This window comes from Ostrea edulis, chromosome 1 (genome assembly GCF_947568905.1).
Source record: "Ostrea edulis chromosome 1, xbOstEdul1.1, whole genome shotgun sequence".
Taxonomy (NCBI): Eukaryota; Metazoa; Mollusca; class Bivalvia; order Ostreida; family Ostreidae; genus Ostrea; species Ostrea edulis.
In genome coordinates, this window is record NC_079164.1 from 15,214,119 (window position 1) to 15,358,297 (window position 144,179).

The 144,179-nt window shown below is 35.4% G+C and overlaps 9 protein-coding genes across 15 annotated transcripts; 6 read left to right on the forward strand and 3 right to left on the reverse strand.

Annotated features, from left to right (window-relative positions):
* Nucleotides 1-1,355: 1,355 nt before the first annotated feature.
* Nucleotides 1,356-9,335, forward strand: LOC125660460 (selenocysteine-specific elongation factor-like). Its single transcript, XM_048892300.2, has 7 exons — nucleotides 1,356-1,648; nucleotides 2,228-2,397; nucleotides 3,198-3,287; nucleotides 3,912-4,094; nucleotides 5,709-5,792; nucleotides 6,709-7,417; nucleotides 9,099-9,335. The coding sequence occupies exons 1-7, from the start codon at nucleotides 1,372-1,374 to the stop codon at nucleotides 9,251-9,253; spliced, it is 1,668 nt and encodes a 555-aa protein (XP_048748257.2). The 5' UTR covers nucleotides 1,356-1,371; the 3' UTR covers nucleotides 9,254-9,335.
* A 564-nt stretch (nucleotides 9,336-9,899) lies between these two features.
* On the reverse strand, nucleotides 9,900-20,044 carry LOC125660429 (deubiquitinase OTUD6B-like). 5 transcript variants are annotated; one of them, XM_048892284.2, is made up of 4 exons: nucleotides 19,977-20,044; nucleotides 14,896-15,205; nucleotides 13,472-13,817; nucleotides 9,900-10,403 (listed from the first exon to the last, which is right to left on the reverse strand). In XM_048892284.2, the coding sequence occupies exons 2-4, from the start codon at nucleotides 15,157-15,159 to the stop codon at nucleotides 10,099-10,101; spliced, it is 915 nt and encodes a 304-aa protein (XP_048748241.1). In that variant the 5' UTR covers nucleotides 15,160-15,205; nucleotides 19,977-20,044; the 3' UTR covers nucleotides 9,900-10,098. The 5 variants fall into 5 exon arrangements, with proteins under 5 accessions (XP_048748241.1, XP_048748218.1, XP_048748226.1 ...); XM_048892261.2 differs by lacking the exon at nucleotides 19,977-20,044 and adding an exon at nucleotides 19,774-19,854; XM_048892269.2 differs by lacking the exon at nucleotides 19,977-20,044 and adding an exon at nucleotides 19,745-19,848.
* LOC125660451 (transmembrane protein 192-like) lies at nucleotides 19,853-25,561 on the forward strand. Of its 2 annotated transcripts, XR_008799648.1 has the most exons (7): nucleotides 19,953-20,101; nucleotides 21,927-22,073; nucleotides 23,059-23,290; nucleotides 23,478-23,612; nucleotides 24,125-24,230; nucleotides 24,458-24,862; nucleotides 25,046-25,561. XR_008799648.1 is itself a non-coding variant. In XM_048892293.2 (6 exons), exons 1-6 carry the CDS (start codon nucleotides 20,066-20,068, stop codon nucleotides 24,591-24,593), a joined length of 792 nt encoding a protein of 263 aa, XP_048748250.1. In that variant the 5' UTR covers nucleotides 19,853-20,065; the 3' UTR covers nucleotides 24,594-25,561. The 2 variants fall into 2 exon arrangements, 1 of the variants encoding a protein (XP_048748250.1); XM_048892293.2 differs by having other exon boundaries at nucleotides 19,853-20,101; nucleotides 24,458-25,561.
* A 2,681-nt stretch (nucleotides 25,562-28,242) lies between these two features.
* Nucleotides 28,243-37,595, reverse strand: LOC125660412 (inositol monophosphatase 1-like). 2 transcript variants are annotated; one of them, XM_048892236.2, is made up of 8 exons: nucleotides 37,331-37,595; nucleotides 34,240-34,324; nucleotides 33,332-33,465; nucleotides 32,284-32,434; nucleotides 30,461-30,569; nucleotides 29,881-29,986; nucleotides 29,456-29,607; nucleotides 28,243-29,255 (listed from the first exon to the last, which is right to left on the reverse strand). In XM_048892236.2, exons 2-8 carry the CDS (start codon nucleotides 34,303-34,305, stop codon nucleotides 29,149-29,151), a joined length of 825 nt encoding a protein of 274 aa, XP_048748193.1. In that variant the 5' UTR covers nucleotides 34,306-34,324; nucleotides 37,331-37,595; the 3' UTR covers nucleotides 28,243-29,148. The 2 variants fall into 2 exon arrangements, with proteins under 2 accessions (XP_048748193.1, XP_048748202.1); XM_048892245.2 differs by having other exon boundaries at nucleotides 37,339-37,457.
* A 77-nt stretch (nucleotides 37,596-37,672) lies between these two features.
* On the forward strand, nucleotides 37,673-55,187 carry LOC125660406 (ribosome biogenesis protein bop1-A-like). Its single transcript, XM_056152789.1, has 20 exons — nucleotides 37,673-37,770; nucleotides 40,254-40,364; nucleotides 40,458-40,697; nucleotides 41,847-41,998; nucleotides 42,868-42,985; nucleotides 44,095-44,196; nucleotides 44,373-44,486; nucleotides 44,732-44,842; nucleotides 45,139-45,300; nucleotides 45,404-45,484; nucleotides 46,565-46,634; nucleotides 47,101-47,254; nucleotides 47,906-48,012; nucleotides 49,116-49,204; nucleotides 49,659-49,769; nucleotides 50,521-50,595; nucleotides 51,231-51,333; nucleotides 51,864-51,948; nucleotides 54,056-54,163; nucleotides 54,815-55,187. The coding sequence occupies exons 1-20, from the start codon at nucleotides 37,732-37,734 to the stop codon at nucleotides 54,966-54,968; spliced, it is 2,286 nt and encodes a 761-aa protein (XP_056008764.1). The 5' UTR covers nucleotides 37,673-37,731; the 3' UTR covers nucleotides 54,969-55,187.
* Nucleotides 55,188-60,028: 4,841 nt separating this feature from the next.
* Nucleotides 60,029-65,785, forward strand: LOC125660141 (uncharacterized). The gene is made up of 2 exons (XM_056152790.1): nucleotides 60,029-60,363; nucleotides 62,563-65,785. The coding sequence occupies exons 1-2, from the start codon at nucleotides 60,153-60,155 to the stop codon at nucleotides 63,501-63,503; spliced, it is 1,152 nt and encodes a 383-aa protein (XP_056008765.1). The 5' UTR covers nucleotides 60,029-60,152; the 3' UTR covers nucleotides 63,504-65,785.
* Nucleotides 65,786-86,889: 21,104 nt separating this feature from the next.
* Nucleotides 86,890-88,648, forward strand: LOC125661830 (uncharacterized). Its single transcript, XM_048893981.2, has 3 exons — nucleotides 86,890-87,052; nucleotides 87,581-87,701; nucleotides 88,321-88,648. The coding sequence occupies exons 1-3, from the start codon at nucleotides 86,890-86,892 to the stop codon at nucleotides 88,625-88,627; spliced, it is 591 nt and encodes a 196-aa protein (XP_048749938.1). The 3' UTR covers nucleotides 88,628-88,648.
* Nucleotides 88,649-89,909: 1,261 nt separating this feature from the next.
* On the reverse strand, nucleotides 89,910-123,268 carry LOC125660401 (pre-mRNA-processing-splicing factor 8). Its single transcript, XM_056152791.1, has 43 exons — nucleotides 123,138-123,268; nucleotides 120,871-121,062; nucleotides 120,491-120,659; nucleotides 120,067-120,231; nucleotides 119,641-119,856; nucleotides 119,190-119,402; nucleotides 117,914-118,039; nucleotides 117,289-117,394; nucleotides 116,957-117,147; nucleotides 116,676-116,795; nucleotides 116,380-116,569; nucleotides 109,465-109,584; nucleotides 108,872-109,006; nucleotides 108,214-108,423; nucleotides 106,877-107,110; nucleotides 106,174-106,263; nucleotides 105,856-106,019; nucleotides 105,541-105,667; nucleotides 105,160-105,352; nucleotides 104,840-105,027; nucleotides 104,436-104,600; nucleotides 103,823-103,896; nucleotides 103,425-103,571; nucleotides 102,834-103,044; nucleotides 102,382-102,498; nucleotides 101,864-102,198; nucleotides 101,386-101,478; nucleotides 99,739-99,874; nucleotides 99,142-99,311; nucleotides 98,664-98,793; nucleotides 97,250-97,396; nucleotides 96,890-97,050; nucleotides 96,614-96,805; nucleotides 96,088-96,325; nucleotides 95,690-95,818; nucleotides 95,343-95,531; nucleotides 93,867-93,965; nucleotides 93,414-93,607; nucleotides 92,776-93,157; nucleotides 92,460-92,600; nucleotides 91,296-91,435; nucleotides 90,939-91,141; nucleotides 89,910-90,562 (listed from the first exon to the last, which is right to left on the reverse strand). The coding sequence occupies exons 2-43, from the start codon at nucleotides 121,043-121,045 to the stop codon at nucleotides 90,408-90,410; spliced, it is 7,080 nt and encodes a 2,359-aa protein (XP_056008766.1). The 5' UTR covers nucleotides 121,046-121,062; nucleotides 123,138-123,268; the 3' UTR covers nucleotides 89,910-90,407.
* A 4,261-nt stretch (nucleotides 123,269-127,529) lies between these two features.
* LOC125660369 (G-protein coupled receptor 143-like) lies at nucleotides 127,530-141,204 on the forward strand. The gene is made up of 9 exons (XM_048892173.2): nucleotides 127,530-127,803; nucleotides 128,000-128,461; nucleotides 133,023-133,120; nucleotides 133,345-133,433; nucleotides 135,686-135,778; nucleotides 137,944-138,056; nucleotides 138,160-138,268; nucleotides 138,910-139,015; nucleotides 139,263-141,204. The coding sequence occupies exons 2-9, from the start codon at nucleotides 128,191-128,193 to the stop codon at nucleotides 139,479-139,481; spliced, it is 1,098 nt and encodes a 365-aa protein (XP_048748130.2). The 5' UTR covers nucleotides 127,530-127,803; nucleotides 128,000-128,190; the 3' UTR covers nucleotides 139,482-141,204.
* The last annotated feature ends 2,975 nt before the right edge of the window (nucleotides 141,205-144,179 follow it).

Consider the following 144,179-nt stretch of genomic DNA (forward strand, 5'->3'; position numbering starts at 1 on the left):
AGACATTTTACAATATATCCCCAAGTAAACCTTCAATATTGTGTCCCTAACTTACTCCCAGAGGCCACAAATTGAACCAATGAATCTGAATATCATGACAATTGCTTGTATACAGCATTTTCCCATTACATAACTGGTACTAATAATCAATACCATTCCCAATACCAAATACTATTGATTTTTCTCAATTCTGAGGTTAAAAACAGGACATCGTAATTTCACTTTGCCTGAATATTAATTATTAAAGATTTAAAAAGTACCCCCCCCCCACACACACACACACACGCACAACTTGCGCCCATATAAAACTTCATTTCCCTATTGTGGCCCCCAACCTACCCACAGTGGCCATATTTGAATAAACCCATAGTATATGCTTGCATAAAAGCATTACTTATCATGGCCCTGCATGCCATTCTTGTGATGGAGTTTTTAAAGACTTCCTTTATATTCCCATATAAAACTTTAATTCCCTTTTGCGTCCCCACCCTCCCTCCGAGTGCCATGATATGGACAAACTTGAATCTTGATTATATCAGAAAGCTTTCACATAAGTTTCATCATTTCTGGCACGTGGATCTTCAGAAAATGATTTTTAAAAATAACCTACCCTACTTTTTGCCTTTTCTTGATTATCTCCCTCCTGGGAGGGGGGAGCTGGCCCTTTATTTGAATTAACTTGAATCCCCTTTACCCAAGGATACCATCTGGCAAGTTTGGTTGAAATTGGTTCTGGGAAAGGAGATGAAATTGTGAAAAGTTTACAATACCAATAGACGACGAAGCTTGTGACTCAGGTGAGCTAAAAGCCACAGACACCTGAAGTGTACACTACTAACACCCCCCCCCCCCCTTGCGATAATTTCTCCGAAACGTGAAACGATTACATAAATCCAAATTCGGATGGGATAGACGGGAAATCCACATATTTCTGAGAAATTATCGCGCTAAAAAAAATCAGAAGGGGGGGGTAGTGTTCATATTTTAGGTGCCTCTGCTACAAACAGTGTTGTTGTGATGTATTAGGCTTCAAATTAATTAATTTTGCATAGTCATTCACCATATTGGTCCATGGATGACAAAATTATAATTTTTGGCATTTTAGGGATCTTCACAATGTAACCTTTTGTAGGCCCTACATATGCAACAATTTCAGTATTTAAAAAAAATTAACATGAATTTACAATTTATTAAAAAAGAATAAATATACAAGTACTTGCAATAAAGATTTACTTAATTCGTCTAATCATCTTCTGAAGCTACAGTTCAGAGTCCACTCCACTCCCTCTTGCGTAAAAGAGAAGAGGATCATATATTTTGTCCAAGGTCATGAAGGTTTGCGATTGGGTTCGGAGTTCCTAAAATTAATAAATGATGGCTACTTTCAATTTCAATGTAGGTGTGCTCGGTCACGTTGATAGTGGTAAAACAAGTTTATCCAAAGCTTTGAGTACAATCGAGAGTACTGCAAGCTTTGACAAAAATCCCCAGAGCAGAGAGCGTGGTATCACACTTGATCTGGGCTTCTCATCATTTTCCATCGATGTCCCAGACCACCTGAAACCGGCGGCCCCACAATGTCAGAGGCTTCAGTACACGCTCGTGGACTGTCCTGGTCACGCATCATTGATCAGAACAATTATTGGAGGTACGTTGTAAAACTTGTGTTAAAGCTGAGCAACAGCTGACTTCATCTGTTCATGTGTAACACGGTAGAGGAGGAGTCCAGATTGTGCTGAGACCTCTCGTCATGTTTAGCTGTTCCCTCGGAGTTTGGTACATTATTGATTTACATTGAGATATATTGTTACACCATAAAGAAGATGCTCGATATACGCCCTGTCTGCTTCTGACACTTCCTTTATATATGCAGGCTTGTCATATACCATTAGTAGGCATTCCACTTCAATGTGTAAATGTAATCTACATTGAGTGAACTCCTAATTGGTAATATTAAATTCCCTCCAAGTCACCTCAGTTCAGCTGTTGATTGACATTGAGACTTGGTCAACTGCATTCAGTGATGTTGTTTGTTAAAGTGCCACAAGAACCAAATGTTTTAAATAGTTGTGAATGTGTTTGGAAAAGCCAAGAGATACTTGATTGTTTCTCTCATTTTGGGTCACCTTCATAAATACTAGAATGCCAGAAACTTACCTGGGTGTGTGTAGGTGCGAGTAAATTCCTGTGTGTGTATACATTTAATTTCTCATGCTTTGTTGAGCAGGAGCCCAGATAATAGATCTAATGATGCTCGTGGTGGACATTACTAAGGGTATGCAGACACAGACAGCAGAATGCCTGGTAATAGGGGAGATAACTTGTGATCACATGATCATTGTCCTAAACAAAGTGGACCTCATACCTCAGGAGAAAAGAGAAGCTCAAGTGGAAAAGGTTAGAGTTAATGTGTGTGTGTGTGATTAATAATACAAATCTAGAAGGTATCTAAAGCAGGGGCAAATTGCAGGTCTGCCAGATGTAAAGGAAAAGAATTCTGTGTATAATACGCAATTTAAGAGATATCAGCTCTTTTGTGATGGAGGTAGGTTCAGTATTTTGTTGATCGCTTGGGTGGGTACATGATGCATACATAATTATAGACTGGCTATGTAAATATTAAGGATAAAAGTTATTAAAGCGTAAATTCTGTTCATATCAGCAGTTAGTATACATTAACTGACCAAATCAAGGGTCATTAGATTAAATATGAAATTATTATTTATTTCCTCTTCTACACAAGTGATACTTTTATCAAAGAAAGATGGTGATTATCGATTTTAATTTGAGCTATTTTATTATCAAATACACAAAAACTTACTAAATTTGTATTGGGTGGTTGCATGACATCTAGTAACCATCCTTTAGGCAATATGTGAATGCAGAGATAAGCATTTGTACCCCATTGTGTGAATATGAAACAAATTTTGCGTCTCACCGTACGGAAGAATTCAGCACAGGGAAATAACTATTGGGCAACTTGAAAATTGCATATTTGGTTTAATACCATCCAGTAAATTCATCATAACGATTTCCTGCCACTAAAGAGACAAACTTTGTTATGTTTCTTGTAAGGAGCCACAGAGATGAAATGGTTTATTTTGATACCATTGAAATTAATTTTGAGGTCCATGAAAATCAAATAGAAAATATTTATAGTCAATGTAATTTGTAACCAGTCTTCATTTTATGAACAGATGAAGAAACGAATGCACAAGACTTTAGAATCCACAAAGTTCCAAGGGTGTCCAATTTGTGCTGTAGCAGCGAAGCCTGGGGGATCTGAGGTACCTAAGAACAGTGTGTTCCATCTTTTTGAAAACACTAGAGTTGTGATTGTGTCAAGTCTTGATAATTAAATACTAGAGTTGTGATTGTGTCAAGTCTTGATAATTAAACACTAGAGTTGTGATTGTGTCAAGTCTTGATAATTAAACACTAGAGTTGTGATTGTGTCAAGTCTTGATAATTAAACACTAGAGTTGTGATTGTGTCAAGTCTTGATAATTAAACACTAGAGTTGTGATTGTGTCAAGTCTTGATAATTAAACACTAGAGTTGTGATTGTGTCAAGTCTTGATAATTAAACACTAGAGTTGTGATTGTGTCAAGTCTTGATAATTAAACACTAGAGTTGTGATTGTGTCAAGTCTTGATAATTAAACACTAGAGTTGTGATTGTGTCAAGTCTTGATAATTAAACACTAGAGTTGTGATTGTGTCTTGATAATTAAAGCTTATGGGATTGCCTGTCACCTTCATGTTCCTCAATCTATGTGTAGAGCTATTTCTTGTTTGGCTCAATTTCAGTCAAGCAATATATTTGATGTTTCCTTTCTAATTTAAATCTCATGGGATATGTCATAATTCAGTAGAAACTACAGGGGTTTATTAAGTGATTTTCTTTTTAGGGAGATGGCTCCGAGGGTCTTGATCTGTCCAAGTTGATTTCTGTGCTGAGCGACAATACCTACCTCCCCAAGCGTGAGAATTCCGGTCCTTTTGTCTTTGCTGTTGATCACTGCTTCTCAATAAAAGGACAGGGCACTGTGATGACTGGGACCACATTAAGTGGCTCCATGAGTGTTAGTGATGTAAGTACAAACACCAAACAGACCAAAATAAAAAAAACAAGGTCAAGGATGTATCTTTTACTGAAATTCTTTTAGGGAATCTCAGTCATGCTTCTCTCTTAACAGACCTGGCTCCAGGGTCATGAAACATCTTAAGCTTAAGTCAAAATCTAAATATTGCGATGAAATGATTGAGAAGCCAGTGATTCCAAAAATAAAATTGTTATTCAATATTGCTACATCAAATTTCTAGTGTCTGCAAATTAAGAGTTTCAGTTCTAAAGTAATGAACATCATACAGGAGATTGAAAATTTGACTTAAGTCTGAGTTTGTTACATGATCCTGGGGCCTGGATTAAAATTTTGTGTGGAACAGGAAGAACAAATGACCACATCAGGATTAAAACATGGGCTCTCTGAAGTTCTAGTCAAGTGCATGCATGCTCTACCAATAAAACTAACTCTTTGAAAAACTTGGGATTCACCAGAGAGCTAGAGATTCACCTGTTTTAATATCCTCAATTTCTTTTTCTGCACATGATTCAAATGTTATACCTCCAGATTTTTACATCGCTTCCTCAAGATGTTAATATCCTATCCTTTACATTTGATAATCCCACATTACATATCTTTACATATGATCATCCCACATTACTTATCTTTACATATGATCATCCCACATTACATATCTTTACATATGATCATCCCACATTACATATCTTTACATATGATAGTCCCACATTACATATCTTTACATATGATCATCCCACATTACATATCTTTACATATGATAGTCCCACATTACATATCTTTACATATGATCATCCCACATTACATATCTTTACATATGATAGTCCCACATTACATATCTTTGCATATGATCATCCCACATTACATGTCTTTACATATGATAGTCCCATATTACATATCTTTACATATGATCATCCCACATTACATATCTTTACATATGATCATCCCACATTACATATCTTTACATATGATCATCCCACATTACATATCTTTACATATGATCATCCCACATTGCATATCCTGTCCTTTACATATGATAATCCCACATTACATATCTTATCTTTAAATATGATAATCCCACATTACATATCTTATAATCCCACATTACATATCTTATAATCCCACATTACATATATTTACATATAATAATCCCACATTACATATCTTATCTTTACATATGATAGTCCCACATTACATATCTTTACATATGATAATCCCACATTACATATCTTTACATTTGAAAATCCCACATTACATATGGTAGTCCCACATTACATATCTTTACATATGATAATCCCACATTACATATCTTTATGTATGATAATCCCACATTACATATCTTTAGATATGATAATCCCATATTACATATCTTTAGATATGATCATCCCACATTACATATCATGCCCTTTACATATGATCATCCCACATTACATATCATGCCCTTTATATATGATAGTCCCACATTACATATCTTTACATATGATAATCCTACATTACATATCCTGTCCTTTATGTATTATAGGTCCCAAAATTTCTGATGGGCACCATCTTGTTGATTCCTTTCATTGCTGAATACTAGATGACTTACTTCTTTCTGATTTTCAGACCATAGAAATCCCTTCAATGAAAGTGACAAAAAAGGTGAAGTCAATTCAGATGTTCAAAAAACCAGTGGACACCATTAATCAGGTATCTGTTCCGTTAATTCCAGGTTTACAGGTAAATCAATACATTGTTGTTGCCTCATTTATGGCCCACCATTTTTTTTTTGAATGGGTAGGTCTGTGTAGGTCAGAAAAATTATTTATTTTTGGCTTTAGTTGTATATGTAAATAAAGGCACTTAATTGGGTAACTTTTATTAATTTTCAATAAAGGTAGTCTACATTTTTTAATAAAGATATATCCTTTTACCGAATTCTTGTAAAGGGTTTATACACTGAAATGAAAAACTTAATGTGTAGAAGGGCAATTTTTCCAATTCACTCAAAATGTCGACTTGTTAAAGTTTCTGATACCGTAAAAGCAGAATTTTTAGTGAGGATTTAATTTTGGCATTGTTAACAAGTGTGATGAGGTTGCTAAAATTGAATATCGCTAACAATTTATTCCATATCTTAGGTAATAGTTACCTTTCCTGGAATATAAAGTCGCTAAAATTAACTCTCGCTAAATATATATATCCATTTTTATGGGAAAAATCACAAAATTTGTGTATTGCTAAAAATCCCACTTATAGAGGTCTGTTGTTTAATACATAATGTATGCTGACTGCTTTTGGTTTTCTGACATATTAACAAAAGTATAAAAGAGAGCAGATATAAAAATTAACAGAGAGACTTTAGCAAGTCTATTAAAAAGGGAAACCAACATCTTAATTTCAGCCCTAAATCAAGACGGATAAAACTCGCAGGTACAGAATTAAAATCAAGAGCACTCAAGACATTAAGGCCCTTGGACCACACTAATTAAAGGTCCTTGACTGGACAAATAAAGCTTTACTGTGAAGTCCAGACAGACACACTGTATGACATCAGTATACGAACTGTCACTGGTTATTCCATGTATCGAGCTTATTATTGAACACACTCATGTTTTGTTTCTAGGGAGACCGAGCTGGGATTTGTGTGACTCAGTTTGACCCCAAACTACTGGAACGAGGCCTTGTCTGCTCACCCAGTGCCCTCCCCACAATCTGTGGTGGAATTGTAAGTGTGGAAAAAATAGGGTACTACAAGGGCCCTGTAAATTCCAAAGCCAAGTTCCACGTGACCTCAGGCCACGAAACCGTGATGGGACGGGTGTCATTCTTCGGATTGTATGAAGGGGCTCCAGCGAATGTCAACGATGAATTCAATTTCAATTTGGATTATGTGTATCAGGAACAACTGATAGGAAAACTCAGTAGTGATGCGGAATCCGGACATGTACACCCAGTCCGACAGTACGCTGTGATTGAGTACGAACGACCTGTCACATGTCCTGAACACTGCCTAGTGATTGGCTCAAAACTAGATACTGACATTCATGCAAACATGTGTAGGTTGGCATTTCATGGTCAACTGTTGGTAGGATTTACAGACACACAACATCAGCAGACAATTCTACCGAAAGTCCATGTCTACAAAACAAAAGTCCGTGAGGGTGTGGTGGAGCGATGCAGTGATGAGTACACCATCATTGGGAAAAACCTTTTCAAAAAAGAAACAAACATTCAGAGCTTTGCTGGACTGAAGGTGGCGCTGTCCTCAGGGGAACAGGGGCTCATTGAAGGGAGCTTTGGTCAAAGTGGCAAAGTCAAAATCAGAATTCCAGGTAAATTAATGTCTTCTAACTGAATACAGTGATCCCCCGTTATAACGCCAACATTTGTACCTCGGCAATTTTGGCATTATAACGGTGTGACATTATATGGGGGAGGGTGTGTGTGTGTGTACAGCTGTCATTAGAAATCAAACAAATTTGATCTACTACATCAATGTGCTATTAGATTTCAGTGTGTCCGCCATACTTAGATTTAAAAAAAAATACTGCATATTTGAACTCAGATGCATATGATTATCGTTTACGTAACTTATTATCTGCTCCAAACTTTGATACCTGGAGGACTAACGGCGGATAATTGGTTAAGCCTGCTCACTGAAATTTTCCTGCCGTTGATTGGCGATAATTAGCAGGGGTGATTATAATGGTAATTGACCAAATCGTACCTGTAAATAGGTTGGCGGATGGCAGTATGCGGGGGATGGCATTATATAACGGGGTTTTACATAGCAAGGAAAACGGGACTTTGAACTTTTTTGGCGATATGCAGGGGTGGCATTATAACGGGGGCAATATAGCGGGGGATCACTGTATACAACTCTGTATACAATATGCAGCATACTTATAGACTTACAATACTGCAAAAGAATCAGAAGGATATTATTTCTTTAAAGTATTACAGAGTGTACATCTCCTTTTCATTGGGTAGACATACTGGTTGTGTCCATTTTCTTTGTCATCCAAATTTTGTCCATGAATTAGAAAAATAATAGCATTGGAAGGAGAACACAGACCCCAAACTTGACTGTGACCCAAAAGTTCAAGGTCAAATGGTTCAAAATCACCATGTTCAAAAACTAAATACCCACTAGTTTTGCATTAGAGTTAGTTAGACAAGTCCATTACTAAAACTTAATTGAAATGTGCAATAGTTTGAAATCCTTGTCAGGCAAAAATAGATTCCAAGCCTGTTGGGGTTTAGGGTACATCCATCCATTGCAAGAAGTGTCCTTAACTAAGGGCACTTGCTACAAACAAATTGAACTTCTCTCTTTTCAAATATTTCTGTACAAAATATGAATAAATATGCAAAATATGTAAGAATAGCAACATTACAAACTGAATGAAATCAAGTTGATCAAATTATTAGTGTTTTATGATAATACTGGGTATTTGTTTTCAGAGCTTTCCCATATAGAGGCACTCTGTAATCGCACACCTAAACTCTTTTCACACACTGATACCATAATTTTGTCAAAAACTGAAAATTGAAACTCTTCAAAAGAAGGTAGAAAAATTTGTTTATAGCTAGTGTCTTTAACTTAATTATGGGCGAGATCAAAAGTTCAATGTCTGACAAGAAACTAAATTCACATAGTTTTCACCAAGACCCCCAACCAACCAACCCTTAAAACTAAATATGATGAATATTGAAACTAATCGCTTAACAAACAAAAACATACCAGTATGAATAACACTCTGTATACCTTTTCTACTGTTTATTCACAGATGCAGGTGTACATTAAAACTATTAAATATTCATTAAAATGTAATATTATTATGTGCTTTTTAAACAGTCACTTGTGTTTTTCCACTAAAGTGTAATCGATGTCGGATGACAGAAACTTATGGGAGATTTTATCCCCCTCCCCCTAACTATTTGAATTTAGACTTTTATCCGACATTGATCTTTTGATCTCGCCCCTTATACTGTTGGTTCTTTGTGTTATAGAGGGAATCAAACCAGAGACATACCAGAAGTACAGTGGTGGATCAAAGAAAAAAGCCAAAGCTGAGGAAACCCCATCTGATCATCAACCAATCAAAATTAGTTTAACATTCAAAAGATATATGTATGATCCCAACAAGAGGATGAAACAGACTTAGTGATTGGCTGTCTCCTGTTTAGAAACAATATTGATACAAAGTTCCTGTGATGAAGTGAATAAAATAACTTATATACAAGTCATTCAGTGTCCTAATTCTCACACAGCAAGATGTTTTGGTTTTGTCCAAAATTCTATTGTGCACAGTAGTCTGACTTCTTTTGGGTCAAATTGAAGACAACAGCATAATTAAGTTGAGAACTGAAGCACAGAATTTTAGAATTAAGGAAGAGCATTAGAATTCATTGTAGTATTTAATACTGGTAAATCGATATGTTTCAGACTTTCTTTGATTTCATTAGTTAGGTCAAAATTTTGTTTGTTTTCCCTTTTGGACTATTATAAATTTAGAAATATAAGAAATAGAAACTTTACTTTCTTTTTTCTTCCTAAACAGGGCAACAATTTGTGAAATTATGCAAGCATCCAAATACAGCATGAATTCAAGTTTGTCCAAATCATGGTCCCTATCATGATGATGTCACCAAATTTGGTTTTAAAGGAAATACATGTTATCTTTTTTTTTTGGGGGGGGGGGGGGGGGGGGTATTGTCCAATGCACACTGTGATTGATGAGCATTGTTGATACAGAGCAGTTTATCAAATTTTCAATTTATGGTTTTTTTTCTCAATAAATAGAATATGAAGACAAATTACTGGTTTAATGTCACATCAAATGATTTTATAAATACATGTATAATAGTTAATGATTGTGCATCATTGTCTTGCAGTGAGGCTATGCATTCTGTGGGTCACATATATTTGAATGATATCCACCTGGATCTTGTGTTGCTCACCATTTTATGTGTTGCTATGGAGAAGTATGTTTGAGGTACTGTAATGAGACTAGGTATCCACCGACTCTTGTAAGGCTTCAACAGAATTATAATGCTCTCCAAGACCAAAAGCATGTCTGTGATATACAAGTGTCACAGGATCACCATGGCAATCTTCCCCTTGAGTTACCATTGGACCATCACTCTGCAGCACTCTGATTGGTTGATTGAGAACATGTGACAGGGCTTTGATTTCTAGATGGCCTCCCCACACTGTAGTAGTTTCTAAATCACAACAATATTTATCAAAATCAGAGTCAGTGAAAATGTCCCCACTCTCTGTTGTTAAAAATGGCAGGAAGTCTTCAGCATTTTCTGAAAAAGTAAAAATATAATACTAGAACATATTGGCCACAATTTCAGCTCAATTGGGGTAAAAAATTTAAAATTGATCTCAATTTTAATGAGTATAACAGCAAACACAGCTTAGGGGCGAGATCAAAAGTTCAATGTCTGACAGGTTTTCTACCTCACAATCTTTAAAGATCTCATATAAATCTCTTGTCTTTTTCCAGCATGTGTGCTGAAAGTATTTCCTCCCCATATCTCACAGCCATACAAGACAATAGGTTTTACCAAATGGTCAAAAAGATGTAAAAATGTTTTAAATTGGTGGATCAATAGACTGATGTCTTTAAAAAGTTTGAATGAGGCTTCAAGAGCTTTATTGTATAAATAATTTTTTTTTTTTTTTTTTTTTTTTGGTTGCTTCCTTGAATGAACCACAGGAAGATAATATTACATCTAGAGATATTTATATTTGTTAGCACATTCAATGCATGTACAGTGGAACCCCGTTATTACGTTCCCTTTATTACGTTAGTCTGCATATTACGTTGGAATTTCAAAGCACAAAACCATTTCTTAACAAACCTATATAAAATAGACCTCGTTATTACGTTGTCCCAACATGCCGGGACTCAGTATATTACTTTGTAAAAATTGTGACAAAAACATATTAAACCTCTAATTATTCAATAGTGATTCTCAAGATAATCAACCATTCACACCTTGACTGTCCCAGGCAGTCACCATGTAAATTTCCTGGTCTGTTAGGGGATTAGAGACACTTGACTGGTCACGCTTTGATAGATCTAGCAACATCAATACAGGTGAATACCTGGTATCCAAGCCAGTGATAAGCAATTAAATGATGTTTATTTAGAAATTGTACTCAATAAAATTTTCTTCATTTTTCATATTTTGATGATCAAAGAAATAATAATTTCTCAACCATGTGCGTGTTTAGCATCGTGTGATTGCTCTTTTAGCTTTCGATATTAAAACTCTATTTACGAACTGCATGTAGGACAAAATATGTATTACCAAACTTGAAGTTTTCTTTAATTAGGTACCCACTTTTATAAAAAATTACTACTTTTGTCTTATTGGTATTAATTTCTAAGCACCAATTGTTGCAATATTTTTTCAAGTATTAAAGTTTAGTTTGTTTTGTAGTCCATTCTGGTTTTCTGATGACAGTACAAGATCAGCCACATATAGAAGTGAGGTGATTTTCTTTCCAGAAATATTGACGAGCTTATGAGGGTTTTTTTGCCCATAATTAAGAAAAAATCATTTCAAAATATTTAACAAATATTTTTTGGGCTTAAGACATCACCTTGTTGGACTCCTATCTCTGGTGTATATGGATGGGTTACCTTATTCCTTACCTTTATGAAAATATTGTTGTGCCTATACATACTACAGAATATGTAGAATAAACCATTGATATTTAATTGTAGGAGTTTTAGTTTAATGCCTTCATGAATATCAGTATCAAATGCCTTGTGAAAATTTATAAAACATGCATAGTCATTAATTGCCAGTGTTAATGTATTTGTCAATTAAACATTTCACTATAAATACATGTAGATGGTCTGATGTTCTGGATTTTTTTGAAAATCTTATTTGACTATCATGTATAATTTTGTTTTCAGTAATGAGTTAACAATGTATCAAGCCTGTCATTTAAAATGATATTAAAAAGTTTTACTATGCAGTTATTTATAGTTAGTAGTCCCCTACCGATGAAGTCGGAGGGAACGCTAGGTTTGTGCTCCGTTCGTCTGTCTGTCCGTCAGATGAGTTTCCGCACTTTTTTCTTCTGTTCTTACAGATATTTATTTGATATTTGGTACATTGCTTTGCCATAAGTTACAGATAAAGTTCAAATGTATCAGAAGGTCTTGGAGACCATGATCACTCCCTCCTAATGTTTACAGTATTCAGGAAGTCTTGGTAATCATGACTTCCTACACCAATGTTTACAGTATTCAGTCTTGGTGATCATGACTTCCTGCACCAATGTTTACAGTAGACAACATTTTGCAGGTCTTGAGAGACCATACTGACTAATCACCAATGTTAACATTATCTAGCAATTCTTGTAATCCATAACTTAAGTGTTTTATATCATAGACCTCATTCAGTAGATATGGAGACAGACAACTCACTTCTCATGTTTACAGTAGACCATATTCATTAGGTATAGAGACTGACCATTCATTCTTTGTGTTTACAGCTGACAGTATTTTATAGATATGAGACTGACTACTCATCCTTCATGTTTACAGCTGACAGTACTTTAGATAGGAGACTGACTATTCATTCTTCATGTTTACAGCTGACAGTGTTTTATAGATAGGAGACTGACTACTCATCCTTTGTGTTTACAGCTGAGAGTGCTTTATAGATAGGAGACTGACTACTCATCCTTCATGTTTACAGCTGACAGTGCTTTAGATAGGAGACTGACTACTCATCCTTCATGTTTACAGCTGACAGTACTTTAGATAGGAGACTGACTACTCATCCTTCATGTTTACAGCTGACAGCGCTTTATAGATAGGAGACTGACTACTCATCCTTCATGTTTACAGCTGACAGTACTTTAGATAGGAGACTGACTACTCATCCTTCATGTTTACAGCTGACAGCGCTTTATAGATAGGAGACTGACTATTCATTCTTCATGTTTACAGCTGACAGTGCTTTATAGATAGGAGACTGACTATTCATTCTTCATGTTTACAGCTGAAAGTGCTTTATAGATAGGAGACTGACTATTCATTGTTCATGTTTACAGTTGAGAGTGCTTTATAGATAGGAGACTGACTACTCATCCTTCATGTTTACAGCTGACAGTGCTTTATAGATAGGAGACTGACTATTCATTCTTCATGTTTACAGCTGAAAGTGCTTTATAGATAGGAGACTGACTATTCATTGTTCATGTTTACAGTTGAGAGTGCTTTATAGATAGGAGACTGACTATTCATCCTTCATGTTTACAGCTGACAGTACTTTAGATAGGAGACTGACTATTCATTGTTCATGTTTACAGCTGACAGTGCTTTATAGATAGGAGACTGACTACTTACCCCTCATGTAGTTGGCGGCCTGTTGTCTGAGTTGTTTACAGTCTGTCTGTCGTCCGACTTTGTTGACCTGGTGTGCAATCGCATTGTACATGCAGTTCCCATCAGATGTGATTTCAAAGATCTGTAACTCCTGCTCTTTTAGCAAGTCTCGCAGCTTTTGAAACTCCATGTTTCTGGCACCAGTTTCATTTTCTATTTCCTGCTGTGCGATTTCTTCCTGTCTCTTCTTGTCAGCTTCAGCCTTTTTGTTCCGTCGCTTCTGGGCCTTGGAGATTTTCTTAGACTCTTGGTGAGATGTCTCTTGGTCTGAATTTTCGAGGTTTAAGTCCTCCACCATTCCAGAGATCTATCAGTGTCAGTAAATACTTGTATTACAGTGAATTATTTACATTACTACAAGCATATATAGGATATCAATTCAATTCAAAGTAAGAAACCTTTAGTAACTAGGAGGAATTGTTTTATCACACTAAAGCTGATGTCTCCCCTTCCACTTTCCATAGTTTTTAAAAAACATTTTAATGGATCATCTTTAAAGTGGAAAATTAAGACTTACAGTACATAACATTTGCCTATATGTATATGTATCTCAAACAAGGAGCAGTGTTGTGAACATATGATAATAAATCAAACTTATCAGGATACCAAATATCAAAGGCCTAAGTCAAAAGACAAAAAAAATTTTGTCTGCACACAAAAAAATGCTCCAAGAATTCAATTTTTTTTACCTTTACATAAAAGGTCAAAGGTCAGCAAAAAAAGGCACAGGGTACACTGTTTTACGGTATACCAACATACCAAATATCAGAGGTCTATATCAAAAGACAAAAAAGGTATGGCCTGGACAACAAATATGTCCAAATAAAATTCTATTATTTGACCTTTACATAAAAGGTCAAGGTCAAAGATCATAAAAAAATGGCATGCAACACTCTGTCTTCTGGTATACTAAATATCAAAGGTCTAGCCCAAAAAATCTATTTTTTACCTCTACATGAAAAGTCAAGGCCAAAGGTAATCGAAAATGGCACACAACACACTGTCTTATCAGGTATACCCACATATCAAATGTTAAAGGCCTAAGTCAAAAGACAAAAAAGTTATGGTCTGGACAAAATGCCAAAAAAAAATTATTAATTGACCAATACATAAAGGTCAAGATCAAAGGTAATTAAAAATGGTACATGACACTTTGTCTTATCTTGGTATACCCACACACCAAATATCAAAGGTTTATGTCAAAAGACAAAAAAGTTATGGCCTAGACAAACTTTATATGAGAAGTAGAAGAAGCCGAATTCACACTTAAACAATGTCCCATTTCTGGGAAGGGGAGACATAATAACGTTATCATACAAGGCACTGATAAAGAATTCAGACAGTGTAGTAGTCTGTTTCTTATTGTCGGACTCTGTTGTCCATACCTTGTTGTCTAACCCTGTTGTCTGTTCCTTGTTGTCTGATTCTATTTTTAGTGAGGCCTGCTGTTCCTCGGCCTCCCTAACCTCTCTGTCATGTCTTTCCTGTAGATCTTTCTCCAGCTGACTAATCTGCTCCTGGACAGCTTTCTTCCCTTTCTTGTCCCCCTTGGAAATGCTGTGTTTGAGTTTTGTGATCTGGCTTAGTAGTTCTTTCTTCTCTTGCTTATGACGTTGAAGAAGGTCTTCTTGGGTGTCAGTGATATCCATGTTCCCGTGTTGAATGTAACAATTTCATATGGTGAAGAGGTGGGTGCTATGAATTGAATAAACATGTAAATTTTATGCTGTGAAAATAAAAAGAAATAACATGCATATCAATTTATGTAAATTCAACTTCATTCTAATTTCACGTTTGAAAATTGTCATTTAGATTAATGACAACCTCTCTCGTCTGGAGATGCAGGGATCAACATTAACGGTTTTCCGATTGTCAAAGGCAAGTGAAAACCCAGTTCAGACAAATGAAACTCAATACACACTTGCCCAATGGGGCAAGTGATTTTTTCTGTAGGAAATGTGATTATTATAATAATTGTGTTAAGCTTGATGAATATCAAATATTAGAAAGTTAAGTCCAACTGTTTTCTTTACCGAATCGTCAGATTATAGCAAAAGCTTTCTCGTAGATCGTACTGTATTGCCATTTAGAGAGACAAGCATTCTGAGAGGATTGCATGGCAATACATATAAGTCCCCTACCGGTTGCAAAAATTACTGTACCACAACATTATTCAAAGTTCATTATGTAGATCATGGTAAAAGGGAAAATTGGGGAACCAGGATAGGAATGGTTGGAAATCAACTACTATTCGAGTAGAGATTAGACCAAGAAAAAAGACAAATTTATAATTAGGTTTAGGTCTTTAACCCAGTCAATAAACTGTGACATGTAGATGATTATTCAATAATTTAGCTATATTGTTGTATTACTATGCTAGAAATTTTAATGAGTATAGTATTCTTAGTTCTTATCTACAGAGAAAAGAAACTTGGATGTAAACTAACAATTCATGCTACATGTATTTTTCTACGTCCAAGGGCCATAACTTAATGGAAAATCAAGGGACCAAGATGAAATTCGAAATTAATCTGCAACTTGTTATGACAAAGCAATGTATTAAATATCAAATGAATATCTGCAACCAAAAAAGTCTAAAAAAAATGATTATTCATGCTATTTTACTAAGTCCAAAGGCCATAACTATTCAAGTGAAAAATCAACAGACCAAGATGAAATTCGAACTTGATCTGTAACTTGTTATGGCAAAGCGACATACCAAATATGAAATAAATATCTGCAAGAACAGAGAAAAAAGTGCGGAAAACTGGACAGACGGATGGACGGCAAATCTAAAGTCCCTCGACTTCGTCGGTTGGGGACTAATAATCAAGATAATCAAAATTACTGGTTGATAGGCTACTTAGAGTCAAAAATATTTCGGACAACTAATTTTTTCATTCAGATAACTTACGAGTTTACTTGCCCGAAGGGTAAGCGAGACGAAAAGTTAATGTCTATCCTGAGATACCTTTATCAGAAACCAGAAAGTTCTTGAAAGTTAAGGAGGTATAACACATTGTCAAAATGTCTGACTTCCTTTTGAAACATGAATGAAGATATAAATATCAGCAATACTTTTGTATTACTTTTAAATGTGACTGCCTAGCTGGGTAGCGCAGTGGGTTTTTTTTTTATATAAACTTTTATTAATAAGGTAAATCTGAAAGTTTTCAAGTTCCAAATATTATTGTATATATCCTCCATTTTCCACATCGGATTTCTCTGGTGTGTTATTCTTCCTTAATTGTTTTTAGATAAATGAACTGCTAAATGTTCTCTAGTACATTTAACATAATATAGTGTGTCATTTCTCACCCTGAATTTCAAACAGATTTCTCTGAAATTCAGTGATTTCTATGCTGAAATACTGTGAAGCAAAAAGGAAAATTAATTCTGCAAGCCGAGTCCTATTATTGAGTAAAAATTGTCAATATATTCAGACAAGACTTTAGTGTTCTTATCAGAAATCATGAATCACATCCGTCAATTAAATAAATTTTCATTTATATGTAATGCAACACTGAGATATGATAATGAATATGTAAATTATTTCTACTCACTTGTGACTGAGAAATGTAGGCCATACTTTTTGATTCAAGACAGCTGGGAACAACAATGAATTTTGGCCATTAGGAAGAAAATATACATATATGTGAAGTTGTTCATATCAAAATTTGTATTGTATAGCTCACCTGCTTCACAAAAAATTATCACATATACAAACATTTCCATTAAGCATGTAGTTCAAAATTACAGTCAGAATTAAGTTAGATTAGATTGTAAGTGAACATATTTCTTTATGGACTGGTGACTTCCTTTGACTGATCAGAACAGCAAAACCTAATTCTGATCTAATTTAACAAGCCAACGGTACATAATATGCCCATGAACATCTAATATAATGTGTTTTTCTTACACCATGAATTGTTGAACTTGGCTTCAAGTAATATCAGATTTGACATACTTTCTTTGCATTGTAAAAACAGACAAATCAAGTAGTCTCTATGCAATATTTTCACTTGGCATTAGGTGTATGTGTACCAAGTTTGATAGTCCTAGCCCCAACGGTTCTGTCTGTATCTTGGTACTTCAACATTGATCTTTGATCTTGAGAAACAATAGGCATCCTCCATTTGGCATAAGGTGTATGTGTACCAAGTTTGACAATTCTAGCCCCAAGATTACGGTTAGTACACTGCCACCAAGATTTTCCTACTAAGTGATACTGCAGCCTTGACATTTCATCTTGAAAAACAATAGGTGATCAAATGTACCAAGTTGCAATATTCTTGAACATATGGTTTTGTCTGTATCCTGCCTACAAGGTTTTCCTACTAAGTAATACCATGACCTTTAACTTCTGACCTTGAAAAACAATAAGCATCTTCCTCTCATCATGGTGATCAAATACACCAAGTTGTTATCATGGAGCTTACGGTTCAGTCTGTATCCTGCCTACAAGGTTTTCCTACTAAGTGATACTATGACTTTGACCTTTGATCTTTGAAAAACAAAAGACATCTTTTTCTCAACATGGTAATCAAATGTACCAAGTTGTAAAATCCTGGCGCTTACAGTTCAGTCTCTATCCTGCCCGCAAGGTCCGGACAGACAGATGACGCCATACCATAATACGTTCCGTCTTCGGTTAAAACTATTGTTGAGAAACGTTCAAACAAAATATCTATTCTCGGTAACAGAGGTCACACCCTTATCACATGATCCCAGAGGCAATCCCATACCAGCTTTTCAATAGACAAACATGAACTGCATGCATATTCGATTCATTGTCTTTGTTGTTTTAAAAGTACTATCTTTTGATTCTTTCAGTATTTTTGACATTTTAGATGAAAATTTAAAAGCAAAATTTCCTAGCCCTCAATACTCTGCAATGTTAAAATGATTAAATATGTAATTCAACAATGGATCTCAATGTTGCAAATTAGAGGATCTTCAGATCAATTTTCTCAGTTGCAAAAATATGAGTAACTTTAAATTTACTCTCTGGTAATAAAACAAATGTTCCAATCACAAATCCTACTGTTTTACTTGCAACTTGGAGCACTGATTTAAATGACAAACAGTGATCAATCTCAATACTCCTATTAGGAATACAAAATTAAAGAGTTTGGCAAACACGAACCCTTGGACACACCAAAGGTGGGATCAGGTGCCTAGGAGGATTAGCATCCCCTGTCGACTGGTCACACCTGCCGTGAGCCATATACATGTATCTTGCTCAGGTAAACGGAGTAATCCGTAGTCAGTATCAGTGTGTACAGAATGGTCTAACATATTGGTATGAAACACATCAGACAGCATTTGACCCAATGGCAGGTTGTATTGGCAAACTAGTCTCATTACAATGACCATAGAATTTGTGAAATGCTGACTTTAAACAAGACTTTTGAAACCCCTGTAACACCAAGTTGTTTGTCAGTAGCCTGCTTCGATTTAAAAACTGATCATACACAGAACAAGCTTTTGCATGTCGAATCAGTTGAGAAATATAGAAACCATATGCAGGTGATAATGGAATATTACTACATCAATATGGGAAGTTTATGATGGAAAAGCTGACATCATCCCGTTTATTATTAAGTTGAGTTGTTAGTATGCTGTTAACATGTAAGAATTAAAAGGATATCCAAGTTTTAAAGTCAAGGTGGGTACGGCACTAATATGCCCAGACAAAGTTTTGAGAGAATTTCCAGGATTGAATTACATCCCACAATTCAAAATAGCACAGCCAAACCAAGTGTTGCCTGGAAGATTAAAGAAGTAGTTGTGATCCTGGATGGTAGATTATATTGCAGTGCTTAAATCTTACAGATCACAGGGTTTTGACACAATCTGAGCAAACTTGTGTATATAGTATAATATTACATTATAACATAAATATTTAATATTAAATTGTACTATATATATATACACACACAAAAGTCTGATCAGATGTGTTATACTTAAAATCCCGTGTTTCAGATTTTCTGCAAAAAATATCGATTTCGAAAACAAGATGCACACTTGAACCAGATTTAATCAACGTATTAACATATTTTATGGTGATATGACGGTTAAACTATTTTCTGATTATATCAACAAGCGTGTTAACGGTGTTTCAACTTTCATAAAAATTGTCAAATTCATTGAATTTAAGAAACATAACAGCGCCTTTGGCTATTAAAATGACTCAGAATAACCTTATAATCAAAGCTATAACTCATTTACAACCTCCACTAGCCTACTGTGGTAGGAATTACCGTCAGATTTTCAAAGAAGAATGATTAGAATCACAGAAAACGGTCAAAACCTGCCTGCCATGCAGTTTAAAAGTGAAAGTAGGATTACGAACCCGATCACCAATAAGTTAATGTTTTCTAATCATAATTCTTTATATATGCATGTTTAAATTAAGAAACAATAACTACGTAGTAATTAGAATGAGTCTTGTTATGTAATTCACCTTTGTAATAGCTCCAATTCAAATTCCGGAATTGAAACAAGTTGGGGATTTCTTTTTATTTTTACCTGAAGTCATTTCCGATTTGAGCCATGGTTAGCTTGGGGTCAGATTCGCGACAGACAGGGGTAAATATTGTGCTTTTAAACTATTGTTTAATCAAATATTTTTTGTTTAGCAGCATTTAAACACCCAAAAGAAACGTTTTTGATGTAACTTTGCTAATTTTACTCAAAACAGCATTTAAACACAGAAATCAGAGTTGATCGTTGCACGCGTCGGGTATCCGGGCACAGCAGTCGACTCCTGTGATCCGGGTAACATAACAAAGCCCAACCTGTAACCAATGTTACAATGGTTCACATTAGTCATTAATATGTCTTACGGCGTGACCGTGTTTGATGAGGGCAAAATAAAAGTATTGGCATTAGTATCTAGATCGATAACAGGGCAAAAAAATGTCCCGAAGTTGGCACCTAATGTGTGAGGACAGAGCTCAATCAAAGTATCCTAACTTTAGACATTTTTGATCTGCCTATTCAGTGAACGCGGGAAACTCTATTTAACTGACGTAAACAGTGCATTGTGACGTCGTATTCAGCGTCGCTGTGTAGCAAATTCACAAAAATAAGAGACATGGTACAATTAATGGAGGGGTGATTATATATGATTAATAAAATAAGATTTACATTCTTTTACGGATTTTATGTAACATCTCAGAATGACGTGAACTTGGGTACACGAGATTCAAAATGGAGAAATACATGTCCACGCGCTATTATTTGAATCGACGCCATCGGGACCAAAATTTTCAAGTTCCATAGGTATGGTTTAATTTTTCATTAGTTTTCTATATTTTCTTTTTAAACATGTATATACGTGTTACCTATAGGGAGAGCTCCGCTCTCACGGCCCTTTGGGCCATGAGAGGGCTTCGCCCTCTATTACATAAAGTGTCATGATCAATATATATCGGTGTGACCATTGGACCAAGCGAAGCATGAAATGGTCATTGGTGTGTCCCAAGTGATAATCATAATTTCATTAAGTACAATCAATCATAATTCATTTCAAATATTTTTATGTATGATATTCCCCTTGCGCTAAACGCCCAGTAACATCTAAATATGAAAGGGGGACATATGAGGATAGTTGCAGGATCTGCCTATTCATTTAACACGGGGAATATACTGCCAGGCGACGTAAGCGTGCATTTTGACGTCATATTTAGCCTCAACTTTATTTTCTCTCTTTATAAACAACAATACATCCCATTTGCAATTTAAAAGACAGTTAAAACTAAACAAAACTAACCAACAAATTCAAAGTGGTAAAAACGTAAGCGTAAATATATTGTATATTTTCATATAAAGAAACTCGTGAACTTGTTCATCTATTTTGTCATATTACTGTTTTTCTATTTGATGAGTGGCTAGAAACTTTATAACAATAATAATTAAATCCCATTCATTTTTAACAAACTAAGTGTTTGAATTACAAATTACATGCCAGTCTTGCATTTTGGCATTCAAAATTAAAACACGAATAACTGTAGAAGCAACTAATGAACAAAACGAAATGATGGCGCCCATATGGATCACAAAATTTTTGGTGAATGTATGTAGAGATCATCTCTATTCCTTTGCTAATTTTTCTCATTTTTTCTTTTACGTACGCGTTACCTTTAGAACCTTGCTTTGCGAACAGGCCTTTGGCCCGTCAGAGCTTTGCTCGGTATAAAAGTAATTAAATGGTGTTTCCTACAGAACAAGTGTAGAGATTTTAAATCTTTAAAATTCTACAGATGAATCTACACACTCAGCAACTTCATGTTGACAAAGGAAATTGCTTTTTGTTTTTAATTTTTTTTCTATGCCAAATCGATTTAAAATAATACTTTGAATGGACTAATTAATGAAGTTCCACCTTCTAAGTGTATTTGTTTGATTTCAGGGCTATTTTTTCCATGACCACGGCAGTGTCCAGGACAGTGACCGTGATGAATTACTTTCTGAAGCTCCCTCCCTTTCTGACACTATTGACCCACCTTACAGAAAAATTCACACAACATGGACTGCTGGGCTGGAGATTGTAGTCATTGTAAGACCATCATCAGCACACACTCAAAGGATGATTAAATCCTATTTCTATAAATAGCTTGTTTGTCGAGCACTTGGATTGTGCAACCTTGGGTTTTTTTTTATACCTCTTTAGACAAAATGCTCAAGACCATCATCATCTTCTTCATATCATCACTACAACATACTTTCAAACTGATTCTACACAGCATCACAACAAAGGCTTGGAAATTCAATGACTAAAACAAGTTACAATTTAAGTCCTGTGAATTGTGGACCCAAAGTAATATGCTAATGATTGTTCATAAACATTTTTGAGTCCAGTAAAATGTTCATCATATCAATGTCTACACATTTTAGGCAAGAGAAATATATAGATATTTTACAATTCATTATTTTTCTTTTGAAAATTGAAAAATACTGTAATCAGTTTTTTAAATCCTCTGAACATTTGGTTATGCAGTTCCACAGAAAATGAAATAGTCAAATTTCAAACAATTCTTAAAAGCATTTGTTAGCCACCATTGACCTAAATCTTTGAATATGCCCCCCCCCTCCCCCCGAGATCAAAGATCGGGGGCATATTGTTTTTGTCATGTCTGTAATTCTGTCAGAAACATTAACATTGCTAATAACTTTTGAACAGTAAGTGCTAGAGCTTTGATATTTCACTTTTATAAGCATATTGTGCAACATCAGACAATTTACATGTTGCTATGGTAATACTCCCAAATACTTAGTACATTTGTATTTTAACTGTGATCATTTGAAGAGAAGATACAAGTATAATGTTTTGTTATCTGACAGGTTGTGGCAGAAGTTTGTATGTTTGTGATTATCTTGACAGGTTGTGACAGAAGTTTGTATGTTTGTGATTATCTTGACAGGTTGTGGCAGAAGTTTGTATGTTTGTGATTATCTTGACAGGTTATGACAGAAGTTTGTATGTTTGTGATTATCTTGACAGGTTGTGGCAGAAGTTTGTATGTTTGTGATTATCTTGACAGGTTGTGGCAGAAGTTTGTATGTTTGTGGTTCCATTACAAGGGATATGTAACAAGTCCGTCTGTGCCAACCTTTCCTTCGTCTGCTACACACATGGAGGCCTGTGGTTCCTCATGCTGCTGTTTGATTTCATCTATCAAATTCAACACAGCAGGAACAGGAAACTGGGATACCTGGAATTTTACAGGAAAACTCGCAACATCAGACGGATGCCGTTACTGATCAATTCTGGAGGTGAGTATGTCCATTCATTATTGTAGCAGGCTTATAATGATGAATGTCTTACTTACTATAGTTAGACTTACAGTGTATAATGATAAGCACTATCTGTACTCACAAGTACAGAATATAGTTAGATGAGTGATAGTGTCTAGAGAGTAGCTGTCCTTCGTGAAATCAGTACCAATATTTCATTTTCCAGCTAATGCCTTGTTGGTGATTGTTGTCTGTTTACGTCTTGATTCTGTGACCAGCAACACAGACCAGAGACTTGCTCTACAGATCGGAATCTCATTAGAAATGGTGGCCATCTTGGTTTTCTTAATATGGTACTTAGGTAAGTAACTCTTTTGTTTCTTTTGTCAGATAATTGGTCTTATACAAAGAGACTCAGATTTTTGAAGTAATAATGCTAAAATGTCTCTGGTTTTAAGGTCTTAGAAAAGAATCATTTATGTTTAAGCCTTAGTAGCAAAGATTAAACCTCAAAATGTAATAATATCCACAAATGACTATATTTGGCTACCTTGAAGATTTGAAATACCATTTGTAACCAAAAACATCTTTTTTGAAACAAACCAGATATCACATTTCTGAAGTCTTCACTGGTGTCAGGATTGTATATATCACATTTCTGAAGTCTTCACTGGTGTCTGGATTGTATATATCACATTTCTGAAGTCTTCACTGGTGTCTGGATTGTATATATCACATTTCTGAAGTCTTCACTGGTGTCTGGATTGTATATATCACATTTCTGAAGTCTTCACTGGTGTCTGGATTGTATTAGATTCGATAGATCACTTCACAGATCTGTTTCTAGGGTTCTGATTACACGTTCTGTTCCAGTGCTGTCCATAACCTTTAACAACAGACAAGCAGGACCAGATGTTGTCAGAGAGGATCTCATGAACAGCTTCATGCAAACCAGCGTCTCCTCAGAAATAGGATACAAGTAAGTGTACCAAATAAACAAGTCATACAAACCAGCATCTCCTCAGAAATAATATTCAATTAGGTGTACCAAATGAACAGCTTTGTGCAAACCAGCATCTCCTCAGAAATAGGATTCAAGTAAGAACGTGAATCATGGTATTTGGTACAATCTTGAACTCAATACATTCACAAAATATTGATAACCAATATTTATTTTAAATATCTTGTACGTTTCTCTCTCAACAGAGATGACAGTTATTCTGATCAAGTTCTTGAGAGACAGGCAGACATGATTCGTTACCTAAAACAACACAATGCACAGCTGGGAAAACGACTTCTGGTCCTGACAGAGGAAAATAACATGCTGAAATCAAACCGTTGACACAATCAAGATCTGCACAAAGTAGCAGAGAGCTATCAAACAAGGGAACAGTGCAATGTGATTTTATTTTATGCTTCGAGTCCAATCAAGCCAGAGAAACCATTCCAGTATTCGATAGTGTGTGGCGTTTAGTGTTGTGTCACCGTCTGACTTTACATAATTCATACTGGGTGTACTGGTAATCTTGATAATATGATAGTATGTGGCATTCAGTGTTACATGTATCACTATCTGACTTTATTTAATACTTCCTGTTAATATGTTAGTATGTGGCATTCAGTGTTGTCACTATCTGACTTTATTTAATACTTCCTGTTAATATGTTATTATGTGGCATTCAGTGTTGTCACTATCTGACTTTATTTATTACTTCCTGTTAATATGTTAGTATGTGGCATTCAGTGTTGTCACTATCTGACTTTATTTAATACTTCCTGTTAATATGTTAGTAGGTGGCATTCAGTGTTGTCACTATCTGATTTTGTGTAATACGTACTGGATATACCGATGATCCTGTTAATATGATATTCTGTGATGTTCAATATTGTCTTGCTGTCCAATGTTGCGCAATACTTCTTGGATATACCGACAATGCTGTTAATATATTCTGTGGTGTCCAATATTGTGTTGCAGTCTGACTCCAGTTACGTGTATTGAATATACTGATAATTCTGTTAATATGATAGCCTGTGTTCAGTGTTATGTCAAACAGATTCTACTTAGTATGCATTCAATATACTGACTTCAGTGTGATTATTACTGACACTGCTATCGATATTTACAACCATCCGATATACCGACTAAATAGTTTTATTCCACATTCATTACCAGGCGATTGTGTGTATACTGCTCGTTCATTGCTGCTTTGTGTCCACATGCTTGTTATTTATTCAGTTTTTACTCATGTATTTTATGTTCCACTTTATCATAATATGTAGTCTTTTTTAAGGATAAAGATGTGAAATTTATAGCATTGGTTTTGTCAATAGCCGTTTCATAGTTTTGAGACACCATGCAGGTTTTAGATATTTTATTGTTCACTGTGGATAATCTGCCAGTGTTTGTCCGTATTAACAATGTGTAATGTAATCCTGATTGTCTGTGTGGTCAGTCAGTGCTGAATGCAGAATGACACTGAAAATATCACAATACACGGTACAAGCTTTTGTTTCTCATTCTGCACCATTCATAAAGGTAAATAGCAAATTCACTGTTATGATGAAATAGAATCCATTCTCCAAGACCCCAACATAAAAGAAATAATGTGATTTCCAAGGATAAGGTACAGATTTACAGATATCATGATCCTGTGTGACTGTCCCTGGCATTGCTGTATTGTAACAAGACATGGACTAGATTAGTCAGCTGCATTTCCACACATTAAACTTTAACCCCGATTGTGGCCTTACTATACCCCGAGAATTGTAGCTAAGCTTGAGCAAAGCATGAAGAAGTTCACATATTATTAATACATGAATAACATATTGTACTCATGTGCTTCTTGAGAAGAAATTTTGAAGAATTATCTTGTATTATTCTATGTCAATCTTTTAAACCCCCATTATGACTACACCCTCGGGTCATGCATTGTGGCGGAAAAAAATTAATAGTTCCTTGGGCCAAAAATTAAAAACGGCATATTGTACATCAAACAGAATACTGTATATCAAACTTTGAACCCCTAGCATGGGGTTATACTGCCTAGCCCAGAGACTGATGGTTGAACAAACTTAAATTGACACGACACAAATCAACAACTTGTACCTTTATGGGTCATTAGAAGATATATTCTTCTACACAACTTTAAACCCTTTTGAATCTTCACTTTATTTAATGCAAGTTTTGGCTTTACTGATTCAGTGGTTCTTCAGAGGACAGGATATTGTCATTCAGAGAACAAACTTGAGTACCTCTATTCAAGGCTGTTTTATCAGTAGTGTTAAGTTTTCCTGGTTCTTGAGGAGAAGGTGATGAGAAAAGCTCACTTGAGCTGAGAACAGATTTAATAGATAAATGTATATATACAGGTATAACTTAGTCCCGAGACTTATGATGATAAACAACTGGTTCCTTTTCAGTATGACACAAAAAAGATCATATAACCATTATATATTTGAAATCTTTATTTAATCTAACTAAGATAATAAATTGAATTTTAAAAATATATATATCTAAAACAATAAAAGAACAGAACTAATGGTGTGTTTTAAATAAATAAAATGAAAGAGATAAGACTGATGTCGCCTTCCACTGCATTTTTATATATGATTAGTATTTTAAAAAGACACCAGATACACTATAAACCAAAAATGTTTTGGCAATAAGCCAATATCTGACGTGTCATCCATACCAATAGTATGCAACAGGAAGGGAGAAAATGAAACGGACCAGACGGGGATTTGAACCCAGGCCTTCTGAATCCTGAATCTTTAATCAGGTGCTCTACAAACTGAGCTATCTGGTCACCACCAGCAATCAAAGCCATCTGATCACCACATTTCTCCCTTAAATGTCTTCACACACTGAAGACATCAACCCAGGATCTTTATCCCGGTCTGGTCTGTTGCATTTTCTCCCTTCCTGTCGCAAATAAAATACATACTTCAAAATAAAATGTTGAGATTGAAACACGTAATGGCCAGATTAAAAAACATTCTCCCTATCTTGAGACATACTACCAGTGCATATATACTTGTATTTAGTGAACATCTGAATAATAATCGAATTCGGGAATCAGGGGCAGATCACTCTAGAAAAAGGAAGTCTACAGTGTATCAGGCATCATTAAACAGATAAAAATGACAATGCATTTTATACACTAATTACATGTACTAGTATTAAACAACATTAATTATCAAACTAAAATGTTGGACTGATATACCTTACATCGAGCACAACTGAGAAAGGGGTATGACATTGAGGTATTGAACGGTGGAAGATGCTATGCTTCTTTGTCATGCATTGTGAAACCAGATGAAAGGGGAAATCATTTGTGATCCAGAGACCATTTTCTTATCTGAGAGTCCATTTTGCTTGATTTTGACACCAAAGTAGATAGAGGTTTTCAGACTTCCTCATCCCATGGTGAGTCTGTATGAGATTCTAGAGATTTCAAGTCAAACGTAAAATCCCTTTAGGCTCAGAAACTTTTCTTTTCTGAGAATTTAGTTTGTTTGACCTTTGACTTTTTGGCCCAAATTCAATAGAGATCATCCCATGCATGAAGTTTGGTGTCCCCAAGTGAAAAGGGGAAGCACTTCGGGCCCAGAAATAATTTTCCTCAATCAAAGTCCAATGAACTTTTAACCAGTGACCTTTTGACCCTTAAATCATTAGGGATCAACCTTATTTCATGTTGGTCAATGTGTGAAAAATGGCAACTCTTGAGAGAAAGGGAAATCATTTAAAGAAAAGAAACTTTTTCCAGTATTAGTATCTTTTATGCATGACCTTGGACATATTGACCTAAACATTTATAAGATCATCCTCGTCCCATGGTAAATCTTTGTGAAGTATGGTAACTTCAGGTGAAAATTGAAACCACATAAGGCTTGGACACCAATCCGTTTATGGACAGACAACTTGATTCCAGTACCTCCTGCCCCATCCCTTTGTTGTGGGGGTATAAAAAACAACATAACTAATGAGCTTTCTAATATAAAATTCTAATCATTAACAACATTATCAAATTAACATACAAAACTAATGGTCTTTTCCATTGCATTTCGTTGCCCACAACATCAATGGCAAATTATGCAATATCACCAAATTCACAGTCTAGCACTAAAATTTTGCTTATATGTGGCAACACAATCCAACGCAATGCTGGCAATACTTGTAACATGATCCCCTAAATTCCTGCAGCTCTTTTGATATTGAGGTATAAAAGGTACGATAGTTGTTCACTTCAACATCTGCTGCAAGAGTACACAGGGAAAATGTCAACATGTACTTCTGTAGGAAATGTATTGTCAATAGTGCATGGGGAGGATATCTTCACGTTGTCTGTAGTTATTGGGAAAAACATCTTTATCTCTGCAGGATCTGTTATCTGAAGTGCTTGGGGAAAATATCGTCTAGTTGTCTGTCGTGTTTGAGGAGAATAATGTCACACTCTTATTCACTTTACATGTATCATAAAATGCTATGAATTTAAAAGATATACAGTAAATGTATAAGTGTATTCATATGCATAATGGCACGATCAAAAATCAGTGTTTTCCAACATGTGCATAATATAGTACAATCATAAATTAGCATACATGTATTTTGGAATAGTTCAAAAAAACGATTTGATGTAAATCCTCGACATTGTTTATGTATAGTCTTCTGTTGGTGGTGTACTAGTGGAATTAAACCAGCATGAAAAGTAAATACCTTATGATTACTGACAAAAAGTAGAAAGTTAACAGTATTGCACTGCATACACCTTTTGTAACTTTATTACAAAAGAGTGTGTGAATTAGATGATCAAGATGGGACGTATTACAGTATGCTTGGATAAAATGCCTGTTATTTCTAACATCATCAAACAAAATGTTTTATCCCCACTACCCTAATCTTGATCAAATTCTATGTGAGTGAGAACTGGAGATAACTGGTCAGCAATGTCTCGATTACAGGCGGCCAAAACCCGTCTGCTCAGGAAATCAACATCTCCTCCTATAAGAAAAGTAAAGATCTCACTAACAAATTTTTTATAGTCAGAGAGTCAAGAATTTACATTTACTAAATGATTGTACATACATGTATTTGTTCAATTTTTGCAAGCTCAATTACATTAAATTATCTGATTGTTTTCACCAAGATCTCAAATAATCAAAAGTCTTGCACACATCTGAAACCAAAAGAAAGGGCAATACCTGAGGGGTCTATTAAAACACCCCCCGCCTCCGTAAATATGATCCCAGCTGCAGCAAAGTCCCAAATATGAATTCCGTACTCAAAATACACCTCTCCTTTTCCCTCAGCCACTGTACACATATTGACCGCTGCAGACCCAAACATCCTCACCCTGAAAACATATCAGTTTGGTAGTGACTCATTCGATCAGCTGACTTCCATTTAAACGAGCAGTTACAGTGATACATTACCAGTATTGTGTAGAAAATTTTAAACCATTTTACTGATGTGTTAGACCTTTAATGAAGAAGATAACACATCACTATAGAAGAAGTGTGAGAATTATTTTACTTGCTAACACATGTACATACAAAGACACTGAGCACTAATAGATGATGCATGGATCTGTGTGACTTGTTGATCGCCTCCTGAAATGGCCACCTACCCGTGCGAGGCTTCCACTACCCTGTGGACGTTGTTCATTTTGGTTGACAGAATCTTGGGGTCTCTAGAATTCCCAGCCTCAGTAATAACAACAGACTTCTTAAGATCTGTTCAAAATACAGAATTATATAGACATGCAGTATCTGCAGAATTCCTAGTTTGTGTAAGTACAAAGAACTTATTCAGATCTTTCCAAAATACTGTCAATATCGTAAAACCTATAATGGTCCCCAAAACTGACATGCAGTGAATAACTTTGATTGCTATTTCATATAAGAGTACTATAATTCTTTCTTATTACACAAATATTTTATACCACGTGACTATCATTCATTTGCAGGGAAATTAGTGTGAAATGTGATAAGATAAAATCATATTAAGACAGTATATAAGCACTTCATTTGGGATGATTTTACTCCAATAGACACACAGCACATATTGGCACATTCTGGAATGATTAGACAGACATTGGTAAGAACGCATGTCCCATTCATTTTACGAGATTTTAAACAGGACAATAAGAATCAACATTTTCTGCAGTACACTAATTACATAAAAGGTGAGAGTTTACATTCCCTGACCTTTAACCTTGGACACTGTTATTCTCTGACTGTTACAATAAGCTCCTCCCCCTTTGGATGCAAAGTATGTTTGTCCCGTAATAGGAAGATGGACCACGCCCACCACCATCTGTAACCATGATACATAACACAATATAAATAACAGTGATCAAGGTCTTTAAAATTTGCATCTTTGCGGTTGCTGCAGCCCTTTTTTGTCATCAGTTGGATTTCTAATTTTGTTTTCACAGGTTTACTTTTCTTTTCACATTTTCAGATAGCACCACCTTTGAGATGACTTTGAAAACAAGTCTACCTGTCTGCTATCTCTGCTACCAGTATTTCCCCAATGAGATACCAGTCTAGATGTCTTATGAAGTTAAATGTGAATTAAATCTTGCAGTCATTGTCGTTAACCAGTAAGTTGGCCAAGATATATATAAATCTGTAGAACCAACTAGACCCAACCTCACAAAATGTGGATTCAAAGAAATCCTCTGTCCACATAAACATACATGATCTAGTATCCATTCTCCTTCTTATAAGGTTTATGATGAAACTGCTTGTAAAAATGTTACAATTACTGTTGCACAAAACAGTCTCCTTATTCAGATCCACCCCTGCATCATTTGTGTATTATAAATCAAAACAGACTGTTGCATCACATCTAATGTATTGTCCCGACTATGATCAATATCACATTTCCTATATACATTATGTCTAATATGATACACTGCATTGTGCAGAGGATCACAAGACTAAGATGAAAGTGAAAATCCATGTAAGCACATAATCTCAGATTAATGAGATGTGACAGTGAGATCAAAAAGGTCAGTCATTAGGATTATGGAACTTTTTTCTACTTTGAAAATTCATAAGACGTCTGTTTAAAACCAATTTTCTCTATCCTAATGGCAGGGCCGTAAATTACATGGAGGCGGAGGAGGCAGCTGCCTCCTCCAACTTTTGAGCCAAAAAAAATTAAAATTTAAAGTTCATTAGAATTTATGTTGTTTCCAATAACTAAGAACATGATACCTCCCTTAAAAAGCATTCCAAATCTTTCTTTTAGAATGAGTTAGTCAAGTAACATCTTAGAAGGCCCTAGAATCAAGGATTTTGCACGAAACGTGTTCAGTGTGCACAAAATGTGCTCAGCGTCTGGGGGCCTGGGTGGCCCCCAGACCCCCGCCTAATTTCCTGCCTCCTCCAAATTGAAGGTTAATTTACGGCCCTGAATGGCTGCTCACAGCACTCACTCGTATATACCTAATGATCACTGTATAGATATCTAATGTATTCTGAAAGAGGAGCGGGGTGTTTCTATTCTGACAGGCAGAGAAATATATACAGACAGATGGATATATGAACATATGTACAGACAGACATATATTATCTACAGACTGACAGACATGTACATGTATTAGCTTCTTTTTTTTTTAACTTTGACAAGAAATATTCATATGGAACAGCTAATACAGACAATGTCTTATAAATGAACTGTGTGTACATACTTGTTCTATCAACTGAGTAATCACCTGTTTATTGATAGACAGACCAATGTTCATTGATAGACCAATACATTTACTTGTTTATTGATTGAGCAATACACACATTTACCTGTTTATTGATAGAACAATACACACATTTACCTGTTTATTGATAGAACAATACACACATTTACCTGTTTATTGATAGAACAATACACACATTTACCTGTTTAATAATAGAATAATACACACATTTACCTGTTTATTGATAGAGCAATACACACATTTACCTGTTTATTGATAGAACAATACACACATTTACCTGTTTATTGATAGAACAATACACACATTTACCTGTTTATTGATAGACAGACCAATACAGACACAAGTTTGAGGAATGCTGTGTACAAAATTGGCTGTTCCATCAATGGGGTCAATGATCCAAGTCGGTGCATCTGTCCATTCCACTTTCTTTCCTTCTGCTGTTGACTCCTCTCCGATGAACCTGACAAACAGTAACATCACAATTATTGCCCTCTAATGAGGTCAATACACCAAGCTGTGAGGAAAAACTAATCAGTGTCGAACCATTCATAGTCAATACAGTATTATATTTTTAGTATTCCTTGTTATAGTATTATGTTTTACTGGTTCCAGTACAGAAAATATTTCAAAATTTCCTAAGTTCTTAGGGTGGCTCACTACACCTTGAAAAAGTTTCTCAAATCAGCACAAAATGATTTAATTACGAAAGATGTGATGGATAATCAGTAAAGGCAGAAAATATGCAATTCTGGATTTTAAAAAACCGATTTTCAGTACATAGAGACAAAAGTCTCTGGTGGCAGATTTGAACTCGGGATCAGTTCACCAGCCTGATACTTTAACCACTGAGCCACAATGAAAGACAAACAAATCGATTGATACAAATAATTTCACAAAACATTGAAATTACCATCTTGTGACGTAGTGTCATAACGAGTATAAGCCTTGGTGTAGTGACCTACCTTACGACTAGAGTACATAATTCTTTTGTTCAGCTTAAAATCTCTGTTCTCTTTTTCCTACTATCTGACCTGAAACTCTCATTTCTGCTCTCAGACCTTATATTTTAACTCCACTGTCGTAGAAATCTCTTCCCTCAAATGATCTGACTGTAACTACCCTTATACATCACAAATAAAGCCCATCTTTCTTAGTCCTATCTTTGAATTTTAATCTATTCTTCTCAATCGTTACTGATAAAAATGAGCAACCATTCAGATCCTGCACATCTAACGACTCAGATCAGCATTCAAGTGTTTGGAGTATTTTCCCGGTACACAGAATACCAAATGTCAAACATTTACCTAACATTGATCAATGATTCTGTGGAATCTGATGATGTCATTTGCACACTTACTGATGGGTTGGGTACTTTTCGTGCAGTAAGGATATGATGAGTTTCTCTACAGCTTGATCCGTTTCTGTGACAATGTCTGCGTAAGATTCTTTGGTCATAAGGTCTTTCTCCTTGTAAAACGCTTCCTTGACCATCTGACAAATAAAGTATAGAAAAGCTAACATCATGTGATGCACTTCTGAACGTATGTTACAACATTTGATAACTTTATAACTCAATTTCAGTACTTTTCCTGGCACACTTGTATCTATGTTGCTGCTATCAATTTTGACTTTCTTCTTATGAATGTTGCTCTTTATTTGTACGCCCTCAAGGGTCCCAAATTGGTTTCAATAAATCTATTTTATTCTATTCTACTTCTCCGTGGCTCAGTGGTTATGTCACTAGTCTACAGATCCATGAGTTCAAATCCAGCAGGGAATTTTGTTTGCATTTTCAGTAATACAATACACATGCTCTCACCATTACACTTAAAACATCAAACTGAATCTCCATTAAACATTAACTGGATCACTATCAGTCCATCTTCCCATACAGTAATAGCTGCGTTGTGAGTTTGATTAAACATTATGGCAAATACACTGTTCCTCAACATAGTAGTCATATTCTAGCATTTTTTGTGCTAGCTTCCTACACTAATTATATGTACACATCATTGATTACAAGCATACTTCTACAAAATGTACATTAAATCTAAAAAGCACTAATTATGATTGTGCCAGGAAATGTGCATGTGTGACAGGAAGGGAGAAAATGCAAGAGACCAGACCAGGATTCGAACCCAGGCCCCTGAATCTCTAGTCAGGTGCTCTACCGACTGAGCATTCTGGCTAATTGTCCACTGACAATTAAACCCATCTGACTGCCACACATAAATGTAAGTATACAGTCATGTATTTATTACTTACCTCCCCTGCCTTTCTGGCCACTTCCTGTGCTGTATTGAGATATTCAGTTAAGGAATGATCCGACATTATTCTGGTTTTCCAAAAGCTGGTCAAAGAAGAAACATTACAAAAGCATTAATCATTGAAGTTACATTTTGTAACACATTTACAATATCAGATTACCAGTAACAAGCATTCTGAAAGTATATATAGCAAGGCAATACATAGTCCCCTACTGTCAAAAAATATTTGCATTCATTTTCTAAGTCCAATGGTCATAACTCAGCAAACAATCAATGGACTGGAACAAAATTCTAACTTGATCTGTAATTTGTCATGGTAAGATTAATGTAACTGTCATGTATTTAAATCAAAACACACTGGTGGTTCGGGTTCTAAAGTTCTTTATTGTTATATCCTAATTCTGGAGGATGATCATAAACTCGGAAGAACAGAAACTGCAGTAAAACTTTGTTTCTTTGATATGACAAAATGTGAATAATAAGTCACTCAGTCCGGGTCTGGAGTGTTGCTGGGTTAGTTTCTGGAATTGGCGTGAATCTTGCTTATATAGCACCAAACCAGTAAAACAACTCACAAGATACTCACAACTACACACAAACCATACTGACCTTTCACACTTTTCTCTCTACCAATCAGCGTTCATCCCCATGAATATGAATGAAATGAAACGACTTACGATGAAATCAGTAACGTAATGAAATTATATTAGTCTGTTAAATATGAATTATTTCATCCTGATAAATAACCAAATATCAAATAAATATATGCAAGCATGACGAAAAAAGTGCAGAAAACTGATATACCACACCGACAGACGGACGTATGGATCAAATGCAAATCTAAAGTCCCCTTCAACAAAATTTGTCATTAGGGGACTAAAAAGGTAGAATCTAATGATTAATACAATATGCTTTTAAATCAACACAGCCACATATCAAAAATGGAAAACCCCTCTCTTTGTGTCCATCTGTCCATCAATTTGTTGATAATTTTATCCCAGCTCCATTTCTTCTACAGTATACATAGGACTGCAGCAAAATTTCACACAGTACCATATACCATCCTGTGTAGATACATACATATCCATTTTTTGACATGTCACATCTTTCATTCTGGAGTTACACTGGACTTTCATTCTCATGTACATGTAACAGGAAGGGAGAAAATGCAACAGACCAGACCAGGATTCGAACCTGGGCCCCCTGAATTTCTAGTCAGGTGCTCTACCAACTGATATATCTGGCCACCGGCTGTAGAACCCGCCTGACTGCTTCATTCCTCCCTCCTTAAATTGTCTTTGTCCTAGAAGACACAACCCAGATTCTTATTGCCACTGGCAAGATTTTCACCTGCAAGTCCTGGGGTGCTCAATGGCACCAAATGTAACAGGAAGGGACAAAATGCAATGGACCAGACTGGGATTCGAACCCAGGTTCCCTGACTCTCTAGTCATGTGCTCTACCAACTGAGCTAACTGGCCACCGGCAAACAAACCCGGCCAGCCGCTACACTCCTCGCTCTTTAAATGTCTTCGTCCTCGAAGACATCAACCCAGGGTCTTTATCCTATGAGAGGCATTTTCACCTGTCAGTTCCAGGGGCTGGTCTATGGCACCAAATGTTACAGGAAGGGAAAATGCACATCCTGGTCACAGCACCAAATACAACAGGAAGGGAGAAAATGCAATAGACCAAACGGGGAGTCGAACCCAGGCTCTCTGAATCTCTAGTCCGGTGCTCTACCAACTGAGCTAACTGGCCACCGGCATACGAACCCAGCCGACCACTACACTCAAAATGACCATGAGTCTGAAGATCTATTGTACAGCATTAAGTGAATTGTATAGCATATAATTATAATGTAACATTGGGAGTTTTTCACCCTTCCTGTAATATATTTGATGCCACAGACCAGTCCCTGGAACTGACCAGGTGAAAATGCATGCCAGCAGATAAAGATTCTGGGTTAATTAATGTCTTCAAGGTGTGAAGACATTTAAGGAGGGAGGAATGTGGCAGTCAGATGGGTTTGATCACCAGTGACCAAGCAGATAGCTCAGCTGAAAGAGCACCTGATTAGAGATTCAGGGGGCCCGGGTTCAATTCCTGGTCTGGTCTGTTGCATTTTCACCTTTCTTCTTACACAACAAAACCCCATAAAACCCATCTGATTACCATCAAGCAAAAACCACCCTTAAGTGAAAAATATCACCTTTTCACTTTTCAAATGTTTTAGATAGAGGAATTTCTCCTCTTTCTGTTGATATGTAGCATTCCGTTACAATCCAATGATAATGACATAAAAAATCCCCATCAAACTTAGTAAAAACCTGCATTGAGTCGTTTGACGTCATGATTTTTGGAAATTTACGTTGTATTTCGTTACATATTTTGTGACTTTTAAACGTAATCAAAATACATGAGTCTAGATTTTTTTTTATCATCTGATAAATAGGTATACATATATCAACATTCGAACAATTATTTAGATTATGAGATTCAAGATGATGAATATGACAAAATACCATATTATACAAAATAACCCTAGATATTTACAGCTCTTTAATAAGTAGTACCCCCCCCCCCCCCCCCCCCCCTCCGAGTTGTCATTTCTATGTCCTAATTAGGGCGCAAAGGGAGACGGGTTCATGAAGTTACTGATGCAGATCAAACCAGGGGCATCATCATGTTATTCGCTCCGCGGAGCGAATTAGCATGTATACTACGTACATAAATATAGCATTATTCCGTAAATGTGAATGAATGATTTTTGCTTTTATAAACTGAATAAAATTATTAGCATAATTATAAGAAGTCAATAGTTAACACGTATGAACCAAACATGTCAAACTAATTCGCCCTGCAGAGCGAATAACATGATTATGCCGAACCAGGAATAACATTAACATTCATAACTTTTAACTGTCTGATGGGGAAAATCCGGGCAGAGTCGGAAACGTGGGAATATGTGAATATGTACCGGTCTCATTAAAACTGCCCTCCAGAGAGAATGTCTTGTTTTGATAAAACAATAATCCCTATGTCTAGTGTAATGATTTTGTTTTTCATGAACTTATACATGCACTAACCAATATACCAGGCTGTAAAACTAGTCTAGTTCCACGTAATGTTCTAGCACACGTCTAATCGCAAACTGCAAACTGGCTCGGTGCAGGATTTAGAGTAACCTTTAGTTTCAATTTCTAAAAGGAAAGTAGAAATAACTAACCGAAAAAAAGTTCTACAGAATCATTTATCCTGTTACTGTACATCATAAATATTTCAAATTTGCCTATCAATGTTTTCTCAAGTATATGACTTGGTTGATGACTGAATCATCCGACATATCAAAAGAGATTAAATAATCTATTTTAGAATACAATTATTATTTTTCTTTTTGAGATACGAACGACAACTCTGGTTAGATTTATCGGTTAGATTTTTTGTGTTTATTTCCGGTGAGAACCCACGTGTTATGTTTTAGAAAATAATGTCATCAAAAGTGATGTCTAAGCGTGTTCCAGATAAGGTTTGTAGACAATAATACCTATATTACACTATTAAAGAGTATCTTCTGATAAGTGAATATTGCGCCTTGTACTTGATGTCTTCTCTGACACTACAACTGCAAGACCAATCAGTCATATTGTCAACTTTGAATCTCAAACCTTCCACTGTGTACATATAAGTATAACTATACACATGATCTAGTAATTGTAATTTATTATTTTAACCGAGTTGCGACAAAATCGATCTCGATTTAGATCTGTAAAGTAGTAAGACCAAAAAAATTTTGCAAACTAAACTTTCCTAATACAAAATCACCTTCGAGTTTGGTCCAACAGTTTCTTGCAGGAGTAATCATCAAGAATTGAATTGAATTTTTGTTTTTTATTCTTTATCAATTTTGATTATGTCACAAGTGCTATTTTATGTACATGTTTTGATAAGCGGTAAATGTAGTACGGCTGAAAGTCGAAAGTCCCAGAGAGCGATTTTTTCGAGATTTCTCTCAATGCTGCATGTAATAACACATAATTTGCAGAGGTTACTGTTTGTAACCTAGGTACATAAAAAATATATAAATTTTCTGAGAATTCTTCTGCAAACGTACCAAACCAGAGTTTTCACCTGCCAAAAAGCGATAAATTTACTAGTCTATGTTATATAAATGTCAGAACCCAAACACGGTCAAAGACATTGACCGATTTCCACAGCCCCATTGTAAATACTGTGTTTTAAGTAATCCAATTCATGCAAAAATATTAATCATAACTACATTTTATGTTTTTATGATTATTTCCACAACACAGAATAATAGAAACAGATGTATTTTGTGATCTAGATATTGTTTTAATGAACAATGAGGTCCCCTTAGTTTGGTCAATCTGTCCCCAAACAGCGTACATGTAAAACGATAGTTGAGGATGTATGTTCAAGGTAATAGTAATGATTAAGAGAAAGGTGAAGATAACAAGCAGTGATTAATCATTTATACCATTGCCCAGCTCTGGCCATGTGAAGACTCCTCATTCACTCAATAGCCATAATTTTGAATAAAAAATATAAACTCCGAAAGTGAAGAAACTATACTTCCTAAAGTAAATAATGTAACCCAAAAAGTGTGCATTTACAATAATTTTGAAATTTGTCGTTTCTCTTCGATAAATTACATAGGACTACTTTAAATTACACAGCGTGCACATTAGCACACTGCATCAAAAATAAGAATTGAATTATAGAATTATTTAATTACGAATATGTTTCAATAACTGAAGTTATAAAAAGAAGCACGCTATTTATAGTGTATAGTGGATTGAAATATTGCAAAAGTGAGAAGAAGAAAAATCTAGCACATGTGTTTTCAGATTTAGTGTATCACAATGAGAGTGGTTTGTCAAAACAATTATTTGCATTATTATTTTCATGTAAACTAAATTGTATTTTTGTCAAAAATGTTGGCTTGAAAAGAAAATATACTGTTTTTACTACTTCAAGATTTAATTATTGATCATAAACAAATGTAGATAATTCATGTGATGTTTTTGATATATTTATCATACAGCATAGCTATTCGTTGAACCTTTTCTTCACTCAGAGCGACTCTGCCTGGCCGAGTACATGTACTACACATGTATAATTACAAATAATATGTAAGGTAACATAATAAATTGTGCATATAAATGCACCATATATGAAAGTGCGATTTATTTTAGTTACTTTAGATATCTAGAACTCAGTCTGATTCAATTTTGCCTATGTTTAATGCTAAACCACGGACATTCAGTAGATCGCATGATCAGCGATCGTGTTCAGGTTTCGGCATTTATAAAACGTACTAGATTTAACTGTTTTGGTATCTGAAAACTCTGGTTCAGTACCTTTGTTATAGAATTCTCAGAAAAGGTTACATGATTCTTGTTTAATAGGTCACAAACAGTTATCACAAAAAGTTTGATGCCATTCTATTTACTATTAAGAGAGAAATCATGCAAAAATCGCTATCCGGGGCTTTTGGCTTTCGGGTTTCCGTACTACATTTACCGCTTGCCGTTCATATTCTTGAACTGTTGAAAGATGATCTTTTACTAAACGTATTTTGATTAACCAATCACATCGATCTACATTAAATTGTAGCTGAAATCAATTATCCGTACAAACTGGGCCAAAATTAATTAAACTTCAGGCCTAATTTTCATTGGGCAATATTGTTCTTGTTAATGGGCCGAACTGTTTGACATTCTTTATGTATTATAGTAATGTTCTTAATTAAAGTCACTCAGGTTGGTCTCTGGTGTGAGCATACAGTACAGACACAAAAGCTTTATATTTGTTGAACACACAATGTATTAACTTAAAATCTGAACAGCTTGTATTTTGACACACAAAGATGTAACAATAAGAATGATATGCATTTAAGTAACAAGTAAAGAGGCATACTAAGAGTGTAATCGGTACTCTTCACCCTGTTATAACTACTAATGCCATTGACAATTTTTGGAATTTGACCAGTTTGACTTTGTGGACAAAGGGGTTAATGACGGTGAATCCTCTGAATCAGACGAGAGTGTCTACTCGGGACTGGAGGAAGAACCGGACACAAGTGAAGATGACCAGCAGCAGGTCAGAGGTCATTCAGATCATGGAATTATCTCTCACATGTTCACTACAGATGTACAGACTACTCCTGCAGCTGATGAGTCTCATCTTTTGTAGAGTTCGGATGAGTCTGATGAGGAGGAGGAGGTGGTGGAAGAGGACAATTATAATTTAGATGAAGAGTTAAATTTAGAACAAATGCAGGAATTGTCTACTGCCAGTGGTGATGATGATGATGATGGTGGGCAGAGGCTAACGGGCAACATAAAATCATCCAACAGTCGACGACGGAAACAGCAGCCTGTCAAAATGGCAGACAAACCTGATGAATATGATTATGATTCCTCAGATGAAGAGGTTTGTGATTGATGTCGTATTGTTATTATATGCAGTGAATGGCTCAATGAGAGCCTTTTGATTATGTCTTTCATTGTTTAATAATGTAGAAGTGCTTGATTTACGGAAATGTAAAATGCACATCTTTTGGATTTAACGTGGTACAGCGTCTTGAAAATGCTGTAATCATGAAATGCAACTGATTTGATAAATTTGATTTGAACAAATTACATAAATATACAAAGGGATTGGTTACAAGTTCTAGCAACTTAAACAACCTCTCCCATAATGCAATTAACTGTCCGCATTATCAAATCAGAGAACACTGACGATAAAGCTCTGACCTTAAACACCTTGTATGGCCAAAATAAAATATATATGTGAGTTTCCGGTTTCCCTACCCTACCTCTGTTTTTACTGCCGATCCTAGATAATATTTAAAATATATACAAATAAAAAAAACTATTTTCATACTGGTATTTTTTTTTTCTTTTTATGTTTTTGTTTCTTTGATTTAAATTTTGACTACTATTGATCTTCAAAATGTTTGAAAAGTACATGTCATTGTATTTGTTACAGTAATGTATTTAGACCTGTATTCAAAGTGCCTTAAAAACTAAGATTTTGAATAAAATGTTTAGGGAGTGAAATAGGAAAGATATTTTTTTTATTTTGGCCTCATAATAATTCATTGATGGTTAAATCAATAAGCTCCATTCATCATGTAAATTGACAAGTGATTCTAGTGAAGATTTTGCACATGGGTCTGACAAATTCTTCAAAAATAGCTAGAGAAAAAAGATAAAGACAACCCACTTTTATGCGAGTTTGTATGATAATAACCTTGAATGATAATGATTTGTAAATCTGAGTTACAACTGACATGACTGGTTGATGTGGTTAGATTTTTTGTTTTTGTTTTGTTTGATGCCATCCTCTGTAATTTTCATTTGCAGAGCCATTTGATAATGTTGGCTAATTTAAGAATCTAAGTTTGCAATTGTTGGATGATTTAAGAATCTAAGTTTGCAATTGTTGGATGATTTAAGAATCTAAGTTTACAATTGTTGGATGATTTTAGAATCTAAGTTTGCAATTGTTGGATGATTTTAGAATCTAAGTTTGTGATTGTTGGCTAATTTAAGAATCTAAGTTGTTGGATGCTTTTAGGACATCAGGAACACGGTGGGCAACATCCCACTTGAGTGGTACAGGGAATACCCACACATTGGATACGACATCGAAGGAAACCGTCTCCTGAAACCGGAGAAAGGCGATCAGCTAGACGAATTCCTCAACAAAATGGACAACCCCAACTACTGGTAGGATAATTGTGTCATGTCTGGTACACTTTATGTAATTAAGATAAATACACACACACAGTCTTTCACCAGAGTGAAATTTTAAAAAACACTCTTTTTTGTTAATATTTCAACTGTGTTACTAGTTTTCTTCAGTTGTGTTTATTTATCTTAGCAACGTAGCAAAACACTACTTACACAAGAGTTCTATGACATCACAATGAGACTTACAAATTGATAAGTAAAGGCATAGTTGATATTGTGTGAAAAAAACCATTTAATAAATTTTAAGAGCCTAATAATGAAATTAACAATACTCACCTAACCCGATAGACACATGCTCAAACTTGATTGAGTTTACAATTAGATATATGGTAAGTAATGGAACAAGATTTAGAAAATGTTCACAAAGCAGTTAATTTCTGGCCTAAGTGATATATATACAAACATGAAATATCACAGTAAGTAGTTAATGGTAAATACATCAATATATACATATAAATTGTTAAAATCATTTCATATAAAAAAAAGTTTTTTTTACATACAAGACATTAATTATTAAAGACGAAAATGTTCCCTTTTGTTAATTCCAAATGGTACATACGGTAAGTATTCAATTTTTTCTTCCATAAATTTTCTCTAAAACAGCAATAAATGTCGTCTTAAAGTTAAACTACATTACTGGATTTACAATTGATATAGTTTTTGATACGATATTTGTTAGCGTTTCAGTCTTCAAATAGGTTAGTTTAAATGACATATTGACATAAAATGCACTATTTAGCTAAAAAGATAGATTTCTAGGAGGAAATCCTGATTCTTGTTGAACATGTATATGGTAGATTGCGTAGTAAAAACATTTGTAATATATATGCTCCATCTATTGGCAGGCGAACTGTAACAAACAAGATGACTGGACAGAATGTGGTTTTAGGGAAAGATGATCTGAGTCTTATACACAGCCTACAGGCCAGCAAACACCCAGACCCCAGCACAGAGAATTATGAGGTATTCAAGATTACTGTGGAAACCAACCTAATGTTTGAGACTACTTAGAATCAGTAGTTTGTTAAAACAGATTTGATGTGTAGGATATAAACATTATTCAGACAAAACAGACATGTATTTGTTTGTTATTAGCTCACCTGAGCTAAAGATTCAAGGTTATTCACATGTAATAAATAATGGATATTTCCTAATTTACATGGGAATATGCTACTCCTCAGGCAATACTATGCCCAACGGGCCTGTTATATAAATATTATACAATTATTGACTTTTTGTTAGGTTAAAATGATGCTTTAGCTGAGAAGTATGATGTTCACTGAGATTGGAAGGAGACAGGATTAAAAAACGAGAGTTTTCTTGGATGACCAAAAGATAATTGCCAATATTTTGAAATTCTCAACTTATATTTGGTCTGATGTTGGAAAAATCAAATGTTATATTCACTTACATGTATTTAAGGAATATAACATTCTTTTTATATATATATTGTTGGATCCCAGTCAGTCAGAAAACTCAGAATTGATCAATCATATGATACAGGTTTATAAACAGGTCATATTAAGGTATGACACAGTCTGTCTGTCTGTCTGTCTTTCAGCATCTTGTGGGCCTTGTAAAACAGTGCATATGAGGCTAGGGTCATCGAACTTGGTACACATTTTCCCAATGATTAAAGAAAGAAGCCTATTTTGTCAAGGTCAATACTTACATGAGTAATGGCACAAAAAAATTATCTGGCACTGTCAGGGTCATTTTTTACCAAAGAATGGTCAATGTTTCATTGATTCCTACTGTATTACCGAATACATTGGGTGGGCGTATCTTTGAAGTATGAGTGTTGCTCTTGTTGTATCAAGCTGAATTGTCACTTGTGTCCAATTTATTGGTCTTGTCTGCTATACACCGAAAATTACAATGCAATTAAACAGGAAATGTTAATTACAGATGAAACGTTGGTGAATATGAGTATTGGTTGTGAAAATCTTTCACAAGCTTTGATTTTAAAGCAGCCTGTGTACACACTGGCAAGTTATGTGTAAATTTAGTTACTGTCATTGTAATTTTGATTCACAATGCAGACATGATTTTTTTATCCCCTTCACTTTCAGCCTTGGATTGACTTCTTCACTCACGAGAAGATGATTCATCCAGTGACAAATCATCCCCAACACAAGAGGAGTTTTATACCCTCCAAGTGGGAAAAACTCAAGGTAAGGCCCAAACACAACCGGACCAGTGATTATCTGGACCATTCGGTGAGATAATTGATTAGTACATTAAAGCAGAAGACAGTGTTGAATAACTTGTGGATGAGTTTTAACAGCATGGGATAGAGAATTCAATGTCGTCCTCTCATATTATTTGTTCTTTGTTTCGCTTGAATCAGGTAGGACAAATGGTGCATGCATTGAAGATGGGGTGGATGAAACCCACGAAACCCAAGACAGAAGAAGAGGAAGAACCAAACTTTTACATGCTGTGGAAGGAGGAAGATGAGGAGGTCTTTTTCTCTTTCAAACTCTCTCTTTCTCTTTCATTCAATTAAACTTGCAGTGTGAATTTATCAATTATGACTCAATTAATTAAGAGGGATTCAAATCACAAAATCAAATGTACGAATAACTCACGACCCATTGTTAAGGAGAAGATGAGTTGGTTATCTCAGCTTGAATTCAACTTCAAAATGTAAATTTATACATATGTGTTATGAAATGTATTCAATCCAAACTTTTGGTTTATTTTTAGCCTGAGATAACAAGAAGATACAGATCCCATTTGCCAGCCCCCAAAGCCCCGCTTCCTGGCCACTCCGAGTCATATAACCCCCCACCAGAATACTTACTGACAAAGGAGGAGGTAGGGGAGAAAACTCTTCTAACTTGTACAGTATAAGATTCACAGTCAGAGAATGTTGAATATTTTACATACTTCTTGTTAAACTGTTAGTCAAGTGTCAAATAAACATTTGTGAGATTATCAGGATATCTTATCAATGCATGTGAATCCTAGGACAGCATGGACCAGCAGCTTCTAACTTCCGAGTGTGCAACACAATCTTGTAAATGATACTAGTATAAAAGTAAAGATGAAGATCATCATTTGTATGTCTGTCTGTCTTTGAACTTCATACATTCTAAATTGTCTGATTGTAGGAGGAAAAATGGCAGAACATGGAACCAGAAGAGAGGAGGATGAATTTTCTGCCACAGAAGTACAGTAGTCTACGTCTGGTGCCGGCGTACAAACGTTTCATTAACGAGCGCTTTGAGAGGTGTCTCGATTTGTACCTGTGTCCACGTAAACCAAAAATCAAGGTATCCATGACTACATAATATCATTTGATTTTGTGTCTGTAAATCTTCAGTGTGTGAGAAAAATGTATGAACATATATTTTACAAATACTACAATGATTTTAGATGAACATTAACCCAGAAGATTTGATTCCTACATTGCCAAAGCCACGAGACCTCCAACCATTCCCCACCGCCCAAGCCATTGTAAGTACACAAACACACACAGGTAAAGGGAGATACGGTGTCACCTCCTGTAAGTAAACGAAACACACAGGTACAGGTATATTGTGTCACCTGTTAGTATACAAACACACACATGTACAGGTATATTATGTCACCTGTTAGTATACAAACACACACATGTACAGAGATATTATGTCACCTGTTAGTATACAAACACACACAGGTACAGGTATATTATGTCACCTGTTAGTATACAAACACACACAGGTACAGGTATATTGTGTCACCTGTTAGTATACAAACACACACAGGTACAGGTATATTATGTCACCTGTTATTATACAAACACACACATGTACAGAGATATTGTGTCACCTGTTAGAATACAAACACACACAGGTACAGGTATATTATGTTACCTGTTAGTACACAAACACACACATGTACAGGTATATTATGTCACCTGTTGTATTTTGAAGAGATCGTTACTGTTTATTGTTTTATTCTTCTAATGAATAAATAAATATACAAACCTTGGAATGCATAGGTTTCGACGTCAAATATAGATATATTAAATGATTTTGTTGAAATGCAGAGATTTTTGACAATATTAAGTATTATTATATGATTGAATAATTCCTAGCTCTCTAATTGGCTGAGATCCAACAATGTAGAAATCATACTACGTTATGTTTACCTGCACATGACCTTCCAGGTGAACATAAGGAATTATTTTTTCCACATAGGACCAAAAATAGGTCGTTGAAACTTACAATTAAAGCAAAGAACAATCTTGAAAGGTTTTTTAATCATATAATAAAACAATTATTGCTGTTTTTGAGGTCAATACGATGATTTAGACACCTGAGGAGTACAATATTCACTGAGCCCGAGCCCGAAGGGCGAGGTGAATATTGTACTCCTCAGGTGTCTCAATCATCGTATTGACCTCAAAAACAGCAATAATTGTATATTGTATGGAGGAATACATATCATTACGGATGAAGTATATATTGTCCAGCCTTAATTTTTTGTAATATATTGAATTATTTTAGGTGTATGATTCACTAAAACAATTTTTATGATGGAACTCATTTTTAGGTGTTTAGAGGACACAGTGGCATTGTGCGTACAATTTCTGTGGATCCCAGTGGACAATGGCTACTGTCAGGTAATATTGTATAAGTGCATGTAGTTTAGGGTAACATTTAAAATTTTCACCCCAAGAAAACTGTTGTCAATCGAGGTGCAGACAAAAATATTTATGAAAATGATAAATGCTATTTGTGAATAGCTTTTAAATCTATGACTAAAATCTTCAAGAAACATGTCAGTTAAGAAAAGATGTTGGACAAACATATTTTAAAAATATACTGAGAGGAAGTAACCAAATCTTTAAAAAATACATGTATTGCTATTTTTTTAAAATTTGAACTAAACCCTAAGGAAATGTATCAAACTTAATAATAAAAATATATATATATATATTCAAATTACTGCTTATTTGATGCACTTTTCATCAAGCAATTTGTTTGCTTTATGAATTCATTTAATTTAGATAGGGTGAAAATGAAAGTGTATATTGTGTCTTACATATTTTTGCAACATTGAGACAAATCCATTTTTGGTAACAACAGGAAGTGATGACGGAACAGTGCGATTCTGGGAGGTGTCAACAGGGCGATGTATGAAGTCTGTTTCCATGGAAACCATTAGTTCAGGAAACTCATGCTGTGTGAAATCAGTCTCCTGGAATCCTAACCCTGACATCAGTCTTGTTGCTGTAGCTGTGTGAGTAGACTCTGTGTACAAGAGAGAGACCTCATCTTTGGTGAACTGAAAGGTCAAGTTCAAATCTATGTCAGTTTCAAATGTGTTGCAATTTATTTTGATTTGCTCATGAACACAGTTTTCACGAAAGTATCTTGTCATAACTAGAGTGACTGCCCAGGATTTCTCATGTTTTATAACTTGCAAAAGGGTAATGATTTTGGCTTTTCCAAGATTGAACGTTACTTAAACAATAAAATGCTTTCTTTGTTGTTTCATCGCGGGTTATGTAAATTTTTCCTGCTGTGATTGCTACCTTCATCACCCAATGAAAGAACAAAGAAAGACATTTTATTGTTTATATTTATATTTATATTTATCATTTTAAGATATACACTAGATTTAAGTTCTAAAATATCATATGGTTGACCCATTCATTATCTTAAACGGAACAGCCAATGCACCCTTTGACCTTTGATGACCCTCCATATTTGGTAATGATAACACAGGCAGGTGGTACTAAAAAACTGGATCAAACTAGTTTGCAAAAAACATGCATTCATTGTCGCAGATAAAAGCAATGTCAATTTCAAAAGAAATATAAGAGAAAAGATTCAGTGAATGTAAATATTGTAAAAATGGTACAGATATTTAGGAAATGATTGATTACAGCGGGCAGTGTGTGGTGCTGATGAACGCAGGACTGGGAGATAAAATGGTGACCAATAACACAGATAATGTCCTCAACTCTTACACAGCCTCGGAGGAAGACACAACAGGTACTGTTATTCTATTTATATACACAGGTAAATACAGGTACATTATTCTATTTATATACACAGGTAAATACAGGCACAGTTATTCTATTTACATACACAGGTAAATACAGGAACAGTTATACTATTTATGTACACAGGTAAATACAGGCACAGTTATTCTATTTATATACACAGGTAAATACAGGCACAGTTATTCTATTTATATACACAGGTAAATACAGGTACAGTTATTCTAATTATATACACAGGTAAATACAGGTACAGTTATTCTATTTATATACACAGGTAAATACAGGCACAGTTATTCTATTTATATACACAGGTAAATAAAGGTACAGTTATTCTATTTATATACACAGGTAAATAAAGGTACAGTTATACTATTTATATACACAGGTAAATACAGGTACAGTTATTCTATTTATATACACAGGTAAATACAGGTACAGTTATTATATTTATATTCACAGGTAAATACAGGTACAGTTATACTATTTATATACACAGGTAAATACAGGTACAGTTATTCTATTTATATACACGGTACAGTTATTCTATTTATATACACAGGTAAATACAGGTAGTTATTCTATTTATATACACAGGTAAATACAGGAACAGTTATTTTATTTATATACACAGGTAAATACAGCCACAGTTATTCTATTTATATACACAGGTAAATACAGGTACAGTTATTCTAATTATATACACAGGTAAATACAGGTACATTATTCTATTTATATACACAGGTAAATACAGCCACAGTTATTCTATTTATATACACAGGTAAATACAGGCACAGTTATTCTATTTATATACACAGGTAAATACAGGCACAGTTATACTATTTATATACACAGGTAAATACAGGTACAGTTATTCTATTTATATACACAGGTAAATACAGGAACAGTTATTCTATTTATATATACAGGTAAATACAGCCACAGTTATTCTATTTATATACACAGGTTTTATCATAGGTAAATACAGGTGGTGGAACAGAACCATTACATGTATAGACAAATAGGGAGATTCGGGCTTATTCACGCCAGTTTGATTTTTTTTTTGTTAATATGGGCATGCCATTTCTTCTACAGGAAGAAAGATGTATGTGGACTGGTCTTTCATAGACACCTCAGAAAAATCACATGATGAAGGATTCAGATTCATCCTCCAACACACAAAGGTAGGGGTTCCGATAAGTCTATGATATATAAAGGTAAATCTATATTATTTCTAAAGGTAAGTCTCTGTGATATGTAAAGGTAAGTCTCTGTGATATGTATAGGTAAGGATCCAATTGTTTTCCTTAAAGTTATAATGGATCTGAGGGGTGGAGGGTTAAAAAGTTTGTGAACACTTCTCCTATATGGCTTTTTGGAGTTCATAATGTGTATGTTCCTGCCCATGCTTTCTCATCCATACCATGCAATACATGAAGGGGAGGAGGTTTCATTTTGTGCACTTCCAATTTGGGGAACTGGGGAGACATTTGTTTTTCATAAAAACAATCTCTATTCTGTGTTGAATTTTGATATGGGATCTTTTTAAATAAATGGAAGAATGAAAAATGATATATTAAAGCTGTCTTTTTGACATATCTGAATGTTTCTCAGTGTAATGAAATTTTACATCTACAGGAAGTATCACAAGTCACATGGCATGGAAGGGGAGATTACTTTGCCTCAGTGATGCCAAAAGGAGACAGCATGTCGGTACTGATACACCAACTCTCACGACGCCGGTCACAGGTAAGCCATACATAGTAACTGGTCACAGGTAAAGAATATGTTGTAACCGGTCACAGGTAAAGAATATGTTGTAACTGGTCACAGGTAAGCTATACATAGTAACCAGTGACAGGTAAAGAATATGTTGTAACCGGTCACAGGTAAAGAATATGTTGTAACTGGTCACAGGTAAGCTATACATAGTAACCAGTGACAGGTAAAGAATATGTTGTAACCGGTCACAGGTAAAGAATACGTTGTAACCAGTCACAGGTAAACAGCACATACAGTTGAACTTCAGTATCTAAAACACCGATTTCTCAAATACGTTGAAGAGATTCGGAAGTCCCAACAACTATTTCTTTAAATACTTTATTTATAATAGTTTTTTCTCGGTCCCATCAAGTTTGAGATAACAAGGTTTGACTGTATTTACCAGTCACAGGTAAACAATACATAACTTGTTCATAGTTAAACACTTAGTAGCCTGTCACAAGTAAACAACACATGATAATAAACAATAGCCTGCTGGAATACTGAACACCGATGTTTGGAAGTATTCAATCAGGGTATGTTAAAGTGTTAGACTGACCGAATATCAGCCATCCGTGTCGATAAGGACTCCAAATACATTAAATGTTATGTATCTTCAATCATACTCATCTTTGTAAAATGTTTTGCAATACTATTGTGTAGATGATTTGTACAATTAAACAGTGTTAATTCAAGATTTCTGTAATTCAAAGAAAGATTTTGGAATTTTTATCAACAGAATCCATTCACAAAATCCAAAGGTCTGGTCCAACGTGTTCTGTTTCACCCAGTCAGGCCATTCCTGTTTGTTGCTGTAAGTATCGGTAAATGTTTCTGTTTGTAGTTTTATCAGTAAATGTTTAACAGACAGACTAACTAGAATTTCTGTGTGTAGTTTTATCAATAAATGTTTAACAGACAGACAGACTAACTAGAATTTCTGTGTGTAGTTTTATCAGTAAATGTTTAACAGACAGACTAACTAGAATTTCTGTGTGTAGTTTTATCAGTAAATGTTTAACAGACAGACTGACTAGAATTTCTGTGTGTAGTTTTATCAGTAAATGTTTAACAGACAGACTGACTAGAATTTCTGTGTGTAGTTTTATCAGTAAATGTTTGACAGACAGACTAACTAGAATTTCTGTGTGTAGTTTTATCAGTAAATGTTTAACAGACAGACTAACTAGAATTTCTGTGTGTAGTTTTATCAATAAATGTTTAACAGACAGACAGACTAACTAGAATTTCTGTGTGTAGTTTTATCAGTAAATGTTTAACAGACAGACATTACAGACCGACAGAAATAACAAACTCAGAATAACAAGTCAGATGGAAAGACAAACAAAACTGACAATCTATAATATCATGTTTGCGAAGCTTTTCCACTAGTTGGCTGAAACATACAGTATGCACATCCATAACTGTGTTTTCTTTACGTGTTGGTAGACTCAGCGCTACGTCAGAGTTTACAACTTACTGAAGCAAGAACTCTCCAAGAAACTCATGTCCAACTGTAAATGGGTGTCCAGCATGGCTGTCCACTCAGGAGGTAAGGAATTAATGTCCAGTATGTCTGTCCTCTCTGCGAGTAGGTATTGAAAATTCTTAAATATACGTGAGGAATTTAGTGTCATGTAATTTCATGAGAAGCATCACTCGCGAATGAAAATTACTCTCTTTTATTTTCATATTCATTTGCTAAATTACATGTAAAGATTCTTGATCATGAATTTATTTTCTCACGATTTGATGTATACATGTCATTTCGCGATATTAAGTGCTCACTTAAAATAAGGAATCTACAGTAAGTAATGTCCACTCTTTGAAGAAGCAACTGTTGTCCATTATGGCTATTCACTCGAGGGTTGGGGGGTGGGAGGGAACTAGTACAGCTGTATAATCCCAGAATGATAATAAGAAAAGAATTTTAATCAATCACCAAAATTGCTAGCAATCTGAGAAAAAGACATTCACCTGTAATACTTGTTTTTTTTTCACATTTTTAAAAAAGTATGACATCACAGAAATTTTATTTATTGGCTAGTAAGAAGCATTTATGTATTTTTTATTATTGCCTAGGTGACAATCTTATAATAGGGAGTTATGATTGTCGTCTTTCTTGGTTTGACTTGGATCTCTCTACAAAACCATATCAAACCCTCAGGTAAGCTTTAAGCACCATATCAAACCCTCAGGTAAGCTTTAAGCACCATATCAAACCCTCAGGTAAGCTTTAAGCACCATATCAAACCCTCAGGTAAGCTTTAAGCACCATATCAAACTCTCAGGTAAGCTTTAAGCACCATATCAAACCCTCAGGTAAGTTTTAAGCACCATATCAAACCCTCAGGTAAGCTTTAAGCACCATATCAAACCCTCAGGTAAGCTTTAAGCACCATATCAAACCCTCAGGTAAGCTTTAAGCACCATTTCTTTTACATTGTGTAAAATCATGCTTGATATTTTTGTTTCAGTTGTGACACACAAATTGATTGGTTAAAGGGAAAGGCAACCCAAAAGATTTTTACTTGATAAATGATAGGATTAATTATATGATAAATATTTGTCATACTATTCTGATATATGGCCTAGATAAGCTTCAGTACTAATTTGAAAATGCTAAAAATTGAAATTCCCGCTATTTATAGAGGTTGCCATGATGTGGAACTCTTTTGTATTCGAGACCACAAAAATCAATGATTTTGACGTCACACCGTCTGATCCAGTTTTGATGAGATTCTAAGATCATCAAATATGCATGTGGTAGATTTTATGAATAAATAGGTTGATGCATTCCTGTCAAACAGTTAATTACACTATTGCGAAGGGAAGGTGTGAAAAAAGTTTTTTCTCCAAATTCCCGACTCAACCAATTCATTTGAAAAGAAAAGACTACGTAAACTGTGGATCCATCATTTCCGCAAGGCCAATTCAACTTAATTAGTAGATTATCATCCAGGGTCACCAAAAAGTATGGGGCGGGTGGGAGGATTTTATTTTTTAATTTTTATTCTCTGAGAAAAATATTAATGACAAACGAGTAGTGCATCATTTAATGCCAGATGGATCTATGCTTATTTCACAGACAAATTCCAAGTTGAGCTTTAATTTCAAACACAGAAAGACACCAAACTTATTCAAGATATGAAGTACGTTAATCCTTTCCTTCCCGTAAGAAGGTGAGAAATTAAGAAAACCATAATATGATCTATTTTCTTCACATGGATTTTTTACGTTGCTATAACGGAAATGTAAACAAGAAGTGTAAATACCCGAGTCGGACATGAACATTTTCTGGAAATAGCAAGCTCCGCAAAATAAAAAAAATTCCGGGCGGGCCGATTTTTGAGGGGCGGGCGGGGATGATAATCTATCAATTAAGTTGAATTGGCCTAATGACAAGTTGAGGTTTGAGACATTTGTATGAAGAAACGTTTGCCGTCTGCCTGATCTGCAACTCGACTGAACGTCTTTTCTTAATTTCTTTTTGCGAAAGAATGGACTCAAGTCTATACGGCTCCAAACTTAACTGTTCGTGACTTGTCATGTTTACAGTGCTACTGATGAAATAAACCGGAACAGACAGTGTGACGTCATAAATTAAACATCAATGGCCACTCTCTTAGTGGCGGGTAATTTAAAATACTTGATAGATTAATATTGATTTAATTGTTAAGCAAGGATTTTTGTTATTAAAGACTGTCATTTATGGTATCAGTAAGTAATACTTTATTCATTAAAGCAACAATGTGGTTAGGGTTGCCTTTCCCTTTAAGGTAATTCCACCCTTCTAGAATTATAGGTTCAATCTTATATTTGCTTCTTGATTCTTCAAATAATACATCTTAGTAACAAATAAAAATGATAAAATAAGTATGTTGCGGTATCAATAAATTCTTTATCAATTAGCACACATATAACGGTTATCAATGTTAGAAAATTGGAATTTTCCATAAACAGCATTATCCAAATTTCACAAAACTGGTTAAAACAATATAATAGTATTCATAACAATTTCATGAAACTGTTTCTTTAAAAAAAATATACAAAATGTTGGTGAAAAATAAAAGAAATATATCACATAATGGACTTGATAAAGGATTTATGAAAACAGAGTTATTTCCCTTGGATTCAATATTTTCAAACATATTATAATTGATTATTCATATACATGTATAACTGATGGGATGTTGAAGTTTTACATGGGGAAAATGCAACTGCTCTGATGACATTTTACTGAGCATTATTGTGTGAATGTGGTTTCTCTTTAGGCACCACAAACAGGCAGTTCGGGCAGTAAGCTATCACAGGAAGTACCCACTGTTTGCCTCTGCCTCTGATGATGGAACAGTTATCGTGTGTCATGGAATGGTCTACAAGTAAGTACAAACAAGGAGGTCAGTCAGGAATTTACTTTTATAGTAATTAAAAGTTCAAATAACCTCTCCATTACTTTTACTTCTTGTCGACCACCCCAGTTCTTTACATTTGAATAACCATTATGCCCATTCAGTATGAACAAGAGGCCTAGTAAATGTGGATTTTAAGCAGGTCAATACACATGTAGTGCTCCATTCCTTAAAAGCAATGGACATTAGCGGCCCCTTCAGGGCCTCGCAATAGACCTCAGTGCCCCTTCAGGGCCTCGCAATGGACCTCAGTGCCCATTCAGGGCCTTGCAATGGACCTCAGTGCCCTTTCAGGGTCTCACAATGGATCTCGGTGCCCCTTCAGGACCTCGCGATGGACCTCAGTGTCCCTTTCAGGACCTTCCAATGGACCTCGGTGCCCCTTCAGGGCCTCGCAATGGACCTCAGTGTCCTTTCAGGACCTCGCGATGGACCTCAGGGCCTCAGCTTCAGTACTTTTGAAGAATGGAGCATTCCCTGTACTCTTACAGAAGTCTGACACAGACATACAGTCATGTTGAGATGTAACACACATACAATGAATCTACACATTTAGTGTCTGACTATAACACAGTGTTTGAAGAACTTGTCACATGTATAAAATCATTTTTTCTTTTCTAGTGACCTGTTGAAGAATCCCCTGATTGTTCCTGTCAAAATCCTTAAGGGTCATGTGATCTCGCACAACCTCGGAGTGTTAGACTGTGTGTTCCACCCAAACCAGCCCTGGGTGTTCTCCTGTGGGGCAGACACCACCATCAGGTTATTTACATGACATCTACCTGGGTGGAGCATTCCCGGGGCAGGGACATCTGGAAACTTGATCAGCTGTGTTGTGAGTTGTGGAGAGGATTTAGTTACGTGCTGCAGCCTCTTCATCTTCACTGTTTATTTCATTTATGTGGGAAGTAAAGACTTCACAGACATCCTTGGAATTTCAGTTCCAAATCAAAGATATGTAACATTCATTGTACAGTAAAGAAATAAAACGATATCAGTGTTCATTTGATTTCTCCCCGACATAGCCAAAAGCTTCCCAGACACTGTGGGTTAACTCCTGGGACCCTGTTCTGTATTTTGTTTTGTTTCTTTGTAAATTGCATATTCACAAGTCAAGGGTTATAGATTCGTTACCTCGCACTTATCCTTGACATCAGTCACTATAGAAAAGTTGGGCTCATTAGATCATTACACAATCCACTGTAAATAAAACATCCAATGAAATCACTGCATCTTGTTATGGTGTACATGTATGTTACCGGGTGATAACTCAAACAAGTATACCGGTCACAAGGTTTATTTATCACAATCGCTCAGAATAACATCATTCACAGATCATCCAAATGTTATCCAATAAATATCATCCAAAAGATTCTACAACAAGTAATAACAAATATTAAACATTTTATTATTCCAGACGGGTAAGGATGCTCTACCACATGTATACAAATAACGCGATCTCATACTGCTGTATTGATAAACACGCACAATTGTAATATTTACACCACTAATTATGTTTATTGATAGATCAAGTTTGGAAACCTTTTTGTTTAAGACTATATTGCTTAAACGATTGAAATAGCCATAACTGTAGGTATCAATACACGTATTTTTATTTGAATCTCTCACTTTGTGTTGTTATAAATAGAACCGCATTCTCATTGGTTCCCACTCTTTCATGGAAACAATCAGAACGAACCCAACTTTTTTTATAGTCGCTGATGTGAAGGGTTAGTGCGAGGTAATGAATCAATAACCCTTGACTTGTGAAGATGTGTATATTGTTTTACCTCTCATTCAAGATTTTTTCACTCTGTAGAGATATGATCCTGTTCTGTGATAATTTTTCACTTGTGTAGGGACATGATCCTGTTCTGTGCAATAATAATCTACTTCATTCTCTTGTCCTATTCAGTAATGTCTTCTTTCTCCGAATTAAACTAAGTAGTTTGTTGTTATATCCCCTCAAAATATTACTTTTTGGAATATTGACTGCTGCCAGGGATTAAAGTTCACTCTGCACCTGCAATAACAACTTTGCGATATTTTGATTTGTATCCCAGTCCTTGCGTAATTGATACTCAATGTAACATATACCTTCAACTCAATGATTTTATGATATGAATTCTCATTTTATCAGTCACTGAAGTATGGGATGAAAACCAGCTAAAATTGTTTGACCAATGAACTGGTGTGTATATGGCTAGTTCTGGTAAACTCATAAGACATGAAACTTGAGACCTGTATACAATAACTCAATCAAGACGTAAAACCTATAGTCGATACCGCAAACAAGATATCCCTGAACCAGGGACCTGTACTCCATAACCAAAACATGATGCTACAAAACAGGGTTAATGAATACATATTCCTGGTTTTATGTGGTCTCGTTTTAGTTATTGTATGTATATCTATGCATTAACTAAAACCAGTGGGTATTCTGGGTTAGAATAGTTCCTCGGTACCCCTTGCTTGTCATAAGAGGTGACTTAATGGGGCTGTCCTTTGGATGAGACTGCAAAAACCGAGGCCCCTTGTCACAGCAGCTGTGGCACGATAAAGATCCCTCCCTGCTCAAAGGCTGTAAGCGCAAAGCATATGCCTAAATTTTGCAACCCTTCACCAGGAACATATATACAATAACTAAAACCAGAGATATATAACAATTTCTCAACATCATAAAACCAGAGACCTACATACAATAACTAAAACATCATAAAACCAGAGACCTACATACAATAACTAAAACATCATAAAACCAGAGACCTACATACAATAACTAAAACATCATAAAACCAGAGAACTACATACAATAACTAAAACATCATAAAACCAGAGAACTACATACAATAACTAAAACATCATAAAACCAGAGACCTACATACAATAACTAAAACATCATAAAACCAGAGACCTACATACAATAACTAAAACATCATAAAACCAGAGAACTACATACAATAACTAAAACATCATAAAACCAGGGAACTACATACAATAACTAAAACATCATAAAACCAGAGACCTACAAACAATAACTAAAACTTCATAAAACCAGAGACCTACATACAATAACTAAAACATAAAACCAGAGACCTACATACAATAACTAAAACATCATAAAACCAGGGAACTACATACAATAACTAAAACATCATAAAACCAGGGATCAACATACAATAACTAAAACATCATAAAACCAGAGACCTACATACAATAACTAAAACATAAAACCAGAGACCTACATACAATAACTAAAACATCATAAAACCAGGGAATTACATACAATAACTAAAACATCATAAAACCAGGGAACTACATACAATAACTAAAACATCATAAAACCAGAGACCTACATACAATAACTAAAACATCATAAAACCAGGGAACTACATACAATAACTAAAACATCATAAAACCAGGGAACTACATACAATAACTAAAACATCATAAAACCAGAGACCTACATACAATAACTAAAACATCATAAAACCAGAGAACTACATACAATAACTAAAACATCATAAAACCAGGGAACTACATACAATAACTAAAACATCATAAAACCAGGGAACTACATACAATAACTAAAACATCATAAAACCAGAGACCTACATACAATAACTAAAACATCATAAAACCAGGGAATTACATACAATAACTAAAACATCATAAAACCAGGGAACTACATACAATAACTAAAACATAAAACCAGGGAACTACATACAATAACTAAAACATCATAAAACCAGGAACCTACATACAATAACTAAAACATAAAACCAGGGATCTACAAACAATAACTAAAACATCATAAAACCAGAGACCTACATACAATAACTAAAACAACATAAAACCAGAGAACTACATACAATAACTAAAACATCATAAAACCAGGGAACTACATACAATAACTAAAACATCATAAAACCAGGGAACTACATACAATAACTAAAACATCATAAAACCAGAGACCTACATACAATAACTAAAACATCATAAAACCAGGGAACTACATACAATAACTAAAACATCATAAAACCAGGGAACTACATACAATAACTAAAACATCATAAAACCAGGGAACTACATACAATAACTAAAACATCATAAAACCAGGGGCCTACATACAATAACTAAAACATCATAAAACCAGAGACCTACAAACAATAACTAAAACATCATAAAACCAGATACCTACATACAATAACTAAAACATCATAAAACCAGGGGCCTACATACAATAACTAAAACATCATAAAACCAGGGAACTACATACAATAACTAAAACATCATAAAACCAGGGAACTACAAACAATAATTAAAACATCATAAAACCAGGGAACTATAAACAATAACTAAAACATCATAAAACCAGAGACCTACATACAATAACTAAAACATCATAAAACCAGAGACTTACATACAATAACTAAAACATCATAAAACCAGGGAACTACATACAATAACTAAAACATCATAAAACCAGAGAACTACATACAATAACTAAAACATCATAAAACCAGAGACTTACATACAATAACTAAAACATCATAAAACCAGAGACCTACATACAATAACTAAAACATCATAAAACCAGGGGCCTACATACAATAACTAAAACATCATAAAACCAGAGACCTACATACAATAACTAAAACATCATAAAACCAGGGAACTACAAACAATAACTAAAACATCATAAAACCAGGGAACTACATACAATAACTAAAACATCATAAAACAATGAACTACATACAATAACTAAAACATCATAAAACAATGAACTACATACAATAACTAAAACATCATAAAACAATGAACTACATACAATAACTAAAACATCATAAAACCAGAGACCTACATACAATAACTAAAACATCATAAAACCAGGGAACTACATACAATAACTAAAACATCATAAAACCAGGGAACTACAAACAATAACTAAAACATCATAAAACCAGAGACCTACATACAATAACTAAAACATCATAAAACCAGGGAACTACAAACAATAACTAAAACATCATAAAACCAGGGAATTACATACAATAACTAAAACATCATAAAACCAGGGAACTACAAACAATAACTAAAACATCATAAAACCAGGGAACTACAAACAATAACTAAAACATCATAAAACCAGGGAACTACATACAATAACTAAAACATCATAAAACCAGGGAACTACAAACAATAACTAAAACATCATAAAACCAGGGAACTACATACAATAACTAAAACATCATAAAACCAGAGACCTACAAACAATAACTAAAACATCATAAAACAATGAACTACATACAATAACTAAAACATAAAACCAGAGACCTACAAACAATAACTAAAACATAAAACCAGAGACCTACATACAATAACTATAACATCATAAAACCAGAGACCTACATACAATAACTAAAACATCATAAAACAATGAACTACATACAATAACTAAAACATCATAAAACAATGAACTACATACAATAGCTAAAACATCATAAAACCAGGGAACTACATACAATAACTAAAACATAAAACCAGGAACCTACAAACAATAACTAAAACATCATAAAACCAGGGAACTACATACAATAACTAAAACATCATAAAACCAGGGAACTACATACAATAACTAAAACATCATAAAACCAGAGACCTACATACAATAACTAAAACATCATAAAACCAGGGAACTACATACAATAACTAAAACATCATAAAACCAGGGAACTACAAACAATATAGATTATTGAGATGGATATGAGATAATCTCATTTAATTGAGTGAATATCATTATACAATAGGACTTAACTTGGTACAAGCTAACTTATTTTAAGAAAGTCAGCATCAGGAGGAGTTAACTAGTATTGCAACTTCCTCTTCCTTTTTGCACCCCACTCAAGTGGAAGGAACAACAGCACGTTAAGCACTTTTTCACAATCAAGGCCAATCCATGCCTCCAAAGAGAAAAAGAGATGGGGGAATGGTTTCTCCAGCCCGGGGCAGAGGACAAAAAAAGTCTCGCCACAACACTAGGCAGCAAAAGCCTGGAACTAAAGAAGTGAGAGATAACCAACCCCCCTTCCAGCACCAGGAATCTTCAGAGAGCGTGCCAGGGAGTGAGGCTGCACCAGATTTGGGGGAGTTTGTGCCTGCCAACTTTGGTAATATTGGTAACTCTGATTTTTCTTTAGATTTAAATGTTGCTGACTTCACCCCTGTACCAGAACTTAGCTACTTTGATAATGTAGGTCAACACATCCCTTTGAAACTGAAGCAAAAAATTTGGGATGGGCAATTTGTTGATTTAGGTTTGCTGTTAAAATCAGCAAAAGAGATTGACTATAGTTTGGGGGGTCAAGGCGAAATTAAAATCAGGGATGGAAAATTCTGCGTTGTCAGGTCTAATGATAGTTCATACCTGACAATTGATAAATGGACTAATGCCTTCATGATTTACATGAGCGTTATGTTGGAAAAATACAGAGCTCGGGCCCAGGAGTTTTTAAAATACATGCGAGATATCAGATTAGCTGCCACTAGATCCCAAGGCTGGTACAAATACGACGAGCAATACCGTCTCCGCAAAGCTAGCAATCCTGAATCCTCCTGGGGCATTATCAGTCAGGAATTTTGGCTACTATATGTGACCGGCCAGAGTTCATTCCATAGTCAAACTCAATTCAGTAATAATAAGCAATTTTCAAGTCAGAGCAGCACATCTGCTGTTACCCAATACTGCTATCATTTCAATCAGGGTAAAAAGTGTAATTTCTTCCCAAAATGCAGGTTCAAGCACACCTGTAGGAGATGCGGAGGAAAACATCCAGCCAACAACTGTTCTTCCAACTCAGCTGTATAAATTGGGCAAGACCCCTATAAGATTAGACAGAGTCATTTACTACTCACAAAATTATTCAGATAATCATTTTTTACGGGAGGGTTTTCAACATGGCTTTAAACTACAATATTCTGGTCCTAGATCACCCAGGTTTTCAAAAAATCTAACAAGTTTAGGCAGACAATATTCAGTTGCAGAGGAAAAGATTTGTAAAGAGGTTACATTGGGGAGAGTGGCAGGCCCCTTTATAGAACCACCTTTTCCAACTTTGCAAGTTTCTCCATTAGGCCTTGTTCCCAAGAAAGATGGCGACTACCGCCTTATTCACCATTTATCATATCCAGAAAATGCTTCAATAAATTATTTTATCGACCCAGAACAGAGTTCTGTAACCTATTCAACTATAGATGATGCTGCTGACATTATTGCCAAATTAGGTAGGGGGGCTTATCTTGCCAAGTCTGATATCAAATCAGCCTTTAGGTTGCTACCAATTAATAGCACGGATTTCGATTTATTAGGTTTTTGCTTTAACGATGCCTTCTATTATGACAAGATGCTTCCATTTGGGTGCAAGATAAGTTGTGCAATCTGGGACAGATTTGCATGCTTTCTGCATTGGTTGACACAGAATTGTTCACAAAATTCCTCTATTCTGCATTATCTGGATGACTTCTTTTTCTGCGGCAGAGAGCATTCCATAAGCAAAAATACCTTGGACACCTTTCTTTCCCTGTGCAGTGATCTGGGGGTCCCAATTGCAAATGACAAAACAGTATATCCAACCCAAGTTCTTACTTTCTTGGGCATCGAATTTGATACGGTGCAAATGATCATGAAATTACCATGGGAAAAAATTCATGAAATTAAACACAAAATTCTTGACATTATGACTTTTAGAAAGGTAACACTTCAGCAACTTCAGTCCATATTGGGGGTTTTGAATTTTGCATGTAGAGTCATAGCTCCAGGTAGGGCTTTCTGTCGACGACTAACCGATGCAACAATCGTCCTTGGCAAACCACATCACCATACCCGGGTAACATTAGAAATGAAAGCTGACCTCCAAGTCTGGCTCACCTTCCTTCAATCTTTTAATGGTATATCAGTCATTACAAAGAGCATATGGGTCAATAACGACACTCTCGAACTTTACACTGACAGTGCAGGGGGAGACTCGGGGGGTTTTGGTATATTTTTTGCAGGCAAGTGGGCATATGCTCAGTGGCCCAGTAGTTGGTTGGCACAAGGCCTAACCCGAGACATGACTTTTTTAGAGCTCTTCCCAGTCCAAGTAGCTATTGAAGTATGGAAGTATCAATTTGCCAACTACAGAATCTTGTTTTACATTGACAATATGGCAGTGGTACATGTTATCAACAAAACAACATCAAGGTCACCTAGGGTCATGAAAATTGTAAGAAAACTGGTTCTAACATGTCTCAAGCATAACATCTTAATTAAAGCAAGACACATACCATCTAAGCTAAATTCTATCGCGGATTGTCTCTCTCGTTCACAGTGGGGCAAATTCCGACGACTAGCACCAACAGCAGATCCATGGCCAGCACCACTTCCCAAGAACATTTGGGAAATTTAAAAAGTGAGGCAAACAGGCTTATCCAGGGTTCCCTCTCAGTCAACACATACAAAGCTTATCAAGGGGCTTTTACCAGTTTCAAAAAATTCTTGAGTAACTGTGGGATTGCAATGGTTTTTCCTATTCCCATTGACCACTTGCTTAATTTTATTGCTCATTTGTCCATTTCAGGTACAGCTTATAGAACAGCTGCATTATACATTAGTGCCCTATCATATTTTCACAAATTAAGAGGCATACAGGATAATACTCAATCATTCATCGTCAAAAAAGCCTTGCAGGGTCTGCACAAAAAGCGAGGTAACCCTGTAGATCCACGAATCCCATTAACCATATCTATTTTGCAACGTGTAGTATCAGCATTGCCATCAGTCTGTAGATCACCATATGAGGCAGCATTATTTTCCACAATTTTTTCAATTGCATATCACGGCTTGCTTAGGGTTAGTGAAGTCTTGTCTATCCATAGGGCACACATTTCCCTTACTAAGAACAATGTCAGCATTCTAATTCCAAGGTCTAAAACTGACCAAATTGGAAATACAACTACGTTGCAGATTTCCAAACATGCCAATTCTGATACTTGTCCAGTGCAATGGGTACTCAAGTTTTTACGGTTGCGCCCTAACAGTGACTCCACCTTATTTTTCATCCATATGGATTACAAACATGTAACAAGATACCAGTTTAATTGCATGCTACAGAAAACACTTAAATTTAATGACATTCAGGGACATTTTAGGCCACATAGCTTCAGAATTGGGAGAGCCACAGATATGGCAAAACAAGGGGTTTCAGATTCAGAAATTAAATCTTTGGGAAGGTGGGAGTCAAATGCTTTTCAAAACTACATAAGATTATAATGTAATGGTTTGTTGAATGGAATACAGGCTAATTTGCCAAAAGTATTCCAGGTTTCAAGACAGTTTGGATAGTAGGATCGTCTATACCTTTTTGGGCTGGTGAAGAGGCACGGAGGAGACCGGGCGGAAAGAACCTCAATCTAGGGGTTGACATCTTTTGGAAGGGGATAAGAGGGCTAAAATGGCAAGACCTCGACAAACTGATAACAGAAGAACTCAAACATCAACCACAACCAGATGTATTGGTTATTCATGCTGGGTCAAACGATCTAACAACAGCTGGCAATACTGCACTTAGATTTGCACATGAAATTCAATGTAGCTTGTATCGCTACAATGCATTGCTACCAAAAACTTTGCTCATTTGGTCAACAATGCTTCCCCGTCTTTACTGGCATGGTGCACCTCTAGGTAAGGGTGGCGCTAAGATCGATCTAAAAAGACGCAAGGTTAATAAGGCTATTAAGAAATTTGTTACCTCTCAAGTTAACGGAGCTTGCATTGTTCATGACAGAAATATAAACGTCCATCAAACCAGTTTATTTAGGTATGACGGAACTCATCTAGCCGAAAGTGGAAATCAAGCTTACTTAAATAACATACAGGGTGGTTTGGAATTTATTTTGGGGGGAAAGGGCAAAATCTTCCCTACGCAATAGTTTGCAGAATCTTGTCACTTGTGGTTGGTTCCTATAACCTGTCATTCATTTAGGAGATAGATACTCTCTAGAGCAATTGGTGGGGAACATCATATCGATGTTTGTGGCGGGGTCAAGGGAGACATCATCCCTGTACAAGCTTAACCTGTTGTCTCTGCCCATCTGCATCAAAGCATGAGGGATTTCTCATGGCTGTGTGTTAACATGGAAGTTAAATGCCATTGAGCAAATGTGTGGAATAACTGGAAACTGCTTGGGGTCTGCAGCATTTCAGTGCTCAGACCCCCTCTACCTCTATAAAAGGAGGAGAGGCTACAGGCTGGGTGGTGTGAAAGTTCTAAACCAGGTAGCAAGCCAGAGACGGGGTGTAAAAGCTGTGCAGCTTGTGTGCCTAGCCACCATGCGTGTTAGGCATGGGGTTCCTTGGCACTCGCATCAAAGCGAGGCCACTAGTTTGCCCATTGGTTTATGGTATCCTAGTTGTCTCCCTTGACTCCTACTAATTTTTGCGGCCAGTATCATCCAACACTGGTGTATTGTGTTTTTATGATGTCATTGCTCAATAAATTCATGTAAAGTACCAATTGGTGTTTATTTTTCATTCTCACTAGTGGCTGAAAGATAATTCAATAATATTGTGAAAAGGCAGACAAAGCAAACTATCTTGGCTGCAATCTTCAATTAATATAGATTATTGAGATGGATATGAGATAATCTCATTTAATTGAGTGAATATCATTATACAATAGGACTTAACTTGGTACAAGCTAACTTATTTTAAGAAAGTCAGCATCAGGAGGAGTTAACTAGTATTGCAACTTCCTCTTCCTTTTTGCACCCCACTCAAGTGGAAGGAACAACAGCACGTTACCCACCCACCCTCCCCATATTTTGAAAAAGTTAAGTAAACCATCAATTTGTTTTACTTTGGTCAAATAATCTGCGCCAAGTATGTTATATTTTTAGGTAAATCGCAGGGCGTGGATTCAGTTAAGCTGAGCCTGTTTTTGTACTTGCATAGGACTGCTCATATGACGATAGTTGCACCTTGCTAATTGCCAACCAGTCAACGAAAGAGGACTATTGAATAAATATCCAGATAATTTTTCTTTTCTTACATTTGTCGCAATTTTAAGGGGGAGGAGTCAGGGAAACATTAAGGCCAATAAGTGTACAAGCTTAACCTGTTGTCTCTGCCCATCTGCATCAAAGCATGAGGGATGTCTCATGGCTGTGTGTTAACATGGAAGTTAAATGCCATTGAGCAAATGTGTGGAATAACTGGAAACTGCTTGGGGTCTGCAGCATTTCAGTGCTCAGACCCCCTCTACCTCTATAAAAGGAGGAGAGGCTACAGGCTGGGTGGTGTGAAAGTTCTAAACCAGGTAGCAAGCCAGAGACGGGGTGTAAAAGCTGTGCAGCTTGTGTGCCTAGCCACCATGCGTGTTAGGCATGGGGTTCCTTGGCACTCGCATCAAAGCGAGGCCACTAGTTTGCCCATTGGTTTATGGTATCCTAGTTGTCTCCCTTGACTCCTACTAATTTTTGCGGCCAGTATCATCCAACACTGGTGTATTGTGTTTTTATGATGTCATTGCTCAATAAATTCATGTAAAGTACCAATTGGTGTTTATTTTTCATTCTCACTAGTGGCTGAAAGATAATTCAATAATATTGTGAAAAGGCAGACAAAGCAAACTATCTTGGCTGCAATCTTCAATTAATAACTAAAACATCATAAAACCAGGGAACTACATACAATAACTAAAACATCATAAAACCAGGGAACTACATACAATAACTAAAACATCATAAAACCAGGGAACTACATACAATAACTAAAACATCATAAAACCAGGGAACTACATACAATAACTAAAACATCATAAAACCAGGGAACTACATACAATAACTAAAACATCATAAAACCAGAGACCTACATACAATAACTAAAACATCATAAAACCAGGGAACTACATACAATAACTAAAACATCATAAAACCAGGGAACTACATACAATAACTAAAACATAAAACCAGGGGCCTACATACAATAACTAAAACATCATAAAACCAGGGAACTACATACAATAACAAAAACATCATAAAACCAGGGATCTACATACAATAACTAAAACATCATAAAACCAGAGACCTACAAACAATAACTAAAACTTCATAAAACCAGGGAACTACATACAATAACTAAAACATCATAAAACCAGGGAACTACAAACAATAACTAAAACATCATAAAACCAGAGACCTACAAACAATAACTAAAATTTCATAAAACCAGGGAACTACATACAATAACTAAAACATCATAAAACCAGGGAACTACAAACAATAACTAAAACATCATAAAACCAGGGAACTACATACAATAACTAAAACATCATAAAACCAGAGACCTACATACAATAACTAAAACATCATAAAACCAGAGACCTACATACAATAACTAAAACATCATAAAACCAGGGAACTACATACAATAACTAAAACATCATAAAACCAGAAAACTACATACAATAACTAAAACATCATAAAACCAGGGAACTACATACAATAACTAAAACATCATAAAACCAGGGAACTACAAACAATAACTAAAACATCATAAAACCAGGGAACTACAAACAATAACTAAAACATCATAAAACCAGGGAACTATAAACAATAACTAAAACATCATAAAACCAGAGACTTACATACAATAACTAAAACATCATAAAACCAGAGACATACATACCATAACTAAAACATCATAAAACCAGAGACCTACAAACAATAACTAAAACATCATAAAACCAGGGAACTACATACAATAACTAAAACATCATAAAACCAGAGACCTACATACAATAACTAAAACATCGTAAAACCAGGGAACTACAAACAATAACTAAAACATCATAAAACCAGGGAACTACAAACAATAACTAAAACATCATAAAACAATGAACTACATACAATAGCTAAAACATCATAAAACCAGAGACCTACATACAATAACTAAAACATCATAAAACAATGAACTACATACAATAACTAAAACATCATAAAACAATGAACTACATACAATAGCTAAAACATCATACAACCAGAGACCTACAAACAATAACTAAAACATCATAAAACCAGGGAACTACATACAATAATTAAAACATCATAAAACCAGAGACCTACATACAATAACTAAAACATCATAAAACCAGAGACCTACAAACAATAACTAAAACATCATAAAACCAGAGAACTACATACAATAACTAAAACATCATAAAACCAGGGAACTACAAACAATAACTAAAACATCATAAAACCAGGGAACTACATACAATAACTAAAACATCATAAAACCAGAGACCTACATACAATAACTAAAACATCATAAAACCAGAGACCTACATACAATAACTAAAACATCATAAAACCAGAGACATACATACCATAACTAAAACATCATAAAACCAGAGACCTACATACAATAACTAAAACATCATAAAACCAGGGAACTATAAACAATAACTAAAACATCGTAAAACAATGAACTACATACAATAACTAAAACATCATAAAACCAGAGACCTACATACAATAACTAAAACATCATAAAACCAGAGACCTACATACAATAACTAAAACATCATAAAACCAGGGAACTACATACAATTACTAAAACAACATAAAACCAGAGACTTACATACAATAACTAAAACAACATAAAACCAGGGACCTACATACAATAACTAAAACATCATAAAACCAGAGACCTACATACAATAACTAAAACATCATAAAACCAGAGACCTACATACAATAACTAAAACATCATAAAACCAGAGACCTACATACAATAACTAAAACATCATAAAACCAGAGACCTACATACAATAACTAAAACATCATAAAACCAGAGACCTACATACAATAACTAAAACATCATAAAACCAGAGACCTACATACAATAACTAAAACATCATAAAACCAGGGGCCTACATACAATAACTAAAACATCATAAAACCAGAGACTTACATACAATAACTAAAACATCATAAAACCAGAGACCTACATACAATAACTAAAACATCATAAAACCAGAGACCTACATACAATAACTAAAACATCATAAAACCAGAGACTTACATACAATAACTAAAACATCATAAAACCAGAGACCTACATACAATAACTAAAACTTCATAAAACCAGGAACCTACATACAATAACTAAAACTTCATAAAACCAGGAAACTACATACAATAACTAAAACATCATAAAACCAGAGACCTACATACAATAACTAAAACATCATAAAACCAGGAACCTACATACAATAACTAAAACTTCATAAAACCAGGGAACTACATACAATAACTAAAACATCATAAAACCAGAGACCTACATACAATAACTAAAACATCATAAAACCAGGGAACTACATACAATAACTAAAACATCATAAAACCAGGGAACTACAAACAATAACTAAAACAACATAAAACCAGAGACCTACATACAATAATTAAAACATCATAAAACCAGGAACCTACATACAATAACTAAAACATCATAAAACCAGGAACCTACATACAATAACTAAAACTTCATAAAACCAGGGAACTACATACAATAACTAAAACATAAAACCAGGGACCTACATACAATAACTAAAACATCATAAAACCAGAGACTTACATACAATAACTAAAACATCATAAAACCAGGGAACTACATACAATAACTAAAACATCATAAAACCAGGGAACTACAAACAATAACTAAAACATCATAAAACCAGAGACCTACATACAATAACTAAAACATCATAAAACCAGGAACCTACATACAATAACTAAAACATCATAAAACCAGGAACCTACATACAATAACTAAAACTTCATAAAACCAGGGAACTACATACAATAACTAAAACATAAAACCAGAGACCTACATACAATAACTAAAACATCATAAAACCAGAGACCTACATACAATAATTAAAACATCATAAAACCAGGGAACTACATACAATAACTAAAACAACATAAAACCAGAGAATTACATACAATAACTAAAACAACATAAATCCAGGGACCTACATACAATAACTAAAACATCATAAAACCAGGGAACTACAAACAATAACTAAAACATCATAAAACCAGAGACCAACATACAATAACTAAAACATCATAAAACCAGGAACCTACATACAATAACTAAAACATCATAAAACCAGGAACCTACATACAATAACTAAAACATCATAAAACCAGAGACCTACATACAATAACTAAAACATCATAAAACCAGAGACCTACATACAATAACTAAAACATCATAAAACCAGGGGCCTACATACAATAACTAAAACATCATAAAACCAGAGACTTACATACAATAACTAAAACATCATAAAACCAGAGACCTACATACAATAACTAAAACATCATAAAACCAGAGACCTACATACAATAACTAAAACATCATAAAACCAGAGACTTACATACAATAACTAAAACATCATAAAACCAGAGACCTACATACAATAACTAAAACTTCATAAAACCAGGAACCTACATACAATAACTAAAACTTCATAAAACCAGGGAACTACATACAATAACTAAAACATCATAAAACCAGAGACCTACATACAATAACTAAAACATCATAAAACCAGGAACCTACATACAATAACTAAAACTTCATAAAACCAGGGAACTACATACAATAACTAAAACATCATAAAACCAGAGACCTACATACAATAACTAAAACATCATAAAACCAGGGAACTACATACAATAACTAAAACATCATAAAACCAGGGAACTACAAACAATAACTAAAACATCATAAAACCAGAGACCTACATACAATAACTAAAACATCATAAAACCAGGAACCTACATACAATAACTAAAACATCATAAAACCAGGAACCTACATACAATAACTAAAACTTCATAAAACCAGGGAACTACATACAATAACTAAAACATAAAACCAGGGACCTACATACAATAACTAAAACATCATAAAACCAGAGACCTACATACAATAATTAAAACATCATAAAACCAGGGAACTACATACAATAACTAAAACAACATAAAACCAGAGAATTACATACAATAACTAAAACAACATAAAACCAGGGACCTACATACAATAACTAAAACATCATAAAACCAGGGAACTACAAACAATAACTAAAACATCATAAAACCAGAGACCTACATACAATAACTAAAACATCATAAAACCAGGAACCTACATACAATAACTAAAACATCATAAAACCAGGAACCTACATACAATAACTAAAACTTCATAAAACCAGGGAACTACATACAATAACTAAAATATAAAACCAGGGACCTACATACAATAACTAAAACATCATAAAACCAGAGACCTACATACAATAACTAAAACATCATAAAACCAGGGAACTACATACAATAACTAAAACATCATAAAACCAGAGACCTACATACAATAACTAAAACATCGTAAAACAATGAACTACATACAATAACTAAAACATCATAAAACCAGAGACCTACATACAATAACTAAAACATCATAAAACCAGAGACCTACATACAATAACTAAAACATCATAAAACCAGGGAACTACATACAATTACTAAAACAACATAAAACCAGAGACTTACATACAATAACTAAAACAACATAAAACCAGGGACCTACATACAATAATTAAAACATAAAACCAGGGAACTACATACAATAACTAAAACATCATAAAACCAGGGAACTACATACAATAACTAAAACATCATAAAACCAGAGACCTACATACAATAACTAAAACATCATAAAACCAGGAACCTACATACAATAACTAAAACTTCATAAAACCAGGGACCTACATACAATAATTAAAACATAAAACCAGGGAACTACATACAATAACTAAAACATCATAAAACCAGAGACCTACATACAATAACTAAAACATAAAACCAGGGACCTACATACAATAACTAAAACATCATAAAACCAGAGATATACATACAATAACTAAAACATAAAACCAGGGAACTACATACAATAACTAAAACATCATAAAACCAGAGACTTACATACAATAACTAAAACATCATAAAACCAGGGAACTACATACAATAACTAAAACATCATAAAACCAGGGAACTACATACAATAACTAAAACATCATAAAACCAGAGACCTACATACAATAATTAAAACATAAAACCAGGGACCTACATACAATAACTAAAACATCATAAAACCAGAGACCTACATACAGTAACTAAAACATCATAAAACCAGAGACCTACATAGAATAACTAAAACATCATAAAACCAGAGACTTACATACAATAACTAAAACATAAAACCAGAGACCTACATACAATAACTAAAACATCATAAAACCAGGGACCTACATACAATAACTAAAACATCATAAAACCAAAGACTTACATACAATAACTAAAACATAAAACCAGAGACCTACATACAATAACTAAAACATCATAAAACCAGAGACTTACATACAATAACTAAAACATCCTAAAACCAGGGACCTACATACAATAACTAAAACATCATAAAACCAGAGACTTACATACAATAACTAAAACATAAAACCAGAGACCTACATACAATAACTAAAACATCATAAAACCAGGGAACTACATACAATAACTAAAACATCATAAAACCAGGGGCCTACATACAATAACTAAAACATCATAAAACCAGAGACTTACATACAATAACTAAAACATAAAACCAGAGACTTACATACAATAACTTAAATATCCTAAAACCAGGGAACTACATACAATAACTAAAACATAAAACCAGAGACTTACATACAATAACTAAAACATCATAAAACCAGGGAACTACATACAATAACTAAAACATAAAACCAGGGAACTACATACAATAACTAAAACATCATAAAACCAGAGACCTACATACAATAACTAAAACATCATAAAACCAGAGACCTACATACAATAACTAAAACATAAAACCAGAGACTTACATACAATAACTAAAACATCATAAAACCAGGGGCCTACATACAATAACTAAAACATAAAACCAGGGAACTACATACAATAACTAAAACATCATAAAACCAGAGACCTACATACAATAACTAAAACATCATAAAACCAGAGACCTACATACAATAACTAAAACATCATAAAACCAGAGACCTACATACAATAACTAAAACATAAAACCAGAGACCTACATACAATAACTAAAACATCATAAAACCAGGGAACTACATACAATAACTAAAACATCATAAAACCAGGGAACTACATACAATAACTAAAACATCATAAAACCAGAGACCTACATACAATAATTAAAACATAAAACCAGGGACCTACATACAATAACTAAAACAACATAAAACCAGAGACCTACATACAATAACTAAAACATCATAAAACCAGAGACCTACATAAAATAACTAAAACATAAAACCAGATACCTACATACAATAACTAAAACATCATAAAACCAGGGAACTACATACAATAACTAAAACCAGGGAACTACATACAATAACTAAAACATCATAAAACCAGGGAACTACATACAATAACTAAAACATCATAAAACCAGAGACCTACATACAATAACTAAAACATCATAAAACCAGAGACTTACATACAATAACTAAAACATCATAAAACCAGAGACATATATACAATAACTAAAACATCATAAAACCAGGGAACTACAAACAATAACTAAAACATAAAACCAGGGAACTACATACAATAACTAAAACATAAAACCAGAGACCTACATACAATAACTAAAACATAAAACCAGAGACCTACATACAATAACTAAAACATAAAACCAGAGACCTACATACAATAACTAAAACATCATAAAACCAGGGAACTACATACAATAACTAAAACATCATAAAACCAGAGACATATATACAATAACTAAAACAACATAAAACCAGAGACCTACATACAATAACTAAAACATAAAACCAGAGACCTACATACAATAACTAAAACATCATAAAACCAGAGACCTACATACAATAACTAAAACATAAAACCAGAGACCTACATACAATAATTAAAACATCATAAAACCAGAGACCTACATACAATAACTAAAACATCATAAAACCAGGGAACTACATACAGTAACTAAAACATCATAAAACCAGGGAACTACAAACAATAACTAAAACATCATAAAACCAGAGACCTACATACAATAACTAAAACATCATAAAACCAGGGAACTACATACAGTAACTAAAACATCATAAAACCAGGGAACTACATACAGTAACTAAAACATCATAAAACCAGGGAACTACAAACAATAACTAAAACAACATAAAACCAGAGACCTACATACAATAACTAAAACATCATAAAACCAGAGACCTACATACAATAACTAAAACATCATAAAACCAGAGACCTACATACAATAACTAAAACATAAAACCAGAGACCTACATACAATAATTAAAACATCATAAAACCAGAGACCTACATACAATAACTAAAACATCATAAAACCAGGGAACTACATACAGTAACTAAAACATCATAAAACCAGGGAACTACAAACAATAACTAAAACATCATAAAACCAGAGACCTACATACAATAACTAAAACATCATAAAACCAGGGACCTACATACAGTAACTAAAACATCATAAAACCAGGGAACTACATACAGTAACTAAAACATCATAAAACCAGGGAACTACAAACAATAACTAAAACAACATAAAACCAGGGAACTACATACAATAACTAAAACATCATAAAACCAGGGAACTACATACAATAACTAAAACATAAAACCAGAGACTTACATACAATAACTAAAACATCATAAAACCAGAGACCTACATACAATAACTAAAACATCATAAAACCAGAGACCTACATACAATAACTAAAACATCATAAAACCAGAGACCTACATACAATAACTAAAACATCATAAAACCAGAGACCTACATACAATAACTAAAACATAAAACCAGAGACCTACATACAATAACTAAAACATCATAAAACCAGAGACCTACATACAATAACTAAAACATCATAAAACCAGGGACCTACATACAATAACTAAAACATCATAAAACCAGAGACTTACATACAATAACTAAAACATCATAAAACCAGGGACCTACATACAATAACTAAAACATCATAAAACCAGGGAACTACATACAATAACTAAAACATCATAAAACCAGAGACCTACATACAATAACTAAAACATCATAAAACCAGGGACCTACATACAATAACTAAAACATCATAAAACCAGAGACCTACATACAATAACTAAAACATCATAAAACCAGAGACTTGCATACAATAACTAAAACATCATAAAACAATGAACTACATACAATAACTAAAACAACATAAAACCAGAGACCTACATACAATAACTAAAACATCATAAAACCAGAGACCTACATACAATAACTAAAACATCATAAAACCAGAGACCTACATACAATAACTAAAACATCATAAAACCAGAGACCTACATACAATAACTAAAACATCATAAAACAATGAACTACATACAATAACTAAAACATCATAAAACCAGAGACTTACATACAATAACTAAAACATCATAAAACCAGGGACCTACATACAATAACTAAAACATCATAAAACCAGAGACCTACATACAATAACTAAAACATCATAAAACAATGAACTACATACAATAACTAAAACATCATAAAACCAGAGACCTACATACAATAACTAAAACATCATAAAACCAGAGACCTACATACAATAATTAAAACATCATAAAACCAGGGAACTACATACAATAACTAAAACAACATAAAACCAGAGAATTACATACAATAACTAAAACAACATAAAACCAGGGACCTACATACAATAACTAAAACATCATAAAACCAGAGAACTACATACAATAACTAAAACATCATAAAACCAGAGACCTACATACAATAACTAAAACATCATAAAACCAGAGACTTGCATACAATAACTAAAACATAAAACCAGGGACCTACATACAATAACTAAAACATCATAAAACCAGAGACTTACATACAATAACTAAAACATAAAACCAGAGACCTACATACAATAACTAAAACATCATAAAACCAGAGACCTACATACAATAACTAAAACATCATAAAACCAGAGACCTACATACAATAACTAAAACATAAAACCAGAGACCTACATACAATAACTAAAACATCATAAAACCAGGGAACTACATACAATAACTAAAACATCATAAAACCAGGGAACTACATACAATAACTAAAACATCATAAAACCAGAGACCTACATACAATAATTAAAACATAAAACCAGGGACCTACATACAATAACTAAAACAACATAAAACCAGAGACCTACATACAATAACTAAAACATCATAAAACCAGAGACCTACATAAAATAACTAAAACATAAAACCAGATACCTACATACAATAACTAAAACATCATAAAACCAGGGAACTACATACAATAACTAAAACCAGGGAACTACATACAATAACTAAAACATCATAAAACCAGGGAACTACATACAATAACTAAAACATCATAAAACCAGACACCTACATACAATAACTAAAACATCATAAAACCTGAGACTTACATACAATAACTAAAACATCATAAAACCAGAGACATATATACAATAACTAAAACATCATAAAACCAGGGAACTACAAACAATAACTAAAACCTAAAACCAGGGAACTACATACAATAACTAAAACATAAAACCAGAGACCTACATACAATAACTAAAACATAAAACCAGAGACCTACATACAATAACTAAAACATAAAACCAGAGACCTACATACAATAACTAAAACATCATAAAACCAGGGAACTACATACAATAACTAAAACATCATAAAACCAGAGACATATATACAATAACTAAAACAACATAAAACCAGAGACCTACATACAATAACTAAAACATAAAACCAGAGACCTACATACAATAACTAAAACATCATAAAACCAGAGACCTACATACAATAACTAAAACATAAAACCAGAGACCTACATACAATAATTAAAACATCATAAAACCAGAGACCTACATACAATAACTAAAACATCATAAAACCAGGGAACTACATACAGTAACTAAAACATCATAAAACCAGGGAACTACAAACAATAACTAAAACATCATAAAACCAGAGACCTACATACAATAACTAAAACATCATAAAACCAGGGAACTACATACAGTAACTAAAACATCATAAAACCAGGGAACTACATACAGTAACTAAAACATCATAAAACCAGGGAACTACAAACAATAACTAAAACAACATAAAACCAGAGACCTACATACAATAACTAAAACATCATAAAACCAGAGACCTACATACAATAACTAAAACATCATAAAACCAGAGACCTACATACAATAACTAAAACATAAAACCAGAGACCTACATACAATAATTAAAACATCATAAAACCAGAGACCTACATACAATAACTAAAACATCATAAAACCAGGGAACTACATACAGTAACTAAAACATCATAAAACCAGGGAACTACAAACAATAACTAAAACATCATAAAACCAGAGACCTACATACAATAACTAAAACATCATAAAACCAGGGAACTACATACAGTAACTAAAACATCATAAAACCAGGGAACTACATACAGTAACTAAAACATCATAAAACCAGGGAACTACAAACAATAACTAAAACAACATAAAACCAGGGAACTACATACAATAACTAAAACATCATAAAACCAGGGAACTACATACAATAACTAAAACATAAAACCAGAGACTTACATACAATAACTAAAACATCATAAAACCAGAGACCTACATACAATAACTAAAACATCATAAAACCAGAGACCTACATACAATAACTAAAACATCATAAAACCAGAGACCTACATACAATAACTAAAACATCATAAAACCAGAGACCTACATACAATAACTAAAACATAAAACCAGAGACCTACATACAATAACTAAAACATCATAAAACCAGAGACCTACATACAATAACTAAAACATCATAAAACAATGAACTACATACAATAACTAAAACATCATAAAACCAGAGACTTACATACAATAACTAAAACATCATAAAACCAGGGACCTACATACAATAACTAAAACATCATAAAACCAGAGACCTACATACAATAACTAAAACATCATAAAACAATGAACTACATACAATAACTAAAACATCATAAAACCAGAGACCTACATACAATAACTAAAACATCATAAAACCAGAGACCTACATACAATAATTAAAACATCATAAAACCAGGGAACTACATACAATAACTAAAACAACATAAAACCAGAGAATTACATACAATAACTAAAACAACATAAAACCAGGGACCTACATACAATAACTAAAACATCATAAAACCAGAGAACTACATACAATAACTAAAACATCATAAAACCAGAGACCTACATACAATAACTAAAACATCATAAAACCAGAGACTTGCATACAATAACTAAAACATAAAACCAGGGACCTACATACAATAACTAAAACATCATAAAACCAGAGACTTACATACAAAAACTAAAACATAAAACCAGAGACCTACATACAATAACTAAAACATCATAAAACCAGAGACCTACATACAATAACTAAAACATCAAAAAACCAGAGACCTACATACAATAACTAAAACATCATAAAACCAGAGACCTACATACAATAACTAAAACATCATAAAACCAGAGACCTACATACAATAACTAAAACATCATAAAACCAGAGACCTACATACAATAACTAAAACATCATAAAACCAGAGACCTACATACAATAACTAAAACATCATAAAACCAGGGAACTACATACAATAACTAAAACATCATAAAACCAGGGAACTACATACAATAACTAAAACATAAAACCAGGGAACTACATACAATAACTAAAACATCATAAAACCAGAGACTTACATACAATAACTAAAACATCATAAAACCAGAGACCTACATACAATAACTAAAACATCATAAAACCAGGGAACTACATACAATAACTAAAACATCATAAAACCAGAGACCTACATACAATAACTAAAACATCATAAAACCAGAGACTTACATACAATAACTAAAACAACATAAAACCAGAGACCTACATACAATAACTAAAACATCATAAAACCAGAGACCTACATACAATAACTAAAACATCATAAAACCAGGGAATTACATACAATAACTAAAACATCATAAAACCAGGGAACTACATACAATAACTAAAACATCATAAAACCAGGGAATTACATACAATAACTAAAACATCATAAAACCAGGGAACTACATACAATAACTAAAACATCATAAAACCAGGGAACTACATACAATAACTAAAACATCATAAAACCAGAGACCTACATACAATAACTAAAACATCATAAAACCAGAGACCTACATACAATAACTAAAACATAAAACCAGAGACCTACATACAATAACTAAAACATCATAAAACCAGAGACCTACATACAATAACTAAAACATAAAACCAGGGACCTACATACAATAACTAAAACAACATAAAACCAGAGACCTACATACAATAACTAAAACATCATAAAACCAGAGAACTACATGCAATAACTAAAACATCATAAAACCAGAGACCTACATGCAATAACTAAAACATCATAAAACCAGAGACCTACATACAATAACTAAAACAACATAAAACCAGAGACCTACATACAATAACTAAAACATCATAAAACCAGAGACCTACATGCAATAACTAAAACATCATAAAACCAGAGACCTACATACAATAACTAAAACATAAAACCAGGGAACTACATACAATAACTAAAACATCATAAAACCAGAGACCTACATACAATAACTAAAACATAAAACCAGGGACCTACATACAATAACTAAAACATCATAAAACCAGAGAATTACATACAATAACTAAAACATCATAAAACCAGGGGCCTACATACAATAACTAAAACAACATAAAACCAGAGACCTACATACAATAACTAAAACATCATAAAACCAGAGACTTACATACAATAACTAAAACAACATAAAACCAGAGACCTACATACAATAACTAAAACATCATAAAACCAGAGACCTACATACAATAACTAAAACATCATAAAACCAGGGAACTACATGCAATAACTAAAACATCATAAAACAAGAGACCTACATACAATAACTAAAACGACATCATAAAACCAGAGACCTACATACAATAACTAAAACATCATAAAACCAGAGACCTACATGCAATAACTAAAACATCATAAAACCAGAGACCTACATACAATAACTAAAACGACATCATAAAACCAGAGACCTACATACAATAACTAAAACATCATAAAACCAGAGACCTACATACAATAACTAAAACATCATAAAACCAGAGACTTACATACAATAACTAAAACATCATAAAACCAGAGACCTACATACAATAACTAAAACATCATAAAACCAGAGACTTACATACAATAACTAAAACATCATAAAACCAGAGACCTACATACAATAACTAAAACATCATAAAACCAGGGAACTACATACAATAACTAAAACATCATAAAACCAGGGAACTACATACAATAACTAAAACATCATAAAACCAGGGAACTACATACAATAACTAAAACATCATAAAACCAGGGAACTACATACAATAACTAAAACATAAAACCAGGGATCTACATACAATAACTAAAACATCATAAAACCAGAGACCTACATACAATAACTAAAACATAAAACCAGAGACCTACATACAATAACTAAAACATCATAAAACCAGGGAACTACATACAATAACTAAAACATCATAAAACCAGGGACCTACATACAATAACTAAAACGACATCATAAAACCAGAATATAGAATCAGTTTCATCTAAAGTCCGCATATCAATGAAACGGTGAACACAATCACTAATGAGGTTTTGGTTGACTTAAATTTGCAGTCCAGAGAGGAGTCGCTGTAACACCTGATATTTTTTATATTGATGTAGAATTGCTCTGACTATGCATATATAGATATTGGGATAAAGGTTTTTATTCCCACGGGGGGCGTGGTCGGGGCGTTACCCGCTTAAAAGGACATTGCTGTAGACCAACAGCTGGCACAGAACGCAATATAGAATATAGATGGCGAAGGGAAATATTCTTCTACTGGCAGGTCGGTTTTTTGTTTTGTATTTGCTTGTCTGTTGTGTTTTACTCTGTTAAGCCGTTCATCGTGCCTATCACGACTTTTTCTGTCGAGGCATCGTATACGTGGATTCAGTGGTGAGGGGGTCGTGTCCACCCTTGTTATTTTTTTTTTTCCAGAAAGAGTACTAGTGGGCTAAAATTTAGTATTTGACAACTACAAATTGAATATACATTTCTGATGCGGGTGATTTCCGACCCACACATCTCTGAATCCGCACATGCACTACTGATATACGCATATAGCATTGAATTACTGTAATTGATACAAAATGGTTTCCTATAAGTTTCCTGAAGTTTTTTTTTTAATCCATTATTGTCATATACTCTTCAAAATTATATTCACAATTTGAGATCAGTTTAAAACTAGAGAGATGTTCCAAAAATATATCCCGAGATGTGCACAGGATTCACGTAAAATATTTTCATGTCAGAATACCCGTCTTCCTTGTCACAAGAAATCAAAGCTATTACTAGAGATCAAAACAATGTATAAGGTTTAAATTGAACACAGGATATGTATCTAAAATAACATACAATTCAAATGAAATAAAACGACATTTACGAACACGATGCGTTTCTGAAACATCGGTTCCTCGGCGAACGCAGTTTTCTGTTGGATTGATTCATTGTTTTGCTGTTTTCCGCCACACTTAACAATTTTTCAGTTATTTGGTGGCGCCCAGTTTTTATTGGTGGAAGAGATAACCCAGATACAATGTACCTGGGAAGAGACCACCGACCTTCCGAAAGTAAACTGGGAAACTTTCTCACTCACCGGCGCGAGTTCGAATCCCGCTCGCACCGACAGAGGTGAGAGGCCGTGTGATTTTGAGTGCGATGCTCTAACCACTATAGGCCACGGAGGCCCTCTTCTGTTGGAAATACTTGTGAAAAAGTTTACACTCCTAAATAGCGTAGCCCCGTTGACACCAGATTAACATAAACTCAAATAACTGAAGATATCATTGATTATTTGAAGATATCATTAATTCAATCACAGTGCGCGCAATAATTCAACTGATGCGCGCATCGATTCGATTGTTGCTGTTATCAATTAAATTGTGGTGGAATTATTGTTCGCAAAAATTAACAATTCAAGTAAAGAGACCATTAATTCCAATGTTGGTTGTTGCATTGAAGATATATCTTATCAAATAGCTGCACTCTGTAAAAGAATTTATTGCGCCCATCAATTGAATTAATGATGTACATGCAATTTATTCAATCGAGGAGAGCAATAGTTCTATTATTGCGCGCATTAATTGATGCACGTATATATATACAGTCACTAGTAGATAATTGCATTGATACGCGCATTAATTGAATGATTGCTCTCTTGATCAAATTGTTGATATCATTGATTCATATGAAAAGAGCAACAATTCAATCATTGTGCACATCTATTCAGCAAAATTGTTAATGTTTTCAACAATTCAATTAATGTGCGAAATAATTCAGAACTGAAGAAATAAATTATTTGAAGAGATCTTTAGATTATCTTGTGCATGAAATGAATCGATAATATCTTCATATAATAAAAGATATATTCAATTATCTGTGTTTCTGTTAATTTGGCGCCAAACAAATCTCCTCTCCTCTATAGTTCTAAGGTTACATGTTCATTTTTAAATGGATCAAATGTTAGGGTCACGAGGACGTCAAATGTTTAGGTTTCCAATGGTACCAACTATTCAAAGTGTTACCATTGGCAAATCGGTGATGGTACCATTGTATTTACTCTAAATGCACCCTCTGATAATCATCTTCAACCCTTGACCCGAAGTCACAATAGAGGTTTGAAGTTTTACCTAGGATTATAATAAATTTATACGAAAAGTATATACATCTACAAGTCTTTCCACAAAAGTACATTTTATCAAACTAATATGGCAGCATCCATATGTAGTATGGATTCAAGTCTGTTAAAACGACTACCATCGGGACCACAGTAGGGGTCTACAGTCATAAAGGAAAATACATTTAAAAGTCTTCTACTAGAGAGTCACGATGGTACAGTTGTTAATTCAATGTGTACATACGTCTTAATGCAGTGTGCACATCACAACCCCGTGACACAGGATGCGGTTAAACACGAGATGATCGAAGATTTATAAAGGAATGCATGAGGGATGTCGCTTACATTTTTTTATTTTCTTTTATCTAATCGGGTGTCAAGTCTAATTTAATATAATTTGTCAAGTCGATATGCAAAGAGAAAATCGAAAGCGGTTGAAGATTTTAGTGAGATGGCAGATTTATAACAGAGCCTTGTTCACATAGCAAACCAAACTACCAGTTCTTGTGAAATGAAATTCTCGCTGATGTCATTGCCTTATGGTAATTCCACCCCTCTAGAATTATAGGTTCAATCTTATATTTGGTTGTTGATTCTTCAAATAATATATTTTAGTAACAAATAAAATTGATAAAATAAGTATGTTGCGGTATTAATGTTTTTTTTGTTTTTGTTTTTTATCAATTAGCACACATATACCTGTATCAACGTCAGAAAATTGCAATTTTCCATAAACAGCATTATCAAAATTTCACGAAAACTGGTTGAAACGATATAATAGTATTCATAACAATTTCATGATACTGTTTCTTTTAAAAATATACAAAATGTTTGTGAAAATTAAAGGAACTTGGTAAATAATTTAACGAAAACAGAGTTATTGCCCTTGGATTCAATATTTTCAAACATGATTGATTAATCATATATAACTTAGACTTTTGAAATATTTCATGGTTAACAAGATTTTTTTTTACAATAACTATTGAAAAAGACTCCAACGAAAGTTATGTTCCTGTCATGCATAAATCTTGTTAATTCATTGACTTTGCGAAATCTTATGACGTCACAGGAGGGCGGAACTACGTTAAATGTTAAGAAACGCGACTCAGGTGTTTTATTGGCGCAAAGCAAAATTCTAAGTTGTAATGGATAGAGAGGACATTGGTTCAATGGTTTTTAAAGATATTCATGAAAAATCGTTATATATCTGCAATTTACGGTGGTTGACCTTTTGAAGTATAGATATTAAAGTAAACCGTCAAAGAAGATAAAATGAAAAAGGTAAAATCTTATTTCATTGTGAACAACTGTGCTCAATTGAAAAATGCTCATCTTTCAGTATGCTGCCTCTGCTTAGGTGAAAACCGTTCGGCTCGTTCTACGTAAGTACAGACAAGTGCTGATTCAGAATTGTTCAGAAGACAGATTTAGAATTTTTCAGAAGACAGTGGCCTCCAAGAAGTGGGCGACGGTTTAAAAGAGTGCTCAGAATCTGCATACTTTAATTAAATTGGACCAATAATTAAGTCTTCATTCACGACAAGGGGTGTGACTGAGAAACGCTGTTTCTGAGTGCTCAAGTTTTTGACCTTGATAATTGACTGTTGAAATTACTTGTATCACATGACTTTGAATCAGTCAGTATTTGACGCAGGGGCGGATCCAGATTTTTTTTTGCCCGGGGGGAGGTAGCATTTACCGGATAGCGCCCCCCCCCCCGAAAAGAACGAGGAACTAAATCAAATTCTTACCATATTGGTAAATATACAACTAAACATATCTTACCTGGTGTTATTGGTGGCATTGATCTGAGATACAGTATTCAACGTGGATTATATAACCCAGTTGTGTATGTGCGTGTGCGTGCGTGCGTATTAATTCACATGCAGGCACCAAACTTGTGTCTGAACCCCGCACATGTGTACATTGCAGTTTGCCCCCAAATGGCACTGACGTGGCAAAGTTCTGGAAAATATGTTATTGTGGCTAAAGACATTCAAAGAGAGTTCTATCAAAATAATTTTTGCAATTTCATATTAAATTACATGGGTATATCCAGGATTTTTTGGTCAGGGTAGGTATTCTGCAGCCCCCCCCCCTCCCCCATCAATGGATCCGCCCAAATGAAGTCTTAACCTTCTACAGGTCAAAGATTAAAGTTAAGGACAGACAGACATGCGGATAAGAATAAACATGCTTTAAAGTTTTCCAGTATATTGCTACTTGTCTCTCTGTTTATAAACTTGTTATTTTTCTATCAGAGAAGGTAATTCCAGCCCTGAACTTGCGGACATGGTCGGGGAAGCGATATGGAATTGTATGTCAGGGAAGCTGACCCAGGCGATCGACGTGTCATCTGGCGCTAACAACTGCTGGTAAGTCAGGTGACCATAGCCGGGGGGGGGGGGGGTATTGTTTTGTTCTGTCTGTCCAAATATTTAACCTTGCTTATAACTTCTGATAGGGCTCTCATATTTCATATGCACATTCCGTGTGACAAGACATTTTTTATGGATCAAAGTTAAGTTTCATAACCTTGTGACCATGACTTTGAAGTTTGACCTATTTTCAAGAAAATCTATCCTAAGCAATACTTCCAGAACTATTTAAGGTAAAGCTTTCATGTTTTGTGTGTGTGTGTGTGTGTGTGTATATATATATATATATATATTGCTTATGACAGGACCTTTCATTTCATACCGTGATCTTTGACATATCATTACAACAGTTGAACAATTTAAACAGGGTCATGGTGATCCAGATGAGCGACATGGCACACGGGCCTCTTATTTTGATTTCTACATAGCAGTGGAATTATAAAAACAAAAAGAAACAGAGGCGTCATAGTGTTTGTAAACTTGGCTTCTTTGTACATAAAGTACCCTAAGATTTTGCAAAATCAATGATATATTTACATTTATGCATAACAGAAACATAAATTTTGTTGGAGTCTTTTCCGATAGTTATTATAAAAAATCTTGTTAAACATGAAATATTTCAAAAGTTTATGTTATCTATGAAAAATCAATGATATATGTCTCAAAATATTAATTCCAAGGGCAATAACTCTGTTTTCATTGAATTCCTTATGAAATCCATTATGCGAGAGGTTTCCTTTATTTTTCAGTAACATTTTGTATATTTTTGTAAAGAAAGTTTCATGAAACTATTATGAATACTATTATATCATAATAACCAATTTTTGTGAAATGTTTATAAGATACTGTTGAAGAAAAATTGCAATTTTCTGACTTTGATATATGATTCTGTTTATGTATGTCTCGCATCTTAAAAAGTGTGATGACCTATATATTTTATTTGATACTTTACTAGTTTTAAGTGTAATAAATTGAAATAAATACACTTTCTATACTTCTATCAGATAAAAATGCAAGTATGGAGTTACCTTAATATATATATTAATATATATATCAATGGCCAAGATATAATGTTTATACAAAATTTCGGCATAAGTAATGAAGATTTTTTTTTTTAAAGAATCGGTGTTCTGTTTGGGATTCCGAAGTATATCCGTATTGAATTTATGAATTTACAAAATCCGAATTAGTTCCCAAGTCCTTACTACTTGTATGTTGAAAACATACCTGGGGTTTAAATGTACACAATGTTTTAGATGAAACAGAAACGGTAGAATCTTGCGGAGTTATTAGTTTTTTTTAAACACCCATCCGTCACAAAATGCAACCCTCTCCGACCCTTGTCAATGATAAATGTAAGTCAAAATTTAAAGAGCACCAAAAATTATATGTTCTATGACTTTCCAACAATTTCGTCCGCCATTCTTAAACTGATTAAAATTATGGTATATGCGCATCATTGTAATGGGTCAGAATAAATCTACTGTCACCAGAAATCCATCACACAAGTCAGAGATTTAGCATTTTGTTTTAAAAACAATCATTTAAAGAAAAATATACTAATTAAAACAACATTAACTTATAGTAATCAAAGTTCACAAAGACAGTGTTCGTTGTTTGTTCGACACTGAGCTGAATTCGCACATGAGAATGAGGCTGTTTATAGCCTGTCGAAATAGGACCGTGTCCAGCCCGGTCCCCAGTAATGTGATATCCAAGGTAATCCCTCAGAGTGCTTATTTTCACAAAATCTGCAGTGTAGTTATACCGAAACAAACTTGTAGAGAATCCCATTTCTAGACCAGTAAACAGGTATCACATGACTTTTCTATTGAACTCTCCCAAACACTAATAAATATGTACCGATCTTGTCTAAACAATACCGAATACAAGAACATTACACAACATATTATATATCGCGAAATAAGGAGTCTCGTTTTTAACATATAGAGAGTATTGAATTTTAAAGTTTCGCGTTTGAATTACATGTACTTAAAAGTTTATAAAATGGACAACACATCATTAGAAACAGTATAGCAATTTTTCAAGGTCATACTATGCACAATTTCAGAAATATTTTATCTCAATGCTTTACATATAATACATGTATTTGCTGGACATGTTATCTTCTTTACTGTGTCTCATACAATATGGAATGTGTACTGCCTCGTTAAAGCTGGCATGTTGCTATGTCAAGATACTCCATACACTGACGAACCAACCATTCACAGGTACAGCGAAAGATACAGGTCGTGCTTGTCCGCCAACCTCAGCGCAGGCCCCGCCAGTCAAGTAGTTGACTTCAACAACGTGGTGTATCCCCAGGATTGTGTGGCCCAACAAGGTAACGGAGGGTATCTCGTCGGGGCCCACTGGGTTTTCTACGCTTACACCGAACTTCTGTATTTTTAAATATTCATCAATGATTTACTACGTACTTTTTACAATTGTATCATTGTCCCCAACTTTTAACTGTTGTTTATCCAAACAATCTGATTTTGACCATCATAAATATAGGATCTCCCATGGTTTGTGGGTTGATGACTTTAGTCCTATATCCAACGAGTTGTGCGTTTTCTATCCCCGAACACAGAACGAGTTGGATATAAATCATATCAAACCACAAATCATGGGAGATTCTTTTTATCATACGTTACCCCCCCCCCCCCCTCCCCCGGGTTATTATTTACGTTACTGTATAGTTGTGAATTTAGCTTTCTGAAAACAAACTACGTAAAATTGACGTTTGTTTATGCAATGGACGACGTGATAAAGGTGCACTACTCCCGTCTCCCCGCGGTCCACATTTCATCAGGGGTAGGATGGGATATTCACCCTATAAATACTATTAATAATCCGATATCTGTTACAGTGACTACAAACAAGTGCGTTTCTTCTGCAATGTCAGAGGTCAACAAGTACGGCTGTGAGGTCAAGGTGAAAGACATCCTCAAAAGCGTGAATTTCTCGGACATGAGAGAGGCCTACTGCCGGTGAGTTAGTTAAACCTTTCGTCTGATCTGGAGTTACCTCCCAGAGCTCCAGGGTGATCCCATGTTATCTTTCACACAGAGTTTTAACACTTCTGAGCAAACCCGTGTATACACTATACAAGGATTGACTATCCTATTATACTAGTTCACAAATTCCTCAAATTCAATCAAAACCTTGTGATCTTTCAGAGCTCAGTGTTAGTTTAAATGATCCCGTGTTATGTTGCAGGACTCAGTGTTAGATTAAATGATCTTGTGTTATATTGCAGGACTCAGTGTTAGATTAAATGATCTTGTGTTATATTGCAGGACTCAGTGTTAGATTAAATGATCCCGTGTTATGTTGCAGGACTCAGTGTTGGATTAAATTATCTCGTTATGTTGCAGGGCTCAGTGTTGGATTAAATGATTTCGTTATGTTGCAGGGCTCAGTGTTGGATTAAATGATCTCATGTTATGTTACAGGACTGTGTTAGTTTAAATGATCTCGTGTTATATTGCAGGGCTCAGTGTTGGATTAAATGATCTCGTTATGTTGCAGGGCTCAGTGTTGGATTAAATGATCTCATGTTATGTTACAGGACTGTGTTAGTTTAAATGATCTCGTGTTATGTTGCAGGGCCTCCGTGACGGCTCACGACTGTATTTTGTCTGTGGTGAAGTACTGCAGCGTCACCGAGGGACCCCAGATCATAGACAACCTCTCCACGTTCAGCAGAGTTCGCTCTGAGTGCTTATCCCACCTCCCTGTCACTACCACCACCACAGTGGAGAAATCAGACATCGGTGGCATCGGAGACCTGTTCCCCACGTCAGATTTCGCGATCTCGGACAATGGAACTGGCACATCCAACAACACCCCACCCCTCCAAGCAGGTGCTGCGGCAGTAAGCGGACTCGTCCTGTTGTTGTTTCTCAACTTTTAAATAAAATTATGCATACTAGAAATAGCGAGTGAATTTACATTGCACAAGTCCAACGGTTGAGTTTGTCGTGATAAATCTCCATTTGGTACTAAAACTGATACTTTGTTCATATGATCTAATCTGGCAGTTTTCCCATACATCATCATAGCTGCCAACTTCCTTTTTAAACATGTATGGAAATAAAAATATCAGCATTATTTGTCTACTCCATTTAGATTTAATTGCCTCGCTAAGTATTTGTCTACTCCATTTAGATTTAATTGCCTCGCCAAGTATTTGGCTACTCCATTTAGATTTAATTGCCTAGCTAAGTATTTGTCTACTCCATTTAGATTTAATTGCCTCGCTAAGTAGCTCTGAGGGTTTTGTGGACTGCTGGTCAGTAGATCATAGGTTCAAGTCCAGCAGGGGTTTTAAATTTTGTTCAGATTACTTTCAACTAAAACTGCATTTTTTTTTTACTTAATCAAGTAAATTTGAAAGTTTTCAGTTTCAAAATATTGTTCAACACATCCTCCACATCAAATTTCTCCGATTTAGTACTCCTCCTTAAAAATGTAACTGACGGTGTTTTTTCAACTATCCAATTATGCACCAAATAACAACTATCGGTATAACTAATATAATCTCCAAGATCTGCAGTGGTGACGTCTCCATATGAGGGAAATATTCTCGAGAGGGACGTAAAACAATATTCAACCAATCAATTCTAGATATGAAGAAAAATTTAGCAAAATAAACAAGGAAATAGTTTGAGAGCATACCTACAATGGGCGTTTCGTATAAACCGGCATTGCATTATACACACGGACATGGTAATGATGATTGCTGAATATAATCTGGTTGCCGAGACCGAAGTCATATACAAAGATGGAAACTGATGTAACTACACGTTTCGTTTGTTTTAAAAAATTTTTAAAAATCGTTTCATGAATGACAAGAAGGAAAGTAATAATGACGGAAATGTGTCACCCAAATGAATATTCAATAAAATTGGTATGTTAAATTGTTTACAAATCTGACACATGTTCAGTGCCTCGCTTTCGTTTTTCTCCAAACTGGTAACCAACGAGATCAACGAACATTAGAGATTACGAGCAGGAATTACTGACAAGATGACAATGATTCATGAATAGACATTTTCTGCGGATTTGATGGGGTATACTGCTTCAGATTCACTCTGATTATATATACTCCAGTAAAGTTATATATATTCTATCTTTTATTTTTCAATTTACCGTCAGTTACAGCTAAAGTGTTCTTATTCAAAAGAACAAGTGCAGTTTGTAACATCTATTTTAATCATGTGTAAAATTCTTCCAAACTGAAGTATTATAGATACATATGCATACTGAAAATATTTTAATCGTTTTTTAAGACCCAGAATACAAAATTATATACATTTTTACCAAATGACAATGGTCTCTTTACTTTGTATGAATGATAAGCACACTTACTATTTACAATACATAAATAAACCCAAGTTAATGGACACAAATGAATGCATGCTTACGAAGCAGTTTGAAATCAAGTTCTCTGTACAGTAAAAACAAGAACAGGAAATTCTGTATATGTCCTTTAAAAGAACAGAAGTCAGTAACTCATTCAGATGATCACAATTTGTTGGCCTCAGACTGTCAAATTGGCTTCTGTAGATAAAACTTGCTGATGAGGATGATTTAAAGAGTTACACACACCACCACTTGCACAGAATAATCTCTGCAGTGGGCTGATGACTTCAGACCCCCTGCGATGATGACATCAGACCCCCTGCGATGGTTCAGGTGTACAAATCCTCCTGGTCAGTACCTGGGAGTTCAGCCTCATCCATGGAGCTGAAGTTCAGGAAATGGGACGGTCGGTGAACCTCATGATAAAACTCTTTAGGATTTGCCAGCTGCAGTTCGTACTTCATGTTGGGGTCGTGTCGCACGCCTACAAATTATTGGGATAATCAGAAAGAGATTATGATTCAGCACTCAGTCTAAGCATGATTCCACTGAGCTAACTTAACTGGCTAAGTATATTTTTTTGAAAGGACAAAGAGTATATTCATTTTTTTTATGGTTTATGTATGCATTACATCCAAGATCTTTCTTTTGAATCATTGTGAAATGTTATTCCTCCTTAATGTGACTGACAATCTCAAACAATAAATAATATACAGATGTATAATAAAAAGTCTGACATGCTTTAGAAGAAAAATCGCAGTGTGTAGTACATGGAAAAATAAAAATTAGGTTACAATTCTCAAGGAAATTAATTAAATAGGTGTCAGTTTAGACATTTTAACTATATTGGTTTTTCTTACCCATGAAGTTGTAGTTCCACGAGCCTTCGGATGGGGTCATGAAGAATCCCAGGAAACGGTCAGACAACAACATCTGCACGCGCTCATAGTGAGAGGGTAGGTAACCCTTGGGGTTGTTTCCAGTATCTGTGTTCTGTCGACCCCACTCACAGCCAGTAGGTGTCAATTTGTAAGCGGTCAAGGAACAGGACCCTGGGGTAAAACTGAAGCAGAGAGTGAAACAGAAATTCATAAGTTAATGCCCTTTAGAAAAAGTATCTACGTGTATATTTGGTTGCCAAATATGTAGTATATGACCTACATGTATTACAGTGCAAACTTTTTAACTTTTGATCAGCAATCCCTCACAAACATTACCTGCAAGTAATGATGACGGTTTTCTCGCCATCCCAAGATGGATTGTCTGCCATGACTTTGGCGTGAGTGGTGATGTCCTGTGGTGACAGTTGTGGCAGCTCATTGGGCTGTGTGTGGATCCAGCCAAGGGGTTCCATTTCCTATAATTGCAAAGCAATACAAAAATGCACATGGGCTGCACTCCTGCTCTTAATGGCTATCAGGGCCGTGTCTAGGCTAGTCCATGTGTAAGACATGCTGTGTCTAGGCTAGTCCATGTGTAAGGCTGTGTATTAGTTAGTCCATGTGCAAGGCCGTGTCTAGGCTAGTCTGTGTGCAAGACATGCTGTGTCTAGGCTAGTCCATGTGTAAGGCCGTGTCTAGGCTAGTCCATGTGTAAGGCTGTGTCTAGGCTAGTCCATGTGTAAAGCCATGTCTAGGCTAGTCCATGTGCAAGACATGCTGTGTCTAGACTAGTCCATGTGTAAAACAGGCCGTGTCTAGGCTAGTCCATGTGTGAGATAGGCTATGTCTAGACTAGATGTTATAATGGGCAGTATCTAGGCCAGTTGTTATATATGACCGTCTATCCCAATAAATTTGTAGGACCGAATCTAAGCTAGTACATATGCAAGGATATATTTATGCGAGTTGACAAGTAGGGCCACATCTAGGCTAGTTGCTAAGTAGGCTCTTGTCTAGGCTCCTCTATATGAAGTGGAAATGAGTGGTAATTTTTTAACATGTTACAAAATCCTGGCTTTCAAGTGTATTTTAATATTCATACATTTATCATTTGGTAGATATCCAACATATAAATTTGATAGATTTGCCATCCAGCACATTATTGAGCATTCTGTTCACTACATCCAGGGTATATGTATTTCCACTAAGCATGTAACCTGCATTCTACCATCTTCAACAAAGACCAGTCAAAAGTTTCTGTGCACAAACCTTTTTCATGTTTGAGAAGCCAAAACTTGAACAAAAACTACCTAAATCTGAAGTTGGTGTACAATCAAAGGTGAATTCCCTTTAGAATTTGAGTTTTAAGTGTCTGTACAAGAGCCCTGTGGGTTGTTTCAGAGTTGACATACCTTCAGATATTCGTGCCCTGTGGGCCGTTTCAGAATGGACCTACCTTCAGATATTTGTGCCCTGTGGGCTGTTTCAGAATGGACCTACCTTCAGATATTCGTGCCCTGGCAAGATGTGAGGAAGGTGGACGGTCTGATGCGTTCCCCACTGAGGGGGCAACACAATACATCTGATCTCTTTCACCTGAGGGTTGTCAGGGGGGCTAACTCCGTACAGGTAACCAGCAATCTATAACAGAAATAACACACACCTTATCCAGTGTCAAACAACATTTTGCAATGGTTACATACTATAGAAAGCAAAAAGGCTGTAGTGTAGTTGTCAAACCTTGAGATTAAAAAGGTGCAAAGCAATAATGATAAACAAATGTGCATTCATCATCATTTTGAGTGTGGCCACTGACCTGTGCTCTGAGATCAGAGATTATGATGAACTTCTTCAGTACGTTTTTGGGCAAGATGTATGTGTATCCCGTCTCCTTAATGTCGTCTGATGACACATAAATATGGTTGGTTCTCAGATGAAGGTTTGTCGCAGATATGGCTCGAACTCGCCATTCCGTTTTGGATGCGAACGTTGATGTCTCGTAATTACTGGTGGTGGATGTGATGATCTCGTCTCCATGCTTGTTGACCGTTCGTGTCGTTGTTGCTGTGAGCTGTGACTGTTCCTTGGTCTGCTTCTCAATCTCTGCAATCTGAACTCGCTGAGCCGATGGAGCCGAGATTTCCATACCCAGAATGATGTCCCTGATCTCAGATTGAGTCAGCGATGCTACATTCACACTGAAAATGTATCAAATACAAACTTTAAACAACAAATATTTATACTGACCTTTTAAAGATGTGTATACAATAGAAAATATTCCTATGTAACAGTTAATTTTTTTTTCAATTTTTCAACATCTACACCAAATATACATATATATGAACTTTATGCAGCAATTCCTGCTTTTTTCTTCTCACTCCTACTAATCCAGATAAAACTCGAAACATTCGAGGATTCTTATCCACAAGACCTATTTACTCCCTTCAGACATACTTGTTTTTCTTGCCGTAGTCAGCCATGATGAGATCCTTGAGCTGGTTCTCAATTTTCATCCACTCCTCATCAGACAAACTAGGCCAGATGTGATGTGCCTCTGTGATTGTCGTTTTGTCAGGCTTCAGGACAACTTTAGTCCTGTCGTTGTTCACGTGCAAAGCTCTCAAGATCAGAATCAAACGAGAGAATGCCTGTAAAAATAATGAAATATCAAAAAAATATTCAAAACTTATCTGAATTCCATTACAGTACAAAGAAATGACAATTGATATAGTTAACCAATCATCAAAGTCAACTTGCAGTGTAAGATGAAATTGTCTTCAGCCAATCATTATATAGATTAAACTTACACTATAAGATGAAATAGTCTTCAGCCAATCATTATACATATTAAACTTACAGTATAAGATGAAATAGTCTTCAGCCAATCATTATACAGATTTAACTTACAGTATAAGATGAAATTGTCTTCAGCCAATCATCGTACAGATTAAACAAGACCATCTGGGGTTCTGTTGCTTTCAGGATCAAATCTCCAAACTTCTCCACCTATCAATGTAAAGTGACAAATATAACACCATTCATTGACTCTTGTTTCACTTTCCCCATTAGTTACTTTCCCTTCCCATTAGTCACGTTCCCTTCCCATTAGTCACTTTCCCTTCCCATTAGTCATGTTCCCTTTCCATTAGTCACTTTCCCTTCCCATTAGTCACTTTCACTTCCCATTAGTCACAAAACCTTCCCATTAGTTACTTTCCCTTCTCATTAATTACTTTCACTTCCCATTAGTCACTTTCCCTTCCCATTAGTTACTTTCCCTTCCCATTGAAATCCCTTGGACATCTCTTCATACTGCAGAGCACTGTCTTATGCTAAATATTTAGTCCAGTTAACTTCCTCTCTTCTCTCTCTTAGCAGATTTAGTTCTATTTTCTCATTCCTCCACCTCCACCCCAACTACCCTTTCTGGACTTAAAGAGTTTGTTACAAGTATAATTATCGACCAATAAGAACAAATGGTTGCAATAAACACATGGAAAGAAAATAGATGAATTTAAAGTAAAGGAAATAACAGAGCAAATTCAGATTTTAAAAAATAACTAGTAGCGTGTCTCCTGATGGTCTTTCAGTAGAGAAATACTTACTACATATTGACAATGGCAGTTTAACTTCACAGGGCAGGGGGGAATGAAGGAAGATGGTAAGACAAATCGAATGTCTGATTTTGGCATACCAAATGAATAATAACCAGCTGTCTGTCTGTGTCTATATCTTTTAACATTGTGATAAAAATGTGCATCACTGTTTTCAATGAATCAAGTTTGTGTGATGTGTACTGTACACAGGGTTATTTTTGCCCTGTGTTATTTTCGACTTGCTGGCGGTTTCACTTTGTTTTGAATTCACCCAGACACAGTTGTGTTAAAAGAGAAATTAAAGAAAAAACAATTTCGCCCTGTCTTAAATTCACCCACTGACAACAAGGGCGAAAATAAAATAGGGGCAAATATTTCCCAGTATACAGTATGTAGGCAAGAGGCAGCTAAGTATGGGCGCCACCATTACTATACATAATCAGCAACAGGCAAGTGTGAAAGACACACTATGACTGATTGTTCTGAAAAGCCAAGGTGCCTTAATTCTAATGCCTATAAAATGGGACAACATTGCATATCTAACAAAGGGGAGTAAGCACATCATTCACTAGGCTTGTGAAGATAACAAGCATTGGTGTCCAATATCCTGTCTCTAGCATATTGCAACATTTATTAGAACACAGAATACCCATATGACTATTCTTTACAGGGTTATGTCCCTTGCTGAATGGTTAACATTTCTATTCAGTCCTACTGAATTACTTAGAGAGAAGGTTCTCTAGTTGTGCCCATTGTGGCTTTACCCGTCCCTAGTTGTCTCCCTTACCTTGAGACAGGCCTGGAACGGGAGCTGGAGTTCACTGCCCTTGATGACAATGTTTGGGAAATCCAGTAAATGGACCTCAAGTGGGTCCAACATGCCCTTCCTGGTGACAATGATCTGCTTGGGCTGCTCCTCCACTGGCAGGGACCGAATCAGGGCTGCCACTTCTTCTGCTGTCTTCCACTTGGCAAGCTATAAAAGACAAAACAAGATGGAATATAAGGTATCTAAACCAAAAGACAACATCATCTAGAAACAGAACTAAATGGACACACACAGTAACCATGATATCTAAACTTGGTAACTATGGTGTGTAAAATTCTATAAATTTCTGTAGGACCAATATTTACCTGTCCTAAACGTTTCTGCCCTGCCCACACAGAGGTGTGGATAATTTTCAGAAACAGCTGTCCAGTTCTGGGGTTGAAGATAAAGATGGCACCATTAATGGGCTTCGTGGTCAAATTCCCTTCAAATGTCTGGAACACAAAAGTCAACTGTCAGTGTTCACAGAATAACAATAAAACTCGACACAATGTGAAATGAAGAAAAACTGAAACAATATGAAACAAGACAGAGTTCTACTAAGTCCCATGGGACTTCTTCAAACATGTTAAATGCAGGTTTGTTGGTACTGTACACTGAAACAAATGTAAAACCAATGGACTTGATCTCAAGACACCCACTAAATAGCCCTTCAATTGGTTATTCCAAAACTTTAAAATGAAATTGAATTCTTAAATCATACCTTGTGAATAGTGACCCTGTAAACATTTGTGTCATCCACGAACCAAATGATCTGATTGGAGAAGAGCTCGCCATAATTCTGAGAGGACAAGTAGGGTTCTGTGGGTTCGGAGGAGTAAAGCTGGAGACCTTTACGAATTCTCTCCCTCAGGACGTACAAAGCAGGGTTGGCTTTCATGATCTTTGCCATGGCCTGCTGGATCAGAGGCTTGCATCCTGGGAACCAGTTACCATAGCCACTGAAATACAATAATACAACCAGTTATCCTAACCAATGAAATGAAACAAAGCATGTACCATCATGTTATAACGAGGTCCCCTTACTCTGTTGCGAGTGGATATGTATCCCATCTTCTGATTAACATAGAGTGAAACCCAATGAAGAAAGCATACATAATGTGGTTCAATAACCACTGTCATAAGGGTTATTGTCACTATAGACCCTCCTACACTGTCATGAAGGATGATAAATTACCTGTGTAAGTTGTAAGTGAGGTCACTACACTGTCATGAAGGATGATAATTACCTGTGCAAGTTGTAAGCGAGGTCAATGCCAATCAGCAGCCCTGTTGGAGAGGGATAGATACTCATGTTGTCTGTGGTGTAATCGAGAAACTTGGCACGGGCGTAACGCTCAATGTCATGCGAGTCGTAGTCACCCCACCTCAACTGTATATCAATCCAGTACTTCTGTGTGGTAGTGTTGTCCATCACGTCCCTAGTAAAGAAACAAACATATTTAACATGTGTAATTATCAGGGCAGTATGTCACAAACTTACAGAGTTCAGGAATTGTACTTACTTGGAGTCGGCCAGCAGAGAGGGTTTGGACACATTCCATTTGTACGCAGCAAACAGCAGAATGTCGGCACAGGAACTGTTCATTTTGTATGATTTACGGGGATGAATTGTTTCCTTCTGCACAGTCTCGATTTCCAGGGCATCCAGTTCCTGGTCAAACACCTACAGACAGACAAACACTAATCAAACACAGCCAAATATACATGTAAATCACTTTTTTCACCTGATCCTATTTTCCTGTTACATCCCAAAATACAAAATTAATGACTATACACAGACGATTTATAAATCAAGCCACATCACTTAAATATATCTAATGAAGACTGAGAAATACTCATGAGCCTACATCTTAGTGTCTTACCTGACAGAGATCCATGACGACACTTTCATGGATTTTTTGCCACAAGTGAGCTCTGAAGATCTGGATTAGGGAAATCTTCAGTGTAGGGATTTTACCGTGCATGAAAATGCCTGTCAAATCCAGCTGGACTTGGAAACCCACATACACCTACAAATAGAACAAGAGCTGTTTACAAAAATACAGTCCTCAAAATTCAACAAAGAATCATAGCAGCCAGAACCACTAGTGGTTCTTCCATGAATTTAAAATGAAGATTTCAACTTGCTGAACTGTCACTCTGGTCTCTCTTTTTCTGTATAGAACTTTTTTGACATGAACAACTACACAATCTTTTGTCCTGTGTCATTCACTTCCACTAAATATATCCTCTTTTCAGAGTATTTCACTCATCATTCTTCAATTTCAATTGAGATTTATCTACACTAACAACAACTGCATTAGTAATGCTCATGACAGTCTCATTACAAACAGTCACAACAACCATGTTTATAGCAGCCAGACACAACAGCTGCATCAGCCATTAACCACACTCACAACACTGAATTAGCCACACTCACAACACTATTAGCCACACTCACAACACTATTAGTCACGCTCACAACACTATTAGCCACGCTCACAACACTATTAGCCACGCTCACAATACTGAATTAGCCACGCTCACAACACTATTAGCAACGCTCACAACACTATTTGCCACACTCACAACACTATTAGCCACACTCACAACACTATTAGCCACGCTCACAACACTATTAGCCACACAACACTATTAGCCACGCTCACAATACTGAATTAGCCACGCTCACAACACTATTAGCCATGCTCACAACACTATTAGCCACGCTCACAACACTATTAGCCATGCTCACAACACTATGAGCCACACAACACTATTAGCCATGCTCACTACACTGAATTAGCCACACTCACAACACTATTAGCCACGCTCATTACACTGAATTAGCCACACTCACAACACTATTAGCCACACTCACAACACTATTTGCCACGCTCACAACACTGAATTAGCCACGCTCACAACACTATTAGCCACACAACACTATTAGCCACACAACACTATTAGTCACACTCACAACACTATTAGCCATGCTCACTACACTGAATTAGCCACACTCACAACACTATTAGCCACACTCACAACACTATTAGCCACACTCACAACACTATTAGCCACACTCACAACACTATTTGCCACGCTCACAACACTGAATTAGCCACGCTCACAACACTATTAGCCATGCTCACAACACTGAATTAGCCACATGCACAACACTATTAGCCACACTCACAACACTATTAGCCATGCTCACAACACTATTAGCCACGCTCACAACATTATTAGCCACACTAACAAATGCAGATTTTTCATAACCACACTCTGCTGACTTACATTGGCTCTGTTGATGGTTGGTGACCACCACAAGGTAAAGCGACGGTTCGGGATCTGATTCAGACCAGACCGCTGGGCATTGGTCAGTTTCTTGTACTTCATTGACTCCTCAAAACCACTGGCTCTTTCCCTGCAATACAGAATAACACAACATTAATGATCAAGATGCACAGCATTACACATGGTTACATCAATGACACAGATATAACAAAGGATTACTTCTTAAAATACTGTGTTTTCATCATTATTAGTTGAACACTAGTTTTTGTTATTTCATAGTTAACCATGATCACAATATCAAACGATTTACAGAGAACAGTTTTTATTCAAGATCAAGGAATTGAGAGATCCTCAAATTTATGCATCAACAAAACTAAAACCAGTGACTGCGCGATAAAAATCAATCCAGTTTAACAAATATAAGAATTCTGTGTTACTGGTGTCAAGAGACCTTGTGAACAGTAGCAGTGTTACTCACCAGAACAGACCCTCCCAAGTAGGGAAGTACGTCCCTTTAAATAAAGTGTGCTCCAGGATGCCCTCCACACCCCCAAGAGCTTGGATCATGTCTGTCCTATAATTGTTGAGATTCCACAACTTTCCATCATGTCTCTGATGAGTCCACCAAAACGGGTTCTGTTTCAGCACCTGCAATATTAATATAGAGCACCTGTAATATTAATTTAGAACACCTGCAATATTAATTTAGAACACCCACAATATTAATTTAGAACACCTGCAATACTGATTTAGAACACCTGTAATATTAATTTAGAACACTTGGAAATATATATTCATTTTCAATTTGCATAGAACATTTCCTCAACTCTTCAGAAATGACCAAGTCCCTGCATCAACTCCTTAATATCCTCCTAGATTTCTCTCACTGAACACGAGAAGTTGCATCCCAGATTTGTTATTCACTGTTAGCCACATCTGTCATGTTTAATCTGGATGTGCTATTCCATTGAGTCTAACCACACTTACCTGGAATGCCTTGAATTCTGTCCGGACTCTCCATCCACACTTACCTGGAATGCCTTGAATTCTGTCCGGACTCTCCATCCACACTTACCTGGAATGCCTTGAATTCTGTCCGGACTCTCCATCCCTTGTCATACGCCAGAGTGTGTCTGTCCTTCTGGAACAATGTGTTAATTCTGGGGACACCTCGGTCCCAACTGTCTTCTAGATCTTCCAGGGTAAGTCTCCTACAATCACATGACAAACAGCGTTAAATACAAGTCTCCTACAATCACATGATAAACAGTGTCAAATACAAGTCTCCTACAATCACATGATAAACAGTGTCAAATACAAGTCTCCTACAATCACATGATAAACAGTGTCATATACAAGTCTCCTACAATCACACGACAAACAGTGTCAAATACAAGTCTTCTACAATCACATGATAAACAGCGTCAAATACAAGTTTCCAACAATCACATGACAAACAGTGTCAAATACAAGTCTCCTACAATCACACGACAAACAGTGTCATATACAAGTCTCCTACAATCACGACAAACAGTGTCAAATACAAGTCTTCTACAATCACATGATAAACAGCGTCAAATACAAGTCTCCTAACAATCACATGATAAACAGCGTCAAATACAAGTCTCCAACAATCACATGATAAACAGCGTCAAATACAAGTCTCCTAACAATCACATGATAAACAGCGTCAAATACAAGTCTCCTACAATCACATGACAAACAGTGTCATATACAAGTCTCCTACAATCACATGATAAACAGCGTCAAATACAAGTCTCCTACAATCACATGACAAACAGTGTCATATACAAGTCTCCAACAATCACATGACAAACAGTGTCAAATACAAGTCTTCTACAATCACATGACAAACAGCGTCAAATACAATTCTCCAACAATCACATGATAAACAGTGTCAAATACAAGTCTTCTACAATCACATGATAAACAGCGTCAAATACAATTCTCCAACAATCACATGATAAACAGCGTCAAATACAAGTCTCCTACAATCACATGACAAACAGCGTCAAATACAAGTCTCCTACAATCACATGACAAACAGTGTCATATACAAGTCTTCTACAATCACATGATAAACAGCGTCAAATACAAGTCTCCTAACAATCACATGATAAACAGCGTCAAATACAAGTCTCCTACAATCACATGATAAACAGCGTCATATACAAGTCTCCTACAATCACATGACAAACAGCGTCAAATACAATTCTCCAACAATCACATGATAAACAGCGTCAAATACAAGTCTCCTAACAATCACATGATAAACAGCGTCATATACAAGTCTCCTACAATCACATGACAAACAGTGTCAAATACAAGTCTTCTACAATCACATGATAAACAGCGTCAAATACAATTCTCCAACAATCACATGATAAACAGCGTCAAATACAAGTCTCCTAACAATCACATGATAAACAGCGTCAAATACAAGTCTCCTACAATCACACGACAAACAGTGTCAAATACAAGTCTCCTACAATCACATGATAAACAGTGTCATATACAAGTCTCCTACAATCACATGACAAACAGTGTCATATACAAGTCTCCAACAATCACATGAAAACAGTGTCATATAAGTCTTTTATAATCATCAAGTTTCTGAAAATGATCACATGGCAAACATAGTATCCTAAAACCATTGGTCTTCCTGGCAAAAATTCTCTTCCAGAGATGATGCAACACTTACCTATTCTGGGCGTTGGCTTCCTGTCGTTTCAGAGCATACTCTGCCCACACTCTCTGTGAATCAATAAATTCGCTCTCCCAAGGCATGATGTATCTGTTCAAGAAATAACTCAACTAAATGGCAAGAATCAAATACAAAGTACATTTACAATGACCCCCTAGCACCAACATCCATGCATCAAAGGACTCTATTGGAAATAAGCTTTCGAGCTTTCATAGTTTATCCTTGGTATGTAATGATATTTGCAAGTACAGTGTATATATACCGAATAAACATCTATTTATTTTTTACTGAGCTACTTAATAACACTCAACTACTGTCAAACACAATATTACACTTATCACAATGATACTTCGTTATAACAGTGAATGACCTGGGCAGAGTTTCATATTGAGTACTAAGACAATTAAAAACATACCAAGAAAGATCTAAACACAATCTAACAGATTCTCCGTTATAAATTCCAATAAATACTGACCTGTACAAGTTAGGAATGAGTTGATCTTCGTCGTGACTCATTCCCGATCTAAAATGTGTGATTCCTACGTCTGTCTGTTTGGACCAGCGGAGATCTGACTGGGGGATCAAAACGTGCCCCATCGACAACATTCCCAGACCACCCAACTCCTTAGGGGTGTAAAACACCACAGGCGGAAACCGACTGGGCATCTTAGAGTTCAGTCCAATTTTAATACGTGTCTGAATTTTGTTCTCACATTTCACTAACAAGTCCAGTAACTCCTGAGTGTTGACCACCGCCTCTCGGAAGTAGGTCATCAGACCAATCAGAGCCGTGTTCCACTTGTTAACAATCTGCAGCAGAAATAATGAATATAAACTGGACTAATTTCACATACTAGCATCTAATGCCTACATCAACCTCAGCAATCATTCTTTTAAAATCTATCTAAGTATTTCTTTTGTGATTGTTTCAGATTCCATCGTTTTGATGTTAAGGTCCTACGTTAATGAATTTCTTCCAATGTACCATCATACCTTGGTGAAAGTTGTGGATCCTGACGCCATCAGAATCTGTCGTACACGGTTGTGGAATCTGGACATCGATTCATCGTCCACTCTCAGGAAACACTGGGCAGTTCTCTCCTTAGTCACCTGTAGAAGAATGACAAACAATTAGTGTGGGCAGATATTCATTATGGTAATGTCCTAGCAATAGCTGAGCTATCTAGAATTCAAGTTTCAGAGAGATTAAGGGGAGTTTTAATCATATCATGATTGGTATCTTGTTGGCTTTCACGTCACCGTGTTTGTAATTTATAGGGGGGGGGGGGGGGGGGGCATAAAACAATTGTACAAGGAGTATTGTCACACATGACCAATACTCCATCAACTATTAATGTATGACATGATCTCTACATTCTGTTAAGGTATCAATGACCTCTAGTTCTTCACATTCAACCATTTTCATGTGAGATGCAGTATCTAACCTCATTTTGCAGATTCCACACGCCATCTTTGTGTGTGAACTCCTCGTGAGTCGTGCGGCACTTTGGAAGAATGCGACACTCAAAGCCACACATGTTAAAGAGAAGGTTGGGATTGTCTTTACTGTATACGGAGACAAAGCTTTCCTCCCAGAGAATGGACGTCACTGACCGGGGGAGACGGTTCTTAATGTCCCAGAACACAGCCCGACCTCTGGAACGACAAAAGATGACTTTAATACAACAACACAACCTCAATTTTTCACACGTTTGATTAGTTTCATGAGAAAGTAGCATTAACTATAACCATTACGAAACACTTCAAAACTTACAAGGGGTACCCGGGTCAACATGCAAGCCTAACAATTACATAAAGGTACTAAATACATCATACAGTATAAAATGCCTATTCCGACACCCGTTTAATCCACCATACTGTGTATTCCAACCCTAAGTTTCATTCCCAATTCTCTTTTTCTATGTTCTTGGAACCTATTTTGTATGGAACAAAATTTGTTTCCCTATGCATGTTGGATTAGACATGTTTCAAAGATCTAAAAATCTGAATGGATTTATTTGGCACTGCTGACTCACAGATTGACATCGTGCTTCATCAGCCTCATTCTAGAGTCCCGTGGCCAGCATTTCTTGTTGTTGTACCCGACAATGTTTTCATTGTTTGGATCTGGATGTTCTGTTAGATATCGCTGGATCAAGTCCCGAGCTTCATCTGCAGAGAATCTGTCAAATGCAAAGGAAACATTTCTATATTTCATGTAAATCATATAAAACAAAATTTACCCTATACTGCGATGTATTTTTGTGTGACAATACACTACTTTAACTGACATTTACATCCGACATATAAACCTACAGAGACAGGTAATTTCTCAGTGCCTGACATTACATATAATTTCTCAATGTCAATTCACATCCACAGATACATTCAGTTTTTGATTTGCACAGATATAAATAATTTCTCGGTGTTTCACCTGAAGAAGATGTGGATCCTGTCTACATATCTCGAGTACAGACGAATTGGGTGGGCTGACTCCGTCTCCACATCCTGTCAACACAAAGTTAATAAAATCACACAGGACATTGTAACAATCTCCCACATTTTACAGGGAGATATGGTAGACATAGACTATGACGTCAATATTCCATGGATGCAAGTTTTCAGTATAATCTGCTGATTTGTATGTGGTGAAAATAATTATTTTCAATTGCTTCATCATACCTATCTCATTTAAAGGATTCCATAACACACATATATTTCAGAGGATTCAGTGCGAGTCGAGTACATGGAAATCTTATAATTTGCAAGCTGCTACTGTTGAGTGCAATGATCATCTCAGTATATATTGCTTTATCACATGTATTTAAATTACTCTTATAGTGCTTCAGGCAGTCTACCTGAGAATATTGTACATTATGAATGATTGACATACGGACACAAACAAACTTCTCGATCGCGAGACTTAATATTGCATTCCTGCCATACGCCTCAATACCATGTAATTTGTCCGATGAAATAAACCTTCTTTAAAGTTTCAAATATCACTCAGGAGTTACATGAATGTGGGTAAGATACAGTGGTATTACCTGGAAGGTCAGGAAATCATTAGGCATCTGAGGTGGTCCAGCCATTTCACTGGCCCGGTGTAAACCGAGAACCAATAAGTCCAGAACCAAGCCGTAGTACTGGACAATGAAGGAGGCAAACTGCAGGCCTCGGATGATTCCGTATGAGTTTGTATGATTCATGTCCTAAAAATAAATCATTTAACAGTCTCATCAATACAGACTGTGAAATAAAAGCTGTAATGAACAAACTTGTATTGCTTATTTTGTTTTCTATCAGTAGAATATCAAGTTTCTATCTCCTATTCAAAAAGACATTGTTTATGGATAACTGTTCTATTATACATGTACATAAACTCGTGTGCCCAATACTGTATGCTAAGGTTTTTAAAAAAAAAATATCATAGATTACTATCTGTACTAACCTTATAGTTAATGACCACATTGTTTTTGGCCGTCATGTAATCAGCAATGTTGTGATCCACAATCAGGCGGAGCAGTCTGTTAAGTAATGTCAGATCGATTTTCTCGTACATTTTTTCGTACTTGGTCTCCATCATTACATTACATTCACCCTCTCCTGTTTCCCAGACATCTTGGAGATTGTTTATACCTGTTTTAAAAAAAATGATGAGCTTATCCATACTGCATGATTTAAAAAAGACATCCTTTTACTTTGAATTTAAATAAAAAATCACACCTTTTTCATGAGACTTTGTCCTTTAATTCAAATACAAGTACCAACCTTGACACCACTTGTACACCAGTACAGGGGGTGGCTCTGAGTCTGCTGGTTTGATCCAAGGGGGGAACAATCTCCGTTTGTCTGCTTCATACCATAGATACTGGTCCAGGTAGGCATCAGTGATTTTCTCCAGTGGTTCCACATCGTACACAGGTATCAAGTGACTGTATAAATCCATAAATTCGATCCCAACCTACAGAGAAATCAATTGTGACAAAATTAAAATGGAATGCAATCTAAAAAAAAAAAAATATTCATCCTCTCCATAACTAGCTGATAGATTCCACCCCTATTAGTTATATCTTATTATTCACACCTTGAAAGCTTGCGGAATCATCAAGTAACAATTTTCACTTTACACTATCAGCGTCTACAACCCACCTCCTTGAAGGCTCGTTGAGTCAGCAAGTGACGTTTGATACGAGACAGAGCTTCGTGAGGATTGTCGTACGCCTGTTCTATCAGTCCTAATTCCTCCCTCTGTGACTGGTTCAATCGACTCTTCACGCTAAAACAAACAACAGCCGATTGGTTGATACAATATACAACAGATCAATCACATGTTCAAGTACACTTTATCACGACAAACACAGATCACATTAAACCATAGCAAACTCTCCTACAGAAAAGAGTATGGATTGAAATTTTGTTCTCCTTGATAAAGCACATACTCTTAGAGTCTAACAGTATAACTACCTGTAAGCCTCCTTGAGTCTCTCCAGAGCCAGGATCAGCAGCTTGGTGTCGTGTTTGTAAGACAGTGGGGGGAATGGGATAGGGGAGAATCGACGACTCTCCAGCCAGTGGACGGTGGTGGTGTAAATGGCCACAGCCTCCTCAGCTGTGATGTATGGTCCATCCTGTCACAATGAAAAGTGGTTATCAATCAATGATTTAATACAAATACATCATGTCTAATACCTACCGGTAATGATCTTCCTTTAATTACCAATACCTTCTAGTTATTGTCAAACATCTCCAGATAATAATTTATACTTCTTAAAATCCACTGACCTTCAGATAATTATGTTGTCGTTCCTGCTCGGCCTTCAGATAGAGACGTGTTAAACGACCCAAGTTCTTTTTGCAGACTGTTTTGTCCACCTGAAACAAATTGAAATATTCTTTTCACCTCCATATTTATAAAAGAGAATGGGAAATAATATACCTGCATGTCTCAGAATATTGATTCTATAGACCAGCATAAATTCCTATGCATGTCTCAGAATATTGATTCTATAGACCAGCATAAATTCCTTCTAGAGAACTGGTAGATGAAAACATAAATTCTACCAATCTGACAACGGGATAAGAAAACTAGGGACATCAATGCCCTAGTTTAATCCCATATTCACCAAAAATTCAAAATCAATCTATTCCAAATGATTATTAGGTCCTTACATATTTGTGGTGTGTGTGTGTGGGGAGGGGGGGGGGGGGGGAAGCTTTATTATTGTCTGCACCTTCTTTAAGGTGACCTTCATAAGATATCCCATCTCTCTTACAATGAGTGGGTAAATTTAAAAAATTCCCTGCAGGGTAGAACCTCCCTTTATTTGGGTGTTCACTTGATATACCTGCTGTGCCCCCTTCTCTTCAGTGTAGTTTTGTTACCTTTCTCAGTTCTGTGTACCATTACTGTTGGTTTATATACAGTGCCCCCTCTCCCTGCGGACCTGTACCCCCCGTCCATCTTTAGGAATATTGCACTACTTACTGTTGCCCCCCTTCTGATCCTCTCTCTGTTGTAGTGTGCGGTGTTAGTCCACCAGTCAGCCTTGGCTTTGACATAGCGGAGGATCATGTTCTCTATGGGGATGGGCAGACCTGGTACCTTCCACGGAATGTTAGCCTTCCAGCACCTCCAAGCCTCACTAAGGTGCTGTAGGATCGTCCTGGCCTTGTTCTGTTTGATTCCCTCTGGCATCATGTCCAAAATGTCATGCATCACCTTAAAACAATAAATTTTTATAAACTTTCCACCATCAATCCAAATTCATTAACTCTCTGAAAGATAATTCTGCACATACAAGTATTCTATTGTACCTAGTAATAGAAATGTTTTAATTAGTGATTATATTATTACACATTTCTGCTCAACCCTGACATTGGGATGGGAGACCATTGAATACACTTGAAAGTTTTTCCAATGAATTATTTTTACTTCCCTAATCATAACAAGGTAATCAGGAGTAAAGTCTCTGCAGAGATACCCTTACAATCCTCACCTGACTAGGTGGTGCAGCAAATGCTCCATTTTCAGCAAACAATTAACTCTTATATAGTTCAAACTTTCATAAAAGATGCATCAATGCAAGCACAAGGTAATTGTCTTGCTACTCCAGAGAAGATTTTTAGAAGTGATTTCACAACTTATTCGTATGAAAGTTTTATCCCCATTCGTAGCCCCATTCTAAAACCAGGGATTACCATTTACATCTACACAAACTTAAATCTACACTTAGTGACATGATAATGCCTCTGCCTAAATTTAAGCGATTTTTGATTTTGTGGCTAAAGAGAAGACTTTTATCTATAAACTAATTCCACACACCTCTTTCACTATTTCATAATCGTCTCCTCTTGTAAAGGACATGACTCTTTATTCAAAAAAGCTTGAAAACCCTTGCCTTATGATGTTTTGTCTTCTTTGGTTAAAATTGGCAGTATTTCTGGAGAAGATTTTTAAAATGGGACATTCAATTCATTATGATTCCCATATCTACTTTAAGAACAAATTTTAGCTCTACATTTGTACAAACTTAAGATTTCCTTCACTTAAGGATGCTTTGTACCAAGTTTGGTTGAAAGTAACCCAGCAGTTTAAGAGAAGTTAGTTAGTGACAAGTTAATGATGATGATGATGACAGATAATGGACAAATTGTATCTGAAAAGCCTTCTGCGCAGGTCAGCCTTTTCAACAGTCCACAGAATTTGCAATTAAATCTCAAAATTTCCAATAAATTTTCCATAGCTCTAGAAAATGTGAATGATTAATAGGAAATGTTGTAAGACACAAAAAGGAGTATTCTGAGCACTTTCTTCCACCTTACCGCAGCTCTCAGCTCCAGATCAAAGTGACTCTCCACTCTCTGTTTGGTAACTGTTTTCGCCACGCCCTTTGAGTGTCGTCCCTCAAACTGTCGGGAGAGCAGGTTCCCCAGCCAGCGCTCCAGCAGGGGAGTGATCCCTCTCATGAAGAATAGCCACACCCTCCAGCCTGGGGCCCAAATGCCACACCCTGGCCCCTTACCGACTGGGCCCTGTAAAATCAAACAACAGATGAAGCATGGAAACGTAACAGAATTAAACAGGACAGTACAGTAAACATGTAACAAACTACATTGTAGTTACATATTGCAGGAGTGTCCCAGTTTTCTTTAATCACAATTTTTATAAGCATGCTTCCTTCATGACTACTGTACACCACTGTCTCTACAAGACTCACAACATTATGATTAAACCTGTAATTGATGATGTGTTTAAGATCTCTACATATCTGGATCTTTGAAATCTTTACCATCTGGATGTTTGAGACCTTTACACATCCAGATCTTTGAGACCTTTACACATCTGGATTTTGAGACCTTTACACATCCGGATCTTTGAGACCTTTACACATCCAGATCTTTGAGATCTTTACACATCTGGATTTTGAGACCTTTACACATCCGGATCTTTCAGCCCTAAACTCATCAAATGAAGACTTACTGTGTTAAACCTGTAGTAGATGACATGCTTGAGATCTTTACACATCCGAATCTGTCTCATTAGCTTGTACTTGTATCTGTACATCCCCGTCAGTTGTCCCACATGGGCAAACACGTACTGAATTCCATCCGCAAGCTGTAAATACAAATATCAAATTATGCACTGTATTCTGTCCGCAAGCTGTAAATACAAATATCAATAAATTTACAGCATTCTGTCCGCAAGCTGTAAATACAAATATAAAAAAAATGTAAAGAATTCTCTCCGTAAGCTGTAGATACAAGTATCAAAACACAGAAAAAATTCTGCCCACAAGCTGTAAATTCAAGTATCAAAACACGTATTGAATTCTATAAGTGAGTCAAGTTCAGAATCTCTCAGAACTTTGTTTTATGAATTGAAATACATGTATATTCAAGTTTAAATCTAAAATTTAGAGTCCGATTTTCTTTTATTACACTTTTTTCCCATGATTTTCTCATGGTACGATTATTGAAAGGACAAGATAGTATTGATTGAATTGTAATTTGCTAGTTTACAATCACTTTAAATTAACTTCGAAAGTAAATGACTGTTCAGCTTTAAGTCAGTACCTGGAAGGCATCCACATTCCCCAGTCGGTACTGGACATGGCTGTCTACGGTTAGTTTGGTCAGTCGCAGAATCTCCCGACAAAGATGGAAGGCATTACCAAATCGAGACTTCTTCCTCTCCTGACAATGACAACAAATTTAAAGTGAAAAGGTTTGTGATTTTAAAGAGCCTCTTTCCATTGTGCAACAATCGAGGCTATTGAGACTCACAATAAAATATTCTATTTGATGGTATGATTTTTCAAGTAAACCATTATTTTAACATAGGCACTGACTGTCAAGTGTATAATCCCCTTGCAACATGGAAACATTCAAAGAGTACCATACTAACAAGAGGCCCATGGGCGACATTGCTCACCTGAGTCACCTTGGCCCATATTTAAAGAATTTCCCTACATATACCCATGTAAAACTTTGATCCCTATTGGGACCCAACTTACCCCCCGGGGTCCATGATTTTACAAACTTGAATCCACACTATGTCAGGAAGCTTTCATGTAAATGTACACTTTTATGGCCAGGTGATTCTTAAGAGGAAGATTTTCCCTATATATTTGCATGAAAAACTTTGATCTCCTATTGTGGCCCCATTCTACTCCCAGGGGGCATTATTTTAACAAACTTGAATCTACACTATGTCGGGAAGCTTTCACGTAAACTTCAGCTCTTCGGGCCCAGTGGTTCTTGGGGAAATTTTTTAAATCACCCACCCTATTTTTGTGATTATCTCCCCTTTGAAGGGAACACGGCTCTTCATTTGAACAAACTTTGAAAGTCCCTTTACCCAAGGATGTTTTTTGCCAAGATTGGTTGAAATTTGCCCAGTGGTTCTGGAGAAGAAGCCAAAAATATAAAAAGTTTACAAACAGACGGACAGACAGACTACGGACAACAGGCGATCAGAAAAGCTCACTTGAGCTTTCAGCTCAGGTGAGCTAAAAACTGATTAGATAATTAGGCATTACCGATCAGATTCTGTGACAATCAGCATTAGACTCAGTCCGCCCGTCACATAAATTCATCATTAGTGATTCTCAATGCACATTGCCCATGTTAAAACTATCACATCCAAAAGGGCTATGAAATCTATCATTATTTCCTATTCAACAAATATAAGCCAAGTTCTAATAAATAAGCAGAAGCATAAAATATGTTCTTAATACACAGTGACAAATGCTCCCAGAAGTATTCATACTGACACAACACCATCTTGTATCCACTAAAGCCTTCAACAGAATACTTAACGTACCTCCCCATTAAAGCCTTCAACAGAATACTGAATGTACCTCCATCACAAAAGTCTAAATCTCAAAAATTGCATACTGTTAATGCATGACGCATGATGAAGGACGCAGACTAATTGCAATAGGTCACATGAGTGACGCACGCGACCAAAAAACTACTTATGAAGAAACCCTGAATTGTAGCATGTGACTGAAAAATCAAAAGATTTCTATCATATCCATTCATTGACTGTAACCTTGACTTATGACCTTTTGACCCAGAAACAATTGCCAGCCTTTTCTCTCCTCATGTAATATTTGTAGCATCTAGGTAAAAAATTTAAATTGTGCTCTATACAATCAAATGTTTGTGACCTTGATCAATGACCTTTCTCTCCCTATCTGCTATGTCTTTAACAAGAATTGGATTGAAAAATGGACTACTTCTTTTTACGAAGTATGCTTTCAATATCTTTTTGTTCAGGGAGACAGATTGCCATATCTAAAGTGACATGCATTACCGATATCAGATTCTGTGACAATCAGCATTAGATTCAGTCCGCCCGTCACATAAATTCATCATCAACACGGCATCTAATTAGTTTGTCTACCAACTGATCGATTTAAAACAAATTAGTGATAAATGTAACATAAAATATGGTTGCCCATAAGCTGTAAAATTTAACTAAGTATACTGCCATTATATGATTTGTACAGAAATACACAGACCTTAAAACAGTGATTCTCAACAACTCTCAAGTAAAAACTGTCTAGATGGGCACTGCAATAGATTTCCCTTGGGTTAAAGTTTGACTAGTTTTGAAAGTTTGTGAGTAACACTAAAGGTGAACAGCTTAGAGTTTAAATTTCACACTGCAAGTACCAGCCTCAGTTCCAGACACTAGAAGTGACCAGCCTCAGATTCCAGACACTAGAAGTGACCAGTTTCAGGTTTAACAAGAGGTACTGTGAGCAATGCTCACTAAGAATAGCCCCCGCTTACCCCAATCTCCCAAAGGGTGTTGTTAATAGGTATAAATTACCTCTTTCCTGAGTGTAAAAATATGGTATGCCTTTGTAGAAGAAAATGGAAGATATAGTCCAAACACAAATCCATGGCATAAACCTATAATTTTGACGTTGAGATCAAAGAGGTCATGAATGTACATGACACATAGTCTCATGGTGATACACCCATGTCTTATGGTATGACTATGTCAAAACCCTATAATCAATTTTGACCTTGAGGTCAAAGTTCAAGGTCATATAGAGGTCATGAAGGTACCCGACACATCGTCTCATGGTGATACACTCATGTGTCAAATATGGTATGCCAATGTCAAAGAACAAAGAAGTCATGGCCCTGACACGAATCCATTGTAAAAACCTTTAATTTTGACCTTGAGGTCAAGGTCATATGGAGGTCATGAAGGTACATGACACATTGTTTCATGGTGATACACTCATGTGTCAAATATGGTATGCCTATGTCAAAGAACAAAGAAGTTATGGCCTGGACACGAATCTGCACAGACAGAGTGATTCCTATATACCCCCTGAGCTTCGTTTGGGTGGTATAAATATTAAACAGCAAGTGTTCAGTTCAGATTCAACTATCAAATAAGTTATTATTTCGACATTCTACTGGCACCAAGGATATATATCTTTTGTTTTGTAGGTGTGGTGTGACACCCATGTTAAAGTATCAGTAATGGATGATTAACATGCAACGAAGCTTGTATGACATGGCAATAACTATCTCTCAAAATAAAACAAACTGAAGATGGGTGAAATTTTTATGAGGTTCTGAATTGAGCACAAGGTGAAAAGCACATAGAACCATCCATGAAATTGGTTTGATTAATACTTTGAAAGTGAAAGTAGAAAGTTCCGAGAAATCAGTGAGGACCATGCATCATGTCTTCAAACAACACAGACCTTAAGAAAAGATCAACTGATTCCCTTTTTTCAAACACCAAGGCCATAACATAATCAAAGTCCTATACATATTTTTTAAGTCATATTACTTTCAAATCTTCTGAAAAAGCAGAAATTACACGGAAATCTCAATACAAGATCATTTTCATGATGAATAAGTAAGAAAAACTGTTACTGTTAAGCCCTGAAATGTAGTAAATGTGAAACCGTCGTGTTCCTATCAGATTCATAGACCTTCATTTATTAAGTGACAAGCATTCCGATCAGATTCTGTGACAATCAGCATTAAACTCAGTCCGCCCGTCACATAAATTCATCATCAACGATTCTCAATGCACATTGCCCATGTTAAAACTATCACATCCAAAAGGGCTATGAAATCTATCAATATTTCCTCTTCAGCAAATATAAGCCAAGTTCTAATAAATCAGCAGAAGCATAAAATGTGTTCTTAATACACAGTGACAAATGCTCCCAGAAGTATTCATACTGACACAACACCATCTTGTACCCAATAAAGCCTTCAACAGAATACTGAATGTACCTCCATCACAAAAGAGTCTGATCTCAGAAATTGCATATTGTTAATGCCTGATGCATGATGAAGGACGCAGACCAATTGCAATAGGTCACATGAGTGACACACGCGACCAAAAAATTGCTTATGTAGAAACCCTGAATTGTAGCTTGTGACTGAAAAATCAAAAGATTTCTATCACATCCATTCATTGACTGTAACCTTGACTTATGACCTTTTGACCCAGAAACAATTGCCAGCCTTTTCTCTCCTCATGTAATATTTGTAGCATCTAGGTAAAAAAATTAAATTGTGCTCTATACAATCAAACGTTTGTGACCTTGATCAATGACCTTTTGATCTAGAACTTTCTCTCCCAATCTGCTATGTCTTTAACAAGAATTGGATTGAAAAATGGACTACTTCTTTTTACATGGTATGCTTTCAATATCTTTTTGTTCAGGGAAACAGATTGCCATATCTAAAGTGACATGTATTACCGATATCAGATTCTGTGACAATCAGCATGAGATTCAGTCCGCCCGTCACATAAATTCATCATCAACACGGCATCTGATTAGTTTGTCTACCAACTGATCGATTTAAAACGAATTAATGATAAATGTAACATGAAATATGGTTGCCTTTATGCTATAAAATTTAACTAAGTATATTGCCATTCAGACCTGGGGTAATGGTAATGCATTGTAATAATTACATTTTTTTTTAAAGTAATGGGGTGTAATGTGTAATGCACCCATTTTTTAATCACAAATAATTGTAATGTAATGCATTACTTTCATAGAAATGACAGTAATGATCATTACTTTTCAATTGCATTTGAATTACATATCATTTCTTACTTCATGAAATAATCTAAGTTTTTCTTTTCAATGAAAGTGATTAATAATTTTTAAAACATGATATATTAAAAATATATTCTTTAAAATAAAGACATATTTCTTAGAAATAAATTGTGTTCATACATTTTCTTTGCATTTTTCTTCTTCATTGTAATGTGTAATGTAAGTCATTACTTTAGCAAAGTAATTGTAATTTAATTAATTACTTATATGAATGAAAGTAATGGTAATTGTAATGGTGAAAATTCCAATGTAATTGTAATCTAATGCATTACATTTTAAAGTAATTGACCCCAGGCCTGTTGCCATGATATGATTTGTACAGAAATACATGGACCTTAAGGTATTCAATGTATAATGACCATATTTCATATCTAATAAATGGATGGTCGAAGTTTTGTAATCATGGTATCATTTTGAAGGGTTCATCAAATAGAAATAATCCACCATAGGAATTTTCAAAATTTTGTTTACTGCTTGATTTATTTCACCTAGAATTTAACATTGAAGTATATGGGAAAAACATGTTTTATTACAATATTTTAAAAAGAAATTATATTTTCACAAAAATCTCTTGGTAGAAAGTTACACACACTTTCTCTTAATGAAAATATGAAATAAAATTAATCATTGACCACACACATTTTCAGAAAATTAGATTTTTCTTATTTTTACAAAGGGCAGGCAACTCTTCCAAAAAGTCTTAAGTGCAAAAAGGTCAGCTTCTAATCATTTACCAGTCATGTGAATTTCATCTGCTTCACTTTCATCATTATTTAACAATAAACATTTATGTTGATCTAAATTCTTCAAAATTGTTCATTATCCTTTCATTATACATGGAATACCTTAAAACAGTGATTCTCAACAACTCTCAAGTAAAAACTGTCTAGATGGGCACTGCAATAGATTTCCCTTGGGTTAAAGTTTGACTAGTTTCGAAAGTTTGTGAGTAACACTAAAGGTGAACAGCTTAGAGTTTAAATTTCACACTGCAAGTGACCAGCCTCAGTTCCAGACACTAGAAGTGACCAGCCTCAGATTCCAGACACTAGAAGTGACCAGCCTCAGATTCCAGACACTAGAAGTGACCAGCCTCAGATTCCAGACACTAGAAGTGACCAACCTCAGATTCCAGACACTAGAAGTGACCAACCTCAGATTCCAGACACTAGAAGTGACCAGCCTCAGATTCCAGACACTAGAAGTGACCAGCCTCAGATTCCAGACACTAGAAGTGACCAGCCTCAGATTCCAGACACTAGAAGTGACCAACCTCAGATTCCAGACACTAGAAGTGACCAACCTCAGATTCCAGACACTAGAAGTGACCAGCCTCAGATTCCAGACACTAGAAGTGACCAGTTTCAGGTTTAAATATTAAACAGTAAGCGTTCAGTTCAGATTCAACTATCAAATAAGTTATTATTTCGACATTCTACTGGCACCAAGGATATATATCTTTTGTTTTGTAGGTGTGGTGTGACACCCATGTTAAAGTATCGGTAATGGATGATTAACATGCAGCGAAGCTTACATGCATATGACATAGCAATGACTATCTCTCAAAATAAAACAAACTGAAGATGGGTGAAATTTCTATGAGGTTCTGAATTGAGCACAGGGTGAAAAGCACATAGAACCATCCATGAAATTGGTTTGATTAATACTTTGAAAGTAAAAGTAGAAAGTTCCGAGAAATCAGTGAGGACCATGCATCATGTCTTCAAACAACACAGACCTTAAGAAAAGATAAACCGATTCCCTTTTTCAAACACCAAGGCCATAACATAATCAAAGTCCTATACATATTTTTTAAGTCATATTACTTTCAAATCTTCTGAAAAAGCAGAAATTACAAAGAAATCTCAATACAAGATCATTTTCATGATGAATAAGTAAGAAAAACTGTTACTGTTAAGCCCTGAAATGTAGCAAATGTGAAACTGTCGTGTTCCTATCAGATTCATAGACCTCCATTTTTAAAGTGTCAAGCATTCCGATCAGATTCTGTGACACTCAGCATTAAACTCAGTCCGCCCGTCACATAAATTCATCATCAGTGATTCTCAATGCATACAGCATGAGAAGTTTGTCACTAAGCATGTTGACACTGTATAATTTGTAAATCACGTATCTTAAACATTAGAGAGTCCTCAATTACTTGAAAGTTTAACATCTCTAGATTTACCCCGTCAGTGGCCAGTTTCAGGTTTAAAATTGACACAAAGTAACAATAAGCTTTAAATTCTACACTGGAGTGACTAGGTTTAACTTATTGACAGTAATTGAGATTGCTGGTTGAAACTAAGATGAAATTGTCAGTTGAAATTGAATTGACATTGAAAGTTGAGATTTTTTGGTTTAGCAGTACCTTGGTGGTCAGTGTCTTGACTGGCTTCAGGTTAAAGTTGTAGTCCAGATGAAGATAGTTGAGATTCTTGCGGTGAATCAGGAGGTTGAGCATGTTGTAACCTTGACGACAGACCTGTAGTCCAACCTCCACCCAATCCAGCTGGGTGATTTGGAAAAACTTGGTGGCCTTGAATGACTTAAACAGGTATCTGTAAATCAAATACTCTACATGTAGGAACTACTGCATTGAAGATAGACATGTAACGAAATCTTCCAGATAAAGTAAACACAACATGTAACATTGTTATGCCTCACCGTTTCTTCTGAGCTTTTGGTGGCCGATGCTTCAGGGCGTTCAGGACAAAGTATTTGAGAAGTTTCTGATACGACACCCGGACTTTAACGGGCATGCCTGCTGGGCAGTGCTCTCTATACCTGACAGGGAAGGCAACAGTAATGAGCGATAACAAAAAGGAAATTCTAAGTCAAAGTAAAGCGTGCTTTAAATAAATTGCACTACAGCTTTACTTTATGTATAGATATCCTGGAAAAGCAGCAGTCTGAATTCTGTACCCAATTTATTGAACAAAGCTTACCATGATTTTACAAGTGGAACATCCACTGCTCTCCTGCATCGCCCAGACCGGAGATTAAACGGCCGTGGGGCGAACAAGAGGGAGATTCCGTTGGCCGTGTTGTCAGAGTACAGAGGTGTGTCATGTAGGAACGGCTGGACATAATCCGGCAACTCAAAGTCCTCATCATCATCTGGGAGAGGCTCAGAACTCTACAAAGTCAGACATCAGATTAATGAACAGATATGTCACTGTTTCGTGTATTCTGATCTCGTATAGACCTGCTTATAGGTAACAGACCTCATGTATATTGTAACAAACACAATATGAATCATCTCAGACAGAACTGTTACCTTGGTTACATGTCGGTGTGATATGGGGTTAATCAGAGGGTCAAAGTAGAACGCAGGAAGGTCAGGATCCTCTGTTTTGATGTACACAACATTCGGGGTGTGATACCTACAAAAACAAAACTCCATCTCCAATATCTGTGTACTTCATCTAATCAACAATTCTCTTTTATTCAACAATTAATTGTTATAATAAATAATCATTGGCATCACTAAGTACCCCTCGAAACATCCACGACAATAGCTCTTTACACGTGTATTATGTCATAATTCCTTGTAAATCAAAAGTAGTTTTCCTACATTCTGCCCACTGTGAAATATATTTAGCTGTTGCTGTACATGAACATTGCTACAAAAATGTAGATAACCACTCGCTAGTCGTGCACAACAGAGCTTTAGAAAACTGTCAGTCCTAGGTCTGCCAAAAACTCCTTCAGATTGACAGTGACAGCACATTTCCTTCAGACTGACAGTGACAGCACATTTCATTCAGTTGCTTGGTAAAATGATTCAAATGTTTGGCAATATTTAGATTTCATGAATTCTGCTAATGCTAATTAAAGAAATATTATGAGTAATCAAAGTAGTACACCCACAAACCATGAGCTCGAGTGTACACTATACTCACCATGACAGGTGAACCTGGTATGGGAGACTGTTGTATAAATATGGGAATGCAATGCGATACTCCGTCCTGATTGGCTGACGAATAATGATCTTGTTGATGTCATTAAATTCATTCCAATCTTCATCTCTGAAAGAAGAATATTGCATTAAAAAAAAAATCTTTTAATTTCTTGTCGACGTGTACATGAATTCTGTTTACAGCAAACATCCAGGGCCAGCGGAAATAATTTTTACTATTATTTTCCTCTCAATATACATCACTTCACAATAAATGTGAACTTGTTAAATGTACATGTATGTTCATTATATGTGTGTTTCAAACCTCCAGGGCCAGCGAAAATAATTTATATTATTATTTTCCTCTCAATAAGTGTGAACTTGTGAAATACGTGTTTACTATATGTGCGTTTCCCTGCATTATGACAATTTGAATGTTATTCATTACCACTGGTTACACCGCATGATGTCAACACATGTTGTATATACATTTCCCGGTGTCAATACATGATATATACATTTCCCGGTGTCAATACACAATATATACATTTCCCTGATGTCAGTACTACTTGTTGTTTACATGATACCAACATGGATTACTACATTCTCTGACGTCAAAATTTGCTGCTGATTCCCTGATGTCAACTTCTCTTATTTCCTTGATGTCAACAAGTGTTGTTTTTCCTTTATAAAATTTACGCCCCTTTCCATAATTTTTCACTCATATACTATGTTACGTAAGTGAAGTTTGACCTATGCATGGTGCTCATGGTCACCACAGCGAGGGTCTTTTATCACACCAATGCCTAACATGACACTTTATCTCTGGGTTTCTTTTTAGGTCATACCTAAAAGACCCAAGCCTTTTACTTTAAATGTTGGGTGCTTGAAAGAACAGTCACTACCTATGCCAAGTGTGTTTCGTTTGACACAGCACCAGGTTCAAAAATTGAACTTTGACCTGGCTGTGAAGCTAGCACCTTACCACCAAGATACTGCAACTGGACAACACGTGTTGTTATTTTTCTGACATCAACATTTTGTTATTTCCCCAATGTCAACATGTGTTGTTATAAGTAATGCAACACAAAAGCAATAGATTATATCACATGATAAATATCCAGAATAGTGGTCACAACTAACAAGATCACTAACAGATGAATAACTAGGTCACTCACTGCAACTCCTTGTCCTTTACAAGAGGTTCAAACTTGATAAATATCCAGAATAGTGGTCACAACTAACAAGATCACTAACAGATGAATAACTAGGTCACTCACTGCAACTCCTTGTCCTTTACAAGAGGTTCAAACTTGGGTCCCCCAGGTATAGCCATGTTCAGAGCCTTAGCTGTGAAGAAGGACTTCAGGTCAAACAGATAGAAATAATTCTCATCTACCAAGTCGGTCAGCAACTGGTTGCCAAGACGATACAGAACAGACATGATTGGCAGGGACAGGTTCCACTTCCTGTATGTAGTTCCATTTACATGTCTGAAACAGAAAATAATTTTTTTTTAAATTTCCTGCAATATATTTGCATGTTTTCTTCATTTTATTACTTCAATACATGCACATACATGTATCACCTTATTACGAGATGCTCTCACTCAATGATTACAATGCACACCTAATATAAACTTCACATTAAAGTACTTGAAGCCATAATAACTAAACTTGGTATACACGCGTTTGGTAGTTCTAGAAGTACTTGCTGGTATCAATTACTTACTTGGAGTCAGTGAGTGGTTTGTGGTCGTAGAACCACTCCATGACTGGCTTGTCTTCCTCCACATCCAATTCCATCTGAATTGCCTCTAGTGGTTCCACATCCAAAATATTGTCTGCATAATCTAAAGGCGGCTCTTCGTCATCAAATGGTGGAAACCTCATCCGCTTAAAGTGGCGACGATCACGTTTCTCTCTCCTCATCATAATCCACATTGTACTGTAAAACAAAACTCCATAATGATTTTTCTACTACACAACCTTAAATGTTGATATAATGTGCAATATTTTCCCTATGATGGGAAACAAAAACAGCATCACTACAAGGACCCAATCTCCATAAATACTATTTATTATATATATATATATATATATATATATATATATATATATATATATATACATATATATTTATAAGCTGGTTACTTACCCCCACTGGGCAATATAGACTGGTTCTATAACCCATGGAATCTCATTGACAAATGTAATGGCACCTGTGACGTGATACAGAACTTTAACATCTCGGATCTGTTCCCAGGGCATAGGCATATTCTCCATCAGCTTTAGGACAGCATGAGGCATGTACTTCAGTGCTCTGAATGTGAAATGCTCTAATACTTATATACAATTAAAATTTTAAAAAAGTTGTAATACAAAAAACAACAACAAACAAACAAAAAATAAAATAAAAACATAAAATCAAAGGCCCAAAGGGCTACAATGGCATCGTGCAGATGTTTTTTGAGTCTGTATTTAAATTTTTTAATCTTATAATTCATTACGTTTAGGGAGATAAAGAAAATGGCTGTATCAAATTCATATTCATAAACAACTAGGAATTCAAGACTGCATACCCAAGATACACTCGTTTATCATGTCTGAACTTCCTGTTTGTCATATCGCCATGGTCACGGATGATTTTCCTGACATGCTCTGGTGGCATTTCCTCTTTCTGAGCATCAACAAAACCAAACTTTCTCTTCTCACTGTATCGCTTGGACTGCAACTGCTGCCATTTCCGTGCTGAGGAATATAATTAGAAATCTTGACATGAAATGTAAGTAATCAGGAGTATACAGATAATAAATAATCAATGGTTCTAGGCACAAATTACAACACATTCTACTAGATATTCAATCAAAAAGGTTGTCAAGAGAGCAAAATGGAAGTACAAGATAAAGTAACAAAACATACACACATTTTGTGTAGAATTTGGATTCTTCCTCATTTTTACCTTTCTCCTGTAACTTTTCCTCAGACATGTAATCTGGGACTTTAGGGGGCACAGGCTGGGTCTGCTGAGGAAGCACCTGTTGTTGAGGAATCACAGAAACCTGCTGTTGAATCAGGGGCACCTGTTGTATGATGAAAGGCTGGCCTCCTGGCCCAATCAGGTACGGATAAGCCATGCTGCTGTACTAAACTACTACAAAGTCAAATAATATAAAAACATTATTGCCATTGCTAAATACACTGCAATGTAAGTTTAAGGTAAACAATTATGTGGTTTTTATCAAATGCCCTCTTAAAAATGAATTTAACACTGGGTGACATTAACTGATGAATGGGTGAAACTTAATGAATTTATTTATTCAATTTGATTTTTCAATAATATGTTGCTGCTATTTTAAAATAAAACTGATGACTTAATATGAATCAATAAGCATTAATTGGAATTGAACAATATAGGCTAAATTTTTAAATTAAAAATAATTACTAACATGGCCTTGTTGGAAAAGATTTCCCCTATTTCCAAGTATCATACAAAATTTTATCCCTGGTTCTAGCCACGCCCTAAACCTGTGGTCCGTAATTTGAATCCATACAACCTGGGAATGTTCGAATACATCAAACTGATTTTGTAAGGTCTGTTACTTTTCATTAATATTTTTTTTTCAAACTTCATACATCTATTTCTTATGAACAACTTTGAATCCCTATTATAGCCCCACCATAATCTGATTAAATATGAATCTGCACTACATTGGAATGTTTGCATATATTAATATAACCAGGTTGGGAACACTTCCCCATCAACTAGATATTCTCATGAAAATGCGATTATCCCTCTCTAGCAAGAGTAAATGTATTCCGTACAATCGAGAAAAACACCCGTGGAGTAAATCTTTTTACGTTTCACGTGAAAAGAAGAAAAAGTGCTAAAATGTTTGATACTTCTGCAAATATATAAATCAAAACAAAAACACTCATAATGTGCATTGAATTTCAGACTCCTACCCTCTTATGCATCAATGTTGTCAGATACGAAATTTCTTGACTGTTGTCAATTCTATACATTTCAAATCATATTGAGTGTGTGTCGCACTTGTCCAGCATTGCACAGAGTTTGCCATTATTTTCAAAAAAGACACCAAAACACCTGTTTATGGTAATGTTTACTTCTCGCTAAAGAGGGATAGTCACGTTTTAGCAAGAAGATCTCACTATAGGGGAGGTGTTCCCAACCTAATAACTAATAATGGCCAGTATTTCTTGAGATTCTTAAATATACATATTCCCTGTCAATCTCATGTAAAATTTTGACCCCAGCCCTATCTCCCTGGACTGTGATTCCAATAGATCTGCATTACTTATAATTGGTTCAAACCTATTCTCTTTAGAGAAGTCAAGAGGCATAGCCTTCATCGACTTCTCTTCGCAAGCATTCATATTTTGATTCTGGAAAACGTGTAAATGCCGGAGTCGGTGACGGTTTATGCTTCGACCGACGTTTCGACTCAGATGTGCCTGGATTTGCGCAATAGACAACTTATTTTCAAACATTTAGCAGTAATGCACAAAACCGTCACAAGGAAATCAACACTTACTTGCTTTTAATCCATTTTCAACATGTCTCCTGTCCCGGGTTTACGTTAACTGGTCTTGGGAGTTGTCAAAATAGGGGACCAGTTAAGAGAAAGTAAATAGAGTTTCACAGATTCCGGCATTTGCACGTTTTCCAGAATCAAAACATGAATGCTTGCGAAGAGAAGTCGATGAAGGCTATGCCTCTCGACTTCTCTAAAGAGAATAGCTCAAACCTACCCCAGGATTTGGAGAACTAGGAATATGCACTACCTGGAGTCTGAAGATGCTGATTCTTGATTTATTGAAATGTTTGGTTGTTTAAAGTAAGCAATTATATTCTCACCTTTTAGAATTCGTACCATGAGAAGCTGTAAATTCATACAAATGTTTACACTTTCCGATGCTATTATATGATTATCACAACATTTCGCCCTCCAATATTTGGATAAATATATATTAAATTTGAAATTTGTATGGATTTTACAGGTCTTTCAGAACTGAACTGAACCATTAACAAACGATAACGCCAAATACAATAGGTTTTGTTTTGTTTCATAAGGTTTACGATTAACAATGGCAATGCAACTTTTTTTTTTTCGAAAGTACAGAACTTCCAAGTTATTTTTGATCCTTGTGATTCACATGGTCAGCATGCTAAGTGCAAGGATTGAATTGAAATGGATTTGTTAGTACCTTTCTACTTTGCAACTGTCGATGGATTTACGTATTCAGCACGTGCTTTATTTTGTCGGCAAACATCTTTTTTCCGTCATGGCGTCTTGCGTGAATTGAACGTATAATCACGTGACGCAGTACAGTCCGAACCCGATTGGATAAGGGCTCAATTTTTCTTTGCTGAAAAAACCACCTAAAAAACATTGAGAAACTTTCGCGAATAAAGCGAACCTTTTGCGTTATATTTCATTTCATTCTATTCAGTGGGAAAATAAAATATCACAGAATTTCATACATATAAAAATCAAAGAATTGAAGACTGGAGAGAGAGAGAGAGAGAGAGAGAGAGAGAGAGAGAATAGAATATATTTATTTGCAATCATGGTCCCACTGGGGGACATAACATAGATACAAAAAATGAGCCTGATTTGTAAACATACACGAGGACAAGAAAGGTTATACGTCAATATAGAAACAATATGCAAAACATATACATGTAAGAAATACTAAATAGTCTAAATTGTAGGTGAGGCAAAGTTGATGAGTAATTTGAATTATCTCCCTTACATCAGGAAAGCTATTTATGATCTACAAAGGATATCAAGGGAGTGCTTTAGGATATGCATGTCTCAGTAAGTGCAACTATTCTGACAGCATTCCTCCTCATATCTAATGTATATCAGCAATTCAATAACACATGTATCATATGAAATAGAGAATGGGGAAAAAAAACACCAAAATGTTGGAGTACATGTAAATAAATTATTGAATAAGAATGTACCGGTATAGGTTGACAGTCAACAGGAGACACCAAGGGACGGTGAATTAAGAAATGCATAATTCTTGTCAAATATATAATATAACTTGCATTGAAGGTAACATTCCTCCCCATGTCTAATGTAGACAAACAACGTAAGCACCTTATCAAAAATGACAGAAAATAGTAAAAATTACTTCATATTGTCCATTATATCCAGCCTCTGTAAACAAATGGAGGCAAGAAATAATTGTATATGGAGCAAATGCTGTTTCATTTGAAGATATTTTTAAAGTTTGTTTTAAAACAACATGTGATTCTGCTGTACAGTGCTTGCAATTTAGAATTTTACATAGGTTACTCCCTTTGGGGTATTACCTAAAGAAAATTAGTATTAAATCCACAGACTGTTGTAGTTTTTGTAAGGAGAATGTGGATATTTTTACTTTTTGTGAAAATCCCCAATCATTGTGGAGTGAGTTGAGTCTTCACCTTTACAGAAAGACACGTGAAAGAGTTGGTTTCAATGTGTCGAACATAATTTTTGGTGAAATTCTTTTATCCTCTCATAACAAAGTCATTAATTGTGTTATTCTCTATGCTAAGCAATATGTTTTCATAAATAAAATAAAATGCCAAATCTGTATGAATTATTATGTCATTTAAAGATAAAATATAAAGTGGAAAAATATGCTGCAGGTGGAGGTCAAAATTTTAGATTGGTCATTGTTTCAAAGTATTTTTGATGTGTAGCTGTTATTACATGTATTTCATTCATTACTCCTGTTATTGTTACTTTCCCCCCTTCTCATGTAGTGTATAGACTTTGCTGTAAACAACGCAAGTAACCACTTAACTAGATCAGTTCTTTTTGAGTGTTCAGTGTGTGCACTATTTGAAAGTGTTCAAAAGTAGAGAGTCAGAGTAATAATGTGTGTGTGTGTGTGTGTGTGTGTGTGTGTGTGTGTGTGTGTGTGTGTGTGTGTGTGTGTTTTTAAAAAACAAATGCTATTTATATTTACTTCAATGTTTGTTTGTATGAAAGAAAAAGAAAAAAAATTATATATATATATATATATATATATATATATATATATATATATATATAAAACACAAAAATACATCATAGAAGACATATTTCAAGCCTTATAAAATCTGTAACATCCATGAGCTTCCGAGGACTTCGCCCCCCTGGACCCCCACCAGGGCTTTGCCTGGACCCACTGCAAGGCGCGCCCCCCTAACTGCAATTCCTGGATCCGCCCCTGATTACACATGACGTTCGCGAGCAAATGCGTATATTTCGCGTTGTACATAATGTGAAACTTTTGCGAATATAGCGTAGCTTTTGCTTATTTATAACGCGAAAAGTTTGCATTTATCCAAATTCATCGATTAAATACGCTCAGTATTGTTATCGATAAGGTAGCATGAAATAAGGTGTTTGTTACAACGAATAAGAATAACGACACACTTGTCCAGCTGTACTTTGAATTTAGACTATCAAACGCTGAAATTTTAGCATTTTCGCAACTATGCACCATGCAAGTCATTTCAGTAAGAACGCTGAAAAGGCTACGGCTAGTGATCAAGAAGAAAAAAACATTTTATTCTCGCATGATTTTCTTTTTTTATTTCGTCTGACGAAACGTCACTTAACACGCATAAAAATTAGTCTTCGTTCATTCCTCAAATCACGGGTTCCTGCTTTACATAATTACTATATCGAATATTTCTCATTATACACTGAGTGGCCAAAAGTATTGCAAAAAACATGGCTGACGTCATCACAATTTTACTCGCCTCAAATTTTATTTTTATAACTGACGCGTAACAAATAACAAAGTAAGCATGGGTCCTGATGTCAGGTATGCGAATGGCCTGAGGCTCTCAAACATATATCTGTAGCTTCCATGCTTCAATATCTTCAAGACTACTACAAGTTATTATTCAGAAAGGCTTCGTAACCAAATACTAGGAAAAAAATGGTAAATAAATAATGTTTATTTCATTTAAAGTTGGTTTTTTCCCATCGTCGGTTACCCACGGGTACTTCTATTCGAGGGAGCGTGAGTGGACTCAAAACCGTGGTTTGCGACGATGGTTTTTTCCTATTCTCTTTAGAGAAGTCGAGAGGCATAGCCTTCATCGACTTCTCTTTGCAAGCATTCATATTTTGATTCTGGAAAACGTGTAAATGCCGGAGTCACGGTGACGGTTTATGCTTCGACCGACGTTTCGACTCAGATGTGCCTGGATTTACGCAATAGACAACTTGTTTTCAAACAATATTAGTTCTATACCCTGGCACTATGGAGCGCCAAATTAACATAAACTCAAATAATTGAAGATATCTTTAATTATTTGAAGATATCATCAATTCAATTGTTGCTCTCTTTAATTGAATTAATGCCCGCATTAAATCAATTATTGCTCTCATCAAATGAATTAATGCGCGCTTCAATTCAATTATTGCTCTCATCAATTGAATTAATGCGCGCTTCAATTCAATTAATGAGAGCAATAATAGATTTGATGCGCGCATTAATTCAATTATTGCTCTCTTCAATTCAATTGATGAGAGCATCAATTTCATAGAAATATTGATCGCAATAATTAATTTAGAGCTCGGTATAAATAATTTGATGATCTCTGTGAAGATATCTTTAAATCATTTACAATGATTTTGTATAAGGAATTAATGCGCGCATCAATTCTTTTAAAGAGAGCAACAATTCAATTAAAGATATCATTAATTCAATTGTGGATATGTTGAATTGAAGATATCTTTAATTATATAGTTGCTCTAGATCTCAAAAAGAATTATTGCTCTCTTCAAATGAATTAAAGATATCATTAATTCAATTGAAGAGAGCAATACTTGAATTAATGCGCGCATTAAATCAATTATTGCTCTCATCAAATGAATTAATGCGCGCATTATATCAATTATTACTCTCTTCAATTGAATTGTAGCGCGCATTGATCAATTCAATTGTTGATATCATTAATTCATTTGAAGAGATCATTAATTCAATTGAAGCGCGCATCAATTCAGTTGAAGAATTAATGATCTCATCAATTCAATTAATGCGCGCAATAATTCAGAATTGAAGATATCATTAATTATTTGAAGAGATCTTTAATTCAATTGTTGCTCGCATCAAATGAATTGATGATATCTTCAAATAATTGAAGAAATCTTCAATTATTTGAGTTTATGTTAATTTGGCGCTCCATATGGCACCTATCATCTTCTGTAAAACTCAAATAAATGTAGATATCTTTCATTATTTTAAGATATCACCAATTTATTTGACGTGGGCAACAATTCAATTAGAGATCTCTTCAAATAATCAATATCTTCATTCCTGAATTGATACGCTCTATAACTGCATTGAACATGCTCTCTTCAAATAAATTGATCATATCAAGTTTTAAAATCTCTGATTATATTACGTAATTTATAAATGCAAACCATGAATTCTTTCGAATGAACGCATATATATATATATAACTTTCACATTTATAAAAGTTTCCCGGTTTAAACACGTAATTTTCGAGTAAAAACGGAAGTATTTGTTCGTCTCGGTAGGCTCAGCCTCGAGGGCAAAGCATTGGCCAAAATTAGTGGCACATGACCTAAAACGTGTGACATAGAAACAAAAACACCCAATTTAGGTTCGGGATCGGGATTTAGCAGTCTAGTTTACTCGAGATTTGTTATTAGATCCTGTTTCTGTTACATAACAGTTTAGACAAACGTTTAAAATGCCTTACTCAGCGAGTAAGTTTGCACGAATTTGTAAAAGGTGATCCCGTGGTACGAGAATTAAGTACAGTCTGGGGTGGGATACTTTGTTTTGCAAATTGACAGACCGAATCATCACATGACGGACACCTGTTGCCTTGAGAAAATATACCAAGGTGAGACCAACAGTAATGTAGCTTACTTGTTTTTATTTGTACATTATTAATTGTTTTTAAAATCAGGTAAACATTCTGAATTAAATTACTATTGAAATGCTAACGTCTGACTTGAACATATTCGCAGGTTTTAGAAATTAAATAGTAGAATTTAGTGCACATGCTTTCATTTAAACATCTTTGATATCGTTTTCAGTGCAGTCATCGAGGAAAACCCCCAGCAACAAGTGACATAGGAAATTAGCTGAAATATGCACATCATGGTGTGATGTTTTAAAGATTATATTCTGTCTCGGGCATACGAGGACCATAAGTGAACCATATGCAAGCACATCATCTGCAGTGTAACACCTTAATAGGTATTTTAAACACAACACGGAGCAAACGATGGCATCCGCAGGATTTTTATCTAAATGTTGTTTAGCATACAATGTAACAAAAGATCATGATGATCAGGAGGGACAAACCGCTGGTGAGGTCATCAATATCGTCTCGATCATATTCTGTTCCATCAGCCTCCTCTTTGTTCTGTTCCTCGTTTGGCCTCGGAAAGAGAATAACTCTGAAGTGTTCCAGAGTAAAAATCGAATCTTAGTAGGACCGAATCTCAACACCATCATCAAGAGTGTAGTGGTGGTCAATGTGTTGGCTGTTCTTGGTAAGGATAGCAGTAGTTATAAGTTACAGAAAGGGTCAGTATCAATTAATGTTTTCAATTTGATGTAACCATCCATTTTTTAAAATGTTTAATTATTCTGTATATTACTTTCACCATTATACATGAGCTGCCCTCTTTTTAGTGTTTGTAGCAAGTCCATTCCTCAAGGACTAAAAATTTTCTGTAGTTCAAATTCCATGGATGCACATAACCAGAACTCAGACGCTGCCTCCGACCTATATTTTCAAAATTGTGACCAGGTTATGGTTTTTGCAGCAACATTCTTTTAGTAACAGTAGTGGTTTATACAGTGTTCGAAATTAATCATAGACCGATAGGTGTCTATGTCAAATGACACCAGTCTATGCCAATTGTATGGGATAGACCAAATTGTCTATGCCGATTTTCTAGATTTAAAGCAAAAGTCGACATCTGATAAACGTTATGAGGAAAGGAGGACATTGTTATTAGTGATGTACCGATTGTCACCGACTTTCGATTGTCGGTCGCTATAACTGAAACGATGTGAATAATCGATTGTCATTTTGAAAATCGAAAATCGCCGACATCGGAATTTTTTTTTTAATAATACGAATATTCCTACCGCGACTTATCTAAAATCAAAAATGGCTGACGAAGCTGCATCATCCGATAAGATTGAATGATTGAATATTGTTTAACGTTTCTCTTGAGAATCTCTCACTCATATGGAGACGACACCATTGCCGGTAAAGGCCTTCAACATTTAGGCCTATGCACTGTCCTTACAGTCTTTTAACAGGGAGGGATCTTTATCGTGCCACACCTGTTGTTTCACGGGGCCTCGAATTTTGCCTCTTACAACAAGCAAGGGATAATGAACCCATAAGAACAGATCAATCTCTATCCCGGGAAAATAAAATCGAAAGTATGGGATTAACTTCAAATTTCTAATTATGATTTTGGACGTCTCCATATGAGTGAAACAAGATACAATCAATCTAATGATTTTATTTTAATTAACTTAATATCTAGGGTAAAACATAAAGTAAATTTAATATATATATGCCATAAATTTGAAATCATTAAAATTCGATTATTTTTCGATTAATCAATCGAAAAGGTACATCCGATTAATCCGATCATCGATTAAATTTATTTTCCCGATTGCCCATCACTAATTGTTATGGGAATGGAAAGGAAATATGCTTTCTAAGTATACATTAGAAGTAAATAATGTTTTGAATTTGTGTTATTTGTTTTCAATGTTGCAGTCTATGCCAATTCGATGAGGTCTATGTCATCCTGTTTTGGCATAGACCCGTGGTCTATACCAAGTTTTAAACCAATTTCAAACACTGTTTATATATACATGAACATTACATCTATGGGTGTACACAGCTAGTTGCAATTCAGACACTGCATCTCCCCTATATTTTCTGGATGAGTGTCCAGGTTGTCATTTTTGCAGTACTGTAGACTGTTGTAAGCCTCTGTCATTAGTAAAGCTTCTGTGTTTTTGTTTGTTTTACATCTCTTTGAGAAATTTTTCATTCATATTGAAATGCACCAGCTGTAGGTAAAATGCACCTGCTGTAGGTAAAATGCTCCTGCTGTAGGTAAAATGCTCCTGCTGTAGGTAAAATGCTCCTGCTGTAGGTAAAATTCACCTGCTGTAGGTAAAATGCTCCTGCTGTAGGTAAAATGCTCCTGCTGTAGGTAAAATGCACCTGCTGTAGGTAAAATTCACCTGCTGTAGGTAAAATGCTCCTGTTGTAGGTAAAATGCACCTGCTGTAGGTAAAATGCTCCTGCTGTAGGTAAAATGCACCTGCTGTAGGTAAAATTCACCTGCTGTAGGTAAAATGCACCTGCTGTAGGTAAAATGCAACAAGGTCAGACCTACTGTGGAATCATCACTGTTCGAGGGGGATTGATGTTCGTGGATTTCATGGGTCACTCTTATCCACAAATTCACATGTCTTTAACATTTTTTAAAATGAATTCTTGATCATCAAAATTATACTTCCGATAAAGATGTATTGAATTTGATCGTTACATCAGTAATCCTGTTATTTTTCTTTCGATGAAGTGGTTAAATGTAAGCACAAAACAATGGAATTGTTTATTTTGAACTCTTTAATTATTTAAACCAATACCCACAATGTACTCAAAATTTAATTAATGCATTCATTGTTTTCAAAGTTCAGCACATTTGAAAGCCCCTTTGATTACTTCCGTTTTCTGTGATATTTTTTTGTGGGTATTTATGACCAAGTGCGCATGAATTGGCTTCAGGGATGAAGTTTTTAGACCAATCCTGTTTGTTTCATCTAAGGCCTTGAAAACCTGTGCAGCGTACCACTCATGACACCATGATTTCAAGTGTTCCTTGTTGTCAGAGTTTACTTCAACGTCCAGTGACTGTAGCTTATCGATGCAGACCCCGGCTGATTGTTGTTTTCTTTCAATTTTTTTCATAGAAACTTGGTCCTATCTGCTACAAAGACACCAAAAACTGGTAATTGCTTTCTGATTAATGCGACCTAGTGGCAGGTTTACCCTTTATATGTCATTTACATAAGGGACAATAATTTTAGATATTAATTGTCAAGACACAGTTTTAACGACTTTTGTTCCTTTCCTTTTCACAAACCCCATCCTACATAACAATGATTTCACTAGTGAAATCATATCACTCACTCATGAAATTACTTCCCCACGAACCAGACAAATTATGCTTACCCACGAACAGTGGCCCCCACAAATTAAAGTGATTCCACAGTATGCATTGTACATGTGCTATAAATGGCCGTAGCAGTAATGGTTCTTTAACATATCAACATTTGCCACAACATGGAACCTTGGATTTTGGGTCTCATTCAAAAGAATCACAACCTCCCATTCAAAACGAACGGTCTATAGACTGAGACACTGTCACCGGTAACTTGTATGTAGATCAGCTAGCTAGAACTTTATGGGGAACAGAGTGGAGTGAAAACCCTTGGCTAGCGAAAATTATTTTAACTTCATAAAATCTTTGTTTATTTCAATGAATTTAATGAAATGGTATGTATGAATCACAGGGGCATCTTATCCGCTCTGTTCTCTATCACACATATATAAATACATTGTATTTATATATGTGTGATAGAGAACAGAGCGGATAAGATGCCCCTGTGTATGAATTACATGAACCTGTTTGATAAAATTTTGCCTGGAAGACTCCTTGCATTAATCTGACATGTGGACTATGTAGTGTTCTTTGAGAATTTGAATCTTTCTGGTGAGCTCTTGTTGTCTATAATTCTTTTGACAACTGTTGTTTATAAATTGAAAATTGTGATAGAATTATGTTAATGACATAGGTCCATTTTGTCACGGCCATTTTCTTTTTCTTTGTATGAATGCACAGTACTTGTGTTTCATGATCATGTTTACATCTGAGCAGATTATATATGTCTCTGATCTGAGTAACTATTTTGAACATGTTTAACTATGGGAAAATTCAGATAAAATAAACTTTTGAACTAAGGGGGGAATTGGTTAAAGACCTAAACCTAATTATAAATTTGTCTGTTTTCCTGGTCTTTACTTGAATAATAGTAATGATTTCCAACCATTCCTATCCTGGTTCCCCAATTTTTCCCTTTACCATAATCTATATAATGAACTTTGAATATTGTTGTGGTACAGTAATTTTTGCAACCGGTAGGGGACTATGTATTGCCATGCAATACTCTCAGAATGCTTGTTAAACAAGAAAGGTGTATTTAAATTTCACATGAAAGGTGTATTTTTATTTCAGTGCAAGAAAGGTTTATTTGTGTAGTGAAATTCCATTGATCAAGTTAATCATATGCAAATTAGATAATCAAGGTTGAATTATTCTTTTTTTAATCATATGTTATCTCCTGTGTTCGGACAATGTTCCAAACGCAGATTTAGGGAAACTATATAAAGCGGTCTTATTCAAGATCGGTTGTTCATTCTGGAAGAAGTCGTCATATAGTGAAGACGTGCTTGGAGGTAAGGTATTTATGACTACTCATTTGCGGTGTCTCAAATTGCTGAAGACGGACCATTTGGGAATCATAAATTCTTGCTGAATAAAAAGGAGCAAAGTGTATTAATAGGGTGTTTGAAACCCAGTGTTTAGAAATAGGTCTGGGAGCTAAGGCTCAAATGTAAGTTTCAGACCTAGGCTCAGAGCACAGAGAGATAACAGAGAGAAAAACCAGATAAATATAGAAGATCAGTTTAAATCATTGTGTTGTTGATTATTATTGATTCTGTTCTATTATTTTATTTAAATCCAATCAGTAGAATACGCCAAGTAGCGTAAGGAAAATTATATATATATCTACTTCATTCGTGGTCGAACCTACAAAACACATTACATTTGTATTTCACATGAAAGGTGTATTTGTATTTCACATGAAAAGTGTATTTTTATTTCACAAGAAAGGTGTATTTGTATTTCACAGGGAAGGTGTAGTAAACATGACATGCTGTTCGATAACTGCAGTTGATTTTATCTCTCAGCTGGCTGTGATATAATGGGAACACCTCTCTGTTAACAGGTTTACTTATACGGTCAGCTGTCTGGTTAAGCCACGCCTTCCCAGATACAAAGAAAACATGTATGGATGTCAGTCACTACTTCTGTCTCATCAGCAATGTGAGTTTTACAGACAAATCCAATCACGAAACTGACTTAATGAAACATGTCACTAGCTTTCAGAATCTGAACATTACATTCAGTAATAATTTGTTGTTAATGCGTATATGTAGTAGGCAATACTTGTGAAAACTAGAGTGTGAAATGATAATTTTAAAGAGTCATACAACTATTTCAGTCGTTTGATTTACCTTAATAAACAAAATTGTTGTATTCTATGACAGGTGTTTATCCTGTATTTCTTCACCTGCAATCATTTCTGGCATTTGGTGTATGCCATTGAAGCATATATGGTGTCTAACAACAGGGAGCTGTGAGTATAGATTTGTTAGTTAAGACTCGTTTTGGAACCTGTAATCATTACATAGTGACCTGTAAATCAGTATTCATCATATAGTGACCTGTATACAGGACTGTAAATCTGTATTCACTAGTAGTACACTGGGCTGTAAATCTGTATTCAATAAGTAGTACACTGTGCTGTAAATCTGTATTCACTAGTAGTACACTGTGCTGTAAATCTGTATTCACTGGTAGTACACTGTGCTGTAAATCTGTATTCACTAGTAGTACACTGTGCTGTAAATCTGTATTCACTAGTTGTACACTGTGCTGTAAATCTGTATTCACTGGTAGTACACTGTGCTGTAAATCTGTATTCAATAAGTAGTACACTGTGCTGTAAATCTGTATTCAATAAGTAGTACACTGTGCTTTAAATCTGTATTCACTAGTAGTACACTGTGCCGTAAATCTGTATTCAATAAGTAGTACACTGTGCTGTAAATCTGTATTCACTAGTTGTACACTGTGCTTTAAATCTGTATTCACTAGTAGTACACTGTGCTGTAAATTTGTATTCACTGGTAGTACACTGTGCTGTAAATCTGTATTCACTAGTTGTACACTGTGCTTTAAATCTGTATTCACTAGTAGTACACTGTGCTGTAAATCTGTATTCACTGGTAGTACACTGTGCTGTAAATCTGTATTCAATAAGTAGTACACTGTGCTGTAAATCTGTATTCACTAGTTGTACACTGTGCTGTAAATCTGTATTCAATAAGTAGTACACTGTGCTGTAAATCTGTATTCACTAGTTGTACACTGTGCTTTAAATCTGTATTCACTAGTAGTACACTGTGCTGTAAATCTGTATTCACTAGTAGTACACTGTGCTGTAAATCTGTATTCAATAAGTAGTACACTGTGCTGTAAATCTGTATTCCATAGGTAGTACACTGTGCTGTAAATCTGTATTCACTAGTAGTACACTGTGCTGTAAATCTGTATTCAATAAGTAGTACACTGTGCTGTAAATCTGTATTCCATAGGTAGTACACTGTGCTGTAAATCTGTATTCACTAGTAGTACACTGTGCTGTAAATCTGTATTCACTAGTAGTACACTGGGCTGTAAATCTGTATTCCATAGGTAGTACACTGTACTGTAAATCTGTATTCCATAGGTAGTACACTGTGCTGTAAATCTATATTCACTAGTAGTACACTGGGCTGTAAATCTGTATTCAGTAGTAGTACACTGTGCTGTAAATCTGTATTCAATAAGTAGTACACTGTGCTGTAAATCTGTATTCACTAGTAGTACACTGGGCTGTAAATCTGTATTCCATAGGTAGTACACTGTACTGTAAATCTGTATTCACTAGTAGTACACTGTGCTGTAAATCTGTATTCACTGGTAGTACACTGTGCTGTAAATCTGTATTCACTAGTAGTACACTGTGCTGTAAATCTGTATTCACTGGTAGTACACTGTGCTGTAAATCTGTATTCACTAGTAGTACACTGGGCTGTAAATCTGTATTCCATAGGTAGTACACTGTACTGTAAATCTGTATTCCATAGGTAGTACACTGTGCTGTAAATCTATATTCACTAGTAGTACACTGGGCTGTAAATCTGTATTCAGTAGTGATCTGTACATTGGGCAGTAAATTTATGTTAAGTACATAGTGGTGTGCACATAGGACTGTAATTATACCCCCCGCAACAAGTTGTGGGGGGGGGGGGGGGTATACTGGAATCGGGTTGTCCGTCTGTCTGTCCGTCCGTCTGTAGACGCAATGGTTTCCGGGCTCTAAAGCATTATCCTTTCCACCTACCGTCACCATATCATATATATGGACTACCCATGGGATGAAGATGTTCCCTATCGATTTTGGGGTCAAAAGGTCAAAGGTCAAGCGCACTGGACATCGAAGTAGCAATATGGTTTCCGGGCTCTAAAGCGTTATCCTTTCCACCTACAGTCACCATATCATACATATGGACTACCCATGGGATGAAGATGTTCCCTATCGATTTTGGGGTCAAAAGATCAAAGGTCACGCGCACTGGACAGCGAAGTAGCAATATGGTTCGGTTTGTCATGCCATTTGTTTTTTACACTCAGAAAAGAGGTAGTTTATACCTATTACCAACACCCTTTGGGAGATTGGGGTAAGCGGGGGGTATTCTTAGTGAGCATTGCTCACAGTACCTCTTGTTGTATTCAATAGTGGCCAATATACATCCTGTTAATTAATTATGTTTGCTGTTTTAGGACATCCAGCCTGAAAATCTTTGTGGGATTCTTTATCCCAGGGATTTTGATGGGATCTGCTGCTGTATTGGTGTACTATCAAGGTTTCCAACAGTAAGTCAGGGTTTCCAACAGTAAATCAGTACTGTCAGGGTTTCCAACAGTAAACCGGTACTGTCAGGGTTTCCAACAGTAAATCAGTACTGTCAGGGTTTCCAACAGTAAATCAGTACTGTCAGGGTTTCCAACAGTAAGTCAGGGTTTTCACAGTAGATCAGTACTGTCGGGGTTTCCAACAGTAAGTCAGGGTTTCCAACAGTAAATCAGTACTATCAAGGTTTCCAACAGTAAATCAGTACTGTCAGGGTTTCCAACAGTAAACCAGTACTGTCAGGGTTTCCAACAGTAAATCAGTACTGTCAGGGTTTCCAACAGTAAGTCAGGGTTTTCACAGTAGATCAGTACTGTCGGGGTTTTCAACATTAAATCAGTACTTTCAAGGTTTCCAACAGTAAATCAGTACTGTCAGGATTTCCAACAGTAAATTAGTACTGTCAGGGTTTCCAACAGTAAGTCAATATTGTCAGGGTTTCCAATAGTAAATTAGTACTGTCAGGGTTTCCAACAGTAAATCAACACTGTCAGGGTTTCCAACAGTATGTCAGTACTGTCAAGGTTTCCAACAGTAAATCAGTACTGTCAGGGTTTCCAACAGTAAATCAATATTGTCAGGGTTTCCAACAGTAAGTCAGAGTTTCCAACTGTAAATCAGTACTGTTAGGGTTTCCAACAGTAAATCAGTACTGTCAGGGTTTCCAATAGTAAGTCAGTACTGTCGGGGTTTCCAACAGTAAATAGGTACTGTTTCCAACAGTAAGTCAGGGTTTCCAACAGTAAGTCAGGGTTTCCAACAGTAGATCAATACTGTCAGGGTTTTCAACAGTAAATCAGTACAGTCCGGGTTTCCAACAGTAAGTCAGGGTTTTCAACAGTGATCAGTATTGTCAGGGTTTTCAACAGTAAATCAGTACTACAAGGGTTTCCAACAGTAAATCAGTACTGTCAGGGTTTCCAACAGTAAGTTAGGGTTTTCAACAGTAGATCAGTACTGTCGGGTTTTCAACAGTAAATCAGTATTGTCAGGGTTTTCAACAGTAAATCAGTACGGTCAGGGTTTCCAACAGTAAATCAGTACTATCAGGGTTTCCAACAGTAAGTCAGGGTTTTCAACAGTAAATCAATACTGTCAGGGTTTCCAACAGTAAATCAGCACTGTCAGGGTTTCCAACAGTAAATCAGTACTGTCGGGGTTTCCAACAGTAAGTCAGGGTTTTCAACAGTAGATCAGTACTGTCGGGGTTTTCAACAGTAAATCAGTACTGTCAAGGTTTCCAACAGTAAATCAGTACTGTCAGGGTTTCCAACAGTAAGTCAGGGTTTTCAACAGTAGATCAGTACTGTCGGGGTTTTCAACAGTAAATCAGTACTGTCAAGGTTTCCAACAGTAAATCAGTACTGGCAGGATTTCCAACAGTAAATTAGCACTGTCAGGGTTTCCAACAGTAAGTCAGTACTGCCAGGGTTTCCAATAGTAAATCAATACTGTCAGGGTTTCCAATAGTAAATCAGTACTGTCAGGGTTTTCAGTAGTAAATCAGTGCTGTCAGGGTTTCCAACAGTAAGTCAGTACTGTCAAGGTTTCCAACAGTAAATCAGTACTGTCAGGGTTTCCAACAGTAAGTCAGGGTTTCTAACAGTAAGTCAGTACTGTCAAGGTTTCCAACAGTAAATCAGTACTGTCAGGGTTTCCAACAGTAAGTCAGGGTTTCCAACAGTAAATCAGTACTGGCAGGGTTTCCAACAGTAAGTCAGGGTTTCCAACAGTAAATCAATACTGTCAGGGTTTCCAACAGTAAATCAGTACTGTCAGGGTTTCCAATAGTAAGTTAGGGTTTCCAACAGTAAATCAGTACTGTCAGGGTTTCCAACAGTAAATCAATATTGTCAGGGTTTCCAACAGTAAATTAGTACTGTCAGGGTTTCCATCAGTAAATCAGTACTGTCAGGGTTTCCAATACTAAATCAGTACTGTCAAGGTTTCCAACAGTAAGTCAGGGTTTCCAACAGTAAGTCAGGGTTTCTAACAGTAGATCAATACTGTCAGGGTTTTCAACAGTAAATCAAGGCTTCTTCCAGTAAGTCATCATTCCTCTCATTACCTCTGTTTGCTATTCAAAGTTTTACATGTGTAAATTATTATTCTCTGTTGCATATTCTAGGTGTTTCAGACTGACCACTACAAAATCGGCCATTGTATACATCCTCTTTCTGTTGCCGATTGTCATGGTGATGATCTGCAATCCAGTCATATTCTACCAGGCTGGAAAATCAGGTATGTCACTGTGACAGTTTTAAACCATAGGTAAATTAGACCATTCAAAGTGAAGGCATCACTACTACTGTGCAACTGATGGTGTGACTTATTTGTCTTTCAGCAAAGCGTGCCCTGATCTGGCACTACGGCCGGTACACCTCATCTGAGAGGAAGTTAGTGGACGCCATTCACACTAAGTTCTACCTCATTGTGATTGTGTACTTTATTTGGTGAGTCTAACTTTACAGAAGTCCGGGAACTTTTAATTGCCTATCTTTCTTTGGTCATCTGAACTAAGGTTACATAAACTTTGCTTTTTTCTTTGTGTGTGTTAACTTTTTTCACATTTTGGATGAAGTTACACATGGCACAAAACATGTTATGAGGTTAAAAAATTATTTATGTCAGTTTAATAAGTAAGCATTCTCATTAGTGCAGATTTGAATAGTTTAACCCATGACCCCTTTTTTGGCAAGAAGGGTTCGAAGTTTTAGATAGAAATATAGTAAAACGTGCGTATAATAAACATGTTTCTAATGAATTCATGCTTATTGCAAAGTGATATTTATTCTTCCATGAAAGGAAAATAACGAAAAATTACATTGGATACACCGAAGTTTGGTTATAATGAATTGTTTTTTGTTGGCCCTGGAAGTTTGCTATAACCTTGTTTTATCATGACAAGTTTCAGATCGATCAAGTTTGAATATTGTTCTGGTCCATTAAATTTTTTTTTCTGAGTTATGAGTTGATATAGTTTAAGGCCCTTGTTTTTAGAATGATAAAAATTGATCAAACTTGATATATGATTACTTTGATTTAGTAACAAAATTGTACAACCTCAATAGATTAATTACGTCTTTTCTTTTAGCTGGTTCCCTAACCTGGTTAATGCTGGCTTACTGTTGAAGTCTAAGGCTGCAGCTACAACGTTCATTCCTGACGAGAAGAGCATCCTGGCTTTCTTCATTCTCATGGTAACAGTGATTTTATAATTGTCCATATTGTCCATCGTAAACATTGTAAATCTGGACATTTTGGCATTTGGATCGAAATTTAGTGAACAACTTAACTTTGTTGTATAAATAAACGAAAAGTATTCTTTTGTGAAATACATGAGAAGAAATTTTTTTTGTATTTTATGTAAAAATGTTTGTAGTGTTATTGAGATATTACACCTTGTGCTCTTTGTTCTGTCTTGACCGCTGTTTTTTGTAATTCCAGGCAGTGACCAATCCCCTGCAGGCTGTCTTAGCCACGCTGGTGTTCTGGGGAGTTCCCAGCAGCCAGCAACTGCGACTGAATATCTTCCACTCCGCTGTTGAAACCACTGATTCAAACAGATCAAGCACATCCATTATAAACCGTTCAGGTCTCTCTGGCCGCAGCACAGGAAGTGAAACAGAACCACTGATCAGCTTCAGACAAAAGTCGTATTTGTAATGTCTATTATTTCGAAGAAGTCGCTCATGAGACCAGTTATGTTGTTATAATGGAAACTCAGCTGACACTACCACTGAAGTGTCACTTGATCTCAGAAATGTTCACTGCAAAAAACATTCAACAGTAGAAAAAAATATATAACCAGAAGTTGTAACTATGGCTATTACATGATGTCACTTTGATAATAGGTTGAGCTGCGGAATTCCTGGACATTTTTTTACTATCGATTTTTTGATGCATTTAGCTTATTTTTTTGTCAATGGTTTGTAGTGTAAGCTTTAGTAAATTCTTTTGCTTCATCATGCACATTACTGCCAGTTGTTATGTGTCATACTTCAGGTGTGCACACATTTCAATGGATGAGCAACTACGGAATCTGATCAATTTTTTATGACTGTATGATATCTTTACATTTATTCATTGACAAATCTCACAGACTCGTGATGTTTCACAGTTATTATATCGAACATTAGACCATTGTTAGCTGTCAGACAGGGACTGCATGTACTTCATTACGTAAAAGACTGAGAACTGTGTTGTGATTTGATCTGAAGTTGTATGCATTCTATAAAGAACTATCATGTGTGACAATGAATGTTTTCTACCCTCTAAAGCACATTCCAAGATAGAACTATGTAATTGGGATATAAAACTGAAGAATACTTGTTGCAATGTTTTTTCTTATCACTACATCATTTATTTGATAATGACACCACAAAAATTATGTACATGTATTATACATTAGGTCCCCAACACCAGAGCAGGGTTACAGAAAGGTTTTAGTTTTGTGTGGGAGGATGTCCGAGAAAGTTTTTTTTTTTTTCGAGTTCTCACGAGCAATACTATTTGTCAAAATGACCAGAAACCGTAGGTTTTGTTTACTGGAAATTTCTTCAGACTGTTAAAAAGTAAATAGTACATTTTGATTTTGAAACAGATAAGTACAAATTCTATATTCTGAATGATATACTGCAAATTCTGTTATAATTTGTCAAAATAGAGATGCAGCCTCGTGTAGCTAGATGCAGAGATTGAAACCCAAACTTGGCATCAAAATAGAAGTTCAACTTAAAAATCTTCTATGGAACAACAAATCTACTATTTTTCGAGATGAAATGCAAACACTTTTGTGCAGTGAACATTCCAGTGTGCCTATAGAAAGCTCTTAATATCACAATAGGACATGAAATCTTCTAGTCACAATACTACACCAGTTGTTTGATGGCAGACAGGGCTTCGGTAAGATATGGAACCTCAATAATTTAACTCCAACGTTTTTGAAAATAATCATGTCTGCAAGAAGAAAGTGACTCGGATGAGCATTTTGGTCCACAGACTTTGTTTTTAAAGCTTTTATAAAATATCTAGTTCACCAAGAGCTTTAGGTGTAGCCATGTGCATACATTAAACTGAATAATTGCAATATCAAAGCCTTCAATCATTAATGTCGATAACATGATAATATGTGTATTTAGTCTTATATGATATATCATTATATTTGATGATATATGTGTATTTATTTATATGATATATCATTATAGCTGATGATATGTGTATTTATATATCTGACAGCTATTGATATGTATATTGATGTATCTCATTCTTAATGTTAATGTGTGTTTAAAGTTATATATCTCATTATTGTAGATTTAATTTATACAAAATAATGTATGACATTGTGGAAATATATATTTAAAGTTCATAAACAAAATAACTCGGTGAATGACTTTTTGTTGTTGGTTCCTTTTTATTACGTGCAGATGTATGCGGGTATTGTCCACACTAGTGGGCCTCCTTCCAGGTATCTGGCTGGCTGCACGCATGGCAGATCTCGCCTCAAATCTCCATTTTTTTTGTCATGAGGGTCAGCAGTAGAGAGCTTCCATTCTCTTCGATCTTTCTCCGTCAGCTCTCTCCACGATAGCATTGGCCGACCAACTCTACGCCTACCAGGAACTTGTATATTGATTTCTATCAATTACTATGAGCTATAGTCAGTAAAGAAAACTCCTGCAAACTTTGACCATACAAGGTCTTTAAAGCCCCACCATTTTAGACAAATCAAAACAATGGAATCCAGACTACACACAGTTTTAATTCCCAAACAGTACCAGCATCAAGTATTTAAATATATTGAGTGGTCCTTGGTGAAATCTAACATTGACATAGAACATCTACAATTTGTAAAGAACCTTGGAAAAGTAAATAATGGATGCACATGGCCATTTATTTGGACTGACCAGTATCTTTGAGAGGAGTAACCTGGCAGGCTCTCGGTCGATCACTGTAGGTTGTACAAGTGGTTTAGACTTGCAAGATGACTCTTATTACAACTTTTAGCAACAGTTTTTTAAACAAGAGGCTTATGGGCCTTAATGGTCACCTTAGTAACACCACACAAAGAAATTGGAAGTTTTGCATGCCAATGATAAGTGTGCATTTCAAATGTTGTGATCAAAAGCAATGATCATTACTTGTAATGTTATTGCATGGACAAGTATTTTGAACTTTTTATTTTCAGTCTTCATCCCAGTCAAATGACCTTGGTTCAAGGTCATGACTCAGTGTTTATTGACTGGCCACTACAAGATTAAAAGGTCTGTCATAAATACAGACTGGTATTCTGACTTTGCTTACAATCAAGTTTGACCAAATGACCTTAATTGTGCCATTGTCTGGACATATGAAACTTTTATGCAAAGTATGAGCATTTAAAGACTCAATCTCCATTACAAAGTTATTATTCAGTTTTTACTCTATACTGGCAACATTAACTTTGGTTAAATTAAACTTGTTCAGGATCAAGACAAGCAATATTTGTATAAAGTATTAGTTACTCAATGTTCCAAGTACAAAGCTGTGAGCCATGACAAAAACATGAACTAGATCAAATGACCTTGTCCATGAACAAATTGTATGCCAGTAGGAGCTTTTGATGTCTATATTTCTACAATATAAAGTGGTGACCAGAACATATTTTTTGTATCAATGACCTTGACCTTAGTTAAATGGCAATGCCTCAGGGTTATGAGACATTGCTTGTCAAAAGCAGCCTATATGTGTGATAAGTGTAGGTTTGTGACCTCTTTCTACGACATGCAGTTGACTGGAAGGACGGGGTAGTGATCCGTAAATATCAGCTGAACTTTAGCTTGCAGGACCTTGAACTGCATGTGCATCCAGTTTATCTGCTACATCATCAGGAGTAAAGTAGATATTCAAAGATGTAATCGGGTCATAAGCCATTTAGCCCTACCCTGGGACACAAACACAAAAAATTACTTGCATGGTCACTTATTTCACAATTTTGGTGGATACTTCCTTGCTCAATTCAAAGACATCATCATATTCAAGGTCTAAATCCTTCCAAAGGGGGACAGGGGATAGAAAATTTACAAATGATCCTAAATGCTAATTTTGTAAAAATTGGCTGATGGGCCAAGAAAAATATTTATCTTTAGTTTCTCAGGCACTGCCGCATTACACTGCAAGCCATCAATTTTATTAACAACTAATCAATTTTCTCTTTCAATTTAATACAAATTCTAAAGAGTTTTATGAAATGGATTGATTAATTGTATATTAATTGTTTGACGCCCCACTCAAGAATTTTTCACTCATATGGAGATGTTTTATGAAATGGAAATTTTGTTTTTAGTAAATTATTTTATGTAGGAAATTTTAAAAACAGATTTATTACTCTTAATAGTGAACAATTCAAGATAAGCTTACAAAAAAACATTTTCAGATGGTCAGGTATAAATATGCAGCAAATGGAAAAAAATCTGCCCCCCCCCCCCCCCCCCTCGTTAAAAATGGTACTTTCTGCATTTATGAAAAATTCTAACCATCTTCATTAGTTTAAAATATCTAAATATAGTAAAGGACATTTTGTCATGTGTAAACAAAGAATCTTGTTTCTTTTCTAAAATATGATTCCCCCTACATATATACTACCCTTGCCAAAATGCAAAGTTTGCAAATTTTCCGAAAGCTTGCAGCAAACAAATCGGGGTGCTAGAGCTGTTTGCCAGAAGTGTGCAGCTAATGCCGCTAGCAATACATGGTGTGCCAGAAGTGCACCACAACTTTTCCTAAATGAAACAGTGTGCCAGAAGTTCATCACATTACAGTTCACATACATTACAAACAAGAAATCAACTTGTCACAAGCATCAAAGGTATCATACCGCAGAAGATATTAAGGAAATTGTCCTATTTTTTATCATAATTTTCTTTTTAGATCAGACCAAACTGACAATATGCATTTCAATTGTACATTCCTTCATGATGACGAGTTAATTTTGAAGTCATATTTAATTAAGATATCTTAAGGTAGTACTCTACATCGTCATAATGGCCGACTTCCTTTAAAAACATGGATGAAAAAATCGATATCAGCAATATTAGACTTTTCCTTTTAAATACCTATCCGAGTAGCTCAGTAGGTTAGAATACCGAGTGCTGAACTGTAGGTCACAGGTTCGAGTCCAGCAGGGGTTTTAATTTTTTTGCAGATTATATTACCTTCTACTAAAACTGTATTTTTTGACAAAATAAAGTAAATTAAAACATTTTCAACTTCAAAATATTGTTGTACATATCCTCCACTTTTCATCTACATTAAATTTCTCTGGTGTAGCATACCTCCTTAATTACTACAGTAAGCAAAATTAGACTTTCAAGGAGGAATATTACA

Bases quoted from the DNA above. Each gene is read 5' to 3' on its own strand.
- LOC125660460 (XM_048892300.2), top strand. From the start codon at position 1,372: ATGATGGCTACTTTCAATTTCAATGTAGGTGTGCTCGGTCACGTTGAT. The intron at 1,649-2,227 runs GTACGTTGTAAA...TTTGTTGAGCAG, and splicing joins GATCAGAACAATTATTGGAG to GAGCCCAGATAATAGATCTA. The intron at 7,418-9,098 runs GTAAATTAATGT...TTTGTGTTATAG, and splicing joins AGTCAAAATCAGAATTCCAG to AGGGAATCAAACCAGAGACA.
- LOC125660429 (XM_048892284.2), bottom strand. From the start codon at position 15,159: ATGGATATCACTGACACCCAAGAAGACCTTCTTCAACGTCATAAGCAA. The intron at 13,818-14,895 runs GTATGGACAACA...TGACACTGATAG, and splicing joins CAACAGGGTTAGACAACAAG to ATCTCTGGAATGGTGGAGGA. The intron at 10,404-13,471 runs GTAAGTAGTCAG...TTACTTTTTCAG, and splicing joins GGCCGCCAACTACATGAGGG to AAAATGCTGAAGACTTCCTG.
- LOC125660451 (XM_048892293.2), top strand. From the start codon at position 20,066: ATGGTTAGCTTGGGGTCAGATTCGCGACAGACAGGG. The intron at 20,102-21,926 runs GTAAATATTGTG...GTTTGATTTCAG, and splicing joins CAGATTCGCGACAGACAGGG to GGCTATTTTTTCCATGACCA. The intron at 24,231-24,457 runs GTAAGTGTACCA...CTCTCTCAACAG, and splicing joins TCCTCAGAAATAGGATACAA to AGATGACAGTTATTCTGATC.
- LOC125660412 (XM_048892236.2), bottom strand. From the start codon at position 34,305: ATGTCGGATCATTCCTTAACTGAATATCTCAATACAGCACAGGAAGTG. The intron at 30,570-32,283 runs GTAAATGTGTGT...TCATGGTTACAG, and splicing joins GTCTGTCTATCAATAAACAG to ATGGTGGTGGGCGTGGTCCA. The intron at 29,608-29,880 runs GTAGGTGGCCAT...ATATGTTTTCAG, and splicing joins GTAGTGGAAGCCTCGCACGG to GGTGAGGATGTTTGGGTCTG.
- LOC125660406 (XM_056152789.1), top strand. From the start codon at position 37,732: ATGTCATCAAAAGTGATGTCTAAGCGTGTTCCAGATAAG. The intron at 46,635-47,100 runs GTAATATTGTAT...TGGTAACAACAG, and splicing joins TGGACAATGGCTACTGTCAG to GAAGTGATGACGGAACAGTG. The intron at 47,255-47,905 runs GTGAGTAGACTC...GATTGATTACAG, and splicing joins AGTCTTGTTGCTGTAGCTGT to CGGGCAGTGTGTGGTGCTGA.
- LOC125660141 (XM_056152790.1), top strand. From the start codon at position 60,153: ATGCCTCCAAAGAGAAAAAGAGATGGGGGAATGGTTTCTCCAGCCCGG. The intron at 60,364-62,562 runs GTAATATTGGTA...TCTCGTTCACAG, and splicing joins GTTTGTGCCTGCCAACTTTG to TGGGGCAAATTCCGACGACT.
- LOC125661830 (XM_048893981.2), top strand. From the start codon at position 86,890: ATGTTGCTATGTCAAGATACTCCATACACTGACGAACCAACCATTCAC. The intron at 87,053-87,580 runs GTAACGGAGGGT...TATCTGTTACAG, and splicing joins GGATTGTGTGGCCCAACAAG to TGACTACAAACAAGTGCGTT. The intron at 87,702-88,320 runs GTGAGTTAGTTA...GTTATGTTGCAG, and splicing joins ATGAGAGAGGCCTACTGCCG to GGCCTCCGTGACGGCTCACG.
- LOC125660401 (XM_056152791.1), bottom strand. From the start codon at position 121,045: ATGGCTTATCCGTACCTGATTGGGCCAGGAGGCCAGCCTTTCATCATA. The intron at 116,570-116,675 runs GTGAGGCATAAC...TTTGATTTACAG, and splicing joins CCAAAAGCTCAGAAGAAACG to ATACCTGTTTAAGTCATTCA. The intron at 104,601-104,839 runs GTTAGTACAGAT...ATTTATTTTTAG, and splicing joins ATGTGGTCATTAACTATAAG to GACATGAATCATACAAACTC.
- LOC125660369 (XM_048892173.2), top strand. From the start codon at position 128,191: ATGGCATCCGCAGGATTTTTATCTAAATGTTGTTTAGCATACAATGTA. The intron at 133,434-135,685 runs GTGAGTATAGAT...TTGCTGTTTTAG, and splicing joins GTGTCTAACAACAGGGAGCT to GACATCCAGCCTGAAAATCT. The intron at 139,016-139,262 runs GTAACAGTGATT...TTGTAATTCCAG, and splicing joins TGGCTTTCTTCATTCTCATG to GCAGTGACCAATCCCCTGCA.